This window comes from Tauraco erythrolophus, chromosome 2 (genome assembly GCF_009769465.1).
Source record: "Tauraco erythrolophus isolate bTauEry1 chromosome 2, bTauEry1.pri, whole genome shotgun sequence".
In the NCBI taxonomy this organism is placed as follows: domain Eukaryota; kingdom Metazoa; phylum Chordata; class Aves; order Musophagiformes; family Musophagidae; genus Tauraco; species Tauraco erythrolophus.
The window spans coordinates 79,064,826-79,209,004 of NC_141466.1; the positions used below are offsets into that span (position 1 = coordinate 79,064,826).

Consider the following 144,179-nt stretch of genomic DNA (forward strand, 5'->3'; position numbering starts at 1 on the left):
AAATTTCCATTTAAATCATATTGCTGAAAGGAAGGAAGAGAGAGAGAGAGAAAGTTTTTCCCATGTCAGTTTTGCCAAGGCTCCCGTCTGATACAAAATTGTCAGCCATCCCTTTGGAAAATGATTGTGAAGAGGATGGAGGTTGGTGAAGATGTCTTTAAGCCCCCACCAAGCTGAGATGAGGGCTGAGAGGGTGAAAGCCAGGACCTGCAAAGCATGAGGTGTGTGACAGACAGCCTTCCTTGGGTGCACAAACTGCTCCGACAAGGGCATCACGTTGCACCCCTGCTCTGCCAGTCAGTACTGGATGGGCAGCGGGGCTGAGATGGTCTCCACTCCCTTGCTCCATGGGAAGGCAGTGAGGCCCACAGTCCTGCTGAAGATGAGGAAAGGATGAGGTCTGTGCTTGTGCCTGCTTGCTATGCAAGAGCATAAACGTCTCCTTGACTCCGCTGGCCCAGGCATGGTTTGTTATCGTACACAGAGCTGGAGGGGGTAGTTATTTGAGGGGTCAGGATGGTGCCAGCAGCTGTGCTGATGCATATATGGAAATGATATGGTAACATTGCTGTTTTCATTTATTAAACAAACCCAAAGTAAATCTTTTTTGCTTTTCCTCAACTATCGTTTTGCTAAAAATACCATATGAGCTAATCCTCTAAATAACTTTTTCATAAAGCTCATCTTTGGATTAGTCTCCTAAATCTAAGTTTCAAAGAGCTTGCAGTTAGTCCACTAAATGTTTGTTCACTGAAACTGGTGTATTCCCCATCTTCTCATCTCAACGCAGAGGAGCAGATAGATGGGACTGGAGGTACTGGCTACTCTGGAGGACTGATGGTGGGCCTGTCGCCAGGGAAGGCCACCCACCATGGCAGCAGATGGGACTGCCCCAGACTTTCCAAGGTGACCCCAATTCCCTGTTCTACTGCAGCTGGCCAGCATGGAGCTAGGGGGAAACTGTGGTCCCATCCCTTGTCTGTGATTGATGATGTCCTTTTATCTTTTAGTAGCCCCAGCTCTTGGCTACTGCACAGCTACAAGGGCTGAGTCAAGGGTTGCACACCTTCTGCTGAAACCAGATGCCAAAGGGAGCAACCTCATGGTAGGAAGAACAGTTTTTTGCAGGCAATGACTTTCCTGTTTCTGGTGCCCAGGGCTTTCTATCTGCTGCCATACTTTTCATTGTGGTGACATTGCCAGGGCTTACCTGTCTGAGTTTCCTGATTCACTGCACTCCTCTTACATACAGTCTTCTGTAAAGGTATGAGTTTGGTCTGTAGACTCTGATGACTGAAAGCTCAGACTAGAAATACTGCAGTCATTTCAGGGATTCCTTCTGACATCTGCATTGTTTCGCCTGGTCCAGATTCCCAAGGTGCAGATGTTAGACTTTCCATTCAGTCACTGCAGGATTGTTTCATGGAGAAATGGATACGAACAATGCAACCTTGATGAAAGACTCAGCTTGAACTGACTTATGTTTCAGCTTATCTGGCTGCTCAGGATTTCGGGATCTCAGACCAATGTAAACAATGCCTTGATTTTTGAATGTTTGTTGAATCATTCTTGCTTTGCACCTCCACAGCAAGTATTTACATCTTTGTATTTTTTTTTAAATATACTCAGAGACATTTATGAGGAAAAGGAAAATATAACAAATCCTGTGTAATAAACATACTGAGATTTAAAAGCAAATAAGCATCAAAATGACTGGAAGTACTGAGCAATCGAAGTACCCTGTGGTAGGTCAACATATCCAAAAATGTCCATTTTAAGTAGTCTTCTAGGTGCTGGATTGTGAACAGTGAGGGCTTCCAAAAACAACTATAGGGAGATTAGAGAAAGGCGTTGAGGAATTACAAGTTCCCAACCATCCTTCCAGGATGACTCAAACTTTTGCTCGTGCTTTTGGAGTCTGCTGAGTCTCTGCTTTGGCTCTGAATTTACCCCTCTCCTGTAGCCTTTTTTATTTTCTGCAGACCTGTGTCTCAGTTCTTTTTCAGTGGTAGTAACTTTTGTTATTATCTTGGAAAGCCAGAAACAGGAATTTGCTGAGATTAAATAATTTTTCACATAAATATAAAATGTATATTAATTGTCCATATGGAGTTTGATCAGCTCGATTTTCAGACTCATGGGGTATTTTGAACCTGAATTGTCTTATGTACCAAGTCATACTGCTTCTACCCAAAACTGTCCATAAGATGGATACTGGTGGTCTAGGATGATTTGTCTATTACCTTCTTCTCATATGCATGAATGCTAGCATTTTTGTTCCACTAACTAGCTTAGTGATCTTCTAAGTTACTGAGAGTTCTCAGCAATAAAAATTATGCAATAGAAAGGCTACAAAAAAGGCTTGTTGGGAATATTTGATATAACAGCAAACTGAGAAATGGTATGAAAGCAGGTCTAATGTTACAAACTCTTCAAGGGCTTTTGTGTTCGTGTTTCTTTTTCTTTTTTTTTATAAATGAAAGTACCACTTCAGAAACAGCTAGGGAAGCAGACAGCTAGTAAGCAGCACCTCCAGAAGTCTTCATTGCACTGACAGCATCCTTGCTATGGTTTAAAAATTTTACCTTTATTCTTGCAGAACGAGCCTGGAAACTTTTACACAAAGCCCTTTTCTTAGTATTTGGATATGTATCCTTCCAAAGTTGATAGAAACTGAGTCACAGGGGAGGGATTTGCAATCATGAGAAATCACAAACAAAACCCATGTGATTTCCCCCATCTATTCCAGGCAGGACTTGAGGCAGGTGCAGCTGAGAGAGAAAGCAAGCTTGTGATTCACAGCTGTCTGATAACACAGTGGGGGGACGTTTTGTTTAATCAGGTCTTTACACCCATCTCTTGAAATATCCCTCGTTCATTCCCTTTTGTGAAATAGCCTTTGGTGAACTCGGCTTGTCTTATCTCATGGCTGAAATGTTCAGTTATTCTAAGTCGTTAGCAAGGGTCCTGACAAACGTGCTGTGGGATTATGGTGTATTTATCTGAACAGGAAGGCAGAGCCCAGTGCAGCATCTCCGCTGGCCTTCAGAGTGACCGAGTGAAGAGGAAAAGGATGAGGAAGGCCACATATAGACTATAAAAATATGCATGTAAGAACCCCTGTTCCTCTGGCTGCCCTTCCTTCAGTTGGCCTTGGAGAAGCTGATGAGCCCTTTCGGTTCCTCGGCCTGTCTCAAACACTGAGCTGAAATCCTGATGAGCAGGTGTTCCGAGACGCACTTGGAGAGCCACAGGTTTCTGCTGCTTTCCCTAAGTAGGATTAAAATTAGTAGTGAAGAGGCACAGGGCACCCAAATGCGTGGTACCTGATCATCTCCAACAAGCAAAGAGGAACAGTGTGCAAGCGCCATGGTGGTGAAGCAGCACTAGGTTTGGGTAAGAAAACACAGACCCACCAGGATCCCATTTGCCCTGTGGCAGAGGATGCTTTGCACCTAGAAAGAGCCTGTGCAAGGAGAGGTGTGAGGCAGGAGAGCAGCAGGAAGGAGCCCTTGCTGCTGGCTGTCACGGGGGTGAGCCTGCAGGAGCCCCACGGGCTACAAGCCCCTAAACCCCATGTGCCTCCCACCTTCTGCATTGAGGCAGCAGGACGAAAAGCTGAAGGTGTGAGAATGAGCAGGATAGCTTCCTTCCCTACTGTAATTTCTTTGCCTACACGTGCTCAAAATGAGAGAGATATGGGCTGTCTCAGGTGTAGTCACTACTGGTCTGGTTTGGGTTTCTTTTCCCTCTCCAATGGGAGAGAAACAGAAGCCTCTTTGCTCCTGTTTTGCTTTTCCTTTCACTGTCTGCTTCTTTTCTTCCTTGTTTGGATTTTTTCTTCTCTCCCTGTGTCCCCATTTTCCTCTTGCTGTTTCAGCTGCTGTCCTAGCAATGAGTACAGATCCCCCTGGTTGTTGTACTCTACAGTTCTTAGAACTGCATTTATTTATATTTGTTCTTGGAACCAAGATGGTAAAAATAGCCTAAAGGCCATGGAAATAGTGAGGGAGGGGAGTATAATGCATTGTGCATTGCTTTCATGGATGGCCAAAAGGTGAAAACCCTGTTGATTGGAATTGACTTTTCCCATGTCTTAAAGTTAGCCTGCAGCTCGCTATGTTGATCTGGAGGCCTGGGAAAGGTCATACTCCATTGAGTAGAGTTGCCACCTTTTGGAAAGAAAAAAAGGAAATCTGGAAGAAAAGAAGGAGGAGATAAAAGAAGATGAAAGTGGGCTGTAGGGGGAAGAAGAAAGATTAATAAAGTGAAGGGAAAAAACCAACAGCAATGGGAACCAAAACACAAGAACTGTCAGACAAAAAGCTGCATGTAATTTAGAGTCCTGGAATGGGATTGTGCCATGTGTGTGAGAAGGGAGCATAAACATCTCTACTTGCCTCATGAAGAGGTCTCACTCTGATCTCAAAAAATCAACTATTTATTTACTCTCTAAAACTGAGCTCCTATATCCTTTCCAACCTGGCATCTTAATGAGATATGTTGTAACACCGTGAGCCTGATGAACATGCAGTATTTCTGGGGCTGGCGTCAAGCTTCTGCACTCCAGCATGGAGAGCAATGATTTTTGCACAGGAGAGCCAAACCCACAGGACACAGCTGGAAGGTGTGTGAAAGATGAAGTGAGTGGTGGAGAACGATGAAGTGTTCTACCATCTTCTGCTGTGAACCCAGCTTTGCCATTAGGATCTGCGCAACGTACTTTGAGCTAACACCGTCCAGTTCTTCGTGGCAGTCTCTGCTGTGGGGTCACTGGTTAGCGGAGGTACAGATAATCTCCAAATGTGGGGCTGTGGAGATCCCTGCCCCTTCTCCTGGCACGGAGAGCTGAAGAAAAGACTGATGTAGGCAGTCTCCTGGCCCTAGGATGATGTGATGCTGACTGGTCTGCACCCCTTCTGCTTAGGGCTATCTAGCCTACAGCAGATTTGTCTAGGGGACAAATATTTGGTGCAATATGAAGCTGCATCAAGCAGTGAGATAACAGGTGGATAAAGGTGGATGATCACTGCTCAAGCTTGCTCCCAGGCTCTCTTCTATTTAACAAGAGGCATGTATCTGTGGGATATCAAAACTTAAGTCAAGCTTTTCTGCATAACTTCACGACACTGCTTATAGTCCCAAAGAAGGACTTTGAGGTTTTTAAGTGTTTGTCTGAAGCACTGGCAAAGGTTATCCAGGGTGTTACAGAGAAGTTATGACTTTGCAGGATTCAGTCAGAGTGGCTATTGTTACAAATGTCTCATGCTGTCACTCAGACACGTATAAATGATAGTATAGTGCCATGAGTGTACAGGGAGCGTATGTGCCCTCCCCTCTAGACTGCATAGTTTTCATTCTGTTTCCAAAATAGCTGTGACATTTGGGCTTCTAAACAGAGCTCCAACTGAAGATGCTCATGATTGTAATTTAGTTGTACTTCTGTCTCTTTCTCCTCTGCTCCCCTTTCATCACCACTTCTGTCTCTGCTCTTTCCCTGGCTTGCTGCCTTCTCTTCTCTTCTCTTCTCTTCTCTTCTCTTCTCTTCTCTTCTCTTCTCTTCTCTTCTCTTCTCTTCTCTTCTCTTCTCTTCTCTTCTCTTCTCTTCTCTTCTCTTCTCTTCTCTTCTCTTCTCTTCTCTTCTCTTCTCTTCTCTTCTCTTCTCTTCTCTTCTCTTCTCTTCTCTTCTCTTCTCTTCTCTTCTCTTCTCTTCTCTTCTTTCTCTTCTCTTCTCTTCTCTTCTCTTCTCTTCTCTTCTCTTCTCTTCTCTTCTCTTCTCTTCTCTTCTCTTCTCTTCTCTTCTCTTCTCTTCTCTCTTCTCTTCTTCTCTTCTTTCTCCTCGTCTCTTCTCTGTTTTTACTGCTTCTGTTTTCTTAATCAGTCAACATCTTCCCTGTCTCTTTCTTCCCTTGCTTCTTTCTCAGTATCAAAGTGCATAATTTTTTACTGTATGTGTAGGATAAAATGTTTAAAATGCTGATTTGACCCTGAGATCTGTCTCCAAACATTTAAAAGCATTCTTTCAAGAGGTTACAGTTGCAGATTTTGTATACAAACCCATCATCTTCCTGTCCTTAGATGTGTTCAGCTCTCACAGCATGTGGACCTGAAGTTCCAGGAAAACCTTAGGGAAGCTGGGAATTGCTTGCTGTAGAATAAATGTACTAATGCACACTCTCATGCATCTGTCACTGGGATATTTTAGATTTCTTTGACAAACTGGAGCCTTGCAGCACACTGATATGGTGGCAAATATTGATAAGCCTTTTTTGGACAGAGAAATGAAAACATGGGTGAACACTGAGGAAACAAGGTCACTTTGACATCACCTATGTCAGAGAGTTGAACTGATTTTACTGAATGAATCTTCACCTGTATGACAAGCAATGTAACTACAGGGAATGTTAGGAAGACTCGCAGACGTCCGCTGCTGTGACATTAGCACTGATGTCCCTCAGCTGCTAGGTTTTCTGGTTTTGGATCTGGCAGACTGCAATGCACATGCCATGCATGACAGGAGCATGATGGCTGAGATGCATGAAATTTTGACAACCAGCTACTAGACCATTCTTTCTTTTGGGAAAGATAGTAGCTCTAGAAGCAACGTTTGCAACAGTGGACTGAATTCTCACTCAACCCAGTCTGGTCTAGATCCACTGATGAGCTAAAAGGTGGCCACAGCAATTGCACCAATGGGTTTCTGAAACAGGTAAAATGCTGAGCACAACTACATTGGTACATGGCTCACGGAGTACTAGCTCTTATGATTCAGAACTTAGCTAATACCCAACAAGGGTAAAACCAACATTTTTTATTAGGGTAAGGCTTGAGGAGCAGTGGAGGTTTAATACACCTTCAAACAGAACTGTGCGAGCAACGCACAGGCTGATTATCAGGCTCTGTCCCCATTTATTTGCCTTTGTGGTGGTCCCTACAGAGACAATCTCCTCTCAAATCACTAGAAGCTGTCAGGATAAACCATCTCACCTTTAACATTTCAGTACGATTGACTGCCCAGTTAGCCTTGTTGCAATAAAAGAGCTTCTCTTGTTTGAAAACAGCCATCAGACAGTGCCTCATTTTCTCAGACACAGACCTGGACCTGAAGATGATGTGTTCATGGCCTCTAAGCTTGATTACTGTAAAACGGCGTAACCAGGAGTCAAACAAAATTCCCTCAAAGGCATCTTCTGATGCAAGCACAGCAGTGCATCTATCCAGCAACCCACATCTTTGCTGAGCTCACACCACAGTCTTCATGTCAGGTAGTCTGTGTAGTGATTAAAACCTTCCTTGGTCTGGATCTAACTGTTTTAGAAATTGCACTTCCCTTTAAAACCACAGACATCCATGGTCAAATCTGTGGGCAACCAGAGACAAAGTATTGCAGATACATCTTTGATAGGTGCTGTCCCTGTGCTCCTTCTCAGAAGAGAAGAGAGTAGCCATGGACCTCATGATCCTGAACAAAGTCCAAAACACCTGTCAGTGCAAGTCTGATCTAATTCAGGGACTTCTGCACAAGATGTGCTCATGTGCACACAAAATTCATCCCAGTCCTGTCTCCCCCTTCCCTTCTTCCTCTACACAAACAAAGAGCTGAACAGAAAAGTAAAATAACTTGTTTTCCATTCATTTTTGAGGAAGAAAAGCTAGCCATTTATCTTTTAAATATTTGGAAGACTTTGGGAAATTAAAATTAACAAGGTTATATAAAAGCCTCCTTGAACAAGTAGGTCCAGCTTTGAAAAAAGTATCCTGGATTTTGGACTGGTGCAGTTTGTGAGCCTCTTTGTTTACACTACAGCAAGGAAAGACTGTTGCAAATTAAATCTGTACAGATGGTGAAGTAGCACTTTGGAGAAGTAACTAAACACTGCCGCAGTATTCATTTCTGTTTGCTAAAGGAAAGACTTTATAGCTCTCTTCGAAACAACTTTCTTCCTGCCCCTGCCATCCCGCAGAGAAGCTGCATCACTCACTTTTGCTTTTTGCAGCAGCTTCCGCACTCTTTCCTGTTTAACTCTCTGCTTTTTCCTTGCACCTATTAATTTATCGCGGCCATGGTGGGAGCTGGCATTTGTGTCTCGCCTGCCCCGAAGGAGTTAACTGAGTTTATTACATAATCTGTTTAACATTCGGGATGAATAGGAAATGCACGCCCCTCCTCTCCTACAATATGTTTGTGCACTTTAAATCGCACTCCTCCCCGCCACTTGACATGCCCTGAGTCTCCGCGTGTGTGCTTGGGCGCGCTTGCATGCCTGCCTGCGGATTTGCCGTGTTCTGTCTCTGCTCATGCTACCGGTGTTGCACACCCGCGTGTCCGTGCCCGTGTGCGCGCACATGAGAAGAGAGGAGCGAGGGGAGGCAAGACGGTCACGTTGAGAGGGAGTGCCAGCTGTCATTGCGAAGTGTGAAAGCGAACTCTCCCATCTCTTGGACTGCTCCGAGTGGACAGACCGCCTCACATAATGCCATCTTTCGATGAGGTTTTGAAGGAAGCCGGGGAATTCGGAAGATTTCAAAAGAGGGTCTTTTTCCTCCTTTGCCAGACGGGCGTAACTTTTTCTTTCCTGTTCGCTAGCATAGTTTTTCTCGGGCAGGCACCAGGCAGCTACTGGTGCAGGATCCCTGGGGCAGCTGAATTAAGCGAACGATGTGGCTGGACGCTGGAAGAGGAACAAAACTTCACGGTACTGCCCTTGCGCCTGGGGAACAGGTCCTCCGGCGGAGAGTGCGAGAGGCTGGACGTCGCCTGGGACACCTCCGTCAGCTGCGCCAGCCCGCTCGCCCGCTACGGCAACCGCAGTGCGGGCAACCTGCCACTCGCCACATGCCACGATAACTGGGTGTACAAACAGCCGCACTCATCCATCGTCAGCGAGGTAAGGAAAGTCTCCGTCCTCTAATCAGCAGCTTCTGTCCCGGTGCAGGATTGTGGCAGTAAAATGGGATTGCCATCGCAAGGGTGGTTGCTTTGGTGGCTGGTTTTCCTCCCTGGATTTGTTTCGTTCTGAGTCACAAGCAAATTGGGATAATGCTCAGCTATGACTAAGTGTCAGCGTCAAAATTTTAGAGAAAGGTGAGCTGATCTGAAGGATGGCTCTCCAAAGCCATGCAAAGCCAAACACCCCACACAAAGATTGCTCTGTTGCAGAAGGAATGTCAGATTAAAATAAAGAGTTAAGTCCTTGCAGCTGAGGCTTCTGGTGCTCCATTTTGGGCCAGCAACTTTGGTGGTGTAAACCCCAAGTGTAGCTGATACCACCTGATGATCTGGATCACTGTTTATTCTCTGTTCTCAGTATTTCCAGTACTGAACATTTAAGTCTGCAGGTGATAAAAAAAACTGATGGCAGACTGCCCTTCTGAGATCTAACAGGAGTCAGCAGAAATTATCATAATTATAGTCAGCAGAAAAAAAAACCCCACAAACACACATTTTCGCCTGAAGCTATCATTTGGCTTTTCCTGACATGTCAGAGAACTGCAGACTGTTACCACTAGTAGTGAGCGCTGGCAAATATAGTGGCTTTTTCATGAGACTGTGAAAGGCCATTTAAGAAGCTTTCCTAGGAGATCCTCTGTGTAATCTGTAGTCGTGCCGTGGATGTGCTGTGGTCTGGCTCCAGCACACAGGCTGCACACTAGGAGTATGTATTTTAAAGTCATCCTGACAGTAACCGTCACCAATGCAGTGATGAAAAACATGAAGTGTGCTTAGAGGGGTTGGCTAGGAAATTGTCAAGGTGCACCGCAAAATGTGTCAGCACAGCTGTGGGCTCTGGGTCCTGACTGTCTCATGAGCCTCCTGCTGTGTTTTTTAAGTAGATGCTTGCACTGGAGCTGTGCCCTCTGAAACACAGAGCAGGGCACAGCAGGCGAAGCCCTGAGCAAACACTGAACTCAAAAGCGGTGCCTATCCTGACCTTTCAATTCACCATCCTTCCCTCATCCAGCTGGGACCACTGGATCTGCCATCAGGCTTCAGGCTCTTCAGAGCAGCAGCTTTGTGCCCTGAGCACCACATCTAACCTAAGCAGCTTTAGCCAGGATCTATGTTCAGGAGAAGATAAATCAGAGCACCTGTCTGGTCCTAGAGCAAAGCTTCAGAACTGCCTTTTGTGTGTGACTGCTGACATCAAGGCTGTTCAGAGGGCCACAAGTGAATGACATAATGACATATCTCTGCCCGTGCTGGCAGCGACAGCCAGGGCTGGGTGGGCAGGAGGACAAATGCTGCCTGAGAGCTGCAGCCTGGCTCTGAGGTACCTCTGTGGGGGGACTGGGAGGGTTTAGGTCATGGTGTCTTTTACCTGGGCAGTCTGTGCTAGCTGTTCCCCTTAGAGCTTAAAAATAAAAATACAGAGAATCCTTTTCTTGTTTCATTTTTTTCCCCTTCAGTCTTGCTGTAGGTGAAAGCATATGAGTTGTGTCCATCAGATTGTGCTCAGAGTCCATTTATGGCAGCAGTTTTTGTATCTAGCAAAGCCACTGTGACTTTCCAGCAGTGCTGAGCCACTGGCTATGGCTAAGAGTAGATAAAAGCAGTGTTTGTGTTGCAGCAATAAATGGGAGTGAAAGTTCAATGTTCTCTGGCAAACACCTTGTGCATCTGCACCTTTGCCCCTCCTTCTCCTGGGGACACCCTTCAGGGCCAGAGGAGGGAGAAGGGATGAAGGGATGCTTGTGGTAATGTTCCCCACCTGTGTTCCCAAAGGCGCACATTGGGAAAGCCAGGGAGTAATAGCCTGCAAGTAGCAGCAGGCTGGGACTGTCTGTCCCCTGTGCCAGGGGGTGCCAGCAGGTTCCATCATCAGTGTCACTGCTGCTCCAGAGGGACTCTTGCTGGCCAGGGGCACCTCAGCCGGAGGGCTCTGGGCTGTGATCTGTGGTACTTGAGTCTTGCTCCCAGTTTTGTAACATTTGCTGGATAAATCACATCTCACGAGGATCAGTTTCTTCATCTAAAAAGGAAGCTCACGGCATGCATATCCTGACTCAATTGCTTTGAGATCAGCTATTAAATGGAGCTTGATATCTAGTGATGTGTTACACATCCAGCAAAGACAATTTAAACCCCAGACTTAATTTAGTCTCCTTTTGCTCAGCTGAGACTCTACCAAATCACGACTCAATTTAAGCAGATCTGTGCTCTGTTTAACCAGATCTCCAAACATGTCTTTTCTCATGTGTCTACTTGTAAACGCTTCCTTTTTTCCATATGTACAGAAATATTTCTGTTTCTTTCAACTATGTTAAGATTTCTGGCATTTTATGTCTGGCTGAATCAACAGTGGAAGTGACCAGGGAGACAAAGTTAAAAGGACGAGTTACATGACAATCTGAAGCACATCTGTTCAGGGAGAGAGAAAAAAAAACCAACCAAGTCAGGATATCGAAGGAGTTCTTCCAGGCTTATGACAAGTGCAGACCTGATGTGGATTTGCAACGCAGCAGGAGAGGCCAAGGGCAAACGCAGGCATGTAAAGCCTTTGTGGGGAAAAGATGTTGTATCACAGAGCAGGTCTGGTAGCCAAATCGCAGGCTATTGCAACCAGTTCTGAGAACTCTGAAGAAGGTAAATCATATGTCTGGAGGGACTGATTCATGAGGAGTTGTGAAATGAATGGTATCGCAGCACCTAACTTCACTCTGATTTGTGCATGACTGGAGAATGCTGCTCGCTAGCTGCTCTCTCGTCTTGGGTGTCTATCTTCTGCAAAGGTATTCACAGTAGCATCAGCAGAAGGAAGCAGAGGAAAAACAGGGAATGGAGACCCATAAAAAGCACCCACTGCTTTGCAAGCAGTTCCTGAGGTGCCTGCTGCATCACTTGGTGCTGCAGAAATCCTAAGTCTCAGTGCTGGGGTACAGTGGGGTGCTGGGAGAACATACCAGGACTTTCCTCCTTCAAGATTTGAGAAGAGCAAAATCTATTAAGAAAACATCACAGGAGCAACACATGGCAAAGCCAGTTAGCTTGGTTCAGTGACAGATGACAGAGCACTGCTAAAGGTTCCCTTTTAAAATCTTCTTTTAATGTCTAACGGGCTCTGAGAGGAGGTCTCTACTTCTGCATGCTTAAGGGTCTCTGTACTCCATTGCTTTAGGTCAGGCTTTTCCATGAGGGCAATCTGGATCAGAGGAGTTGGCCACTGGTGCTGCACACTCAGCCCAGCACAATGGTGCCTGAATTAGAGTAGAGCAAACCAGAGCTGGGATGATGTAAAGGTTTCAAGATACCAGCGAAGTCCTTCGCTACGTGTAACACTTGGCAGTGACCCCTCCGACGCAATGGTGTCACAGGTGGTGGATCTGCGCAGAGGACCTTGCCCTGGTGCGATCTGCTCCCGTTTAATTGAGTAGGTCTTGCACAGCTCCCTGTGAAACTGGAAGACGCAGCTGCGTGCGTCAGCGTCGGGACAGGAACCCAGCAGCTTCTAATATTTTGCTTGGAGAAGGAAGCTGAGGGGGTAATTATCAAGCTAAATCCCTGCCTGGCTCACGTCAGCTGATGCCATCTGAAATGATGCTGGCCGTAGCAGGTGGCTGACACTGCTCGAGAGCGAAGGCTGCTGTCAGCAGCACCTCTCCCGGGGGGAGGAGGTCAGGAAAGGACAGCCTTTCTGTGCAGTGGATGGAGCTGGCAGAAGAGCAGGGGTGCTGGGGGGCTATGGTGGACTGGGGGAGGCACAGCCTCATGCTCTGGCTCAGAGGTCTTCAAGGGAGCCCAGGTCACCCCCTGTGCCCTGTAACGAAGTAGGAAGTGTGTTGACTCCCTTTCCTGCCAGGTGAGCCTTGTGACAGGACATACAGAAGTCAATAAACTGAATTTTTGAAGTCAATAAACTTAATTTCCGCCGGAAACTGTGCTGAAGATTGAGTCATTGACCTTCCATACTCCTGAGCTTTGGCACTGCATACTTTCTTCCCAGTGGCGAAAATCTAGTGCTCCGCGGAAGGGCAGCTGGTGATAGTTCCCAAAGCAGCAACCATTTTATTCAGACGTTTCTGGCAGTGATGACTCCTAGAGGCATGTGCATGAATTACAGCCGCGTCTGCAGGTTGAGTGGCCTGCAGTCGTGGATGAAAGGAAGAGGGAAGTCTACACCGTCATCAGCAGCTACAGCACAGCTGGCATATTTTAGGCTTATTAGCAGCCTTTGTTGGCAGGAGTTCAGCAGAAGGGACGGATTCCAATATACCCTGTCTGCAGCAAGTCTTCACCCTGTAGATGATGTCATTTCGAGACCTGGCAAAAATTTATTACCAAAGTGTGAGGTCTGAGGTGGACAACTGATCATCTGAACATATCCTATTGCACCTGCTAGGAATAAATCTTCTTACTCCTCTGCTTACCAGCTGTCTCAGAAAACAAGTCAGCCAGCATTTGCAGAGAAACCTGTAAGCAAAGCAATAACGTTTGTCTCATAGTTCTTACAATTCCTCAAAGCAGAAGATAACATGGCAGGCAAGTTCAGGGTGGAAAAAGCACAGCTGGTCCTTTTTCTGTCCTTCTCCAAGGCATTAAACAACACAATTCACCCTCAAATTATTGATCTAGTGTGATTCTTCTCATTGGCATGGCAGTATCCTGTCTTATTTCCATTGTCAAGGTGGGATTAATATTAAGTAGTGGAGCGAAAGGGAAAAAGGGCAGACAGAGGAGCAGAGGGAGCAGAAATTGGTGAATTTCTTACGACAATCTAACTAAGCTTTCCCAGTATGAGAGGGGCTGGAGCAGTTCCTTTCATGGGTTACTCTGGTGAGGCTACGTTTCTGTCACTGCCAATGAGCCAGCTAGTACTAGCTGAGGGTTCAGGCCTTGGTTTTTCTTCTTGTTTTTAGGACGGCTGCTGTTTTCCCTCCTTTAGGAGATGGTAAGTTTCTCTCCCTTCCTCTTGCTTTGGCCATGAACGGACATAATCAAAAAGAAGGACAGAATAGGTCTTCTGTCCCAGGAGACTCAAGGAGTCCAGGTGATCTGAATGGCAGGGATGTGAAGATACCAGCTGGGCCTTGGGCCATGCACAGGAGAGAAACCTCCAAAGCTTTCAAAGCTAAGCTGTTCCTCAGGCCTTGAGCCATGGTGCCATGGGAGCGGGGTAAAAGCTGTCTCTATTTGTCCTGGTAAGTGCTCAGCTTGAAACAATACATGGAGTGTCCTTCCTTAGTTCTTTAGCACTCTGGTAGAAAGAGAGAAAAAAAGGTAATTCACTCCTTTCCACTGCATGTGCTTGCAGGGTGTTTTGTTGGGGTAAAGATGTATGATAGCAGTTCGACAGCCCAGAGGACAAGGGAGATGGAGAAGTGCTGCCCAGCAACAAGTAAGGAACATGCAGCCACAATCTACATCTCCCCAGGTTTCCTTAAACAATGAATATTGGCCCAAATTGTTTGTCACTGGGAATGGAAAGGTAAACCAGCCTCTCTTTGGCCACTTCTATGAATGCCATTGAAAATGTGTGTGGGCTCTCAATATGCTGTTGCAATTGGGCTGAGGAATCACTGTAGATCTCTTTGTTGACCAAAGAGTTTCATCCATCATTTTGAAATTTGATTGTAACAGGCAGTAAAGTGCTTCCAAACTCCTGCTCAAAGTTGCTACGTTTTAATGAGCTTTTAATGGCATGTTGTTGTTTAAAGCAATGCATTTCTGCAGGGACAGGTGCGCTGAAGTGTTTGGAATTTTGCTTGGTGCATAAAGGCCTCTCAGGGAATTACAAATTTGCAATCTATCTGCCTGTCAAACTAAAATGGAAAACATTTGCCTTCTGCCTAAGCTATGAAGAAACCAGAAGTTGCCACAGCCCCTGTGTTTCCCAGTCGTTAGTAATGTATGAGCATTTCTTCTGTTCTCATCTTAGCCAGTTCCCACACCTTTCTTAGAGATTACTCCACTAACGAGCTACAGGGGTCCAGTGCAAAACCTTTCCTTCTCCCAGGGAGACCTCCCTCAGGTGGGTCACTCCTGCTTTAGAGATCAGCAAAGTGAACCAGCGCGGTTCCTTCCAGTCACACAGCTGTTACTGTACTGGGATTTCATGTTGATGTTCAAGCCTCTACTGGATGGGAAAACGTTCATCTCAGGGATGTATTTCCAAGCAGCAGTGTCTGGCTGCCCATGCTGCGAGGCCATCAGAGTGGAAGGGACTGATTTTTCCTAGTCTGTTAAGGACACTATAGAGAGAGATGGATGTCCTGAAGGACCTGGTTCCTGCCGCCTGTCTCTGTTGGCAGCACCTCACTTCTGCTCAGGACAGCAGCTCACTGCCCAGGCTAAGAGAGAAGGAGTGCAAATGTGGATTATTTATCAATTTGGGCAGCACAATCTTTTTTAGTCAGCTCCCTAGATGGAAGGAGGCCATATTCAGGCACATGACGCTTTTTGTCATATAATGGCCAGAAATCATGCAGGTGAGCCCAGCACTGAATGCAGAGACAAGTTGCAGGGCTGTGCTGGGTGCGTGCGCTTCTGCAGTGAGGGGCTTAGCAGAGAGCATGGTGATGCTGAGGAAGAGGATGCATCCTTAGCTGGAGCTGGCCAGCTGAGCTAGCTCACCTGCTTGATGATTGCAATGTGGAACCAGCCAGCCAGGTTTTAACAGGGTCCAGGTATAGCCAGTGCTAGGCAGGTCAACAAATAGGCCTCAGGTCAGGCCTCAAGACCCTAAGGCTTTCCTTTCCTTTTCCATATCCTTCCTCCACCACTGCAGTAAATGTTTTAACAATTAAATTTCAAGTCTATGGAGAAAAGGGGACTGAAGATAGGGCATGGTGACGTTTGCTTTCTGCTGTGTTGTCATGGGTGAGCTTATTCAAGTGAAATCAGAAATGTTTGCTTCATGGCATAGACATGCACGGTGAGGACACTGCGGACGGAGACATCTACAAATGGAAGCACAGAGAGGACAGGACAGTAAGCTCTCCTCACTCCAACGTCTCCCAAAATTTTCTGCAGAATATGTCCCAAACGTTGCAGCAGCAGGGGTGTGCTCTTGCAGCTGTAGAGGTGATGTTTCTCAAGGGAAACCTCATCTGAGTCCCAGCTTGTCAAGGACTGTGTGATGCTCAGCAATGAGCCACTGGTCTCGCATCACTTCTACAGCTTATTTTCAATGAGTGTGAGCTACAGCTTTTCTTCCCTGGAGGTGCCAAACTGGAACATTCAGGAGGAAAACAAAGAAAACCAAAATTAGACAGCTGTGGTGTAGACAGAGAGCCCTCACATTTTTGATTGTCAATGTTACCAATTTTGGAAACCAAATAGGATCATGGGAAGGTAGTCTGTGACATTTAAAGACCATATGCTGGGATTTTTTTGGTATGTTATGAGAAGAACATGTACTTTCAGGGAACGGGATCTCCTATTACTCACAGTGGGAAATAGTTACTGCCAGGGGTAACTCTTCTGCTCCTTAATGCCACTGTATATTTGCATGGAAGTGCTCCTGGTTGGTGAGCTCCTCACAACATAGAATCATAGAATCCTGGAATCATAGAATGGTTAGGGTTGGAAGGGACCTTAAAGGTCATCTAGTTCCAACCCCCCTGCCATGGGCAGAGAAATCCTCCACTACATCAGATTGCCCAAAGCCTCATCCAACCTGGCCTTGAACACTTCCAGGGATGAGGCATCTACAACTTCTCTGGGCAACCTGTTCCAGTGCCTCACCACCCTCTGAGTGAAAAATTTCTTCCTTATATCTAATCAAAGTCCCCCCTCTTTCAGTTTGAATCCATTGCCCCTTGTCCTATCACTACATGCCCTTGTAAAAAGTCCCTCTCCAGCTTTCCTGTACGCCCCCTTTAGGTACTGGAAATCTGCTATAAGATCACCCCAGAGCCTTCTCTTCTCAGGCTGAACAGCCCCAACTCTCACCTGCCTGGGCATAGGAGCAGCCCATGCAGTAGGAGTGTAAACTTCAGCCCATGCGTGGACAGGCATATGACCATTCAGAAACAGAAAGGAGGCACCACTCCACTCCCTTTTGTGGAGGCTGCTAGCAAGGGACATGGGAGATGTTTCAGGGTAGTGTCATATCGGAGGACTACTGGCTAACTGGAGACAGGTTGAAATCCTGGGTCAACAGATACAGATGCTTTTCCTCCAAGTGATGCAAATGGGGATAACTAACAGCCACAAGGAGACCAGATCACAGCTGAAGGGATGATGTGGGTCTGTCAGGCAGGCTTGAATCAAAAAAAGATCTCTGCAGGGTGTGCAATTCTCTTTTAAAGGTTACATTCCCCTCTAAAGGTTATGTTTGCAAACGAAAAGCAAGACATTAGCAGGGTGATGACTTAAATGCTAGGTGCTACATCAAGCAAACAGAAAAGTTCTGAGAATGCTTATCTGTACCAGAAGTTATTTAAATACTTGGAAAATAACAAAGTGCAGAACTAACTTAGGAGAGTACAGTTAGTATATTGTTGCTAATCTCTTCAGAAAGAGCTCATAGTTTCTTAGTTTTCTGTATTTTCATCTTTTCCAGAATATTCAAAATATTTGACTGTATCATTAGCCAAGAGCTTCTTTTAGCTGCCACCTAAATCATCTGAAACCGCTGTTCAGACAAAAGAGTCCTCGCTGGTAAAGATGTTTTACCCTCTCTCTTTCTGGCATGCATTCATTCTCCTGCTCTCTTTCATGCCTGCTTATTCATTGCCTGTTTACAGCAAAGAGAGCTCAAATTATTTAAAAAATAAATACACCCTTTGAAAAAGGATCAGAAGTATAAACCCTGAAGGCCAGTGCCTGCAGCGAGCACTGGGGCAGGCTGACTGCTTGCCTGGGGATGGTCCAGTGCTGCCCAGAGCAGACACCCACCATCACCCTGGGAGCTTTGTAGCTTTCCCTCTGTTCCTCAAAGGGCAGGAGCCCTTCCCAGGAGAGTGGCTCCGCAGTGTGCTGAGGGTGCTGGGCTGATGCCGTCCTGCAACACTGCAGGAAGCACATCTTTCCTCCTGTGGGACAGCTGCCTGCCTGGCACTGCCAAAGATCCCTTTGCCGTCACTTGGGCTGCTGGGATACTTTCCTGGGTCTTGGGAAACCTGATGTGTCAGCTCAGGGAGAGCTATAATCCCAGTGCATCTTACAGGTATTAGAAATTTGGGGCTTGCTCTCTGAAATAGATGACTAAAATTAGGGGCAAGCGGATTTGAAGTGATCTACAATGCTTTTATGTATGGACACTATGTCCATGTAAAAATCATCTCATTTTGACATTGGTTTAATGGTTTTGTTATTATATGCACCTTATAATTTTGTTCTCGAACTAATTCATCACTGTTTCTGGTGAGGCAATAACACTCTTACTCCCTTCTCTATTCTCTCCTTAGCTATTCTGGTTTATGGGAGAGAGTCCTCTCTCATAACCATCTTGTTCAGGAGCAGTCACAAGCGTCAGGGGATGTTTTGCTCTCTGACTCTGGCAGGTCTGTGAAGGGCTCTTTAACTTGTTCCTGTACAAAGCCCTCCTTGCTGATCTACCAGCCTGATATTTCTCTCCAAGGTCTTCATCTTTCAAGGAGTTAAACTGCTTGTGAGATGCTGAGCGATCTTAACCTTCACTGGGAGACGACTCACTGCAGACCACGGGCTCAGCTTTCTCTGTTATACCTGGAGACCGGTAGCAGAGAGGAGGGAGGGCTCCTCTTTGCCGCTCTGGGGAATGATACTCCCAGAGTCACTCCGCAAGTGTCTGCTGGAAGCAGAATATAATGGTGTGAGGGTTCATGTTAAACAGTGTTCAGGGCTGGGGCACAGATGCAAGTTGAATTTGGCCTCTGTCACACTCCATTGCTGTAAACAATTTTTGAAAAAGAGGTGACACCCAGAGTAAAATGAGCAGGGAAATGCTCTCCGCCTGGTAAGAGCAGAGGACAGTTAAAAGCCCCACCAGAGATGAGACTCTGGAAGATCAATGATGCCCAGGGATGCTGTGCAGCCTCCACCCTGAGAGATGCTGAAAACCTGACTGGACAAAGTCTAGAGCAACCAGCTTTGTTGTAAATTTGGATGTAAGCTCAAAGCAGGTCCTGCTGTGAGTGAGGGTTTGGATCAGAGGGCTTCAGAGGTCCCTTCCTACCTAAAGCATCTAATTACTCTAGGAGGTGTAGGCTGCAGCAAGAGTGACCCTAAGCAACAGCTCAGTCTGTATTTGCAAGCACTGAGCAAAGTCACTGGAGCAATTCCCTGATGCTGTTTTTCCACCCAGGCTGTACTCAACCCCCAGCGTCTCCCACAGAAAAACACAAGAGGGTTTTTATAGTGCAGAACAGCCTGTAGGAGAGCCCGGGAGGGCGGCTGGGAAGAGCCAGCATGACACAGACAGCTCCGAAGCCACCAGTAGGAAATGGCATGAAACAAAAGAGCGTTTTGTAAAATAGTCTGTGGTGTTGGGCACTGAGCTCTCACTAGAGCTGCCATATGCACAGCAGAGCACAGGGGTCTCTCCTGCTGGCACCAATCTGACCAAAAACTCACAGGGAAGCGTGCAGCTTTGTGGTGAGACAGGCAAGGAGAGTGAAAGAAAGTTCAGTGCTTCGAGGTCCCAGGAGAGATGTTGCTGCGTGGTGCGAAAGCTCAGCTGAGCGGTGACATTCAGGACCTGACTGCATCACCTGCACCTGAGATGCAGGCCAAGCTGACCAGGGGAGCTGTGCCAGTGACCCGCCAACCAGGCAGTGTGTATACCTTTCTGTGCTTATACAAGTCCAGCAGCTGTCCAGATGGTGCCCTTGGTACACACATGGCAGGACCAGTGTGTCCAGCATGGGCCCTTGCTGAGACACCCTCACCAGACACGTGGCCTGAGATGTGCCTAGCTCAGTACAGCTCTGACTAAGTCAGAGGAATTTCCGTGAGCTCATGTGAAGCCACTCTTCCTGCTTGCCCTCTCTGCTGATCTCTTTATGTGAAAGAGGGTAGATTTAGATTAGATATAAGGAAGAAATTTTTTACTCAGAGGGTGGTGAGGCAGTGGAACAGGTTGCCCAGAGAAGTTGTAGATGCCCCATCCCTGGAAGTGTTCAAGGCCAGGTTGGATGAGGCTTTGGGCAACCTGGTGTAGTGGAGGATTTTCCCTGCCCATGGCAGGGGGGTTGGAACTAGATGATCTTTGAGGTCCCTTCCAACTCTAACCATTCTATGATTCTATGATTATTTCCTTTTCTGGTACACCTCAGCAGCACAATTTTGAAGCGGATGTTTTCTTGTAGGTGGTTTTTAGCCCTCTGGTAAGCTGTATTGACCTATATAGGTGGTTTCAGATGTTCCTCTGAGAGCCCCAGCCTCTGCCATCAGCACAGTCAATTGCATTGCCTTATAAAATCTCCTTTTAATGGTCATTCTCATGAAAAAACTCTGCTTTCTAAAGCTGCATCTTTTGATACTGTTTGCCAGAGTTGTCATAGTTTCAAGAAGCAAGAGGTTAAGCAGTGTTTGAAGTCTGAAAGTGCTGCTCCATGTTCAGGCTATTTTAGGAAAGCATTGCAATAGCCCTGGAGTATGACAACTGAGAGTAGGTTTTATTCCTCTCAGAGGAAGCTGAGGTTTCTGCAGATCCTGCTGAAGATTTACAGAAGTGAAAGCCAGATGCTGATGGCCCGGCTTGGCTGAAAGGTGGCCAGTCAGGCTCCCTGGAGTAATGAGGTTGACATCAAAACCATGACTTTGTTTAAAGTCAGTGAGGATGCGACATCTTTCAGGTTGGGGACCTATGAGGTTGCTAGCCAAGTTTTTCTGAACATCTGTGAGAGCTGTAAAGTGTGGTTCTCAGTCACAAAATTCCCAGACCTGCGACTTCAAGAAAAACAAAAAGCCACAAAAGAACCCAAATCCTGGACTTCCAGTAAAATCATCATAACTAACAACGATTCTACTGTAGTTACTGTCAGTGACAGTGCTAATAGGGCATCTGGAACCAAAACTGAGGAGTTTAATTTTAAAAAGTGAAGAGTAGCCCATAGAAATGAGTGTACACTTGTGTGGAGTTCAGAATACTAAAAGAAATGGTTTCTTATTTAGGTACACAATCAAAGATTTAAGAGTATTACTTCAGGTTTTTGGATACAGATTCAGACTCAGTGAAATCCAAGTCTGGGTACCCTCTGTATCTCCTGCTTAGGCACCTCTGAAATCCCAGGCCCAGGCAAGACTCGCAGGGCATTACAGCAGGCAAACGGGCTAAGGTGGAGCTCAGGCTCGTGGCACCAAATTTCAGAGTCTAGAGAATTGTGAGTGGCAGAAAAGGCTGTTAATCTTCTTCCTAACCCACCCTGCGGCCAGCCCGTCCAAGCACAGTGTTTGAGCCCTAGTATTGTGGTATGTGTTCTGGTGAGCACAAACATGACATGGTATGCTTCAGCAACCAGAACCTTGTTAGTGATAAAAAGATTTCTTACAACTCATGCCTAAAAACAAAAGGGTCTTTCTAGGGTAAATGATGGTAACTGCTATTGTGTGTGGTTTCCCTTGGTCCTGAAGCCGCATCATTCCTAAGGTCACCCCTGGCGTAGACTGAAACCTCCCGACTCCCATAAGGTCTGCAAAACTTGGGAGGCAGTTGTTGGTATTTCTTTGCTCTCGAAGAACCTCTAAAGTAATTTCCAATGACATGCTGTCTGGATAACTACTTTATTTTTATTTTCATTTGAGTTTTAATTCCTAGTCTCTTTGTCTTCCTTCCTCTCACCCACTTTGCTCTTCCCTTCACCTCCGCCCGTTCCCATCCCCATCGCTGTTAATGAATTCTTCAGACACGCACCCAATGTAACATCATATTAGTGAGTTATGGCTACTGCAGTAATAAGGAATAGAAAAGTCTGGGAAAGTTACACCAATAAAATACATATTCAGAGTGTCTGAAATTGATTTGAGATCTGTTTTCATATTCCTCAGAGACCACACGTTTTTGCTTTTATCTAGAAGGCACTAAGAAAAAAAATCAAACCATTTATATAAACTGATGTTTTCATTGGCTAAAGCTGTGTACCCTTATTCTGCACTAAACAAAGTCATGGCTTTGCCTTGCTGACGTATTTAGCAGTGTTGTGTTTAGTTTGCAAAAGAGCAATTTGCTTTCCATGTCTGGATAACTGATATATCAGTTTTGGCAAGGAGAAGCACTCCCTCTGTCTTCACGGCAGCTTGAAGAGCGCTTGCTATGGCGGCACTTCCCTGGCTCACTGATGCTTGCTGTTGGACAAGCACATTTGAACTTCCCCTTCCCCTTCCTGCCTGACTATGCAGTTTCTATAACTTTTCACCCTGAGGATGATAAATGACTCACCTAGGGTGCTTATACCTCTCCCTTGTTCCTGCAGTATAACCTTGTGTGCGGCAATGCCTGGATGTTGGATCTCTCACAGGCTATCCTCAATCTGGGGTTTCTGGCCGGTGCGTTCACCCTGGGCTACGCTGCAGACAGGTACTGTATAAAAGTGCTGCTGTCCTTTGATTTTTCCAGAGGTGAAATCACTTGCAGTGTCACCTGCAATAAGCATGAGTCAACACTTTGGAGATTTAATTTGCTTTGGGTAAACATCCCCAGCCTGGGTTAACACAACTCAGTCAATGCAATCTTTGCTTCCTTTTGGGCCGGAAACTTCATGCAATCATACTTACTGATCCTGTTTGGACGTCAAAATGTCATGAAAAGTGCTTTTCTTGCCGTTTCCGATGTTTTCTGTGCACATCTGGACCCAGGAAGGGCAAAAGGACACATAAATGAAAAGGAAGCATTCAGAGGAGTTTTATGGACAGATGTTTACTGGAGGATGTTTAATAGGCATCATTGATGAAGAAAGCAGCTACTCAAGGAAAGAAGGAAAGGACTCAGTGTGGTAACTCCATTCACAAGCTGGATTCATACACCTACTGCTGAGGACATAGCTCCCTCCAGCCAGTCCTCAACTGTGTTAGAGCAGGATGAATACCAAGGAAAAGATGTGGGTGATATTCAGGCTTGAGCAGACAACCTGCCCTGGAGTGGGGAGCTCCCATAAGCTCTACCTTGCTCTTAGAGTAAAGGAGGGAGCCTGGTTTGTGCTTTGTGCTGATAATTAACAGTAGTCAACCTATGTGTTGGCTGAGGGCACCACTGACGATTTCGGTGGCAGAGTGTATTTCTTCAGTTTGTAAAATACTTCCTGCCAGTTTTATTTTTCTTTAGTATTTGTGACAATAGTAATAATAACTTAAAATACAATTTCTTTGTAGGCAGGAATATCTACAGAATTATGTGGAATGTCATCTTAGATAATAAATTTTGAACTAGCAAACAAAAGCACTTTCAAGGAAAACCTAATCTTTCCAAGAGATATAGTATTAAGGGAAAAAGTAAGGCAGAAAGATGCCATGGCACTAGTTAACTTAAGATGTCTCTGCTGAGTATCTGATTGGGCAATTGTGATACTAGCACCTTGAGACAGTGTAAGAGTAGCAATATTACAGCTAATTATAAAAATAAAATAATATGTCTAGGAGTACTTGTATATTAAGCAGAATGTAACTACTGTACCACTATGAATGTTGTATATTGATAGCACTGGGGGAAAGTGCTCAGCCAGACCAGTGGGCTCTTGTTTCCTTGACAGCACTGAAAAGAACAGACCTGGTTGAAAATACCTTGATTTTTGTCTCATATAAATTGTTCTCATTAAACCTTTTGAACAAAAGTAACAAACAAATATTCTCTCAAATACTTTTTGATAAGATAAATAGCTACATCAGTTTTCACAGTTTCTTCTTAGAACAGCAACAATAACAAGGAAGAAGAGATCAAAATGGAATTTCCAGTTGTGTTCCAAGGACACAGTTGCCATGAAACTAGGGAGTTTTTTTTTTTTTTTTTTTTTTTTGTTTTGGTTTGGTTTTTTTAATTACTGCTCATCTTGGGCACACCTATTAATAATGATGACCTTTTTTTTTCTGGAAAATGACACTCATTAATGCTAGGCAGACTTTGAAAGCAAGAGGTCTAAACTTAAACAAAACAGTGGAAAATCACAAAGTAATTAAACAAGAAACTACTTATTTTCACAGAACTGGCTATAATTACTATCAGAAGACTAATTTGTGGCAACGGATATCCTCAACAAAAGTTACCCTTATTTCAACTGGATCAAAAATCTGAACTGTAACATAAGGGCCATAGTTTAGATACAAAAAGACAAACTTTTCTAAAATAAAAGGGGACTCAACGAGGACATCATCAGTTTTAAAATTAGTGATATAAAGGCAGTGAGGGAAGAGAGTCCCATATCCCAAGGGCCAACTCTATGAAGTTTCAGGTGGCCTCCCTTTCAAACAAAGCTGGTCTCAAAGAGGCACTTTCAGATCTAGCATTAAAATGAGATGCCAAGGAAAAAATAATCTTTGTGTCTTTTTATGGTTTTCATGTTCTTTTCCTTTTTCAACAGATACGGCAGAATCCTCATCTACCTGCTGTCCTGTCTAGGGGTTGGGATATGTGGTATCATAGTGGCATTCGCACCAAACTTTACAGTATTTTTGATCTTCCGTTTTCTCCAAGGTGTGTTTAGCAAGGGAACCTGGATGACATGCTACGTTATTGGTAAGAGCTGTTATCGTCTTTCTTTTCTGGTTAGGAAAAGTGAGGGATTTTTGGAGGACAAGCAGCCTGGCTACATCTCCTCTTGGTAATATTTTTTTTTGGAAACAAAGCAGCAGACAATGAATAACCCAAGTCCATCCTAGTTAGGGCATTTGTCCTCCAAGACAAGGTGCCTGTATGCAAATTGTAACTTGGTGTCATCTGTGGTCTTGGAAGCAGTCACTGGCCTTTGTGCAGACTGTACTAGGGACCTTTCCTAGTCTTTCCTCTAGTCTGGGCCATGGGCCAAAACTGTGCCAGGGAGAGTGTTAACAATTTACCTCTAAGCATGATCGTGATGCAGTCTCAAACCCCTGTTCTGGCCCTATTTAATGCATTAGTAAACACGTAGTCAAAAACCTCTCTAGCTGAAGAAGAGTGGGTGAATTGATGAGGAGGCGTCACCCATGCTTGCCCTGGACAGCCTCGATGACATGCTTACACTCCTGAAGGCAAGATGTTGGGCTAGACAGACTTGAGAGCTGATACAGCACTATCCTTCCTTATGTTCCACCACTAATATTTTGCTTTCGAGTTAAGTTTGTTTCTGGGTTATTTATTTTGGCTTTCTCTCTGCTCAGTGACAGAAATCGTTGGTTCTGACCAGCGGATCGTTGGGATCGCGATTCAGATATTCTTCACCGTGGGAATTATGATTCTCCCTGGAATTGCATACCTGGTTCCCACCTGGCAGGGAATCCAGCTGGCCATTTCACTGCCCAACTTCCTTTTCCTGCTCTACTACTGGTAACGTTGCAGTCATTGCTCTTTTCATTATTTCAATCACTATTTGAGCACCTTGAAACTCCTGCTGCGGGCCCAACTCTCTGGTATGCAAGATGTTATAGGTTAGGAAAAAGATCGTTGCATATTGTTGATTTTGGCACTTTTAATTCTTTTTAGTGAATGCTAGACATATGTTGCTTTCCTTTTTCTGCCCAGGGTTTGCCTCTCTCGTCACTCACATCTGGCCCTTCACAGAACCCTGCTCTGCTCCTGCTTAGCCTGAGGCTGGCTGTTTATCTGGTTAACTTGGCCAAAGTCTGCTTTTCCCACCAGCCATGGGACCCCATCTTTGCTTCTAATTAGGTACTTGGTTCAAGCCTGAACTTACCCTGCAGGTCCCATGAGTTGGGCAGTACAGCTATTGAGAAGGCAGAGCACTATGCTGTGGTGAGCATCTGTCCCAGAGGAGTGCAGTCATCCTGTGGGCTGGATCTAAAGAAACTAACCCACATACTCTCTTGCTGCGCAGTTTCCTTAAACATTACCTGTTGGGAACTTTTACATTGTGAATCATCTTAACTCTAGGCTAGCAGAAACTGAAACACCAATCAGTAGTATTCCTTTGGGTTCAGTTTATAAAATACGTACACATTTTAGCATGTGTGTCTATCTCATAACGATACTCCTAGAAGTTTCCTGGTCTCCCTGTACTTGGTATTATATGTGTTTAGTGTTGACTTTCATTGTTCCTTGCTGTTCTTCAGCACCTTGTTTGCTGGTTGGTTGTCATATTTTTGACATCCATTGTGCAGACACAATAGTTAGATTTCTTATTTTTCAGCTTTGCAGAGTATCGCTATAGTCTATTCTTTCTTTTCCACAAGGATCAGATATTTCACAGAAGACTGGCTGGAAAAGCATTACTCAAAAGAGTTTCTGTATCCCAAAGACTGAAAAATCAGTATGTTGTGTATTAACGTAGGCAAAAGGCAAAGGACTTTGGGAAGTAAACCAATGTTAAAGGGCAAACCCCTTATTTGTGACTTCTATGTTCTTACAGGGTGGTTCCTGAGTCTCCACGTTGGCTCCTGACACGCAAAAAGGGAGAGAAGGCATTAAAAATCATGCACAACATTGCAAAACACAATGGGAAATATCTCTCACCACATTACTCAGAGGTACTGTCACCTGTTCAAGCTAGAGTTTTTTTCCTAAGCTTGCTTAATCTTTTGAGCGTTCAGTCATGTTAAAAACACGTTCTCTTTATGTGATGGGCAACACCCTTGAAGTGTCACACCAGAACAGATTGTCAGTCCTGCCCATACCTACTTTGTTAATTGCAAGACAATAAAAGTGAACTGGTTGGAAAAACATGGGCCACAAATAGAGTTTTGTGAAACAATGAATCAGGTTTTTCATTTGCAACACACTTACTTTAAAATATTGTGGGAAATGTTAGACAGTAGCCTGAGGACCAATGGTATTTCACAGCAGATGACGTTTTAGCTGACAGAGTGAGCGGAGACAGCAGGATCCCATTCTCTGGCTCCTTTGCTAGAAATTCCTTTTACAATTCAAAGAGAAGATGATGTAGACAATTGGAATTTTCTATAGTATAAATTTGCTTCCATCCCAATAGAGGAAAAATATGCCCCAAAATTCAAAATAAGGGAAACACTGGCTGAGATCACGGTTTATAAAATAGGACAATATATGTTAGAGTTACAGTCCTTTGACAAGTGGTCTTGACAGACTGAAAGGACTGATGCATTTCAAATGACAATGTTATGTCATTGCAGCATTTGCCTTGTTCTGTGCTGGGTAGTGGTGCCTGGCTCTCAGACCATGTTTATTGTGACATTTGGCTTTATGGTTCAGTGACGACAACAGATGTGGACAAGGTTGCTCTTCTGTAACAAACCAGGTCTGGAGGCTAAATGCTAGCTATAGTAACCTTAGTCTATCAGTACACAGTAGTATCCTTTATGCCTACATACATGCATATATGCACATACATTCATTTTTATACATGTGCAAAATTGTCATGTGTGACTTTAAACTAAATTTTCACTGAGACTAAAGGTGAAGACTTTGAGATGGCAGTGTTTGGAGGAGACTGATGTGTCCCATCCTGTCAGGGAGGGACATCATGATGTGCATGCTTTGTAACAGGTAGTTGGCAACCTGGGTTCCCACAGCTTGGTATCTTAACTAGGTCTTTCTCATTGCTCTTCTTAAGCAAGAGAAAACCTGAGAATTTAGCCCAGTTTATCAAAAAATGTGGGATTGCTTCACCCAAATCCTAGAGTATAATTCTGGATTAAACCCAAGCAGTAATTATTGGCACTCTTCCAAAACACCAGATAGCTGGTCCCAAATCCATATGATTTTATTTACCTGGGATAAATAAGCTTCATAAATCATCCAGCCAGCCTAAGCAGTTCTGCTTGTTCAGGACCCTTCCTGCTATAAATATAGATCTTGCATGAAGTGCACACAGGAAGAGGTATGCGGCAACAGGAGTATAGAAATGGACAATCGATTTATACCAATATTCCATTATCTTTCCACTTCATTAAGTATATGCTAGTGACAGTTCCGGAAACATAAAGTTCACACAACAGGTTCTACAGAGAATCCGGGCCCACAGCCTACTATGCCTCTTAGGATATACGATTCTGGACTAATGATTTTGTAAGTTTGAAACTAGACCTATCAGCAGAGATGAGTGTGTCGAAACACACATTTCCACAGCCAGATGCTTTATTGTTAAGCAACTTGTTCAAGGGCCATAATGTTGCTATAATAGCTTTTCTGTGAATGTTATGTTGCTCAGGGGAGCACACAAAGGTCAATGATGGGGAGGAGGGTTTGTCAAGAGGAAAAGTTATATATAACTTTCTTGGCCAAGAAATGCGATATACCAGATGAGACTATTGTACATTAGTGAAGCGACATGACGGAGTTTTGATGAGCAGTAACAAGTTAGGCCATCATTAGTGGTGATCAGTGATTAGTGAACTATTTTTCTAATGGAAGCCAAGGCATCTCTGTGATACCAGCCAAGGTTAGGAAATCGCTCTCAGCTGTCCCACAATGCAGAATGAGCTTTTCTAATCATGTTGGAGTAGCATCTTATGCAACTAGAGGACTGCACTCTGAAACCGGTGAGAAAGAAACAAACTGAGAAGTCTGACTAAGGAGAGAGAAAAGGATAAATCTGTTTATTGTCCTTGACTGAGGCATATACACCAGTGAGATTCTCCTGTCCTGGTCAGCATTACCCAGTGCCAAGAGTGGCCCGAGATGCGTAGCAGGAAGCTTGTGCTGCTGCAGCTCCCCCTCCATGTTCAGCCCTGCATTCCTACACCTGCTTCCCCTCTCTAAACATCAGCATTCTCAAAGTGTCACGTCAGTATGGAGATGTGTGTCTTTCCCTTCTTTTTGTTTTAAGTTATATTTATTTTTTTTCAGAAATGTCCCTGCTCATGACCCTAAGCCACTTACAGCTGCAACAGATTAACCTCCACACATCCAAACTCGTGCTGGATCTGTACCTGGGACGTTTAATATACAATGTCTGTCATCCTTGGTCTTGTGCCCAGAGGAGAGAGAGCATCTCCAGGAAGCACATTAGTTGCAGATCAAGTGTATTTCTCACGTTTACTCACGTTAGAATTTGCTTTCACAAAGTGACTTCAGAATCTCAGGCAAAGTGCTGCAGGTGTGGAAGGACAGGGAGAAGAGAGAGGCGTTATCCGTCAATGCATTTTGATTAAGATTTTCTGATATGTCTGTAAGAATTTCGTTGGCCAAGCCTCTTACGTGGCTCTGGATGTAGCAGCCTTGCATTTTTTTTGGCATGCAGAAACCACAGATGACCTTTGTAGGAAAACAGATAAAACATTCACATCTTTTGCTCTGTGAATTATGGCATTGGTACAGTTCAGCTCTGTCCAGAATGCATTAAATTAATTATGAATTATAAACTTTCTTTTTTTTTTTCCCCAGTTGCTGGTAATTATCCTAGCATGTTTTTTTTTTTCAAGTTAATTTATTCATTCTTGGTCTCTGTCCAAAAGCAGAACAGGCTGCAACCAGCTGAGTAAGCGTTGCTTCCTGAGAGGGCTATGGATCAAAACCCCGTCTTGCTTTGTATATATTTCTACTATATAGACATATGTTGACATATATATTTCTAATATATATTGATGTCCATACATATGTATTATAGATATGCATGGATGTACTGTCCTGTGCAGAATTAAACATGTGCAGCATTATATGTCTATTATTGAAAAACTATTGCAGAAAAAATGATATGTAATTTACTGAGACATAAAAATGCCAGGGAAGTTGGTTATAAAACTTCCTCCACAGTTTTTAGATAGTGTATCTTTGGAAGCATGGGCCCAGTCATTGAATTCCTGACTGCGCCGATGTGAATAGCAAAGCTCTCCTTGACTTCAAAGAAAAAAAAGAGGATTTTTTTCTCTACAAATAGTTAACTTTCCACAGTAATTTTTTTTCATCCATAAAAAAATGCTTAGTCATATTTGGGGTTATTATGACTTTATTAAGATCTAAAAAAAAAAAAAAGTAGCAGTCATGCTGAATTTTTCTTTAGTCCTTTGGAAAACTAAAACCATATTTGCACAAAGTCACAACTGATGGCTGGCAGCCTGCTCTTATAAACACAGCCATGACAGCTTTATAACTGTAGTATGAGAGAGTCCAAGAGCAGTGCAGAAACCCAGCAAACTCTGCCTGCCCCATAAAGTGCTCTGGCACGCAGCAGTAGTGGCAGCACTTTGAAGAAAACTTCTGGCTCTGGTTACAGAAGAAAAGCAAGAAGGGGTAGAAAGGAAGATCAAACGAGTGTGAGATTTCTCTGTCCACTTACAAAATTTTGTGTCACTCACTTATGAAAAAGTCACACGTAAATACATCCAGCCAAATCTCACTGAAAAACATCCATGCTACCCTATGATATGAAAAACAGGGTGAAAACTTTGGGCACAGCCCTGGCTGAGCTGATGAGACTCTTGGACAATGCCTTTGACTTTACCCGTATTCTTACCATGGATCTGCGTGTTCCCACATGCTTCTCCATCCTTTCACCCATGTCTCCCCAGTGGCCAGGATGGTTTCCTGGGCTCCTGCACCCACATGGACAGCAGGTGCTGTGGTTGGAGAGAGGGATTCACTCCCCTCCTAGCTCTCTTAAGCCTCCTCTCAGGAGGGGGACAATAACTGAGAGTCAAAGCAACGAGGCTGCCTGAAATTCTCCTAAAAAGGGCACAGCAGCTTTAATCCCGTATGTCCCACAGCTGCTTTGAGAGCTGATGGCAATCCCAGCCATGGCTGCCAGTTCTTGGACGGTCTCACAGTTTGTTCCTGCCTAAAACCACCTCTGCCTCCTCTTCCTCACCTGCCAAATGAGCATATGAACAAAAGGGCTGCCACCTGGCTTGGACATCACGGTTAAAAACTACTGACCACAGTTCAAAACAGCCTCCACCAATGTGCCTAATCCCTTTTTGGTCATGCTAATATTCTGGCTCCACAATACCGTATGGCAATGAACTCCAACATGTAAACACAAGCTGTGTGAGATCTACCTTTTTCTGTTAATGTTAAATCTTCTACTTCATGATTTCATTGAGTGTCTCATTGTGACTGCATTGGAGGAAGCTGTGAACAGATTTACTATACTTTGTAGGCAGTATGAGGAACACTAATTCATATTTTGCAGGATTTTTCTCTTTGAGGGTAAAAGCCATGTTCAGCACAGTCCTTGGGTATTTTAAGACTCTCTGAATTTCACCAGTGGAATGTTTTGTAGCACCCAAGTGCCTTTCCAGATCTGCTCTTCCTCTCGCTCCTTGTTTCTTCCTGCTGCCCAGCTGTGTCACCGGCCATGTTCCCAAGCCCATTGCTTGCCACTCACTGCTTTTCCCTGCTTCCCTCAGCCCATCTCTCTGTCCTCCCTGCAGTGGCCTCCTCCTCTCTGTCATCTCTGGCAGAAGGTAGCTCTGCTCCCAGTAACCCTGATGTGACAATGACCACTTAGTGCCTTCCAAGAAATTCCAGGTCAACTTCTCTCAGTTTACAACAAGAAAATAATTTTTCCACTCTCAAGTCAAGACTAGGGATTTTTTTCCTGATTTTTTCACGATCATCATTAAGGAAAGCCCACAGCTGTATCCAGTTATAAGCTATTTCCCGTATCTGTGTACTGCTCCAGAGTGCTAAAAGCAGCAAGCTGGCTCGTCAGCACCTTTGCTCACTGGACTGGAATATTGCTGAGCACCATGTTTACAGAGAAACTCTGCCCCAGCACTGGTCTGACCTCTGGCAGCTGACTCTACTGTTTACTTTTCTCCTCAGATCACCATCGGCAATGCAGAGGTCAGCAACCCCTCCTTCCTCGACCTGGTGAGAACTCCCCAGATGAGGAGGAACACGCTCATCCTGATGTACGCCTGGTGAGTGCCCACGTCAGTCCAGCATGTAACCAGTGGGGGGCTTTTGAAGAAAAAAACCCTCGTGACTTTTAGGGCCTTTCCAGCTGCTTGAAGTAATTTTTTGCCTCTAAACTTTTTTTCCCTTTGCTGTTTAGGTTCACAAGTGCCCTGATCTACCAAGGGCTTGTCATGCGCCTAGGAATTGTTGGAGGAAACCTCTACCTAGACTTCTTCATCTCAGGAGCTGTGGAGCTGCCTGCTGCTCTCCTGATTTTAGTGACAATTGATCGCATTGGCCGGCGCCTTCCCTTTGGAATAAGCAACATTGTGGCGGGAATTGCATGCCTCATTACTGCCTTCTTGCCGGAAGGTAATTCCCTTCCCAACATCAGGCTCTTTAAGTCAACGACTTCTCTCTGATGCCCCTTAAGCAAGGACAGCAGGCCACACAAAACTATAGATAGAAGTGCAAAGTGTCTGGTGATGCAGGCAGCACCGCAGTCATGGGACAACATACCTTCTTTACTTATAGATTGCCCTGGGATGTGTAATGGTGGTATTTTTGATGGATGGTGAGCAACAGCTGGGTGTAGTCTTAGAAAAAAAAAAAGTGTATAAAGACACTGTACTGTTTTCAAAGGCAAATGCAAGGGAAGAATATGCAAACATAAAGGGAAAAATACCTTCCCTGACTTGGAAGACACTTAATGATGTAAGAAATCAGTGGTTTAGCTGAGGCAGCTTGGTGGTCGTCTCATTTGCAAATAAAACGATGCAAACCACAACACGATGAAGGGGCTGTGGCAGACAACACAGAGATTTTTGCCCTGCCCTCGCCCTCCCAGGGGTTTGGACAATGTTAAGGGATTGGAGGAAATGTATGGCTTTTGATTAAGTCATTCTTATCTGGTTTCAAGGACAACTTAAAGGTCTGATACTGCACACAGGCTTCCCAGCACTCCTATCTTTTCTTTAAACTGTTTTCCCTCCTGTGTAATTTTTTTTTTATCATTGAGGAAGCATTTGGAGGTGCTTTGAAGTGAAAGTTACCACATCAGCATGCTTTGCCTTCCTGTAGCTGGGGACCAGCAGGTGAACGGGCATTAGAGAGGCTTATTCCTTCCCAAGGATGTTCCTGTCAAAGCAAGGGACAGTTCTGGCCAGACTTGGAGCTTTAAGTTCCCAAAGCTATATTGTGAGGCAATTGTCTTTCTAGAGAAGAGCCATGAGAAGCCACTTCAAGAGTATTACGTGCCCATGAAAACAGGCAGATTTGTGGTGAGTGCAAAATGAAATCCGTCAAAGAGATGTATTGGTTCACCTCCATCTCAGTTAAGCCCCCTTTAAAGGGATTCCTCCAAAAGTACTCAAAATTAATACTGTCTGCTTGAGGAGCTTCACTGCTTTGATAGAAGCAGAAACAACCGGAGAGAGAAACAGAGAGGGAAGATCAATGGTCTGTTCTGGATGCTGGCACTGGTGGCTGTATGACCATGCCCTGGGATGTCACGTTGTCATCACTTGTTTGCATTCATCAGTTTGACCACTGGAGCCCGTGAGGACTAACTCTGCCATCCTGGCAGATTTTCCCCACGCTCCCACTGCTGTGTACCTCTCAGAAGAGCCACCACAGGCTGAGCAGATGCTGGCCACACTGTGCTCCTGTGTCAGCTCCCTTGGTGCAGGGCACAGCATAGAGGGCCTGTTCACCATGTCATCTGCTGACTTTGCCTGCATCATTTTCTACCTATTAAAAAAGTACAAAGGAACAACTGGGACATCAGGGACTGGGGACTGTTGATCGCCTGGAGCTAAGACCGTTGCAGGAGGAGGAAACAAAGAGCGGCACTGAGGAATTACTTTTGCAGGACACCTGACTCTATCACCTTCATGTATTTAGAGCCAAACCACATGCTGAACATGGTGCAGCAGGTCTTGAGGTTAGAGAAGGAGCATCATGTGGGGCTGGTATTGCTGGTATGGATGCTGCAACCAGCCTGCGCTCAGTAGTGGTGAAGTGCTGAGGGAACCTTGCCTGGGTTAGGAGAGGAAAGCCTGGGGATTAGGTACTCACAGATGGGACACCTGAGGTACAAGTCCTGGTTACAAGAAAGGTCTGTTTATACAGATGGGAGAAGTTTGAGTGCTTCGTCATGCTGGGGTGCTCGCATAGTTTGAGTACCCTGGCAGAAGGAGAAGGCACATGGATGTCACCTTCACATTGGAGGTCTGATGGACTGAAGGGGTGTCAGGGAGATAACATGGATTTGTTTTGTTCTTTCCAGCCTTTACTTTTCTTATAAGTGTTTGAAAACAGAACTTTTGAGGGCAAAGGCAGTGTCTTGCAACACAGGATGAAATTTGATGGGGATTTGTTTGATTGTTTTGGAAGGGAAATAACCCCAAACGTGATTTTTTGATTCAAAGCAAACTGAAATGTTTTCTTGTTCTTCCTGTTGAAGTTTTGAGAAAAAACAATCACTGCCAGAGCCCTCTCCAGTGGCAGCACTCCCCTTCATGCCAGGTTCAGGCTTGTTGTTTCACTTGCCTCCCCGTCTGCCTGGTCGTGGTTAGACCGTACAGGCGACTGTCCTCTCCCAAGAGCATTGCAGAAATGCTTACTCCGTTTCTTGTGACGCTCCTCCAGATGCCACTGGCTCTCCAGAGAGGGCAGTCAGAGCGCTGAGAGGTCGCACACAGAGAGACGGGAGGGCTCTGCCCTGCGATGCGGATGTGACCATTGCACCCACTGCTGACTTGTACAGGTCTGTGTCTGGGTGCCAGGGCTCGAGCGGAGCTGGGCAAGCTGGGCAAAGCCACCAGGGCAGTGTGAGGCCCCTGGGCCGTTTGTGCCAGATACAAAGACAAGCATCAGGCAAGGGAAAGGGGAGGGTGGCAAAGAGTAGTATTATTAGAAGCATGTCTAATGTGTAATGGCCAGACAAATTATGAAGTGTAGTTGGCCTGCTCTAGGGAGAACTATCTTACTGTTGCTGAAGACGCAAATTTAGAGGTAGCTGCTGTGTGGTCAGAAGACTTTGGGAGGTGACTCAATGGTGTATCTTATAGCATAACGTCCCTATATAAATAAATGCTCCTTTCCAGAGCACAATTTGGACATGGCCATGGAAGCTTTAAATATTCATTCCTTCACCTATGCTGTTATGCCCCTCCAGAATCTTGACTGAATTGATTAGAAGTGATTTCTGATTCTCCAAAGCAGCCTCGCATGATGCTGGGAAGCAATAAATGCCAGTACAGATTGATATCTACAGCAGTGGCCTTTCAGTCTGATTTGCAGTGATCCAGTGTTTCTGTGAAGTAGCTTCTGCAGACAGGGCTCAGGGCTCTCAGAAATGCTCTGCTGGCGCAGCAAAGCATGCTTAACCTGGGTTTCTTTTTGAATGAACAGATATCCCATGGCTCAAAACGACAGTCGCCACGCTGGGAAGACTGGGCATCACGATGGCTTTTGAAATTGTCTATCTTGTGAACACCGAACTATACCCTACAACGCTGAGGTATGTCAAAAGCTCCCAGGAGTCTTTCAGCTTTTCCCCGTTCCCTATTTATTCACTTCTTAGTAAACCTCAGTTTTCTCAAGAGTTTCCTAACTGAATATGCACTGCTCATCGCGGATGGCATATTCTGGAGAGATAATGTTGGAGCTAAGTCTCCATTCTGCTCCTTAAACTGCTGTTTCGTCTGTTTGATAGCACCTCTCAAATATCTGACACTATTTTTCTTTTGCAGAAATTTTGGTGTTTCCCTGTGCTCGAGTTTGTGTGACCTAGGTGGAATCATAGCCCCATTCCTGCTTTTCCGATTAGCAGCTGTTTGGCTGGAGCTACCTCTGATTATTTTCAGTAAGATTTGATTTTAAATGTACTTTTGGTTTACATATCCTTCTCCTAACAGAGCTTTCTTTTCTTTTGGGGCAAAAGTGTAGTGTGTGACTTCATCTCTTCCTCAAACCAGCCCTTCTCAACCTTCATGCCTACAAGAGGCTGAATGGCAAACGGGTGAAATGTGGGTGATTTCACGGCACGCTATGAAAGAGCTCAGGTCTGCTTGAGTGACTTGGCTGAAGGAGCACAAAAGAAACTATGTGAGGTGCTTTAAGACTGAGAAACCTTGCAGCTAAATTCTGTAATTGCAGAGAAACAGGCTTAATCTCCCAACTGTAGAGGTTAATGTCCTTTCAAAAATATTTGGTTTGGGTTTTTTGTTATATACAGTTATGACTATGGATATTGTATTAACCATAACTACTTATTCATGTCAAACTCTTTTCCTCAGTTACATTTTGGGAAAAAAGAGCCCTGTAGATTAATTCTGTGGGAAAAAAATAGCTATTTCTAACAAGGAAGTGGGAGTCTGTGGCTAAACCAGACTTCCAGGAGATATGTGTGACTGGGAAAAAAGCAAAAGGGATAGGATAGGATAGAATCAGAAGGTAAACCAGTGGTAATTAAAATTTTAGCTTGAAAACAAAAATGGAAAGATGAGATATATTTTTTAAAATTGCCATTATTCCAAGAATAAGTGTAAATAGAAGCAATGTTCACATTACATGATTCTGAAATTCTGTTGCTGCTGAATTGAGTAAACAGCTACAGAATCAGAGAGGAACAGAGAGGACTGTGCAACAGTCAGGGATTTTACTTTTTTCTCCAGCCCTTCTAGTTTTTATTTATTACATTCTTTAAATTGTATCTATGCAGGAAATCATTCCAAAATAAACATTCTTGATGAACTATTTCAGATTTGCTCTCTATCAGAACGCACTTTCCCAAGAATTAATTTTATTCTGAATCACATAATCTACTTTATCCATGGATACACGAAAAGAGTATTTCAGGAAAATCTCAATGGTTTCAAGAAACACAGGTGCACCTATGTGATACAGCCCCTTGAGCAAAGGCAGATTTGTCTTATGTGAGAAATACTATCCTGGCTCCAGTGCAGTTTGTATGCACTTGCCCATGCGCACTTACCCCAGGTTTTTGACTTCTAAGGTCTCTCTTTTGGGGCAATTCAGGCTGCAAATGTACCCCTAGCCCTCAAGGTTTTTTGCTGTAGGTTAAATTAATATAGTATAAAGATGTTTGATAAGAGTAGGTTAATCAGAAATACCTGTTGCACTTTAAAAATCTCACTTTAACCTTAATCTGAATGTACTTTCCTCAGCGGATAAACCTGAAAATAAATAAAAAAAATAACAGTTTTTTATTGCTTTCTTATTTCTTCAATGTCCGTTGTAGGTATTCTCGCAGTTGTCTGCGGGTTCCTAGTATTGCTTTTACCAGAGTCAAAGGGAATCTCCTTACCAGAGACAGTGGATGATGTGGAGAAGCTTTCAAGGTATGATATGTATTTTCTTACATTTACTTGGATGAGGTTTCCTGAGAGTGTTCTCCTCCAACCTTGTCAGCTGTCATAAATTATTGATGTTTTCAAGTGTCAAAGTTCAAGTGTCAAAGTAAATTCCCAAGTCAGGTTGATGTTATGAGCAGGTGGTATTTTCCTCAATAGAAATGTGACCTTTTCAATACCACTAAGGTGGCTTGTTAAAAAAAGTTTGGGGATAGAATCTGTGTTGTTCTCATTGAGACACAAAGTTATCTAGTGCACCTCTAGAAGCAGAAAGTAATAGTGTGCAAGAGACTGCAAAGTAGAGCTGGCAACTCTCTGCTCAACACCAGCCGTTACCTCAATCAAAGCATCCTGTGAGGAAGGGCCCTTGATCGTAAGAGCATTTCCACGGTTGATAAAGTCATTGAAAAGTCACGTACAAGATGAATTTGTAGCTGAAGAGTTATAGGCACAGCTTTTCCACTCCTGGCCCATAGCATGCCAGATTCTTCACTGCATTGCAGGTGTGCAGGGAACTTTTACACTTTGGCTTGCTTGGCAGTAAATTTCTTGAGGAGCTAGTGCTATATATTAGTGTTTCCAACAGTGGTTTCGGATATTGCATCAACAACTTTTATCCGCTTCAATGTACAAACTAAACAAAGAGGAAATTTTCTATCCAGAAAGTAACTGTTTCAGTACTGCGGCTTGGACTACAACTTGGAGTACATCTTTCCCTTTTTCTTTCACCCTTATACCTGTCTCTTTCTGTTTCTTCAGTCATTTTGGTAAACGTGGCAAGAAACGGAAACATCAGGACAGCAACTCTTATATTTGAGCTTTGAAGGACGGCATCAAGCAATGAACCATATTCCCATGCCAGGAATTTGTTCTTCACCTGCCACTACTTCAAAATTTGCTGCAGAGTATGGATTAAACTCCATATTCTTCTTCTAAGCATAAGGACTTTTAAAACAAGCAATGTATTTTTCTATAAATATGGAATAAAATAATTTTTTCTGAATATGATTTTCGCAGAAAGGAAACACTCTGTGTTCTTGGTAGAGAACAGAACAGCTTAAAAAAGATGCACTATCCAGCTCAGTGAGCTCTTATTTATTTCTTTGTATAGTTGAGCCATTTGTTTATTTCTGTTGTTAGCATATACCTTGGGGTGTGGAGGGTTGGAAATGGTACTGCTTGTTTAAGATTCAGATGTCTTTGGAGAAGAGAGTATGAGCATTTCAACCCATTCTCCTTTGTCCCTGGAGAATCTGGACAAACAGAAGATCTGATGGCTCGGGAGTGAGGATGCTGATCAGGGTGGTCTTTTCTCTGATTAGGAGGGGTGGGAATGAGCAACATGCATCAGAAGACCTTTGCCCTCGTCTGCTCCTCTCCCCCAGTGAGCCTCTGCCACAAAAGCCCTGCTTCCCTCTTGTTCAAGGGCTTTCTGAAATGTGACAGTGGTTCTCCTCCTCTCCTTCCCAGGCCTTATGTAGGTGTCACATCCTGCACAGGGCATTAGCTCTGCAGGTCAGATTGTCCTACAGTCCATCAGTGCCTCCCCTAAGACCCAGGTGGGGTTCATGTGCCACCCCATTGTCCTGTCCACTGGCCAGAGACTCACACATCTCCTGAGGGAAGGGCTTCTGTCTGCTCTCCCTTGTTGGGTGTTTTTCCAACCCTCTCTTTTGAGAGCTGATCTTTTCCCTTCTAAAACATGCTCTCTGCCCATCCCTGCAAACAAAATTCCCTCTCCCTGACCACTGCCAAGGTGAACCCCAATTTCTGTCTTCTATCCATTATTATTATTTGTCATCTTTCAGCCTTGGGGATAAATTATTTGGGTTGTTTACAGGAATGTTAAGCTGTCTAGGGAAGATGAACAGGGATGAGACAAGAGCTTTGGTTGTGGAGGGAATTGCTAACTGGTCTTGGTTGTTTCAAGATGACATGTAGCAGAATAGCTTGAATCTGTGGCTCTGCAAGCAGATAGCAGGGACAACTTTCCTTCCCTTTCAGCTATATGACCTTCTTCATCAAGCGTTGGGTTCCGGCCACTGGCATATAAACAATACATTCCTTACAATGAAAGACTTGAAAAGATGTAGTGTTCAAAAGGTATCCTGTTGCCAACACAGAATTAAATAAACAAAAGAAAGGCAAATAGTGCTTGTAAGGGCCTTGTAAGCTCAGAAAATAACATATTTGGCATGAGCAAATATGGTACTGAGTGTTGAAGTTTCATACTACCAATGAGTACTGCTAACGTTACAGTCACTGCAGCCAAATGGTTACTGCTCCAGCCTCACCATCTTAACAGCACATATAGGCAGGTGCCTGCACAGGGGGATTTCCTGTGGTGAGGAGTATACTGTGCATTTCAACAGTTCCCAACTCTCCTTGCCTTTTCTCAGCAGCTGCCCGTATCACCAACCCTGCTGCAGGAAAACATGACCTTTACTAGTAATCTCAATCTAAAGTTTGCATACTTTGAGCAGCTAGCGATAAAGGGCTGTCTTTCAAGGCTGTTTCTGACTTCCTCTGAGGCATAGTTAAAGGTCAATGGGATGCTTAGCAAAAGCCAGTAGTGATTGAAAGATATGAAATTAAATGAGCATCTCATAATAAATCTGTCTAATTGGTGATATCTAAAAGACAACTCAAAACTGGAGCTACTGCTGCAGGAAAAATACTCCTCCTACACCAAAGCGGTCTTCTGCAAATAGCTGTAAACTCCCTGGGGCTGGCTGGCAGAGACCAGCCCTGAACTGGAAGCTGTGGGCTTGCACTGGCCAGGTGCCACATCTCAGCGCAGGGTGGGAGCGCAGGCACCCGGCTGCAGAGTTCAGCCCTGCCTTCCTCGCACCCAGCCAGCCTGCTCCGCAGGCACGACCCTCCGAGGGCCAGGGTGAGGCGATTGGATGCCATACTGCGTGAACTGAGCCTCCCTCTTCCTTTTAATGTTTCTTCTTTGTGAATTTTAAATTTTTTAAATTGGTTTCTTGAAACTACAGCAGTCTGAGAAGGACTGTGGAGACTGTTTAAAGCTACAGCTTGCCAAAGAAATGTCAATATTATTTGTCAGCTAAAACATTATTTGACAACTAAAACATGCTGAGAAGTGAGAGACATAAAGACTTTTTTCTGGCCTTTCAGACTGTTCTTTATTTTGCATAGCATGACATGTTGCTCAGAAAAGAATGTAAGTCAAATACTTCAGTATGTAAAATGGTTAGGAGCAGAGTCAGAAGTTTGGATGTATTTATTTTCTGAAAATTCATTATGTAAAGGACAGCAGGAAAAAGCCTGTGTATGTCTTCTGATCTGATTTCTAATATGTTGGTACTTAACTCCAGGTAGAGTTTGTGTTTGGTAGTGGCTCCAGTGCTAACTCTTACCCCCAACAGGGGGATTTTTTAAGACAGAAAATCCTCCCATCTCTGTGAGACTTTTGGTTGCCTCATGAAGGTTGTGAAGTGGGCGGCAATCTGGTGTGTGACCAGCGGTTTGGTGACTGTGGGGTTACACTGTTGTGGGGGAGAGAGGACAGATGAGAAGGTGGAAGCAGAGGGACAGCTTTAGCAAGGGAGAACCCCGGGGGAAGCCAGCCGAGGTTGGTCAGACTCCTGGACAGGCTGCTTGTCTAAAAAGAGTGATTATAAATTCATATGTGCCTCAAAGCACTTAACACATTGACCGTTACAGGAAAGTCCTACAAACTTCTGAGGTGGTAAAGGACTGTTCTGCTAAACTGCAACGGTTGACTCTAAAAGGGCTGTCGTGACCCACCTCAGTGAGAGGCACCTCTTGAGGAGGGGCCAGCTTTAGTTTTCTTACATGTGTTGTACTTCAGAGGGTCAGTGAAAGATGTGATGAGTGTAGCAGACAAAGGATCACCTTATCGCTGCCAAAGACGTTCAACATGACCACAGAAACCCTGGAGCTGTGTTCTTTCTGCTTGCAAAGAGATTCTCCAGACGAACAAATGGCTGAACGTGCTATTTGGTTCAAATGTTCCGCTGCCACTAAGTTTGCCTTGTTACTTCATCTAGTCTGTGTGAGTGGTTACTGATAATTGATGATTTTTATTGCCATTGACACTCTCACAGAAGGAAAAGATCAGAATTTATGTGCTTTAAGAGGTTATGAGGTAGGACTTCTGTAGCCACTGAGGTGTGTCTAGGCATTTCTGATGGGTTTGGCAAGGACAGCAGGGGTGGGTTTGTCTGCCTACAAGCCAGGTGTTAACCATGCCTGCAAGAGTTCATATTTGAAAAGCGTTGTAAATCAAAGGCCAAGCCGCAACACGGAATTTCTGTTGTTTGGGAATTGGTGTGCAGGTTTCTTGGCTGACTTAATGATTTGAACTAATAGATACAGAAAATATGCAGCAGAATGTTTGTGCCCAGTGAATACTCACAACCAGAGAGATGGATGGGAAATATTTTGTTAGAGCTGTTCCTGTTCAGGAAGGCAATGCCCTGGGATCATTGTGTCTCCCAGAGTCAGAATCCAGGTGTAGAAGCCTTAAAAATCACCCTGCCACCTAACTGTTTTATAGCTTTTATCTCCCTTAAGTCTGTGGCACACAAAAAGAAACCTCCTAGGATGCAACCCATCTCTTTTGTATGCATATGCACACAAAAATTAAAAAGGTAATTAAAATTAAATGACGCTCAGCTTGGCATGCCTGGGAGTGGACCTCTGCACTGCAGAAAGTGGGCTAGGCAAATCCCAGCCCAGGAAATAGCTGTGTTACTTGAGGTACACTCAGCACATCCTAGGGAGGCAGGAAGGATGCTATGCAGAGCTGGGGATCTCCATGTGCCTATGGGGCACTCCCTGGCTGATATGTAAGGGGTGCAGGATGGGAGTGGGGGTTCATAGTTAGCAAGTGTTTAACACTGGCAAATGTGAACCAAGCTTTTCCTGGAAAGCATTTCTAAGCTTTCAGTTCCTATAACCACAGGCATGTGGACATCATTTTCTTTTAGAGAAGAAAAATGTACATGTAATGGTTATATACTGACATAAAGTTATACAGTGAAACAAATGGGTACCATGGACAACAAAATTTTATAATACGTTGAATGCATTGTCATTGCTTGCTGTGATGATTGACAGTTATTTCTCTGTCTTCACTATGGACTAACTTTAGGATGAGGCTATTTTTTATTCACTGTTTTATATCTTTGATGCAACATTTGTACTTTTGCTGACACACAGATTTCCATGTCGATAAAAAATACAAAAATACAAACCAAATGTGTTTGCTTCTTTTTTTTTTCCATCCCATATATTTAATGCTATCGGATATATCTAATAAAACTTAACATGCATATAAGACATGTACAGCAAGATTGTCCTTTTGTTTGTATCGTTAAATTGGGAAGAGGCTCAGACAATTCATAGAAAATGAGAAATATTCTCCTTTCTCCATTTGTTGGAAGCACAACGTCTTGGGAAAGTCAATCTCAGAAGAAAAAGTCATTGTAGAGCCTAATATGAGATTGCAATGCAAATGTCCAGTTACAGTTGAGGTTGCAATTTTTGACACGTATTTCAGAAGTGGGTAAGTCTATTGTCAAACATAGCAAACCATAAAATATATAGAAAGAGGGTAACACACAGTCAGTTGTGTTTCTTGGCAATAACTGTTAATTTATAGCAATTTAAAATGGATGATCATTTTTATTTTACTTTCTTATGAATGATTGTAGCTTTAATATTGCTCTTGGAATCTTGTATTTCTAATATGCATATTGCTTTCCAGGAAAGGGTAGTCCATACTCAGGATCAGTTGTTTTCCATTATACCCTTAATCCAAGGAATATAATTTGAAACTCGAACATAAACTCCGGGCTTCATGGGTTGGGCACAGCCAAGGCCCCAAGAAGTGACTCCATGTTGGATGAATTTATCTTGGTCCAGACAGACTAGAGGTCCTCCACTGTCCCCCTAAACAGAGAAAGAACAGGATGATTCCTTCACAGACAACCTCATGTGCAAGAGTGGCCTTCTCACAGGAGGCACAGGAACAGAAGCACCTCTCACATGTGAGGGCTGCACAAATTATAAGAAAACACTGGAGCTTTAGCCAGAGAAGAATTCTTTACGCCTGTTGTTGAACACTTTTGTAAAGTCATCATTTCCCGTCATCTAGGTATTACATTTATTTTTGAGGTAAGGGGATTTGGTGAGAAGGAATCTCGTTGCCCTTAGTGAATTAAACTGTGCTTTCTCCCTCAGTCTCTTCTCTGAGTTCTTCACAGCTTCCTGTTGTTTGTAGGTGACCCAAGACCAAGTGAATGCATGCATTCAAGCCATGTGTCTTAACACGAGTGCACACCCTTGAATGGCCGGCTTGCCTGCCACAGTGCTTGTGCATGAGGTAGCTGTGCTCTGTTGGCAATGGCGTTGACCCACCAGCTGGGGCAGGCAGCCGGCTCTTCTTCCACTTCTTTGCAGAGTCATCTTGTCTTTTCAGGGAGGAAAGTTTCCATCTTGATTCAGTATGTTAAGCTTTTCTAAGCCCTTTCATGTATTTAAAGAAACAGAAGAACTTTATTTCAAAACCTAGACTTCTGGAGAAAGCCTTCACACCACACTTGTGAGATGAGCTATTGTCAATCATATTCTTCCTTTTCAGCAAAAGGGAAGTCCAGCATGCACTTTACCTCACCTGGTGTGATTTTCACAGGCACCGGCACTGACACTTGGAAATTAGTAGTTCCCTTGGCCCTCGGTATTCCTGCATGGCAGACTCCACTGCACTGTTCCTTGACTGCTAACTGAGGTGTCTCAGGCTGTTGACTGAGCTAGCTTGGATATTGAAGCTAGTACTATAGCCGAGGCAAGCAAAGTGGTCTGGGAAAAATAATCAGACCATTAGTCGTTCTAAGCTGGCTTCCATAGACTTGGCTCAGACACCCATGTATTACCATGAGCTCTGTAGTTCAGGTTTATCTGAAAAATTACCTGCCCCACAACAGTTAAGGCAGCAAAGGAAGAGCAGAATCCATGTGCATTTTTTGGTTTGTATGACACATGGTGTGGCAACATGCCAAGGCTAATTCTGAGCCTCTAGATCTCAGAAAGCAAAGTGCTATTTGATTTGAATGTGCTTACAACCAACTCTGATGCTCACAGACTTACTTACCTGGCAGCTGTCTGTGCCACCATGAATATTCCCAGCACAAAGCTCATGGTTTTTGACTCTACCATTCAAAAATTCAGGGCGGTTGCATATTTTGTTCTCGATTACAGGGAAACCAGTTTCTTTTAAGAGGCCTTCACCACCAGTTCCTTTGAAAATAAAAACAAAACCAAAACACTATAAGCGACAAACATAAAAGAATGTCTTCACAAAACAAACATTGAGGTATGGATAAGCAGTAAAATAAGGTTTAAAAAAAATAGGTTTTAAAAGGAAATCATGTTTATATTTGAGTGAGATCTGAACCAGGCTGGTTGGGTGTAAAATCGTTCCAAAGAATGAGAAAACTCACACTCATGTAATTCAGAAATAGCCTAAATCTAGAAAAACTTTCCTACTGACTGTGTAAAAGCCTCGTTTGGAGAAAAGCAGAGTGGACAGAGATATAAGAGTTAGCAGCTCCTTAGGTCTGATTCTCCTCTTTTAGTATTGGTTTAGGGGGTTTCATTTTACATGGCCCTGAGTGAATCGTGAGACTCTAAATCAGAGGGATACAGTGGAAAGAATGGCGGTACCTGACGAATTTTGATGAAATAGGGATGCATGCAAGCTCGCATGGGGTGTTTTATGCACAGAGAAAATACACTTTGAGTACAAGTATATACAGATCTCCAAACACAGAGCTTTCTGATGCGTTAATGTTGTCTCACCTTTTGTTTCCCCCCAGCCTGTCACATAGCATTCCTCTCTTCCTCCTAACACAGAATTCTCTTTTGGCAAACAAACTGGGATTACATGATCATTGATGATTGCTGGGCTGAAAGAAACAAAAAAAAAAAAAGGCTCATAAAGGAACCATCATTAGCACATTTATCCTTAATATCACCTTCAGGTTTCTAGAAAGATTTTATATACAGTCAGAGCCCAAGTCAGTCTGACTTCCCTTTGGGTACAGATAAGACTAGGCTCAATTAACAAGCCAGATTAATTGCTCTGACCCTGCGTCAGTTTTGGACTTGCATTGCAGCCACAGAAATCAAAGCACAAGCACTAGGTGTTCGCATCTGCTTGCAGCTGTATGGACATATTCCTTTTGATTGCACAGTGCGTCGGCAAGAGTTTCAGATGAACGGAAACAGATGCAAGAAGGGTCATACTGGGTATTTCATCAAACATGCATACTATTTACCTGCACACTGGACAGACCTGCTGGAAGAAGAAATATCCCCCACCACAGCATGGAAAAAAGATGGGGTGACATCATGCTAATATTGCAGCTTTTGATCCTCATTACCTTATCAAGGTAGAAGCACATAGGCAGAAACACAGAGTGAAAGCTCCTCTAGGCATTACCTCCTTCTACTCTGCTGCCACTGCCTCACCTCCCAGCAGCTGTCACCCAGTGCATCGCCAGCCTGGGTCACTGTCCCTAGCCCTCCTCCCCTTCCTAAGTAGCCCTTTCCCTTTCTGAAGCCCTGCAGCTCAATCACATTGGTTTCCACTGGAGCTTCTACAGAAAAGGAAGAGAGAGATTCTTAAATTGCCGATTGAACTGAGCGTGTGTAGAAACACGTTTCCGCAACAGCAGCAACCACTGTTTGGTTAAAATACAGAAAAACCAAACTTGTCACGTCAGAATGAAGGAGTGCTTCAGGTGAAAGGGTACCTGCTTAGTTTTAGCAGAGCAATGTCTGCTCTGCGTGGCTCCTTGAACAATTTCTCGACATCTCGTTTTTGCACTGATGCCTCTAATGCTCTTTCTGTGTGTAATCCAAGGTATACTTTATACGCAGATGGCCGTGAGGACCTATTGGAAATGATTGCACATGGTGAGCTGACGAACACACACCCAGGACGTAGACTACTTATAATCTCATTGGGCAACTTGTTCTGTCAAAGCCAGAAAAATAAAGCCAGCTTTGATGTAAACTTAATTTCTTAATACCTTATTATGGCATATGAAATCAAGCTGGCAAAAGTTAGCACTGTCGCTCTTTGTTTCTTCAGTCGCAACTCTGCTTTAATAAGTGATGAATAGACTTGGCTCAATTCTCAACTGTTTGAAAGCTGAGTTGAGAGCCAGCTCAGGTTGACTATTTGGTCCATTTTGTTTCTCCTCTGATTTTCTAGCTAGAGTGAAAAAATGCTGGTGGAGGCTATAACAGATACTTACTTCTCTAAGCAGTGAGCAGCAGTAAGAACCCACTGTGGGTCTATCAGAGTTCCACCACAGAAATGCAAGCCATAACTGTAACAGAGCAGAAAGGCATGAAAAGGGCATTGGTTTAAGGTAGGGAAGTTAATTCTACTGCAGTTCATCACGTAATCTTTCTAATATGTACACCTTTACAAACTAAAGACCTTATTATTTGCATTAAGAGTCAAACATTTTACTTTCCTTGAACAATATCTCATACAATGACAGTAGTATGGTGTGGATATTTTTATAAGGCTTTGTATGAAAACACCTAGATCTTTGTTCCTAACCAGTATTTCTGTTAGTGGAAAACTTTACGTACAGTGAAGTATATCTCGTTGGAGGTTTTGGCTTTTATCTAGCTCTGACCATAGTCAGGAAGCTCTGCAACTGGCCTTGATTCCTAGTTTTGCTAATAACTTTCCCAGCAGGATCAAATACTTACATGGAAGGACTGATCAAGAGCTGTACTAGCCATACTTCAAACTGTTGCTTCTACTCATAAGATACCGATTCTACCATAGGATATAGTGACAGATTTAAATTCATTCTGCCTTGTAGTAAAAGTGGCTTTGAAATTGGGAGTTGTATTGATTCTATAGGTATTCATCACAAAACAGAGCATTTTCAGTTGACTAAATGACCTGCTTTAGGAATAGCACGCTGAATGTACAGCCTTGAGCTGTTTTTAAACTAAAATCAAGTTTAGAGTGCTGCAACCACATACTGTAGCATCCTGTGAGAGGCAAAGATTCCTTGAATGTAAAGTCTAATGTAATGGGGAATGGCCTTACTTTGTCCGGAGACTGATTTGCCAGGGCCAGGAGTGTGGATGTGAAATACAGCCAGCAACAATCCTTTGAGCACACAACTTTGGTCTGAACTTGGATTTTCCACACTCATACTGAGCAGGAGCTACAGAATAAGAAAAAAATGTCTATAAGGAACTTTAGCATATTTATTATACATTCACCACGCACTCAGAAAGCCAGAAGGTGAACCTGTTACATTTATTTCTTCAGCTTTTGATTCTCTGCAGGCAATTATATACTGTGCACTACCTATATTTTGTTAGGTTACCTTCATCTGGAACACTTAAAAATGCCTGGCAAATTTTTTTCACGTAGACTTGTCAGTGTTCACCAAATTACACACTAATAGATTTACAGTCAGATGGAAAAAAAACAGAAGAAAAAGGAAACAGAGAGAAAGAAAAAATAAATTCTCCCAACATCTTTAAATGTACTCTTACAGATGCTAGCAATGCGAAAGCTGCACTGGTAGCTGTTTTCATACTAATCTTGGTGGTACAGCACGTCAAATTCTATAGCTTTCTCTGTGGAACAAAATTTTGCCCGCTTTTATCTCAGGATCTTTTGATACTTCAGATGTCTCTGAGTTAGTAAAAACGGGGAGTTCTTATTTAGCCATGTGAAACTGACTCTTATCAACAGAGAATTTAGAAATTGTTGTCAGCAAAAGGAACTAACTAATGAAATTAAAGGCAAAAGCCATGTTTTCTCTGTTCTTTAGCGGAACAACTGAACGAAAAAAATATTGATTTTAAAAATAAATTGTTATCTTCAAAGTTTATACAATAACTATGTGAAAATGCCATTTTTCCTCGTAAGAGTCCCAGCCCAACACTTTCAATGCAGTAGTGTTTTTACAGTTACAGTATTTGCATGTTATAGTACGTCTTTCTTTTTCCTGTTTGCTCCATTTTGAGGTTTTGATCAGAGCACATTTTCTGCTGCTTGCAGCTGAGAGGATAAACCAGCAAGAAAGCCTCCTCTCTTTTGATTGGGAGCTACTTCTCTTCCTGGTATAGCTTTTGTTGTTGATGGACATGAAAGGACTTGAAATCAAAACGTTGTAAAACTTTATCATTGTAACCTTCATTGCGCCACCTCATTCAAAGTACTGAATAGCTTGATTATGAGTAACAAAGACAAGGGAATTTGGTTAAATATTTGGGGCCAGATGCACTTTCCAGACATTTGATACGATACAATATCAGAGGAGGGAAAATGTGTTTTACGTCCAGGACAGAACCAGAACCACATGAGCAGGAGGCGCAAAAATTGTGCTGGGATAAGAGCATCCCATGTTCAGCCTGGCCACACACACGATTGTGCTGGGTGACCAGGCAGGATCTGGCGAAATTTCTGCAGGAACAGCCTTATTTTGAAACACATGGCAAAACCCCCATGAGCTTCAGAGGTCTCCAAGTACATCTCGTGCTGGGTTTGGGGCTTCCAAGGAATAAACATCATTCTTAAGATTTCAGATACAGATTTTGAGCATCACTTCCCCACAACCTCAATTTCCAATCTAAAGCTATTGCACTGTCTTAGATCAGTCTTTCAGATTAATGACTGAATGTCCTCCAGTTGTCATAAAGGGTACAGGAAAAGGAGACACTAGTCTTTAAAGGAATAATTACGGCACTTGGGAATGTCACAGTACTCCCAGGCTTTTCTTGGGTCTGTTGTGTAGCACCAAGGTCCATTCACATCTCCATCAGGATTCCTGCAATACTGTAACAAAGAATAAATACATTATCTGTTAACCAGGGGACAAAAAGCCTGCCAATACATGTTTCAAAAGGAAATAATATTAAATTGGGGATTTTTTTTTTACTTTCTTACTGAGAAGTGATTTCCCATTCCTTTTGTCAAAATGTGTTTCATTTCAATATTTCCTCTGTGAGTTTAGAAAAAGATGATAAAAATGAAACCTTTTCAACTGTCTTCAGCCAGTAAGCGTCACTAGTGCAAGCTTGGACCTCTGAGGTCTCAAAAAGCAGGAGATTTTGACCTAGGATGGGGTTTTCCAAAGCACTAAACTGTCTACTCCTGCTTCCACTGCAGTTATGAGAAGCAGCAGGGTCAGCCCTGAGGTCTTTTCACACCCACTCTGGTTGCATGACTTCAGGACAAGTGGGTAATGTGTAAGCTGCTCTTGCACAACTTGGTGATGACTGTGAGTCCCAGGGGCAGGAGTGCAGTGTCCACCCAGACATGGGGTGCCTGGTTAGCTGAATCACTCTCTAGGTCTTACTGGCCATGTTGACTGATCTCTGCTCTGCACAAACACCACACGCAATTGCATGCTACCGGATATTTTTCTAGTTCTTTTCCCTACTCTGAAATACATCCAAAGTCTCAGGAAAAAGGAGACAATATTTACTTCCCTTCTCTAAGAGTCCCTGCCAAATGCAAGAATCAGAACTTTATGGCAGGCAGCTTTTTGGAGAGAGTTTCCCCAATCTGAGCTGGAATTCAATACAGAGTATGTAATGGCATCAGAGAATTGGTTAAAATAAGCTCTACAATCATGTACCTGGAGAAAAAATAGTTCAAGCTGGCAATATCAAACAAGCTCTTTATATCACATACAGAGCTTGTCACAATCCAGGCCAGTATTGTATATGGGATGTTACAAGTCTAGAAAACTAGTGATGAGAACATGTGTTAGGACCAGGGAGATAAAGGTTAGAGACGGAGAACAACTTACAGGATGGGTCAGATGCATATATATCCTTGTATGATGGACTGCGGTAGAAGTTGGAGGGCTGGAGGGGGAATTAGTAGAGGATGGGGGCTGAAATCCATCAGCTGCATATCTCAAGGAACCTGCACTGAACGTTGGATCCCTCGCCATATCACCCGTCACTGTTACTACTGCAACCTATGAGCCCAGGTGCTCTTTCTGGCAGAGGTGGCAGAGGTGCTGCCCAGAGACCAACTCCAGTTAGTTCTCAGCAGTGAGGAGTAGCTGAAGCCCATCTGAAGCCCCTTGTCTGTGCTGCAGAAGCATTCAACAGAGCTTCTGGGCATCTGTGTGTCCCACAGAAGTACAGACTGCTTATGTCAACAAGAATCAGAACAATCAGGTTCTTGAATTGAACGGAGGAAAATAAATTAATTTACAAAGACCCGGCACACAATACTTGCTGAGGGACCATGAAGAAGACAGGTGAAGCTTAATGACAGCAAGTATTAAATCAACAGCTGCTTACATTTTTATTCAAGCCTGCTCTTGGATGAGTCGTAGGAGTGAAATAGTCATGGCTATGAGGTTTCTGAGAACTCCACTCTTGACAAGTCCTGCCCCTTGCAGTTTTTGCTACTGTGCCACGATAATCTTTACCATTACCATTAATGCAATCTATGAAGAAAGAGGAAAAGGAAATAATTGTTAGCTGTGAGCTACTGGGCCACGTCCATACTTGGTAGCAGTGAAGCAGAAATAAATTTGAGGAAATACTACTAGGACTTACACGTCCTACATAATACGTATACAAGGAAAGAACAGTGTAGTGTCAATGATGGCTAACAATCACATTTTAATTTCTTTGCATTTTAAATGTTTTCTTCAAGATCACAAAAGTCATAAATCAAAGAAGCTTAGATTCATTTGACCCCTCGTGACTCCAGAAGCCAAGACCACAAAGAGCATGCACTCATAGGTTCTTTTCCTTATGGACACTGATATTTGTCCACTGCCACATTTTACAGTAGGTAAAAAGCAGTAATACATGTTTAGCTACAATTATTATCCTTCTAACCTGAACATGTCATAGCAAAAAAAAAAAAAAAAAAGAAAGCTGCAGCACTCTAACCATCTACTGCATAACAAAGTTGCATCTGAACTGAATTAAAAATCCAGCTGTCCTCTGGTGGGAAACGGAGCCCTGGAAATGTGAATGCATGCTACAGGAAAAGACTATTTTTGAACACTTGCCAGCAAAATGCCATCAGCACTACATTTGCTGTCATTGCTAGCAGCCCTCCACAGTAGTGTGGAGACTACTAGCCATCTGTTGCCTCGTGTTTCCAATATTGTCAGATGTAGTAGGTAAGAGATGTGATATTAATCTAAGATCAAATACAGAAACTCTGCTACAAAAATCTGCAAGAAAATTCAGAAAATGAAGAGAGTGGGTACAGTATTATAATAAATTCTGTAATTATCTAGAGATTCTTGTATTTATAATAAATTCTGTAATTATCTAGAGATTCCTGTATTTCACCCTCATTAAATTCTTGATGTGTCCATAAAATTCAGCTTGCTGGTTATGAGCATTTCTGGGGAAGCAGAAAGCATTCTCACCAGGATTTGGTTCCGTTGTTGTCTGAGGAGGTTTTGGTAAAGTCACTGGCAGATTGTCATCACACCTCTTCAGGTTGCAGTACTCCCATCTCACACTGGGGTCAGTGGTGTAGCACCATGGGCGGCTATCAGCGTCTGGGTTTCTGCAATAATTCTGCCTCAGGTCCCTACAAATGTAAGCATATTATATTCCCATCCATGCCACTGCTCTGATGAGAAGTTAAAAGGAGAGTTTAGAAAGCAAGTCTGCTACAGAGTTAGCATGTGTCATTTATCATGTACAGTGTGTGACAGAAATCCTTCTTCCAGCATAAAGAAATAAAGAAACATATGTAGGATACTTAAATATGCCAAATACTTATTCACTGATTAATGCTTATAGTAGGATACTGTTTACAAATCCAGATAGGTAAATGCACATATGTATATTAAAGGTATAATTCATCTTACTTTTCAAATACAGCAATAGTTTTTAAGAAGAAATAGGTTTTTGCATTTTGGAATAAATAAATATTTAAAAATAATATATAATAGTTAACATTATAATATTATAATATTTATATTATAATATGTAATATTTAATAAATAAATAAATATTAGGAATAAGAAAAGAAACCATCCCTTCTTCAAAGCTCTAAGGAACTGCAGACTAAGAAGCAAAGACTTAAACTTATGAATAAGCTCATGTATAGAAACAATTCATTTCAACATAAGGGAAAATTTATGATAACTCTCAATTCCTTTAGAAGCAAGGTAGAAACACACAGTTAATTAGTCTGAAGCATAATAGTGACAACTGCGGTTTGTTTCAAGATGAGGATAACAGAAAATGTTTTGACATTAAAAAAAGAAACACAGGAAGGGATTATTTTTATCAAGCACACTCCTTTCCCAGATTTAAAATCATTGTCGTATAAAGATGATGCAAATCAAAACGAATTCGTCAGTGGTCATTGTCTAATGAAACAAGGAAATGAGAAATACACATACGCATTTGGGAACTGGTCTGCCGTTTTATTGTGTCGGTGCGGTGACATCGAGCTCCAGGCCTGACATTTCTTTCCCGTGACAGTGAAAGAAGCAGTGCCACGGTAAGTCACACCATTGCCTTGATAGCACTCCTCAGTAATTTGAGCCTGCTCAGGCACATCAACAGCTGTAGTGAATAACAGAAACCAGTCCCTTGCATCTTAATACTTTGATATTTATACATGAACATAGAAAGCCAACAGAAAACAGCAAGCCAGAGTATTTCACCGACCACCACAGCACACTCTCTGTAGCAGAATCCTTCTCAGACTGTAGATCAAAAGGAAGATTTCAAAATGTGTTTGTAAAACTTTCATGATACGCTAGATTAAAAGCACTTGTACATCAATTTTACCGTCATGCACGGGGATTTATTTCAGCTAACAATCCAAATAGTTCACATACGGATCAAAACATCTCCAGGGCAGGGAAATGTCTGAGGCTTTGCCACAGATGCCTGTGTAGAACAAGCCTGCCTTGTGTAAGGATAATTTTCTTTTGATTGCTTTTTATGGAATCTTGGTTCAGTGCTCTTAAATTATCTTAAGTTTTGCTTTGGATTGAATTTTTCAGGAGCTGGCATGTAACGCTAATTAACTTTTCCATGGAGCATTTAAAAATTTAGAGGTGAAGGGAACCACCACTTGGCAAAAGGAAAAGACCTCTGCTACTGCAATTTTTCCTAAGCAGAGTCAGTAGGTGACTTGAAACCTTCTGCACTTACCTACCAGACTAAACATAACAGCCTGGGCTCCACACCAGGCTCAGGAGTTCAACTGGTACATAGCAACACTGAGAGTGACAGCAATAGTACAACTGAGCAGAGTCACACAAGATTTTTCAAAATAAACTACGACGACCCTTCACTTCCAGTTGTCTCCTGTTCTTCTTACCAGGGGCCTCTGGCTCTGTCCCATCACAGGAGGGGATGGTGCAATATTCCCACCGGGCTGTTCTGTTGGTGGTGTAACACCATGGCATCTTCTCACCATCAGGATTTCTACAGTAGTTTTCCTCTAGGCCCCTGAAACAGAAAACTTGGCTAAGCAAAGCCTCTCATGGAAAGCTAGTAAAGATTATGAGCAACAGGGGAATGTACCTTGCTGCTTAGTTTACTTTGTATTTACTGGTAGGTAACTGCTGTTATTTACAGATGCCATTTACTAGATGAGTAACTGCAGTGCACTGGTGTTTTGGATGTGCTAAACCAGACACCCGATAGATTGATGAATGAACTAAGAGATTGTATTTCGTGCAGTACTTTGGGGCCAAGAACAGCACAGCAGAAACATAGAGTGAAAGAATCTAATCCCAAGCAAATATTGTAATTGTAACTTTCTTACTACACATTGCTTCACTGGAGCAACCATTCAGTAAAAGGATGAACTGAAGAGGGAAAAAGTCAATCCAGCTGAGCTTGAAAGTCAGAAGAGGAGACTCCAGTGTCCAAGAACAAAGAAGTGAATAAAAATAAATGTGCAAAAAAAGAGAGAAGATGGAATCCAGGAGGTGATGAATGCTGGTATAACCTAAGCACTTTGCAACATAGTGGAAGAAAAATCAAGTAATTCTGTGCCTTGGTACTTCTCATGGACACTGAATAATGGAGAAGTTTCACTTACTTGCAGGGATAGTTTTCAGGAGTGCGAGCATGTCTGTGAGGAGTTTGAGAACTCCAGTGCTGACAGGTATTTCCTGATTCAGTAACAGATATTGTGCCTCGATAGTCTTCTCCTTTTCCTGATAGACACTGACGCCCTGGTGCAGGAGCTGGTGGGGGTGTTGCTATTACAGAAAAAGGAACTGAAATTTAGCAGTGCCTTCTAGACATATTAAAAAACAAAACCAAAACCCTTTGAGCTTTATAATCAATCAGGCTTTTTAGCTTTCTTTGCAGGTAAGGTTTAAAGATCAAAATGTTTGGAAAGTCCAAAAGGTAGAGAAAAGATCTAAAAATATCTTAACTTTTCTTCCATTTTAGCATCTCCACAAGCAGTCTGACTGCCAGAAGTCAGTCTATAGATTTTGTTCATTTGCATCTTTCCCTTTACAGCAGCCAGGATACAACACAACCAAGTGCTTTCAGCCCCATCACAACAAAGCTGGAAAGTGAGCAAGTGGTAATACTTGGGATGAAAGCGGGATGAAAGCAGCAGGCCCATCAGTGACAGAAAAAGATGCAAGTACAAAAGAGATGTACTCTAACTGGTGCGAGTTAGAGACAGCAAAGATGAGGTCTACTGAGAAGCCCCAAGGAAAATTATTGTGGCAAGGACAGGCCTTTAGGAGAAAAGGAAGTTGAAAAGGTGGATAATTGAATTGGAAGAGCAAAACAAAAGCCAAAAGATTTTCAGGAAAAGTGAAACTGTTTGGTGTCAAAAGAGGGACATCAGAAGAAGCATCAGAACTACTGAAATGCCTGGTGATGGAAAAGCACGTAAAGGAAGGGAGATGTGTCCAGGCAAAACCATTAGAAATGCCTTTGACAGAAATGTCTAGCCTCAAAAGAGCTATCAGAGGTTCATTATAAGGTTGTTGCTTTTTTTTTTTTTATTTGAGTTAAAAGTCAGCAGTCTTTTATTCTTTCTTTTATCTTTGGGACCTCTTCTATTTGTTCTAGCTCCTTGCACCACTCTGAATGGAAGCTGTCTAGATGTCTTTCTGTCTAGGTGTCTTTGTGTCTAGAAGTCTAGAAGTCAGACTCACTGCAACGAGGAATGTCGCAATATTCCCAGCGTTTAGTTGGGCTGGTAGTGAAACACCAGGGCCGAGGTTCGCCATCAGGATTACGGCAATAATTCATCTTCAGATCCTTCTCTGGAAAACTGAACAGGAAAAATGATTTTTGAAGAAATGTCGCTAATGGCCGTAGCAATTATCCTGCTTGGGGTAGGGTGGTCTTCAGGCCATCCTTGAAAATAGACAACTCATCACAGAGTCTGACTCACTTTTCCGGGAGGTATCCGTGAGAGTGAGGTTTCTGGTAGTCCCATCGCTGGCACTCAAGCCCAGACATCGTTGTTGCAACTACTCCTTGGTAGTTTTCTCCACTGCAGTGCATGCACTCCACTGTAGGAACAAGGCAGAATGAGAACAAGAGAGACAGAAAGTCTCTGAGGAACTAGTCCGTAAACACTCATGCTCATCTCACATGAAGCTCAAGAGCCTGATCAGAGTATAAGGCTGAAGGATAGTGTTTTATTGGAAAAGTAAAAGCTTATTTTTCTTAATAAGAAGACTTCAACTAGTTGATTACATTTCTAGTATTCCATTTAAAAAAACTCCAACATTATAGGCTATAGTTTTTAAAAGAGCTAAATCTAAACTACTAAGCTATAATTGAAAACTTGTGCCTTGCTGCTGTCATATTTTATTGACTTTTGCATTAGCAACTGTCATTTGGTTCAATTCTAGGTTTATGATATGTGAATATAGTCATATACCATTTTTTATCTAAGGAAAAAAAGACTTCATTTATCTGTTTTGGGAATCTTTTGATATCTTCCTTGTTGGTGTTACAAATGTCTTTGGAAAGTTTCAGGTTGAACTAAACTGAAGTTTGGAACAAAAACTGAATTAAAAATAGAAGTATCTGAATAACATTCTTCAGCACATCTTCCAAAAAGAAAAAGAAATCGATATATGTATCCTGACCTTCACACTCTGGGATGTTACAGTAGTCAAATCTGGTAGCAGGATCTGTTGTGTAACACCAGGGTCCCTTCACATCATTATCAGGATTTCTGCAATAGTTTTCCTCCAGTCCTGCATCGGGATATTTTTCAGGCGTGTAACTGGAATAGAATTAAAATGAGATTAGAGAATAAGGAAAGTGTCCAATTTTTCAGCTAAGGGCACTAAAAATGAAATCTTTATCTGAGGACCATTTTGTAGACGATGTTCATTAGATGTCTCCCAATTGCTACTGAGTGCCATTGCTGAAGAGTTACAAGTATCATAGCTAGAGACTTCAGGAAATACCGTGCTTCTAAGACCAGTCATGTCTTTAACACTGTCATTTACTCTAGCTGTTCAATTTCCAGTAATTTTTACTCAGCCTAGGTACTTTTGAGTGTGTAGAGAAAAGTCTCCTCTGGGGCATGTTCCCTGGGAGGCGCAATGAGAAGATTTGTTGAGACACCAGAGTTCTCTGTAACCTGAATGCTATGCCATCTCAATAGGACGTTACTAAATAAACACAGTTTGGTGTTTTTCATTGAATACAAGAAATACTGCCCTGTTAATTGTCTATGGATTCACTGATAAAACGATGTACCTCTATCTCATCTGCCACGTGTTATACCTTTAGTCAAGAGAAGTTCCTGCCCTGGTGAAATTAACGGAAAATTCTTATTTCAGCAGAACCAGGTGCTTCCCTGTCAAGTGTTTTCTCACGCAAGGACAACAAAACTTAAATGCAACTGCCAAGACTGACGATGTCCCTGTGGATCATGTAGCCCTAATTGCAGGTCTCTGAGTTAAAACTCAGATTAGAGAATTATATCATTCTAGATAAGTGTAGAGAGATATTTTATAAGAAGGCTTTGAACACCAAACAAATTGTTTATAACAGTACCTAGCACATACAATTGGCTTAGCAAAATTTCAGAAAAACGTATGAACATATACAAAAAGGCCTTACTTTGGTTTATGGGGGACATTATCAGCCCACTTCTGGCACGGTACACCTTTCTGAGTTTTGGCTTCTGTTCCTCTGTAGTTCACCCCTTTTCCCTCCTTGCATTCTAGAAGATAAACTGAAATAATATGTGCTTAATTAATCAATATCATGACATGTCCATTCGATTTTAGGGTATTCAAAATCCATTTTCATACTAACACATTTAAATACATTTGGTTATAGTTTTACTTTCTTATGCCATCAAAAAATAGATAGCTCTCATTGTAAAAAATCTACTAGTTCTCTGATATCTAAGTTGGATTAATTAGCATTGAAAAATTTATGTGAAAGCCAAAAATTTCCAAACCTGAATTCCAGAGAAATAAGCGTAACACAACCGGGTTCTTTTGAAAATATATTGTAGTAGATTTAAATAATAAAATATGCTTTTAACATTTAAATATGCCCTATGACAAAATAGAAACACATTCTCTTTTAACTGCCTCCTGTGATGTTATTATAATTATGTGCAGTAATTAAAATCAAACCTTAAAAGAGAACCACCTGAATTCAGCTGAAGAAGATAACAGGACAGAGTCACAGATGCATACACATAGCATTTTACTGGTTTAAATAAACATTTTTTTTAAGTTCATATAAATACAGATGACATTGTTTCATTAAAGGTCACCATGTCATGAATTAGATTTAATTAGTTCATAATATGCTAAAACAGTGACTCTTTGTTGTACAAGATAAAATGGATAGTTGGTTGAAGGTGCATATTACATACGCTTTTGTACTCTTAGATTTTAGAACTTTATAACACCTTCATGAAAAAAAAAAGGAATGAAAGAATTAGCAATGCAATCCTGTCTTTATATAAGTCAAGGGGAATTTTAATGCTGAATAAGCCTGGGGTTTGTATCAGTAACCTTGAAAACATTTAATTGTTTTAAATTATTAATCATTAAATTAAAGGAGAACTGAAAGCTCAATGTTGTTATTTTTTTCTCAAGAGGAGGGAGCAACCATAACCTCATTGCAGCCTTTAAGATTTTCCTAGGAGGACTGAACAATCAGCCTTCCCAGCAAAGATCTGGTGACTACCAGAGGAGAGGAGGCTTCCAAGGGGTGGCTCTGCCCAGGCATGACTGAAGGAACTCGGATCTTGGCAGGTTCCCTCAGAGCTTCTCTATCTACTGTGTAGTGAGTGACAGTCGCTGTCAGGCAGCATGTCCTCTGGCTTGGAAAACTAAGCAGGAAACTCATGTAACATTTCTCTGTGCACAGGGCATATTTCATCAGACAGTTGCTCCTTTCTAGCTGCAATGAAGCAATCTGTCTTTTAGGTTGTGACCTGGCTTATCTCAATGTCCAAATCAGACACTTGTGAAGAAGCAGTTTAGCATCAGCTTTTCTCAGCATCAAAGTTATACCAAAGCTGACATATGAGCAGAAGATTAATGTAGATCTGGAGACATCATGCAATTTTATACAGATCTGTCTTGTCAAAAGTGAAAAGAACTAATATTTGAATCTGAAATAAAGTGTAGCTCTTCTGTGGGCTGATAGGTAGTTTAGATCTGGGTTTATAGAAGTACCTTTAGGCACATCTTTATTTCAATGTGTATATACAGGCAAGTTTATTCTAGAAACTTAGCTGGAAGCCATTTGGCTCTTTCAAACAATTTTGCAAAAAATTAACATTAAAACCCTCAATAACTGAACACTGAATTAGTCAAGTGGTGACTCTTTGTTTGCATAAACTTTTGACCTTTTATATAACCTTTAGGTTTTTTTCTGTCTGATGACAAATAACTAACTTTGATCCCCAAACTCAACCCACGTCCCTTGGGTTAACTATTTACAAACAGATATGTGGATAACAATTCCCAAAAGCTGGCTTTAATTTTATTACTTTTTCTATAAACCAGAGAAGGTTAACTTTCGCTTTTATAATGGCATAGAAAAAAAAATTAAAACTGTGAATTTTATAACAATTGTAATCCTTTTCTTTGAATGCAATGATAAAGAGCAATTGGGTCTCATTAAGTAATTATTTCAACTGAAAAAAAATAATGTTGGCTTCAGCAATAGTATTGCAAAAGCATCTGGGCATGTGAAAGGAATTTCCTAGAAGTATTAAGATAGCGGTGGGTGATGGAGACAGTGATGTGATCTGCTGAGGTAAAAGCTACATTTCCACTTCTGTTCTGTAACAACAGAGTAAATTGATGTTATCATTAGAAGGACACATAATTATTTGAGAACCTCTGCAAATAAAGAGATGAGTAACAGAGAAACCATCTGACACATACTAAATAGGTTGCATATTCATGACATCTAGGTCCATCTTTTGTTCTCTGTAGGTAGATGTACAATTTTTGGACATTTCAGTTGTGTAAAAATACAGTTTTTCACACTTTTACTGATGAAGTTCCGTTTTTCAATAAAAAAAAATCGTGCCTGTGACCTCAGAAGGCTTCAAAGGTTGCCGTAACAAATCCTCACTGAATAGTGCAGGACTTTCATTCAGGTTCTAACCACAGTGAATTCAAGGGACATCTCAAAAATAAAGCAGAATCACAGTCTAGCTCCTGATCACAGTACTGAAGCAAAATTAGCATGGATTATTTACATGTAAGTTGTTTGTTCAGTCTTTAAAATGTTTTACTTGCCAATTGATCCATTCAGTTTTCCTTGTACAATAGGAACTGCAGATTTGTTAGCATTACTTAATCACTATTCAGGGAAATTCCACTAGCTTCTGGATATAATAAAAATATCTTATGCTGGAAACATTAAATTACCTATCAGTTATATACAATACACAAAAAAGGCAGCAGCTTGTAGGTTTCAGAAAATATTAGGCTGAAAAGGATCCTCAGTGGTCTTTGGTCCAACCTCCCATAAAAATCATGGCCAGCTTCTGAGCTGAATGAGGCCACTCAGAGCTTTGTCCAGTCGATATCTGCAAGAGCGAAGGCTCCACAGCCTTTCTGGTCAATGTGGTCCAGTGTGTACCCATTCTCCCTGTGAAAAATTATTTTCCTTGTATCCACAATGTCTGAACAAACTCTCATTCGGATGCTCAGCTGCAATTCATCTAAATCTATTGGACTACTATGTAAAATCTTCCTGCAGGTGCTATACACATAGCATTATCTTATCCTCCAAGTCTTTGCAGGCCAACAGAGGAGTGAGGATGCAGCTTTCTGGATGTCATTGGTATTTACAGTCTAGTTATTGTGATTCTTGACTTTTGGTTAGAAATCAGTCTACTGACACCACAGTATGATTTGCAGCAGCTGAAAACCTGATTCATTTTTCCTCTTCACGCATCTTATTTTGTTGAAAGAGACCAACTTCTTGGTAGATACTATAGTTTCCAATTTCTGAATATTCTCAAAGGCATTAATGTTTTTTAAAACATTACAAATCAGCAAATGGTGAGAGGCAATGTTCACGAGGTCATTTAACACAAAACAGTAGTAATTCTATTCAAAGTTTACCACATTATCTTACATGTCTGAATGATCAGAATGGAGATCTTTTCTCTTTCATGTTTTGCTAAAGTCAGAGAACAGCATAATAAAACTTATGTTACATTAAAAATCAAGCACATTTCTTCTTCCCTATGTAGCAAGAGCACCGTGTTTGATTACGTAATTCAAAAATAGTCTTAAACCCCAATCGTTTGTCTGCATCTGTCATAAGGTGATAGATTTTTACAAGAGATGATAAAAATGTGTAGTTGCCATTTCTCAGAGACAGACTTTCTATTTTCAGAAAGAATAGGAGATCAAATACTCTTAAGTCACATAATCCCCATCTATGACAAAACTGATCAGAAATAAAATGTACAGAGAACACAAAAGTTCACCACAACAATAAATTGTATCATAAATTTATAGATTAGGATAAAAGTTTCTCCAAATGCATTAACTGAAGAGTATAAACATCATATAATGATATAGAAATTCTATAAAAATAGGTAATTTTTATCTGAAGCATAGTTAAAACTCTAATATTTCTGCCAACACGTGCAACTAAAAGAAAGTTGATTTGAGTCTCAACCAATAAACTGTGAATTTTCTTTAGTGATACAAATGAAATTATGTGGTAGTTTTCACCAGTTTCCCAGTGGGTAAAAATCTATCATAGACACCATCGTCCGCAAAAGTAGCTCTTTCTAGTACCCTCAGCAGAGACAGAGAAGATGGTTTTTGGCTGGTTTAAAAGGAGAGGAGAGAAGGGACCTTAAGCACCTCCATTACTCCCAGCACCTTCTGCATTCCCCAAGAGACAGGGTTCTTTTTGCCTTGTGCATCCTAGGATTTAGGGAGCAGGAAAGATGCTGGAGCACTGATCTAGGAAAAAAAATTGGTAGCACTGTTATACAAGCAACATGGCAAAACCCCAGTGTTAGGTGAGGACTGACCTACCCAATTCATCTGATCTGTTGAAGACTTAGTCCCCATATACAATAGCGTTATGTGAGTCCTGCTGGAACACATATCTCAGTGAAATAATATAAAATAGACATAGACATAAACATACTTCTTTTTTCATAAAGAACTGCATCTGTTCTTCTGAATATCATTGCTGTTTTGGTGTTCTCAGCCAGTGTTAAACACTGCTGGTCTTTACTGGTGAATAAGAAGGCCCTGTTGAAAGTAAGAAGAGAGAGCAACATAAGAAACTATAGTTGAATGTATGCATTATTTTCCTAAACACCTTTTCTAGTATTCAGTTATAATTTTAGCAAGCACTGCATTTCAGTGATATTTAAGATTGAGTTTCATAAATCACTGAGTATCGCAGCTCTCATTTTCAGTGGTGACTGACTCTTAAGTCTTCATACCAAACTTAGGTTGACAGGGAACTACATGAACAAATTGTGACAAGGGGTAAAAAAGAAGGTTTATAACATGCCAGAGACTTCAGAGAGCACGCTGAAGAGGATATACGCCCAAGGGACCATGACCTTATTTCAAAAAAATTAGTAGTCAGTCATTCTAAGAAGCCAGACATTCTACAGTATTCAGCAGTTACCGAAGAACAGGTAAAACACAACAAGCCAAGACCTTAAATTACCTTGTGATAACTGTTCTGAGTCATCGTACATGAAGCAATGTAAGCACTTTGGAAAACACAGACATTTGTCTTCTCAGCAAGTACCTAGTCCATAATTCTGCAAAACTGGAGCAGCTGGTGTAACTTTTACAATAGTGTCTAAGGAAAACTCCTGACAGGCTAAGTAATTTCTACAGCTAGCTTTTCTGAAACAAAAAAAGAGCAAGAGCAACATGGCAGTCAGTGGGTAGGTCTATACCAGGAATGTAAATACTGACAAAGCCCATTCTGTAGCCCTAATACCAACTGGCATCATCCTGGCATGTCTGTACTTGTAAATTCGCACAGTCTCTCGCCAAAGGAGAGGGATCACACCTGGACTCCCTGCTGGGAAAGGTGTCTGTGCATTGTCTGGGGAGTGCTGGTTGCCCTGGGTCAAAACTACACTGAGGACTATCCCCACTCCCAATCCGAGTCCAGCTCTCAGTAACGTTAAATTTACAAGGAGGGATATAGTGAATGAACGTGGTCCAACTCACTGCTACGGTGGGATAACAATGGCGATGCTGGCTTGGTCCTAAAGCTCTGCCTAAGTTACCTTTCTTCCCTCAGATCCTTTCTTTCCAGATAGCATCTGTTCTTTACTGATTGTAATAGATCTCACACATTTGATTAGGGAAGCAAGGACAAAAAAACCCTGATGTTATTCTGGTGTCAGGTGATGGTAGGCTCAGACCTGAGGCAGAGGCTAAGGAATGACATTTTATCAGAATATGCCTCAAAAGAGAACAGTAATCATCTGCAAACTGCAAATATATAATATGAATATATAGGCTTGTCCTCTCTGCCTTCCTCTCTACCCTCTTGAAACAAGTACTGCTGAAGCTCTTCCCTCCCTGTGTGGTTTTCAGAGATGGGAATAAGATCAAAGGAAATGGATGGTACCTCACATGCCCAGTCAGCAAACCCCTGTCAACCTTCAGGGTTACACCTCTTCAAAATAAATCTCATGTTCCCTTTTTATTTAAAACACGAAGTTATAAAACACATCTAAAAAGTCAGCACCAGGGTATCCCTGCCTTGAATAAAAGCCTGATGGAGACCCAAGTGCTGGAAATAGCCCTGCAGATGGTCAGTCTGCTGAGTCCAAAAAGGTGTGCTGCAGAAGTGGTAGGTCAAGAACTCATGAAGATTAGAAGAGAAAACCTCCCTGCCTCATATACGAGGACAACCTCCCCTCATGATAATGAGTATCTCTCCTCATTACTCCAGTTTCCTGCTGTACTGCTCAAGCTCCATGGGCTGAGGCTTTGGCATAGGAGGCTCAGAAGCCTCAGGTTCAAAGCAATAGGCTCCCCTGAGGCAGGAGCCTGAGCAAAGGCCAGTGGTATAGACTGGTCAACATCTTTCATGCTTTCTAGTCCCTTGGGCCTGGTTGAAGGCAAGTGCAGAGAGAGGGCTTGGCTGAAAGTAGGGTTTAAGATCATTAAGATGGTCTTCTCTTTCTCAAAGCAAATAGGAGTTACATAAGTTCAAATTCTAGTAAAATTCAGAATAATACTGTATCAGCAAGATAATAGGTAACACAATAAACATAAGCAATGACATTATTGCTGATCTAAATTTCGAAGCAATTAATTATGACTCTTTTTTACAAACAGAGTGCAAGAGTCATGATAAAACCATGTCAAGTTGGTTTTCAGCATGCTAAGCTATGTATCAAGATATCATAGTATTTTCCAATAAAAATTCGACATAATTTTCTTAATTTCTCTATTATTGCTCTTCATCCATATATCCCAGGCATACTGTTTCTACACATCTTTTGTTTTTCCAGCAAACCTCAGACAAACACTCCTAAGAAATCCCTCAAAAGTTCAGACTTCTGATAAATAGGGCAGATTGCTCCATCATCTGCAATGAAATATGTATGAGAACCAGTGAAAATTACCTGCAAGTAAATTTATTTTCAGCTTCACATTGCTCCGCACATTCTTCTTTACTATTTGTCCTATAAATTTGCTTCTTTGGGTTGAGTAGCCAAGCTCCCTCTGTTCTCACATAGTTGTCTAATATGTTTCCTTGCACTAAAAAGAGAAAGAGAGAAAGAGGTAAAAATGTGAATACTGATGTAATTTTATTTCGAACTTTCATGTTAAATTCCTTGTCACCTAGTTAAGTAGCATCATCATTTACTTTGTGAATAATTGGGTTAATGGTGACAAAATATGGGTAAATCTTGCCTTCCTAGCATGGCAAAGGGTAGTGTCACTGAAAACCCTATGTAAGGCAGGACAGAGAAGTGGCTTGAGCAGTGCTTTGAAAGTCATAACAAGTAATACAAGCCTAAGGTATAAAGTGACAGGAACAGAGAAGATGACTCCAGCAGTGAAAAAAAGTGAGATGTTTCAGAAAGAAAATAGTGGTCACCCATACTTTGGAGAAAGTGGAGAAATGGAACTCAAGAAGAATGTGAAACAATGATTGTCTGTTGCTGATACCTACCCACTTCAGTTTTATCAGCCGCCCTGTAGCTGCGTCTTTTCAAATGCTCTTATTCAAGCAAGAAACAAGCTATCCTCAGTCACTGGGATTGTTACCGTGCTCATGTTCAGTTCATTTTTCTAATAACTCTGTATTGAACTTAATAATCAAGGTAGCAGATGTTGCCCTCCATTGCAGTGAATTAATACAAGACATTAAACTGCTAAATAAATTCACCTAACAGCCTCTGAGCTACAGTAGCATGTGAAATATATAGGATGTTAAAAGTAAAGCTATGTTTAGTGGTAAACTCCAAAAATGTTCAAGTACAATCATTCTTGTAAGGGACTTTGCCATTTAGTATTTTGTTTTTCTGTCACAGCTATGCAACCTCTGATTGCTTAGCCATAGCTCACAAAACTGTGACTTTTGTCACTTCCAGCTGCAGGGTCATGGCATTGCATGAGTCCTGTGATTTTTACAGTTTGTTTATCAGATGAGCATATGACTCCACTGACAAATGTTTAGCTCTGGGAGTTACCCGTTCTGCATGGTTTCAACCCCAAACAGGCAGCCGGCCCATGGTCTTTGCAACACATCTCAGTCCTGCCCTGTGCCCCTTTTCTTTTTTTTCTGTGCCTTGCTTTATGCAAGTGCTGAATTACGTATGGTATGAATGTGCTGGCATGAATCAGACCCTGGCTTCCACCCTTCCCCCTCCTGAGCGACAGCCATGCTGATGAGAGGGACTTCTTCTTTCTTCATCTTTTTCTGAGCCTTCTCTTTCTCGGCAGTAGCCCAGTGCCAGGTAGAGAGACAAAGAGCAGCCTCGTCCCACTTGGACCAACAGCCTGTGACTGGGGGAATCCACAGGAATGTTCAGTGAAACGACTTTCAAGCTGAGGAAGGCAAATACTCCTCTTTCCTGAGTAACACTCTTTTGTAGCTTGAAGCAGGCTCACATGCCTCCTGGTACAGTTAAATTCCTTCATCTGAGTGCTATCTCAGCCTGCAGTTGAGTGTTTTCTTCAAGATCATTTTGCACCTGCAAGACGGAACTGATAAAATAGGCACAAAAGCCAAATTATAGTTCCTCTTGTATCACTGCAAACCCAGAGAAGTTACTGGAGGTTTTTTCCTGCATGTAGACTAGGGAAGAATTTGGCCCTAAGGGTTGACAGTTTAACATATGCATGAAAGAAAAGCACAGTTGCTAAAAAAAAAAAAAAAAAAAAAAAAAGATAAAATGAAAAAGGATACAATAGAATTTCATGTGACAAGCACAGGAATCACTGATTCCACTACTTATTTCAAAACAAAAATGACATTGTCATTATAATTACAGCATTTGATTTTTAAAATATTGACAGGATCATAATTGTTTTGAGTCACAAAAATATTTTTCCCCCTTTTCTCTTATAAATACGTAGCAGGGCATAATACTTTAAAAAAAAAAGAAAATATGTGAAAGCTGAATAAAAATGCAGTGAGCTTTCTTGCTACCATTTTCCCCGTGTCTATGGAATTTTTCAGTGTTAGAAATACACATTATTTCCTTATTCAGAAATGCAAATATTTACCACCATTTGATAAAGGATTTGCAAATGATAGCCAAGTACTGCAGACAAAAGTGAAAATCCTATCTTTTCCTCCTCCATATAAAATTCTTACACATTTGAGAAGTGTATTTGATTCGAATGAGGCTGTCCTTCTGCAAAAACAAAGCTTAGAAACTAGAATTTAAATTAACACAATAATTCTTAACATTAAATAAATATCTAGAATTTTTATGCTGGGTCATGTCTTTAATGTTTCTAGCTAAAATCTACCCATACATTTTTCTGTTATCTTTTTCATATTTTAAAACTACATATGTAAAATACTTGTGTATTTTATTGTGTTTTTTTATTTGACACACTCATAACTATATTTTTAACTACAAACACAACAGGCCGTGTAGTTACACAGAAGGCCTGAAAGAAGATCTGCCACCTGAATCCCATAGTTCATTGAAGTTTAAGGACAGAGAATATTTATTCAAAATTTCTGTAAGAGTTACAGTCTACTAAACCCAAAAAGGTATATGTCAAGAGCCTTACTCAGTTCTTGTGTATTACAAATTATTTTCAGAATCATAGAATTGTCTGGTTGGAAGAGATCTTCGAGATAATCGAGTCCAACCATTCACCCTGCACTGTCAGGGTCCCTAAACCATATTGCTCAACACCAAATCTACATGGTTTTTAAACACCTCCAGGGATGGGGACTCCATTTTGTACTATCTTCCACCAAAACAGTCTTGCAGCAATAAAAATACCACAGAAACTAATGCTGACCAGATTTTGGCCTCCCTATCACATGGAGTGAAAAATTTCCTGTCAAGATTGTGGCTATGAAAAAGACTAAAACTCTAGTATGTAAAACAATTTTTCTTTCTTTTATGATTTTGTTTTTCACGAAGCATTTAGAACTTTTAAAACAATCAAAATAAGGATCACAGAACTTGACAATAACAGAGAAAAGAAACAACCCTAGGATAAAAGGCTGCTGAAACAGAGACAGTCATGTCTTTGAGGCTTCTTTCCAAGGGTGCCTCCATTTCTGGCCATGAGGCATGATTGCAGGGAGCCATTAGCTCCCCACACAGACACCAAGACTGTTGCTTGTCTGGTGTCTCTAATGAACATGACACTGGATCAACCACAGCTCTCGCTTTCATGGCCAGCAACTCTTGCTGGCCAGCAAGCCCCAAATCCAGGTAAGCGGCGACACTTGGGGATCTATCTTCACCAAGTAGAACTTGCAAGCATTTGGCCCCCATCTCACCCAGGCAAGCAGAAAGCAAAGGACTCTTACCTGAGCTGAGCAAGAAAAGAAAGAGAAAGGCAGCTTTGCTAATCCTCATTTTGGCCCAGCTGGTGGGTGCTGGAAGTTCTGTGTGTCAGCGCACAAAGTTTTATTGACTCGCACTGGAGTGAGGCGGCATCAAACAAACAAGGCAGGTAGGTTCAGTTAATCATTCTCCCATGCTGTGACCCCCTTTGCCATGGTGTGTCCATTCAAACAACCTTGAATTGGATGGATTACCAAATCAGACTCAATCATTTGTCCTGGATGCTGGGAAATGTGAAGGCACTCTCTTGTTTTGTGGGGTATGCTTATTATTCTCAAATTGTTAGATCTTTCTTTGCTAGAGAATAGACAGGAATAATGTTGCTGGAAAGCATGGGAAATCATGTGTCCAGGCAGAATTTGAATTTCTCCTGAGGCTAGTGTCCCAACGGTAATTTCAGTCATACATTTGTGTATTGATTTATAGAACCAACTTCCATTCCATTTCAGCACGTTTATCAGATCCATATAATATTAACTCTGTAAAATAGTTTAATTTTACTTAAAAAAATAAATTCCTTTTCTCCTCAGTTTCCTTGACTTAGGCTTGTCTTTTTTTCTTCTATTTGGGAGTAAGATTTAGAGTCATTCCAGTTCAATAGCATAACTTTAAGTTTGAGACCCATAGACAGCTATTTAGTGTTCTTCCTTACCAGACATTTAACCTCACACTGCATGAATAAGCTAATTCGGTGAGGGTGTCAGACTTTGGTCATCCATGTGTTATCCCGATTTCAACATCAGCTCACTCTGCATTTCCCAAGCGGCTTTTGCCTTGGAGAAGTTGCACTGCAGCACCATTTCATGGCTTCCCTTGTATGTTAGGTCAGTGGTGTTGTTTCAAAACAACTTGTTGAATTGAATGTGCTAGTGACTCACAGAGGCAGGAGAAGGCTGAATATTGGATGAGGATAACAATCTTGAATGGGCGCTGCTGCGTAATGCAGTTCAGCCTTCTGCAACTGAAGGCAAAAAAACATAGAATTATGAGTTCCTTCTAAAAATTAGTGAGCCTATCCACTTCCACTTACTTTAAGTAGAAATTGTATTGTACTGAAGGCTTGGGATTAAGCTAGGATTGCAGGATTAAGAGAGGCATTCTAGTACAGGGACCAGATTAGCCACTATTTGACACATTATGTGAAAAATCTAGAGCTGATCCTGCTTGTAGTCCTGTGCTATTTTTCTCCTGTAGGATGCTGTAGTACCATGTTATCTGGCTGTCTTTGGTGCTTGAAGCTGTTTTATGCAATTTGTGAAGAACAGCAAAGCGTGGGACATCTGTAGACGCTTGGGAGACTGCTAATGCTAGGCTAGGGAAACAAAGCAAATGGGCCCAAAGGAGGAGCTGAGGGGAGCTGGACTCAGCTCAGCAAAACACTTGACGGGTGAAAGAGAGAAGGGGCTGGATACTATGCAATTATTTGTGGGATCTGGCTTATCAGGTTTTAGGAAAAATTACTCATTGGGAAAGAAGGATAAAATGAAGGAGCAGAATACAAAGTAGGCTTCACCAGCAAGCAGACTTTTGAGAGCTAATCAAGACTGTTGTAGCCCTACATGTTTTTAACAATAACCCTATTTTCAATTCCCACTCCAGATCCTGGACTCCCTCTCTCCTCTGCACTCTGACTCCCTGACCACTGTCTTGTCCCCAGCCACAGCCAGCATCTGCTCGCCAATCCCCATGCCTCCTTCCCGTTCAGATATTATCAGGTAGTAGTTTTTTCCTTACTCCAATGCAAAATTTGTTTTCTGCAGGGCCCTGCCTTCCCCCACACCTCTGACACCTTCCCCATCCTCCGTATCCCCCATTCCCAGGTATTCTCTGGGTTACTGTGTTCTAGTACACATCTGGTGGCTAAAGAGTAAGAAAAAAGCTGTGTATGTGGGTTACATGCAGCTGTTTCTCCTGCACGGGAGAGGTTTGAAAAGCCTTGAGTTTAAATTGAGTTTGTAAAACTCTTTGATAAACGTGGTGTTTTAGAGACTTTAATCAGATCAGCTTTTTCTACAGGTTTTTAAAACCAAAGGAGATAATTGTGGTAGCCAAAGATGTGTTAATATGTGTCCAGAATAGTTTGGGAACATCTGCATGCATCACGTAAGCAAGCACTCTTTTGTAAGCTTTCTTCATGTTAAAGGTCCACACGTATTCCTTCAGGTCTATAGCAGTTGCCACTTTTAGGCTTGGATCTGGTTCTTCTCTCAATCTCATTGCCTTGAACCTGGTTTAAATACATCTACTTCAGTATGGATGCTCCTGATTTATTTCTGAGGAAAGGAAAGAAAACTTGTATTGCTATGTCTTTCAAAGATGATAATGCAGATTTGGAGAAATATTGTTCATCTCTGTCTTAATGGATCTGATCACAGAAAACTGGACTTGGGGATACTTTTAGCAACTGATTGTGGAAAAAAATGCTTATTCTGTAAGTTTTCTGTACAAAAATGTCAAAACAGGAGAAATGTTTTTCGCTTGCCAGGCTGACACTCCTCACTGCTGTCTTGAGACAAGGATGTGGCCTCTCAAGGCATCATGTTTGAAAGCATCTCTTATAAAGCCTTCATTTACATGTCTCCTTTTGTGCCTTTCCTCCTTTACTCTTTTCCTTCATAGATCCACACAGAGTCTAAATCTTTCCCCAGTTGTGGTCTTTCTTGTGGTGTTTGTTCTCATTTATTTGACCACTGTGAGGCCTACCGTAGGTGGAAGTTTATCAGATCTTATTTCAGAGTCAGGGTACATTAGTTAGCACAGTGGTTAAAATATAAACAACAGTAGGAGGCTTTTTAAATAAGAAGTTGACCCTTGAAATTGGGTTTACTGTAAGCTCAAAAAAATCCCCTGCAAAAAAAATTGCAAACAATGTCAGAATACAGGTCACACCTTATTGAATAAATTCACACAAACATAATTTCCCTAAATTTCAGAATCAGGAAAAGTAAGAAAACAGCCACTTAAATATCAGTTATTTGCTAAGAGGAGAACAGACAAAAAGCAAGATTCAGTTGCTTGGAGGGGAAAATCTCAAAAGGCATCTCTAAAGATGGGCACAGCTGCAAGACTTGGGTGAGCGCGAATGAAAGGAACTCACGTAAGAGCTCCAAAGGGTAATGCTATAGCACAGATCCATGGATAGCTGGGAAATAAGGAAAGTATTTTTACTTTCTTTTCAAAGACAACCAGAACAAGTGACAAAGTGAGACTTACATAGCCCTGATTCACAGAGCCAGAGGGAACTGTGGACAGCAACCCCAGAGGGTTAACACGGACGGCTTCAAACAGCAGGAGCCGCTGCTGGTAAGGTGGGAAGAGGTTCAGTAAGGAAAAAGGTAGGCAAGTTAAAAATAAATTCTATCCTTGCTCTACACATGAAGGAACATAGAGGGCAGAAGACCTGGTGGATAAGCTCACCTCTGCAATTTCTGGCCATAGATGCTAGTGTATCCAAGGAAAGGGAAGTGATGGCAGCAGTAAGGAAACACAGAGAGGATGTTTTTCCAGCAATAAAAGTTTTAGTCTTTGAGGTGTTAATTTGTTCTGTCTGCTGCCAAATACAAGAAACCAGCAGAATGAAGTCAAATAGGCATATGAGAAACAGAGACGTTAGGAAGTGAGCAAACTGAGTGTCATCTTTATAGCAGAAAGATCTAAAGAATTAACTACTAAGGTTTCTGTGTTACTGAAAAAATATCTGGAAAAACAGGGACTCTGCAATTGCCTTTAACAGACCTGTGAAGAGCATTAATGCCATAGAGAATCTGGCAGCAGTCTTTACTGGAGACAATTAAGAGAAAATGCAATCCTTTCCCTGCCTTAAGTGTAAGCAGCTGAAGAGTGAATTGAGCTGTAAATACTTAGTGCCCGGTTTAGCAGCCACAGCATTTAGCATGCAGTGTGCTAGAACTCTTTGTATATGAGGGACAGCTTCATCATGTTCAAAGAGAACAAAAGCATTCTCCATTTCCTAAACAGAGAGCTTTGGAGAAACTATAGTTAAGCTAAAGGATGGAGCACAGCAGAGCGAGCTGGAGGGCAGCTCAGTCCTGCCTGGGCGTCCCAGGACATAACTCCCAGCACTACTGCTGCTTTGGGAAAGGGCTCAGCAAAGCCACGGCAGTGACCTCCTGTAGCCTACTCCACGTTTCTGTTAGTGGGAGCACATGTCCTGCACACAACCTTGTTCTTTCTTGATTTTGTTTTTCTCCTAGTGTACTGCAATCGCCACTCTGTCTCAAGGGCTAGTCACTCTTCACGTGTGGGGCTGCACAATAGAAATGGAGAAGCAGCATATAATAGGGCCTGAAATTCAACCCGTATGTTTATTTTTTCTTTTTAATTCTATTTTCTTGTTGGAAGAGTCTGTAAGAAAGTGAGTATCTATTTGCAATCAGGCTCCTCAAAGACTGGTGCCCGGCAGGCCATGGGTTCACTTTTTTGGGTTTAGCAGGCAAGTAGTTCCTGTCTCCGCTGCCCCAAATCACAGGACTCAGCTGTGACTCCTGTTCTGGACCCCATGCAGGAGGAGGGTTGTTGAACTCTTATCAGTCTCTCCTCTCACACATAGTGGTGCAGCTTAACCCTTTGACCTCCCTCTTCAAAATGCTTGGAGCTATTGGAGAGTTCTTGAATGAGGGTGAGGGCTATTTGGCAGCAGAATGTGGAAGAGAAAATGAAGACAGTACTCCACTTCTGGTTAAAAAAGCAGAAGAGAGAATGCGTGGAGAAAATTTGCATTTTACCCAACAATTACCCAAGTGCCTCCAAAGACCCTGGCAAATGCCTGCTATTTGTAAGTTGCTGTTCTGGTATTTTTCTGCACGCTTACACAGTTCTATACAACGATCCCTGTAGAATTGTATTATTTTCTGATGGTTCCAGCTAGTGATGAAATCGGCTGTCCAGAAATGTCATCTAGAAATAGGATGGATGTTTATAGCTCCTTGTTTCTATGATAGTTTCAGAAAAGAGAGACAAGCAACCTCCCTTTTCCATGCAAAGTATATACTGAACTTGCTAGTATAGTTTCTACTTGTCACTTGCATGTAGGTTTATTTCCACGCTTGTTTGTGACTCATTAACTTGCAAAAAGGAAGGATGTTCTAACCAGTTTAATCTTATTGAAATGAAATGCTAAAAAGGCAAGGCAGAAAATGATGTTTTATTTAATTCAAGGCTGTGTGGAATAGGATTAGTTCAAGCCACATCAGTTAATGAGATTTTCAACAGTATGCCAGTGAGGTGAGAATATCCCCTTCAGATTTAGTTTAATATTTTGACAGATTGTGTGTGTGCGTGTGTGTGAGTATAACATACAATAAGATCTTCTTTGCTTACAAAGTGTTTATGATGGTTCCAGTTTAATAGATGTTGTATAAAAATCCTTTATTCTTTAATCATTTTTATGTCTCTGTGCAAAAAGATCTTGCCATCGGATTACACAGCTTGTATTTGCTGGAGGCAACATTGGAAAAATAGTTGTTGGTTTGGGGTTTTTTTTGTGACTCTCATGTAAACTCCTGAGCTAAGATCAGGAAATTTGGCATTAGAAATCATTGAAAATTTGCTGTTCAGCTTTGCTGTTTGCTCCTATTATATTTTAACTCAAAGTAAGTTTCTGAAAAATATGCAATTTACAAATGCCATGTGTCCAAAAGACTGTAGCATATCATGTTCTATTTTTGACAAAGAAAGTGCAGAACTATAAGATTCATTGCAAACAAGGAGGTGGAAGGCACATGGAAGTGGGGTGAAAACTTGAATAGATGATGCTATAAGCACCTGGAGTTACCTTCATAACTTTTTTCCCAAACTTGTTTACAAAGTCTGCAACACCTTCCCTAGTTACAAACCACCCAACAGTCTCGTAACATCTTGTATAAGACACCTTCTTGAAGAAAACGCACTTCAAGCCCTCAGAAAGGTTTGAAGAGCTGCAGTTGTGTACAGGCTTAAGGTATGGGAAAACAAAAAATTCCAGTGATGCATTTGCAAGTGTGACAGAGTAAGAACATAGAGTACACCCAAGCAGACCCAAGAAGCACAGTTAAAATGAAGTGAATGGTACTTGTGTGCCAAGGATGCAGGGTGCCATCCTGTGACTAAGTGCTGGCGTTATTATCAGAATCAGGTCCAAGTTCCTGACTTCTATGACAATGTATTGACACAGTAGTAATGAGTTGCACTGCAAATATAAAAATAGATTTGTTGTTTAGACACATGAAAAGACTGGAAAATGCAAGCAGCCTTGCCAGAAGTAGTGTTTAACTATGTGCTAAAACCAGGACAGATGACTGATAGTAAATCAAGAATTCCCATGCTGCAAGAGAACAGCTAAAACTGCAGTCATTTTCTCAGCTGGAGAAAATGCAGTATTTCCGGACTGTATTCCCATAAAAGCTAAAAAAAAACAAACCCCAAAGTGACACCCGAAAGACTCAAATAACTGAGGAACTAAGCCAAAAAAGATCCAGAAAATATTGTAAAGTGAAGGCCAAAGAGGGTCTTCAGCCCCTGAAAACAGCCTGTAGCAAGAGGACGGACTGCTAATGAATCACAGGGGTTTCTGGGAAAGAAACACAATTTCCAAATGTGATGTACAGTGACATGAAAATTGTTATATTTATTAGTGTTCAAGGAGAGATACACTGACAATCATCCCAAATCTAACCAAATAGTATTGATAAGAGTGTCTGGGAGAATGGCCTTTTTTAAACCTTGAAATCAAGAACAATAGCCTTTGGTTTACATGGAACAGTAGCAGCATTTCAGTGACAAATGTGCAGGGTTGTTGGATTCCATGAGGAGTATGCAGCTGCACACGTCTATGCTACTGCGATCCATGAAATACAGGCAGACTGTCCAAAACCTCTGCGGGCAACGGCATCGTCTAGGCTGGCAGACCCCCAGCAGGCCCAGTTCAGCACCTACTAGCAAAAACCGGTATCAAATATCTCAAATGTTTGTTAGGCAATGCCTACAGGCACTGAAGGATGGCTTACAGGCACCAAGAGAAACACGAATAATTTATGAGTCGGGCCAGTTATTACAGAGAATTTGTACTATTTTTTTTTTGAAGAAACAGCACTCCCGGCAGAACTTTAAAAACAAGAGTCCATGGGGAACAGAACGCAAGTGCCAGATGGCAGCAAGCCTTTCATGTGCTCCAGTAAACATTGTGCTCAACAGGTTCTGAAAGTAACCAGGTTTACTGAGCATACAACTCAAGAAAAGCTTTTGGGGCAGCATTACCACAGGAGAACTAGGGAGAGATGTGCTGATTACTATACTTGAGAAGAAAACTTGTGCAATTAGAGAGTGAGTTATACTGGCGACAGAGCAAAAGGAGCTGTTTCTGGGTTCAGACTTCAGGTTTTTCTCCAACCGTGTCCCACAGGCTGATTAAGTGAGGCGAATGGCAACAACAGGCTGCAGAAGTGGTTGTAGCCTGAAGCCTGCTGCCCTGTAGCAGCCTGTTACGTGTTCAGCTGATCGCACAAGAAAAAGGAGAATAGACTCACCACCATCTCCAGCTCCTTGGGGTCGGAGCACAGAGATCTGTGACAGTGTGAGAAATTTCACGCTAAGGGCCACGGCCCTTCAAAAGGTGGCCTGTTCCTGTGGCTGCTGTGGAGGTACACAACCAGGGGCGGATTGGATAGAAGGAGAGCAGAAGCTTGGAGAGGGGGACAACATTCAAGATCTTGAAGAAATCCAAGAAAAAGATGCTGTCAAGAAAGACTGGGTTAAAAAACAGCTATTCAAACAGTATCATGATGAGCAAAGGAAACTGATGAGTGGGTCATAATGGAAACAATAAAGAATGGATAGAGAAGATTGAGGAGTCAGTAGAGACTGCAAATGTTTTAACTCCAGCTTTTTTAAAAATCCTGAAATGAGTTTATAGAGCCTGATCTCTGTAGAGTTCTTTACAGCAATAATAAAGCACCTAAATACTAGATACAGATTTATAATACACTTTAAATCAGGCATACAACTGGAAGACTTGAAAAATACAGAAACAAGTTTTCAGATTACAGGTCCACACGAGGTGTACATTTCTTCTCCTATTAGGTCAATACATGTACTGTTTGGAAGTGATATGTTTTTAAGTGATACACAGAAAATCGGAACAACAGCTGAAAATACTGGAACTAGCTTTGGTAACTGATTTGGAGTCAATGGGGCAGGTAAGTTTCTGTTGATTTCTGATGCTGCTGGAATATGTCCCACTCAGTAATTTCTTTTTGTCGCTGCGGTACCACTTGAAGAGCGTTTCTCTAACTCAGCCTTTCCTGACAGCTTCGATAGCAGTCTTTTTCCATTGCTCTGAGTGGCAATCAGGCCAGATTCTGTGGCTCGGAGAGGCTTGACTAACCTAGGGATGCCCTTTCTTTCTCCACCTGCCTGCCACAGAGCACACAGGAGCACAAGCTGCCAAGCCTGATAAGGCAAGCACCAGCACCCAGCTTCACCTGTCCAGTCCTCCGAGACATCCTTGCCTCTTCTGGGTATAAAGTGAAAGAGCAGCTTATTTTAATTCCTAAAGTCTGTGTCAGGGCTGAACTGTTGATGTCGCAAGTGAGAGCACAACTTCTGTGGAAGCACCTCACAAGCATGTTAACTGTACCATATGCCATCCAACCCACCGCTTTGCCTGCTGGAGTGGATAGTTGGTTTTCCATGCAAACAGCAAACCGAAGAAAGTTAGATGGTTGCATAGCGCAGCACAAAGCTCTGCTTGGGTGGTAAGAGTGGAGGGAAATTAGCCTCAAGAAGAAGCAACACCACCAGGCTTCCATTCAGCTCCTGGCAGGACAGGCACAGTCTAGCTTGGCCTTTTCTTACCCAAGGTGGTGGCTGGGTTTGGTTGCTGCTTTCTTATTCCTGGAGCAGCAACAGAAAGGGCAGCAGATGCCAGTGATGAGTAGAGGGACAGACCTGATTTGGGATAAAGTTTCTTGCCCAGGGAAGACCTTGTATACAGAGACATGCCAGCTGCTTGCACATACAGAGGAGAAAAGCAAATGTTTGAACAAAGAGGAAGCCACTTCCATGAGTTGGAGCATGTTTCAAAAGACGAGGGTGAAGTAGGAGCCTTACAGCTGCTGCCACATGCAACACGGTTGACTTACCCAGGCACAACACAGACATGCTGACAGACAGTAATAACTGGTCAATTTGACTATTGCTTTGCAATAACTACTTATGCTCAGCCAGTAATGATATTTATTTAAGATTCTTATGAATTACTATGATTTTAAAACGGTATTTGGAATGCTGTTTCTGACACAGGAACTGTTTTTCAGAAAAGCCAGTCTGCATCCAGATTCAGTGGGCAACCATTGCATTCTTGATCCAAGAAACAAAACTAGGAATTCGGACAAAAACAGGCTTTGATGGCTGAGTACAGTCCAGTCCCCAAGAGGTGACTCCATATTGGACAAATCTGTCCTTATCCTGGCAGACCAGAGGTCCTCCAACTTCAGCCTAGGGAGTGAAAGAGAGAATAAGGTGACTCCTTTAGTGAGGGAGACACTGAACATGCAAACAGCAAAATAAGCAGGAATAATATCGTGGTAACTCTGAAGGCCTCAAAACATGACAGAGGCAAGGGCTGTAGAGAGAGGTAGAGCGTTTTGTTAGACCTGCTAGAGTCAAAAAATGGGGGAAAACCAAAGTTGTTTCCAAGCACCCAGGCCATTCCTCTGCTCTGAAGAAGAGAGACCCAACAACCAACCATGGACGCGGGAACAACACCAGATCACTGTGAAGCCAATTACACAAAAAAATGAAGTTTCTCAATTTTCTACATCCTCTGACCTACTCGATCCTGGATAAAATGAATATAATTATTATAATGCTGTTTCTTAAAATTCAGGCATGGCAGGAGATGTCCAGTGATTTGTGTGCCTATCAAGGAATGGACTGTCCACACTCTCAAAGACATCATTTGCACTGCCAGTCTTGAACACCTGTTCAGACAGACCACCATTTGCTTTCTGACTCTGTCACCAAGAAGCTACAAGCTTTTTATTGAAAAGCTCCCAACACAACACCTTCCGTTAAGAAAACCACATTTTAAATGTCTTTTCATATACTCGTGAAAATTAGAAAACTGGAAGCACTTCAAGCTTTATTTAATCAAGGGATTAAATAAAGATGTGATACAACTCCAGGCTGCGCCAGAAACAGTCACAAATTTCCCCTCTGTCTCTAGGAACAAAGGGAAGTCCAGGTAATATATCACAGGCTTTATTTCAGGTGGGATGGGGTATTTACAACACTAGGCTACCATAAGTGGGATATGTCAGTATGCAGCTCCAAAAGGAAGGCAAAACTACCCTATGCAATTTCCCTGCTATTCTTGCTGAGTATGTGAGTGAAGAAAAAATGCTATATATACCTCAGGTTTTATGCTTCATGCAGAAGCCTTGAATTGCTGAAGCTATTTCTGAGCCTTGAAAGTACAAATAGTCCTTTTAACCTGCTTACACTCAAAGCTAGATTATTCTTACCTCACAGTTACTTATGCTTCGAAAAGCAAATCCACCACAAAATTCATGATCTTTGACACGTCCATTCAGAAATTCAGGGCGATTACATATTCTGTTTTCAAGCATGGGTAATTCAACCTCTTTTAATCTGTTGTCTGTATTGATACCTTTATGAACAACCAAGAAAATACAACAGTTATAAATGATAGCCTGGGCATTGTGCTCAAGTGAATCCTCAATAATGAAAAGATTGGGATCCATTCCCAGCTCTACTATAGTCTCTGAGCTCCTTGAAGGACCTTATTAAATCTTCTCACTTTTTTTTTGTATTTGGATCATACCTACCTGCAACAAGCAGAGGTTATTCTTCTTTGCAAAGCATTACAAGGTAAATAAAAACAGATGCTTAGTCTTCTGAGCCATTGTGTCGGTTTACAGGCTTTCATTATGGTGCAGTAGCAATGGCTTGTTTCAGGGGGAAAAATATCAGCCTGGATTTACTTTATATTAATTTGAAGTCTTTCAAGCCTAAAGATAGTTTTCCAGACAAGGAGGATTTTCCTGAAGCCAAGATTGAACTTTCCTGAAACACAGATTATTTAGATGTGGGGCTCTGGCTCTGCTCTCCCTCCCCTGCTGATTTCATAAACTAGTTGTGTGACATGGCAGGTCCTTCTTTCCCACTGCCTAAATGCAACAATGATCTGTTGATTTTTCCATCCTAACGCCCTTCCAGAAGAAATCTCGCCTGTATCATTTTTTTGTGGCTGTGATCACTAAAACATAGGAAGCAGCTGCCACCGTGTGGGAAGCTGAACAACAACAACAAAAAAACAAACCCGCAAGAAAGGGAAAAAGGTGAAAGGAAAGCCAGTAAATACTGTCTATGCTGGAGAAAAGTGTTTCTTGATAATGATGAAATACACTAATAGCAGATCGATTATTCTAAATCTTTACTTTCAAAGCATCAATTTTGTAGGTAAATGACACAAGAAGGAGGAAAAGTCATTGCAGTCTATGTGGAAGGTTTTTACGGTGAAACCGAAAGACAGGGACACATTCTGTTCTTTTTTTTTTTTTTTTTTTTTGATTCTGTGGATTCACACACAAAGAGGAATCCACTGGCTTCATTTTACAGGTGGAGTATTAATAACGTGCTGTCTGACAAAGGGCATCCCTTGTGTGTAGCTCAGCAAGGCTAAACGTGTATGTGGGACCTGGGACTAAATGAAGGCAGAAGCCAGTGTCACTGCTGGAAGCCACAGGGATGAGGAATAGCCTCCTGCTGCAGCAGAAGTGGGTCAAAGAGAGCTGAGTATCCTCAACCCTCAGCACAGCTGGAGTGAGAGGTGGGCCGCAGGAGAGACCATAAGTTTGGTTTTTAATGCAAGACTGTGAACAAAATTCAGGTAAGGGGTTTACTGACATTAAAAACCTTCCGCTTGTACTCATTTTACCTGTGCCCCAAAGGTGGCTGCATCTGAGCAAGCTCTGACTCAAAGGTGTCAAACTCAAAGGTTTCTGGGATGCCATCTTATTTTAGATACGAGGTCTGAAGGCTAGTGCTTGCCCATATATCCTATCTGTCTGGAGTGAATGTAGGTCCCTGCAGAAGTCTATGCAGACAGTAGTGTTTAGTCTACAGGGAGGAAAATGCAAACTTCATTCAGATGTTAAAAAAATGCATACCTGAAGGTCAAAAATAAAGGCAAGGGCATTATTTGAGTATTGTCCTTACTTGTGCAAATATAGTGTATACTGAAGCTGAAGAAAGACCAAACAAACAGAGATAAAAGGTGGTAACATCTTAAGTTTAATTATCCTCTCTCTTTCCTCTTGTTTAATGAATTCAGTTTATGTGAGCAATAAGAGGGAAAAATCAAGATCTGACAGGAAAAATAAAAAGAATAATGTTGTCTGATGACATCTGACTTAGTTAAATCTCAAGTAAAATGTGTTTTTCAGGTCCCACAAGTGCACATATTTTGGAATAGGATCTGTAAACCTTCCTTCGTTTTCAACCTCACCAAACATGCTTTACCTCTTGTTTTTCCCCAGGCAGTTAGAAAACACACTGCGTTTCTTCCTACCATCAGACTGGTTTCAGGCAAACAAATTGGTTTTACACGGTCAGTAATTGTTACAGGACTGGAAAACAAACAAAGATTAGAAAAATTATCATCAACTTGTTCAGTCTTCATACTCAGAAAGCTCTGCATGGAAATGGCGTGAGGAAGGGTGGGGATGGTGATGGTGCCTTAAAATTATATAGACAGTTGTAAGATGGTGCCTGGTCACTTAGTGAAAAAAGAGGTTACTTACAGCAACAGAAAGTCTCTGGAATGTGTTTGTGGGCGGAGTCACAGTGCGAGTGTGTTTGGAGCATAATGCTACAGCGCTGGTCTCTGATTACTCCTGTGGTCTGTAAAGGAACATGCACAAGCCCACACCCAGCCCTAGTAACCCTTGCAGGTAGTACGAGCCTGACTTAGATCCTTCCTGCCTCAGAGGTCACAGACATTTTCAGGGACTTCACAGGAAGGGGGAAGGATGACTAAATAAGCAGACACAGCTGAAATTACGAAAAATTCCTTTCTCCTCTGGTTACGTGAGTGATACAACTGTGGGTGACATCGTGCAGTATCTGGTACGTTATCAATAGCACCCCAATAAACACCAAAATAAAACTCTTCCTCATTATAACATTGTGCCTGGAGGCTTCAGCCCTGGAATAAAGCTCGATGTTGAGTGGACAGGGTCCTGGGAAGCAGTTCTGCAGAAGATGAAAACGTTGCATAGGGAAGTATTTGCTTTGGACTATCTGATCTCCTACTGACTTTCCGATGTAGATGTGAAAAGATGAGTTGGCTTCTGAATGGTATATCGTGCTATGAGTCAGACAAGTGCAAACAGTTTTGGTACAGTGAAAGTATGTCTGAATGAGCTGTTCAATGAGATCTACCATTGTCAGGAACTTACCCTGTGAAGGCTAGTTCTGATTGTGGAAGAGAATAAAAGGACCTGAATGAACTCCAGATGTTTAGTCAGGGTAAAATGAACCTTTATAATCTCTTTTCAGGCCTAGAATGATGTTCAAAGTATGTGATATGATAGCTAATGAGATCTTCAATGGCCAATTAAAGGGAACTAACAAATCTCCCTGTTCCTAATCAGACCATGCCAGGACCATGAGCCCCAAGAAAATTCAAGAGACTGAGAGACTAAAGGGAACTGAATCTGACTCATCTTAAAATGAAGATATCTCCTACACAATCTGAGTGAAACATAATTGCAGCTGTCCAGGAGGGTAGGAGATGCTAACCAGGTCCTATGCCGAAGTTACTGTTGTGCCAATGCCATCACCATCATTTTGAACTCTTTCCTCCAGCCCCCTGAAGTCCAAGATGGTGATCTCAAACCTCCACTCTCCCATGATTCCATGAAATTAATGAATTAATCCTGCGTGAGTTCTTTTCCCTATAAGAGTGGAAATCAGTTCTGCAGTTTCCAAAACTAGTTCATTCACTTCTTAATAAAGCTTACTTCTATCGAAAGAATTCATGAAAATTGATAGACAAAGAGAGATTAAAGTGAGAAAGCTCAGATTGGTGGGAGGTTTTCTTGGTTTCCAGGTTTCTCTACATGCCTAGTGCTGTCCCTGTAGGACCTTTATTTTCAAGGTTGTACTTAGCACCTCAGGTCTAATCCTGCTGGTAGCATGGCCCTCAGAGCACCTCTGGCTCCTGTCTGGCCTGCTGGTGTGACAGCAGCCAGGCAAACATTTTTGAGCTATAACAATAGAGCATTGCAGCTTCTGCTTCCCAACATCAAGAAGATCAAGAGGGTAGCTTTCAACTAGATATATGGAAGAAATTTTTTACAATGAGAGTGGTAACTGGAACAGGTTGCTCAGAGGAGTTGCGGATGCCCCATCCCTGGAGGTGTTTAAGGCCAGGTTGGATGAGGCTTTAAGCAATCTGGTCTAGTGGAAGGTGTCCCTGCCTGTGGCAGGGGGATTAGAACTAGGTGATCTTTAAGGTCCCTTCCAACACAACCCATTCTATGATTTTATGATTCTATGCTTTTATTCTGCACCAAGGATATTCTACATCCGTCCTAAGACGAGACAGCATAACCTAACTTGTGACTTCAGAATAAAGGTGTTGGGGGTGGAAAACTTGGAATGAAATGGTACCTGTTCAACTTCAGCAAAGCAATGTCTGCTCCACTTGGTTCCTTTAATACTTTCTGCACACTTTGGATTTGCAGGGATGGCTCTGCTGCATTCAGATTCTGTATCCCAAGAAACACCCTGTAGGAAGAAGGCTCTATTGACCTGGAAGAAACGACAGTGGCAAGGTTATATATCCATACATGTAATCAGAAATGTCACTCTTATAAAATCCAGTGATTTCATTGGAGAACTGCAATTAACAAGATGGTCAGGCTGCTGCTTCTGACCACAGATACCTGCATTTATTCTTGGGGAGAAGGAAAATGTGGCTTTTTTAACAGTTTGGGTTTTATGATGCTGAAAAATCCCATGGGCTGTAAATAATGTGGCACCTTCTTGCAGTGTTCACAACTCCTAAAGCCCTAAGGGTAAGCTACTAGACACAGATTTTCCAAGTGCCATTAGCACCAGCACATCATTAGTACCTTTTTTGGCATGCTTTGGGGTGGGGGAGAGGGTAGACAACAGAAGTAACCTCTGCTGTGCTCTGCTGCTGTTTGACTTACACAGGAAAAGATGATAAAAATCACCTTCCTGGCAAGAAAGACAGGAAATAAGGAGTAAAGAAAGTGCCTTGTTGGGTACATCTTGCTTCTCTATTGATTTGCTTGTACAGATTTAGGAAATGCCTGTCACTTGTTCTAGCAGATACTCACTCTTGCAAGCACTGAGCTGCAGTAAGGACCCATTGTGGATGTATCAGAGTGCCAGCACAATGGTGCGCATTGGTTCTGGAATAGAGAAGACAATCACATTCATTTAAGACTGCATAGTCAATTCTCCACCATCTATGCTGTGCACAATGGGAAATATTTGCAAACTAGCAATACGCCCCTTATTCAAACCTTCTACAGGTCGTAGTTCGTCTTTTGCCAATGGCAAGAGAGATCAAATGCAGATTTTCAAAGGACAATCTTTATTTGCTCCTGAACATGAGACGTGAAAAGAAATTTGATACTCAGTGACATTTTTGCAACAGCGCACTCTTGCTGTCAGGAATTTAATAAAAATAATTACATTTCCTAAAAGTTTTACTTGTGGTATATATGGATTTTTCTGATAAGCAACTAATAAAAGGATACATCTTTCTGGTTTGTAGGGTTGCTTTGGACTAGTTCTTTAAATAAACTTTACTATGGACTTTTAACTTTTCTTGGGATAATATTTATTATGGTGACTGTCAACAACTCTACAGAAATTTTCATTAGCCTTTCTGTAAGCACTTCTTCATCTCCTGTTCAGCCATTCTCATTACGACTGTGGAAATGTTACACATAATATTTTTTTATACTGAGAGACAATGGTCTTCCCATGGTTTCTAACACAAGTAGGGTGGTCACAGCATCAATTTACATTTGATTCAGATTGGATGCCGGGTGAAAAGGGGTGATCAAAATCCATTGCAGATTGGTGGCTATATTCCTGGTCTTAAATCCCTTACTGCAGAATGCAATTGACTGTCATTATCCTCAGCAGGAATTATTCCTTCCCCATTTCAGTAAATAAAGGTGTACTTAATATCTGCAGTTCAAGTTTGCCCTCTAGAGATTCAGGAAAAAGTGGGGAGTTTGGGATTAACGACCAGTAAGTACCTATCTGTGAACACTATGATTTAAAAAAAAAAGTTGTTTATTTTACATGCTAAGGCATTTTTTATAGAAACAAGGCTAGTCTCCAGAAGCATTCGCATTGTTTCCTGTTAGCCTTTTTCTAGCACCTGTTCCCTGTGAAACTCTAGCTCACGGATGGCGATACAGCCTGAATACCAGTACCTCGTCCTGAGACTGACGTGCCAAGGCCAAGACCCTGGAGGTGCATCACACATGACATATTGCTCGCAGGCTTGCTCACTCCTCATTGGAACCTTTCCACATTCATGCTCAGAAGAAGCTACAGAATTAAAAAAGCTACAATGGAGAATTTTAAAGCAGTTCTGTAATGCCATCCACAGTGCAATCAGATGAAAAGAGATAGGCACAAGACGTTTTTTTTTATCTTCCTTAGGCTCTCACTCTTTAAGTTGGTTAATAGAAACAAAGGGTAAAGAAACAACCAGAACATTTATGCTCCATTATATTACCATTACCTTGAGTGTTTAAACCTGAGGCTAATTTATCACATCTAACATGACAAAATACTAATTTACCTGGAAAAAATGGTTAACTATGTCAAGTATTTGGATGTAGGCACATAGTATAAGTAAAATTACAATGACCTCCATCCCAGGAAGAAAACCTGTAGGGAATTTGAAGGGAAAAGAGAGCTACAGAAAGAGGAAGAAGCTGAAGGGAAAAGAGAGCTAGAAGTGGAAGAGTTTATTGCCCATACAATAATAACAATTTCTAAAGTATTTACAACATTAGAGTCTACACCTTGGCTGAGTTCAAACCAATCCCTAGATTATAAATAAAGTTGAGTCACTGTCCTCTTATCATAAAATATTCCAGTTTTGTCCTCAAACTGCTCACTGTACTTTCTTGTTAATCCAAACCTCTCTGAATTTTTTTAAATGGACTGAGCGTGGGTGCTCTGTAAGGACTCAGGTAACTCTTTCTAGAGCTGCATATGGTGCTATGGATGTTAATTTTATAAGTTCCAGTATAAGACTATTGATAAAGTAATGAAAGGCAAGAGACTGTAAGGTTCCCCTATACCTTAATTTACAAATCCAGTATTCAAAGGTTGTTTTGAAAAGAGATCAGATCTCAAAGTGAAGCTGCACCACAGCAGTTTCAGGTCTTTACAGCTGTGGTATGTGTTGTTCGTATATCATTCTTTATTCTTTTTGCCTGTGTAGCTCTTAGGTCTGATTGACAAAATTAATGTGTACAATCGAAATGCATTACTGATTAGAGGTGCACATTAGATGGCCAGTGTGAAGAATAATCACATACTCCTGAGAGAGTGACCACTCTTGACTATTTTGTATTTCTATATTGTCCAACAGAGCAAGGACCTGGCCTCTAAATGTTACTGTAGTTAAAATAATACATGAGATGAAGAAGAAATAGACCTTCCATATCCCTGCCAGATATATTAAAAAAGAAAAAAATATCTATCGAAATGCAGGCAAGGAAGGGAAGAGCAAAGCAAATGAGACGACTGCCATGTGTGCCAAGCAGCGCTCCCAGTACATTACAGATGTTATTGACATTCACTGCCAGAGCATCACAGAAGGTAAAATCTCTTTTGCTGCTGAATTTTTCAGCAACCTCTACACCTGCTCAGTGTACTGATTACTACCCCAAAATAGAAAAAAAAAAAAGAATTAAAGATATCTGTGTAAAATATCCACGACCAAATTCACTCCTTATCCCAAAAGAAAGGCAAAATATCCAGGGACAGAGTGTTTTAACATCCAGATTAGAATAAAAATTAAGTCAGCAGAGGATGAAAAGAGTTTCAATAGATGTCATCTATGGTGTTCCCAACTAACAGGTAAAGTGTATCAGCAAGTTCTCGAGGCATTAGTCCTGCCACAAAGTGCACAGAAAGACTCTCATGAACATTGAGGAAATCCTCTCCTGTGTTTGAGGACCTCTCTTCACAGCTTCACTGGATATTTCAAATTCAGCTAGCAACTCTGAGTGCTTAGCTTCACTGACGATAAAGAATGCACAGATCTTTATCTATGAAACCTTACTGATGATTCTTAGCACCAGGTTATCTAAACTTTGGCTGACTGTTACAGATGCCTGATTGCGTCAAACTTCCATACAGATCTAAATTCAAACCTAAAGCTACTGCCTACTGCAGTTTTTTACAGCTGGATTGAAAACACTTTGTAACTACCATGACAAGTTATAGAAAGGGAGGACAGAAAAGTCTTTAAGAATAATTACGGCAGCGTGGGATTTCACAGTACTCCCATTTTTTTTCTGGGTCTGTTGTGAAGCACCAAACACCATTTACGTCTCCATCAGGATTCCTGCAATACTGTAATAATTACAAAAACAGAGAATGAAGACTCTAAATGTTAGCCAACGAATGAAGAAGTCTATGGGTGCATGTTTTCAAAAAAGCGTTAAACTAAAATTTTGAATCATTTCCCGCAACTACTTCTCCACTGGACCTTAAATGCTTTCTGTTTCCTCTGATCACAAAATACTTTCTTTCCTGTATCTCAAGACCATTAGATGAAATTAGAAAAATACGATAAAATAGCTATCATTTTCTTAATCCACCAAGAGTCACCCTAGCTCTAGTGCTTTTTAAGGCCTCATGAGAAGTAAAGTTTGACATAGGGCGACTAAGTGCTTTGCACTAAAACATTTATTGTTGGCCTAATCCTTCTTCCCTGAAAGTCAGTGAGAGCAAGTTAGGCCAGCTCTGACAATTTGCCAGAAGCCTGCTTGGTTTGTGACAAACAGCAAAAGGCATTGCTTTTGGGTTTGCAGAAGTCTGAGAAGCCCTGTATGACATGCTGCTTGCCTGTCAGCTTCAACCCCACAGTGTACGTCTGTGCTCAAAGTACCAACATCCTAGGTAATGTAAAATGCATCCTTCCCTCTTTAATGCTATTACAGGTCTGCACTGTCACTGTGATGACTTCCAGATAGGCTTAACCTGGTCTGTAAGGACTGAACATGAAGTGTTTACTGAGGGGCATGGAGAACAGAGACAATGTTCAATGACACCAACGGCATTAGCAGCTGTTTACATTTTTATCCAGGCCTGCTCTTGGATGAGTCACAGGAGTGAAATATTTGTGGCTATGAGGTTTCTGAGAACTCCACTCTTGACAAGTTCTGCCCCTTCCAGTTTTTGCTACTGTGCCACGGTAGTCTTTACCGTTACCGTTAATGCAATCTGTGAAATAAGAGGAAAATGAAATTATCGTTAGCTGCTGAATCAGTATGTGGTGGTGGTAAGCAGAAACAAGCCAGGTTAAGTATCTTTAGGACTTGCATGCTCTCTGGTGTATACAGCAGAAAGAACGACAAAAATGTGCCCTGTGATGTGATCTCTTAGTTTGTCAAGATGGATGTCTTCCTGGATGTATAGAGTAACTGAATTGGAAAAAATTTCAAGGAACTTCAGGCTAAACATTTTCTGTAACATATTGCAAGTATCTGAAAAGACTCCAAGATTCTTGCTACGTTGGTATCAGTAATCACCTTCCATGAGAGAAGCATGTTTCAGAGTTAGTAGCCCATTAGACTGAAAGAGCAATTTTTGCTCCCAGGCACATTGCTTCAGGTACTTTCATCTGCTGCACACAAGTAAGAGTACATGGATCCATTTAGGAACATATCTTTTATCCAACCTTGCGACCTTCCTTTGCAAAGTAAATAATCCATGGAAAGTTCTATTATACATTCAGAAAAGTCACACCACTTTGATGAACATGGGCTTTTAATTAACTAATTATTAATTAATTAATTAATAATTAAGGAAGCAACGAAGCAGGATTGAGAAAAAACTTGTTTCTCTTGGTGCATACATTTTGCAAGACAACAAGCTAAGGTCAACCTCCTGACAACACAAAGCACAAGACAAGTAAAATTCCTATAACAACAACATTCACTGTGATCATATTTCAATAGCACACGGCTACAGAAACACTACAAATTTTGTCTGTTTTCCTCTTGTTCCCCTAAATGAAGAAGCTATCCTACAGAATGCACTGTAAAATGATACAGGCTACAGTATACAAACTCACTAAAGAGTACTTGCTGCAGAATTCAACAGTACAGAACTGAAGGCTGGAGAAGGGATGTAACTGTTAAGCTGTAGCACTACTCAAGAATAATCTCAATAGATTATTATTTCCTTTAACCACAGTCTCTACAGGAGGTGATACTTATAGCCAGCTGTTACCAGATGTGGTGGATGTAGTTGGGCCAACGGTTTGTGCCATTGTTGCAGAGGGGTCATTTGGTGTGGACTCTTGTGTGTGATCATCACACCTCTTGAGATTGCAGTACTCCCATGTCGTGCTGGGGTCAGTGGTGAAACACCATGGGCTGTTATCATCATCTGGGTTTCTACAATAGTTGTCTCTCAAATCACTGCAGAAATAAGTACAATAGTCATGCTGCATAAGATTGAAAGTAATCATAGGAATATGTTGCCAAAAAGATGTGGATCTGTGCTATGTAGAAAAAAATACATTTATTCATTTTTTACTTATTGACAGATATCCTATTACCAGGAAACATATTTATAGCTGTGATTCGAGTGGAGAGTAATATTTCACATATATGTCACAGAATCATAGTATCGTTTGGTTGGAAGAGACCCTCAAGATCATTGAGTCCAGCCATTCACCCTGCACTGTCAGGGTCCCTAAACCATGTTGCTCAACACCAAATCCACATGGTTTTTAAACACCCCCAGGTATGGAGACTCCACCACCTCCCTAGGCAGCCTGTTCCTATACTTCACAAACCTCTCTGTAAAGAAATTTTTCCTGATATCTAACGTAAATTTCCCCTAGCGTAACTTGAGGCCATTCCCTCTCGTCCTGTTATTCATAACGTGGGAGAAGAGACCGACCCCCATCTCCCTACAACTTCCTTTCAGGTAATTGTAGAGAGCGATAAGGTCCCCCCTGAGCCTCCTCTTCTCCAGACTAAACAGTCCCAGCTCCCTCAGACCTCCTCACAGGACATGTATGAATATATTGTCATGAATATACTGATGCATAAGGAAACATAATTAAACTACTGGCTTAAATTCTGACTGTAATATGTCAGTGTGCTTACTAGCTAAATAAATGCCCAATATGCCAATAATTTAATTTCTAAGTACATACGTATAAGCATGCACAATTGTGTGAATGTGTGAATTAATAATAAATATGCAGGAAGATCCATACTGTTGGTGGGCAATTTTCAAAATTTTTATTTTTAAATGTCAAAGAGTTCTTTCTCATATTCAGAAGAATGGCAAATAAATACTTAGCAAATGATCCACCCCCAAAAAAAACATTTCTTCTGAATTAAGTGTGAGCATTCCCATGCCTCTGCTTGTTGGGGCAGGGAAAAGTAGAATTTCTCACTTCAATAATTTGCAGGGTTGAAGTATTTCCACATCCTGAATCACAGCGCAGTTACAGAATAAAAAAAAAGAAATGTTTTTTTCTAAATATGCCGGAACACATTAATTCCACATTTTCACAGCTTGATTTCAACTTTTTAAAATGTTTATGAAAAACAGAATCCTCTCTGAGAATGTTCCAGTTTCAATACATCAGTATTTTTGATGTCAAAATATGACTTAAAATTAAAAAAAAAATAAAAATTGAGTGACATCATAAAAAAGCAAAAAAATAGAAAAGTATCAGCCTTCCTGTTTATACTTGTAATCCGCCAAGTAATGATGGATTTCCTAGCAATTGTCATCTTATAGCTTTCATACTCTTACTAAAAACTGGCACATCAGTAAATATCATTGGCTCTCTAAGTCATCACTGATCCATTTTTATTAGTCTGAAGACGACAAATCAAAGGGGAAAATTCAGTATATGCAATTCTGCATGCCAAATTTCAACTACAAAGAACATTTAAATGGTAGTTCTAATAATAATATATCTGACTGTGCGTTTTGCAGCATAAATGCTGTGTTCTCCTCAGATGAAATAAAGAGAAAGGTCACCATGAAGGTCTCAAATTCATAAACAAAACACATACTTCAGCAGATGCCCAGACTCTGGGTACAACTCTCCTGGTGTTGGTTACAGAAGTTCAGATTTAAGAGTAAAGAGACTCAGCTGTATTTTACTCAGAATTTAAATAACAATAAACCACAATTTTTAAAGTGAGACTAACAGAAAGATTTTCCATGTCTTGGAAAAAATCTCTTTTATGGATATATTCCCTGGCAGTGTTTCAAAGCATAGATGTGCAAAGATAATACAATCAGCAGTAGTCATTGTCAGATAAAGCAAGAAAAAGTGAGATAAACATACGCATTTGGGAATCTGTCCGGGGTTTTCTCATGCCTGTGTGGGAACATGGAGTTCCAAGCTTGGCACTTTTTTCCTGACACAGTGATGGAAGTTGTGCCACGATAACTCTGGCCTTTGCCTCGGTAGCACTCCTCTGACAGGGGAACCTGCACAGGCACATCTGCAGCAAACAACAGAAACTGGTCTCTTGCATCACAATTTTAAGTTCTTACTGAGTAGGCACAAGGAAGCATCAAACACACAGGATGGCAAAACTGAACGACTCATTTATACCGACAGTGTCCAGTGAGAGTGTCATGGCCAGCACGAAAAGTGGAAGGACATTTCTAAAAATATTTAGGAAACTTTCACAGATACCCTCATATTTCAGATGTCATTCAGTGGAAGGTTCACCCCTCAATTTCATTTTGGTATATGTGGACATGTTTGAATTACAGATCAGAAAGTTCACATGAAAAATCCTCAAAGACGAAATGCTAGAGATTTTGCCCCTGATATATTTCTAAAATGGACATTATGTTAAACTTTGGTCTCTCTATTATCCTTTTGATTGCACTAAGACTTTCTTATATTTTGTGCTTAAACGAATGGATGTTTCAGATGCGATTTTTATTACTTTGGAAGCTCATATCCTGTCTTTTGTGGCTATCTTTCAAAGATAAGACTTCCTTTTATTTAGCACTTTTTCATCTCTTTAAACCTGCTTTTCATTTTTCAATTAACTTGCTAAAAATGCTCTACCTTTGAGAAAAAGAGGAATATTAAAAAATAAACCTCTTTCATCCTATCATTCTTCTGTTGGGTCAGTTGGTTATTTACACCCTTCATTGCACTTCCTTAACTATTGAAAGTCCAATACTTGGCAGGTTTTGTAACATACCAAACAGAAAAACTGCATGAACAACAGTGACAAAATCATTGAAAAAATATTTAACACATTTACAATGACAAACAATAAGTCTCTTACTGTCTTAAAGTCCTTATCTCAAGTACGCTTCACTACTCATACCAGCAATGGCTTGTTCTGTCCCATCACAGTGGGGAATCGCACAATATTCCCACCAAATGCTGCTGTTGGTGGTGTAGCACCAAGGCTTCTTCTCTCCATCAGGGTTTCTACAGTAGTTTTCTTCTAAGCCCCTGAAACAGAAACACCAGCTTTAAACTACTCGTAGAAATCAAGAAGAGTTTTGTGCAAGATCATCAAAAACTACTGCATGCAGAACTCAACTCATTGGTTACATTTGTTCTTTCTGGAGATTCTTTTGGGATTGAACAACAGTCTGAATTTACAGTCTAAATGCTAATGACATAGGAAGAGCTTTTCCAATGTTTACAATTCCTGATGTTTTTGCAGCCAAGATACAGCAGTAAAAGCTGACTTCAAAACAGAGGCCATTGTATCTGACCATTACAGTAAGAACCAGGCAAGGCTGGATGTCACTCACTGTCCTGGAAGCATATGCTTATAAGCATCGGTGCACGCTGCTCTCTGCCCTGTGATAATGGACAGGGTTTCACATGCCCAAGAAAAACTGTAGGATCCATTTCACAACCCACAGGATCAAAATACAGAGCTAAAAGACTGGTCAGTCCCAGTTACCCTTTTTCATTGATAATGCTCAGCAAACCCAGCTCCTTTGAGCAGGAGGACGTATCGGGGCATCCTGGACCTTGGAGCACGGCTCTTCAGAAGAGTAACACATTGAAAGTGTGCCAAAACACAGCCAGGGAATTTTTAACATAAAAGTAGTAAAAATTCTGCAGTGGGATGTGGAGGAGACAGGTGAGACAAGTAGCTGAGAATAAAGTAGCTACTAAAAAAAAGAAATGCTGAAAAAAAATTAAGAGCAAGACCTGAACAGAAGTAATGAGGGCTGACAAAAGGTGAGAAAATAGCTTATCAACATAGCAGCAGAAAACCTGTGCTACTCTTGCCTCTTCATCTGGATCTATAAGGAGTAAAGATGCTCTTTGGCATTTGTTAAAATGACAAGGCTCAGCATACTTGCAGGGGTATCTGTCAGGAATCCAGCCATGTCTATGAGGAAACTGTGTGTTCCAGTGCTGGCAAGTGTTCCCTGATTCGGTGATGGCTATCCTGCCTCGATAGTCTTCTCCTTTTCCTGAAAGACACTGGGAGCCCAGGCCGGAGACTGGTGAGTGTGTAGCTGTAACAGGTTTAAAAAAAAAAAAAAAGAAAAGAAAAAGGAAAAGAAAAAGAAAATTAAGGAAAAAACACAGCTAGACAGTGCTTCAAATGTATTAAAACCTCCTGTGTTTTCTGTAATGCCAAACATGCGTTTTTTTCTTTCAGCAGAGGTGACATTGGTTGAAAGCCGTGGCAAAACCAAAGTGTACATTTTCACAAGCAGTCGGGCTGCCAGACAGATGTCCTGTGTCTGCCCTTTTACAGCATTCAGTGAATAACTTTGCTGGGTTAAGCCAGACTTTGTGCCTGCAGTCCTCTGAGAGCAGAGCTGGAAAGGCAGTAAGCAGTCCTGTACAGTCTTGTAAAAATAAGTGGGGTGAAGGGAGGACATTAATACAATGGGTAGGGTGGAAGGGCAGAAAGGGTAAGGATAAGGGCCAAGAAGAAATTGTGAGAGAAAGCAAAACAGCCTGCAGAGTGGAGCCTCTGGAGTCAGTGAATTGGGAAAGTGAGGCAGAATGAGGAGTGAAAGAAAGTGAAAGAACGTGAAAAGGTTGGTTTGTTTCTTAAACTTTCTGTAAGTTTTAAGCACAAAATGGAGATTATATGGTAACCTTCACAAATTACTTCATCATACAGAAGTCTATAAATAGTCATTCTTCCCTCTGTAATTGAGCAGGCTGAGGTGAACTACATCTAGCAAGCACATGCTTGGAGCACTGGTGAGTGCCGATACAAGAGAAAGCAAGCTCTAGAGATAAAAACACAATTTTTTTTCTCAAAATGCAGTCCAATTCTACAAACAGCAAAGCTAATCTTGTTACTCAGTGTTTTCAAAATGTCCAGATTTAGTGTACTCAGCTTAATGTGTTAAGCTAGCTCACTGGTAAGTCAGGTTTTTCTCCTGAGGCCGAAACTTGTTTCTCAGGATTCATCCCTTGCTAAGGAAAAGGCAGGGCTGTCTGTGCCGGCCAGACCCAAGTAAAATATCACAGTATGGCCACATGGTGGTTTAGGTGTTTTCCATGAGTTAGTAGGTCAGCTGAAAACTACCACCTGATTTAACCTGAAAGCCTTGCCTCTCAGATAATTGAAAAAAGTAAGATGGCTGAAGACAAAACAGGGTTTCCATAACACCTCTGGCATTATTGCACTTCGTGACGCCTATATCCTTCCTGACCTGACATGTTTTTATGTAGCAGAAATTTGGTCTGTGATTCTGTTTATTAATGTACACTTTCCCGGTTTCACAAAGATTTCCTTAGGTTACTCAGAACTGTGATTTCTCGTCTTTCCCCTCCCTGCATCATTTTAATGAGAAGATCTACCCTCTGGAGTGATCTCAGGAAACCAGACTCACTGCAACGAGGAATGTTGCAATACTCCCAGCGTTTAGTAGGGCTGGTAGTGAAACACCAGGGCCGAAGTTCGCCATCAGGATTACGGCAATAATTCATCTTCAGATCCTTCCCTGGAAAGCTGCATGTTGAAAATGAAAGAGAAGCTTGTGAGTCAGCTATGGCTGGCTATAGCAATTAGGCTATCTGCAGGAAGGGTCTTCCTGGAATTAATTCAGCGCTGAGTGTGACTCACTGCTTCAGGGTAAATCCATGCATATGAGGCTCTTGGGCATCCCAGCGCTGGCACTCAAGCCCAGACTCTGTTCTGGAAACTTCTCCATGGTAGTCTTCACCATTACACTGCATGCACTCCGCCGTAGGGACTAGGCAGAATGAAAACAAAGCAAGGTTTGCACTAGCCCGTGAATTCTGATCCTGATCTATTCATGGAAAACTACACTGAAAGGAAAAGAGGATTCTTCTCCAGCTAATGACGAAAGAATCCAGAAGGCCATGCATTACAGCCCAGCCAAATGAATAAATCTTTAGAGACACATATCATTTGGAGGGAGGACTTTGTCACGTATCTGTATGTACTGATAGCAATGGGAGCTCTGCGTGTAACACAGCACTTGGGTCAATCTTTACTCTTGTTAAAATTAAATGAATTGCTAGAGATAAGAGCAGGACAGTATCAGCAAATTATCAAAAAATTTCAGTTCCTCTATCTTAACAAAACTACTTCGATAACTGGAGCCAATTAGGAAATCAACCTTTGTGTTGAAAACTGAAGTTCCAGCTTGATCTAAATTCACATTTGAAACCAATCTGCAATAATAAAGCAAGAATAAATAGCAGGAATAATATTACCTACTTGAACATGCCAGCTCTGAAACATAAATATACCTTCTCCAGTGTGCATGACTTGCCCGTCACACTCTGGGATGTTACAGTAATCAAATCTGGTAGCAGGATCTGTTGTGTAGCACCAGGGTCCACTTTCATCCCCATCAGGATTTCTGCAGTAGTTTTCATCCAGCCCTGCATTGGGGTATTTTTCAGGTGTATAACTGTAATAGTATTAAAATTTTATTTTAATTCCAGTAATTTAGTGAAGCAGAAGGGAAACATCCAACTTGCTGAGCTAGCTGTGGGATCTGTTCATCCACCGTATAAATGAGACAGATTCCCTGCTCTAGCCTGTAAATTAAATCTGAATAACATTCTGTAACTACCATTATTTGTAGCTTCTCCCTAGGTCCCAGCTGCCAATAATGAATGAGCTTACAGCTTGTAAGGATTATGACAGTCTCAAAGGACAATTTTTATCTTTAATACTTGCATCCAGCTGATCTAGTCAGCTCACTATGGCTCTGTCATGTATTTTCCTCAATGCAGCTACTTTAAAAATAGAGTATTTCTAGAGACTATTCACAAAACAATATTGAATCCTAATTTGCAGAGCTTTTGAAGCAAGTGACACTAAGCTTCTTCCTATAGCAATGCTTCCAGAGAAGACTAAATGGCTTTTAAACAAAAAATCTAAACAAGTACATCCAAGTTTCATTAGAATAACAACAAAAAATAACTTTTTAAACAGATCAAACTCCAACACAGATCAGAGAGAATAGGCCATCTGCTTCTACACTTGCTTCAGTAAGCCCAGTGGCAGCCAGTCCTGAGAAAACTCTGCCTGGGCAGGTTCCTTGGGTGCTTAGATGCTTTGCTGGATATTTCTTCTTGATTGTGTCTGGATGGCAGGCAGGAGGTCATAGAGTTGAACAGATACCACTTTTTTTTTTTTTCACACCTCATACAGAAGAGAGAAATTATGGCCTGTCACCAATTGCAGAATTTTCATCAAGGGTTGATAGAGGGAGCATTTCATCTTCTTAGGAGGCCCAGCAATTAGACACAACTTTTTTTCTAGCTGACAATGCATCCTTTCCTTGTCCAGACCATTGCAGTTCTCTGCCAGTCGAGTCACAAGTAACAAGACAGATGAAGGTAAAGTTGTCTTTAAAAGTCACTTGACAACTAGCTTTGTTAACATGCACTATAAAGTTGTTTATACACATGAAGTTGGGGAAACTTGGAAAAGATTTAGAACAACAGGAAGACAAATATAAATAAGGTCGTACTTTGGGTTGTGAGGTGTTTTTTCTGCCCACTTCTGGCATGGAATACCCCTCTGAGTTTTGGCTTCCATTCCTCTGTAGTCCTTCCCAATCCCTTTTTTACATTGTAGAAGGTAAACTGAAATGGAATTGGCTTTGTTAATTCAATGGTGTTACAACACTGCATCTCTTGAATCTGAGAATCTGCAGATATAACTCTGAAGTTCATCAGTTTATGATGAACCATGCTTCACCCATGTTTTGAACCTCTTGTGCAGGCAAACAGAGAGACGTAATTCCATAAGGTGTTTTAAAACAAATTAGATGGCATTTTTATAAAGCTAATAAAGTCAAGTTAAGAAAACAGGTATAAGTTACGATTGGTTTTGACATGTATAAAATGCATGCTTATATTGATACACTATTTGAATTAAAAGGAAGGCCTTTCAACAACAGCTGAAGAGTCTTTGGAATGTATTGTTCATAAGCACGTTTGCAATATCAGTATCACACAACTGTCCCTTCAAGCCAGAGAATTTTTAGCTATCAGACACGTTTGTCACGTAAGTGGCCCCCAAACCTTTGATTATTCTTAGCCTCAGACTCCCAGGTACTTTCTAGTGGGTTTCCAAGGCGGAGAGAATGCAAAGCATGTTGATGATGCTTTTATTGGCAAAAGACACTGAAAAATTTCCAGTTATTGAGGGCAGTGATCCTCATTTCCCCTTCCAGCAATTTCTTTGCACAAGAAGAATCCCCCTAAGCCCTCAAATATAAAATGGAGATGTTAGAACAAGAACAGGAGACGAATCCAACAGGAAAGCTGAGCCTTGTTTGGATACTTTGCAATAGTTACTGTCATCACAGAGTGTGGCTGGGACAACAGATGTCTGTGCTGCATGTCATACTACCAGGGGCTCTTGGAGCTGTTGCTTGTCTGCTGGGGCACAGCGTGTGCTCAAAAGCCTTGTCACTACTGCTTCAACACTGGCACTCCATTAGTAGGTCCCAGCATGACCATCTCCGGCCAATAGCCTTGCCCATGGACTTTCTGATGTTGCCAGGTACCTCCTAAATGATTTTAGCATGTCTGAATGCTCAGCCACACTCACCTGACACCTGGGAGAGGGGGTGGAGGCTCTGTATAGCTGAATCAGGAATGAAGACAAACAAGTAACTTCCCTGTTCAAATGGCACATGGAGACCACCACAGATTTAGATCTTGGTATTTGATCCCTCTTAATCAGAATTTTTAGTAACATAGCTCCTTTCTGCTTGACCCCTAAAGTCTCTCTCTTACTTTTCTGTCCTGTACTGGACTTTGCTGTGCTGGTCTATAACCCCTAATAGTTTGTGTTCCTCAAAAGAGCCAAGCTATATGTCAAGACAAAATTAAGGTTTGACTGAGGAGACTGCTCTATAAAGAGGGAGAAGACTCTAACCAAGTTCTTATGGATTTTTTCAGTGATAAAGTGCAAAAACTTTGATTATTACCCATACAAGAAGGTAAGCATCCCAGATAGCCACTGAGCTAAAAGTAAAAAGGCTATGGTTCTTAACTCTGAAAGGACAATTATGATCAAAAGAAAAAGCATTCTTGGAGGTGTGGGTGGGAAGAAATCTGACTCAACATGATGTAGTAAGTGTAACCTACAGAAGCTATGTGTTTGTGGCTTGTGGATTATTCCTGCTATTAACAAGGCCGTTATAATCGGAAGAGAATTCCTTATACAGGGTTTTGCCATTAACATAGAGAAAGTAAAACTGTAACTGCCAGATATATATGTTCATGGAGCCTCTGTAACTACGGACAATCCAGAATATGGTTTGCATACAGATCCCAAAGTGTCTGTGATGGAGTAAAATGTGAGTGCATAACATTGTGTGGCCCAGCACAGCCAGCCAAACACTTACACTCACAGAGGATGAACCCTTTGTCTTTAAAGTAACTGTTTTGTACAGATCTTTTGCATCCAATCCCAAGAAAATAAGGGCTGACAAAGACTGATGCCAGAGTAGCTGTTATGAACTCCAAGGTCTGAGTCAGGTGCAGGTGAGATTGTACAGTCATCATGGGTCTAAGGGAGTGGCAGAGTCACAAAATGTCCTGGAGATTACTGGAAACTGTAGGTTTCAGTTAAGGACAAAAAGTAAACATGACAAATCGATTCTGAAGCATGAGAGAGTGCCAAGCAAGGCCTTTTTTCTGCTGGAAAAGGTAGCTGCAATGGGGGCATGAGAAGCAGATCTGAAGGCTCTGGCTGCATTTCTAGACTACATGTGTTCAGGAGGTTCACTGGGATGAACATTGATGCTGGAGGCACCAAGTGTGTCTTCCAAGGAATGGCTTTGGAGGAGGGGGACAAGAAAAAAGAGAAGCCAAGCAGTGTTCTCTATTTTTCCTGCGAGGCCAAGGCTCCTGGGTATAAAATCAAATCTTTTGCTGCTGACATTAGGATCAGATGTGTCTCTTCAGATGTTTCAGAAGTCTGGAAAATCTTGGACAATGGCAAGAAATGTAAAGGGGCAGTGATGAAGTTAGGGATATTGTCTTGATTTGTACCAATTTAAACCTGAGTTATTGTCTGGTCCTCTGTGACAGCATATAATTAGAGTCAATGAGGATTATTTATTCACTTAGAAGCGCTAATTTCAGTTTAATAATTAATTACTTGTGTATGTGTCTATTAGCTTTCAACATATGCAGAGGAATTTACAGAGCACGTACTCCTCCTTCATTCTGTTCTAACCTCAAAGGAAAACTTCAATCAATTCTGACTTCTGTAAAAAAAAAAATAAATCACATTTAAAATGTTGAGGCATTGGCTACAACCATTAGTTCTACAGATATTTCACTTTTGCCAGAAATTGTTCAGCTGAACCTGCTCCAATGTTCTCGTGTACTGGTGACTCACACATCAGTGGTCTACGAGGAACAGGTGAAAAATAAAAGTGGAGAAGAGCTCTCCACTCATAGGCTTTAGTCTTGTGAGGTTTGTTACTGGGGCAAGGGGAGGACATGACTGTAGAGCCAAAGTCTTTTGATCAAAACAACTGTAACAGTGGTTTTGCCTTTTAAAACAGAAAGCAATCTGACCATAACACTCAAGAACCAAGCAGTATGCTTCAAATTCTAGCTTTTAAAGCTTCAGTAATCTGTCCCAGCTAAATATAAGCTGCAAGTTCAGGAAAATTGGTTAGAAAATCCACTTGTCATTAGCATAGAAAGAAGACACTAAGCAACACATATTGCACCATAAGAACAAAATGTCACTGGCTGATAATCACCTAGAGGTTAAGCTAGTACTTACTGAAGATAGCTGTTACAAACTGAGTGGCACTCAGTCCCATGAACCTGGCAACCCATTCTCCAGTCTAGTAACAGAAGAATTAGGATTCAGCTGTTTAAATGTTAATATTCTAGCTTTTTTTTTTTTTTTTTTTTTTAAGTTTGAGCCAGATCTCCAGCAGAAGTTAACGAATTCATCAGAATTGTATGAGTTTATACTAGCTGGGAATTTGGACGGGAACTGCTTTCTCTTTAAAACTTTGATATGGCAAAGGGGCCCTGCACCATAACTGCTCATGTGATTTCAGTTTTCTGTATATCTTTCAAATGCTTCAGAATTGTAAAGACACTGAAAATAATTGTCAAATTGAAATGTTCTTACAAGAAATGTTCACTGTTCATCTTAGATACCAGTTAGTAGTAGCTTTCTTTTTCCCAGAAGACTCATTGAAATTAGTGTTTGTGACTGCATCATCTATGTTCCCACAAAACTTATGAAGACAGTCTAGTTAAAAAAATATTTGTTTTTCCAGCTCTACAGCATCTATTCAAAACTTAGAAAGGCATTAATTAAATAATTCCCAAAATAATCTTAAACCCAAGCCACTTATCTGAGCCTGGCATACGATAATTAAGCATAAACAAAATAGCTTACAAAACATGAACATTTGATTATTATTTTTAAAAAATATATAGGTCAATACAATATTTCAGCCAATTTTTGACTGAATTCTTACACAGAAAATTAGAGAAGTGGGTACATAGAAGTAGATAATCCTGTAGTCTTGAAAATTTGTATGACCAAGGACTCCTCTAGCTCCATGAAGCAGCGGACTGCAAATACTTAAAGGGCAGAGAAATGCATAATTTTCGCTTTAGAGAATTTTTATTCTGCCTGTTCCCAATAATACATGACTAAAGGAGTCAGATATAAGTTCAAATATAAGGAGCTTTGATGCTATATGTGAAATTCTCTGGCAATTTCAGCCCAGTTCATAATGGGTGTAAGCCCACCCCACTGAAACTGACACCACCTGCAATGGTTTGCTCCAGCACTGCAGCAGAAAATGCAAGAATGCAGTTAAAACAAGCTTAACATATAAATGTGTACCATCTTACTACATACATACTTTTCTTCTCATAAAGAACTGCATCCGTGCTGCTGAACGTCACTGTCATTTTGGCATTTTCAGCCAGGGTTAGGCACTGTAGCTTTTTCCTGGTGAATAGGAAGGCCCTGTTGAAATCGAGAAAGAAGCAATATTGACATAGGAAGCAATATTTTTGATTCAATTCAAGATCGTCAACTTGTAATTATTTTTCTATAAATTAGTAATTTACTAGCACTGTCTTGTATCCATTTGTATCTTTGAGATACTACACTTAGTATCTGAGACACTGGGAGACAGACATTTCCTACTGTTCTGAAGTGGCTGACTTTTTCACCATGTACCACTACATGAATAAGTTACTGTGTGGGAAGCTAGACACTGCATTGGCGAAACGTCATCAACAGCATTCTAGCTGCTCAGATTAGCACCTTTCCCTGCAATGAATCAGAAACATCTCAGCCTTCCGTTGCGAAACAAGGCACCATCCAGCTAAAGAGATGTAAGCAGCTCTCCACGTAACATTGGATAAGGGCAGGAACTTGAGCATTTACTATAGAATGAGCAATACATAGCAAACCCACCCTTTACTTGACCTTGTGGTAATTCATAGGCTGAGATACACCATGAGCTAAAGGCACAGGTGACACTGCTGTAGGCAGAGCTGCAGCAGCATGGGGATGTTGGTTCTGAGCAACAGAAGGAAAATATCATTGATACACAGCAGACATTCACAATAACATAGTTTTTACGTTCAACAGAAATTACCTGCAATTAAAATTTCTTTCTGCTTCACATTTCTCTGCACATTCTCTTTCATTATTTGTCTTGTAAAACTGTTTATTTCGAGTAAGTAGCCAAACACCATCTGTTCTTAAATAGTCATCCAGTATATCTCCTTTCACTACAAGGCAAGGCAAGAAATCAGACATTAAAAATGAGACTGCTGCAGTTAAGAAGATCTGTGACTTTGAGTCCTATTTGTCATGTAGCATTGATAGGTAAAGGCACCATCTATTTTGTGTAATTCTGGGTAAAACATGATAAACTCTGAGGAAATTTCTGCCGCCTGACACAATCACAGCTGTATGACTGGAATACATCATAGGAAAAAACAGCAGAAGAGAGATGCAGAGAAGCAGCTCTGAATGGAGTTATGCATGGTTTTGAAGTTGAGAACAAGAAATGTGAAACGAGTGAGAGGGATCGGAGAGAGGGACTAAATGGTGTCAAACAAACACCAATCAGAGAAAGATGAAGGGAAGTGATATCAATATTAAACATTTGGAGAAGCCTGAATTGGGAGGATGTGAGATTATGACCTCTCATGTGGATAGTGCCATCACTACAGTTTTAGTGCTCACTAAAAAGTTTTTTGTCCTAAGATGTCTTGCCCTGGAGCAAGAAACCTCAGTCATAAGATGATTATACAGACTTTTACAATGGCCACCATTATTTTGTTGTAACGGCCTGAGCAGACTTACTAATGAATCTGTCAGGCTGCATCTCTGTTGCAACAAGTTAATTCAAGATTTTAAATTAGTAAACCAATTAATATTATTATATCTAAATGCTACATGTGCATAAGAGGTATATTATGTACCTGCTAATACATTTAACCCTTAGCTCCAAAATGTTGTTGCTCACAATGGAGTTTGCCATCTAATTGATTTTTTCCTTTTGTATCTATAAAGATTCTGTTTATGTTCCTAATTTCTACAAAAGTTTATTTCTGTATTCAGCATCAGGTAATAAAGTTACAGGAGTGATATGGTTTAATTATTTCACTTTTCAAACTAGATTATTTTTGACAGATAGAGGAAATTTATAATCTTGTACAGCATTCTCACTGGTAACATTGTGAATCTTTCTTTAATGCAAACACTCGTATTAGGCTCAATTCACTGCAACATCACTCCAGTGTAGTTAACTCTCATGACACACAGGTCATCCATCAGCTACTTCCACATGACACATATTCATGTAAAATAAAAGGTATTTAGGCCACTAATGAAAGTAGGATGATTAATTGCCTGAGGGCAATCTTCTGTGACTATTTGCAGAGTTGGCTCAATACTATAAAATCTGCATGTCTTAAGAAATCCCTGACACTGAGGCCTCCCATATCTAATCTTACTGTTACAGCAGGACTATGTGGAACATCAACAGCCTACCAATGTCTCCTGATGGACTCAGCAAACAAGTGATTCCTGTGCTGACCTTTTCCTAAGCTGAGGGCACTGTTCCAGAATTGCAGGGCATCAGAACAGGAAAATACTACTTTCCAAACTTCATTGGCTCATCTTAAAACTCTATTTTGCATATCATTCCTTTTCAGTGACAATAAAAAATATTTATTTCTTTTATTTGAAGTTGAGAACAAGATTTGTGAATTCATTTGAGAATGAATTTGTGTTCATTTCTTAGTTTAAGAATGAACACACAAGATTTTAGATGACACGCATAAGAAAAAAGGCAGCACAGATTGGCAGAAGCTTAGATAACAGAAAAGAAAATCTGATGTTAGTTGCCTGAAAAACATTGCAAAGTGCAAATCTAAAAAAAAATACAATAGATTTAAAAATGCAGCAGTGAATGTATTCTTCTGGCTAAAGTCCAAGTCTTTATAAACCCAGACATGACACATGATAATTGAACAGAATATTCAAATATATATGTGAGCAAATCCCTTTCTTCTTTTACATATGTATCTTTCCAGGCTTGACCAGTACTAATCTAAAAGACATAAAAAGTTGGTTTAAGGCAGTTTTGTGCACTTTGGAGAAAGTGAGTTAGAGCTGAAAACAATGAGAAAATAAAAATAACTTTATCATCTGTCTTTCAGAACTCAGCACAATCATACAATGACACATCTCTGTACTCTGTCGTATTAAATGTCTGAGCTATAGAAAACCATACAAACTGTATAGATACGTTTTTGACAGAACTTTTTAAAAGTAATTTAAGAGCTGTACAATGATATGCAGTGTTAAAGTACTAGAGAATATGATACCTGATTGAAATCTGATTGAAATGTATTCTACATGTGGAATATTTATTTATACAACTTGTGGAAGAGCTTGAAAATCATATATTACCTTTAGTGCAAGACCTATTTTCTTTTGGAGTTGTAAAAAAGAATTCTAGACATATTCCTCGAAAAGTTGATCTAGGTTACTGAAAATTAAATTTCTACCTGCTATCTCCAGGAAAACAAAGAATATTTTCTTGTAAGTGTTTAACAACAAAAAATGTGAAATTGTTGGAATATAAAGCAGCTTTTTCATTTTTAGTTTTGTTTTAAATATTTAATTTAAAAACTTTAAAACTCCTATCATAAAGGATGAAAATCACGATCACTGTGATTAGCAATGCTTCGCTGTAAAAACAGCTTTACCATTTGATCCAAAGCCTGCTGAAACCAGAGATAGCTGGCTCATTGACTGCTATGGGTTTTACAGCAAGGCTTTGGGGCTTCTTTCCAAGGGTGCCCCCATTTCTGGCCATGAGGCATGATTGCAGGGAGCCGTTAGCTCCCCACGCAGACACCAAGGCCGCTGCTTTTCTGGTGTCTCTAACAAACATGACACTGGAGCAACCACAGCTCTCACTTTCATGGACAGCAACTCTCGCTGGCCAGCAAGCCCCAAATCCACCATCATCCAGGTGAGTGGTGACACAGGTGGCACATCAAGTAGAGCTTGCGAGTGTTTGGCCCCATCTCACCTAGGCAAGCAGAAAGCAAAGGACTCTTACCTGAGCTGAGCAAGAAAAGAAAGAGAAAGGCAGCTTTGCTAATCCTCATTTTGGCCCAGCTGGTGGGTGCTGGAAGTTCTGTGTGTCAGCGCACAAAGTTTTATTGACTCGCACTGGAGTGAGGCGGCATCAAACAAACAAGGCAGGTAGGTTCAGTTAATCATTCTCCCATGCTGTGACCCCCTTTGCCATGGTGTGTCCATTCAAACAACCTTGAATTGGATGGATTACCAAATCAGACTCAATCATTTGTCCTGGATGCTGGGAAATGTGAAGGCACTCCTCTTCTTTTGTGGGGTATGCTTTTTATTCTCAGATTGCTTGGCCTCACTTTGCTAAGGTAAAGATGGGGATCACAGTGGTGGGAAGTAAGGGAACCCAGGCACAACCTAGTTCTACACGGTACTGTATACTGTGTACAACTTTAGGTCCCAACAGTATTTTCAGTCACAGACTTGCACTGCTTAGGTTGGAACTGCTTCTGATTTATGCTTTTGTGTAAGCCAGTCCCCAAAACCAGACCCTGATAATGCTAATTCTGTATCAGAATTTCAACAATTTTTAGTGTCCTTCCTGAGGGAAAGAAGCTTCCTTCCCCCAGCCGTTTCCCATTTCTGAGTTGTTTTTTGTTGTTCATAACTTAAGAGGCAGTGTTCGCTTTGGTTCAGTCTATGATGTGCCTTTGCCTTCCTGATATCTCAGGTCTTCTCAGACCTCAAAGTGCATGCAAGATGTCCTATGCATTTCAGTAACACCACCTTTATCACCTCCACAGGGCTCAGCTAAGGCAAGCTAGGCATTCCTAGCCAGAGTGCCCTCAGGACTTTCAACTTGTTTGCCTGGCAAGTCGGTATAGCCTTCAGCTGGGGTTGGTGGGTCAGAGGAGAATGATGGTTAGGGGCAAGGTGGGCCTCCCACATATTCCCCTCTGTGCTGGGAGAACGATGGTTCTGGAAAGGCCACGTGCAGCAGCCACAACCCTGTGAGCATTGATGACTAGAGAAGTCACCTGGGGCAAAAGCAGTGGTCAGAAGGTACATGCCTTCAGGGCACAAGTGGGAAATGCACCCTGGGCCAATGAGGAGACAGTAAGGAACTGGTCTTTCTACCTCAGCTCTGAGACACTGCAGAGGGTTCTCAGCAGAGAGACAGTGCGTAGCTTGCAGTCGGGATGGGCAAAAGAAGTGATGCCAGCAGAAAAACCAATGATTGGTCTTGGTAACTGTTTTGTGGTCAGTTGTGTCCGTGTACCATCATATCCACAGCTCATCTGCATGCCTACCTCCACAGTCACTTCAGCCTCCACCACACTTGGCAGAGGGATGGAACTCTGATGTTCCCACAAGGTTTCGGAAAGTCAATGATCAAACTGAGAAAAGAAAACAAAATTTATTTTCCATAAGGACACTCATGGTGAAAGCAAACACCATTCATATCTGCTTGGCCAGTCAGCAGGTCTGTACCCTCCAACCAGCATGTCAGCATATGCATAGGTGAATCCTGGGAACATCTGCCTCATATGCATGGATGTGGAAGAGACAGGCTGTCCTAATGGAAGCCAGAAGTATCTCAAAGAGACATTATGGGGACATGAATGGGAAGAAGCAGGATTGGGGGACCATCTGGGAGTGAGGAGGGCATGGAGGACCTGAAGATTTTCCAGTGTGATATAGGAGAGAGGTGGGGTCACCAAGAGATGCAGGAAGACATGATAAGCAGGGACATGAACTATGCAGAGCCAAGCCTCTCTTGTTCTGCCACTGACAGCATCACTTGCTCTGCCCTCAGATAGCAAATGCCATAGACTATAGATTGTAGAAGTTTGAAGCCACTCTAGATCTGCTAGTAAACAGCATGGAGAAGTCTTTTCTCTCGGATCTCATTTAAATCTTAGACCAATCAAAAGCAGAGAGATTTTTATGCCCATTTTCTATTAGAAACAATGAAAGCCACATCTTTGCTCGTGAAAACTATGCTGTAACCCTACTTGATTTTGTTTGGGATTTTCTGGAGAACGTGCTGTCCTAGTAATGTCCAGAAGGGTGCAGCATATGACACTTTTTTGACAAAGTAGGTGACATTAAACCCCCAGCATAAGCAAAGGTGTCAGTAAGCACTCATGATACATTGGCAGGAGACGAATGTCCATAACCTTGAAAAAATCCCAAAGCGTTTATTATTTCATTGTTCATATCACAGCACTAGCTTATAAGGAATTTTTTTCGTATGCAAATATGCTTTTCTTTTCTTTCTCAGATCCTTCTTTTCCTTCCCACCACAGTATAAGAGCTTTAAAGTTGATTGGTTTGAATTTATGTAATATCAATAGGTTCAACAGCTTTATTTTCTCAAAGCGATATCCCATGTAGGAAAGACAGCATGCAAGCGCGAAATACAGACTAAAAATAGAGTGAGAAAGAGGGAAGGAAAAAAGCCAAGTGTAACATTATCACTGTAAGGTACTGAGAAACATAATAAAGGTTATGACGCAGTGAAAAATAGAGGCACCTATTTGGAACCAAAAAAACCTCCAAAATTTTGTGAGAGCATAGTGCAGATTTCATTTAAATTAGAAAAATGAGAAGGAGAAGAAAAAACTCTCTTGAAAAGGAAAATAAATACAGATGAATAAATGAGTTGTGAGCTCAAAATAATGTTCTTAAATTAATTTGGAAAAACAGATATAGAGCTGCACTGTAATGAAAAAAAAAAGAATTTGAATGTCAAGTGTCAAATTATAAAATACTTTCATTAGGCTTTCATGTTGGAGAAAGAGATATTTGTACATGTTTGCTTATTCTACACCTTCACTAAGGAACATCATGTAGCTCTGCTGCACTGGCTTGGAGTGCATGTTTTCTCTAAGTGATAAATAGGAGACTTGTCAGTTAATCAAGGAGATGCTTCCAGCCACTGATTCAGTAAATTCTGTCAGTGGAATATAAATATTTCTGCTGACTTTAGAGGGCTTTTAGACCGGCCTTGTATAGTTTTTAATTCTTAAAATCAAGTTAAAGAATCTTGGGAGGAAAACAAATCTAGAAATAGTAAAGAAAATGAATGCATCTCTAAACAAGTGAACGAGAAATCAAATAACCCTCATCAAAGGCTTTTGTATTGGTTGGCCAATTTGTTTATTTTTCAGTTTCATAATTTTCCATGTTACTCACAGAATTCCCAACCCCAAGCTGGTTTCCAAGGGGAACGAGCGCAGTGTCCTCTAACTAATGGTTTTCTGCTTCATGGGAGGTTTTGTCCGTTGACACAGACCTGAATTGGGTAGACTACTGGGGCACTGTTCAGATACACTGAGCACAGAGCAGGACCTAGCTTCATTCATCAGCAACATATAAAAGCCATTTTTATAAATTTCAATACCTCATTTTTGGCAGGCTCCATTACTGATCATTTGCTTGTTCTCACGGACGCTTACATTTTTAAAGAGGATGCCACCAATGATGATGATTGCTACTAATATAAGAGCCTCCACCTGAAATCAAAACCCAAGCACCAGGTGCTCAATATAAACATGAGACTTTCTCAAGTCTGAAGAGATTACTCTGGTAGCAAGCAAGGGTGAAGAAATAAAAAGGCAGTGGCATGGTCAGAAGTCCACATTGGCCCTGCTCACTTCAGAAACTGGTACACATGTGCCCTTGGCTTCACATGCAACAGCCTGTTCCCTGCATTTCGAACTAGCAGAGGGAGTGTCTCTGAGAAAGGAGATGAGAAGGCAAGAAACTAGTGCCTTCCCCACGAGGAGGAACGGGTCTGCTTAATGTGTACCAGGAACTCAGGACTGGTTTTGAGCCTGTGCCATCGACAGTGTCACCTGGACAAAACACTGTAGCAAATTTCCTATTTATGAAACAAGGGCAGCAAATACTTCACTGCCTGTCTGCTACAAGGTTAGTAAATTCGGGCTTATTTTGGAGTTGAAAGGAAAAGATGGCATAGGTGCTAAGCATAATTCTTTTACCAGGCTGTGAGGCAGGTATAGTTCAAAATCTATAGGTAAATATTGAAATCTTATAAATAATACTGACTTATAAATAATACTTGACTCATCCATACACCTGAAAAATCAAATGAGGCTGTCTGATAGAGAAACATCTTACTCCTCCCAAGCGAAAGAACTGCAAATCAGACAGAACTTGCTGGGAAGCTGTGTGGAGTGAAACAGAGAAAAGGAGACAGAAGGAAAAAGAATGGGTTGTTTTGGCTAGTGATTGTATTACTAGAGGAATACACAAGAAGAATCTTCAAATATAGACATATAAATATATGTCTATTATAACATATGTATGTGTGTGTATGTGTGCATATATGTACAATGATTACTGCAAAGAAGAGTAGATAGTCTATTCACCATAAATGTAGACGATAAGGCAAGCAGTATGGATTTAAATATACAAAAGAGATTTAACATCAAGATTAGAAAAAAAAATCTCACACGAAGGAGAGTGAAGCACTGGAATTTTGCCTGGGGAGATTGTGAGATCTTCACGACTGGAAGTTTCAGGAACAGGTTCGATAAATGCCTGACAGACATTTTGGGTCTGCATGTGTTCCTACACCATGATGGTTGAACTAGATAATCCTTTTGCTTGCCTTTTTCTTCTAATTCTGTGAATTAGATTTGTGACACCTAAACGATTCCTCAAGACAACTGTGCTGCAACTCTCCACAAACTATTGGCAGTAATCTCCTCCTCTTTCCTCTGCAGGATGGCTTTTGCACTTTCTGCCTTCCTTCTCTACTGATCTCCTCTCACAGCTCGTAGACATGAAAAGAGGAAATGTTGTATTTCTAGGACTCCACCGCTTTACGTACACAACTTTCCGCAACCCCTGTCCCCATTAACCACCTTGGCTGTATCTGCATGCTCTGCTCAGTTGGCAGGCTGCAGTTCAGTGCTGTAGGTCATCTCTTAAAGCATTTTGGTTTCCTTTGGGAGGAGTATAGCACACTGAGTCCTTACCCCAGGAAGACTGATTGAGCAGAATAACTCTCTTTAGAGAAAGAAGAAAAATTTCTACTTCTCCAAACCACCCTGGAAACACTCAGAAATCTCCTTTCTCAAAACGTCCCCAGTACGAGCCTACAAGAAACACAATTTCTTTCAAGTGACAGCTCCCCCTGCCCAGGGGCACACTGAGCATAGTTGCTTTGCCCCTGCTTTTCATAACATAATTGCAACTTCTGGAGTTGCCTCACTTTGACAGTTCAGTTGTTTTTAGCTGGAGTGCCTCCAGCTATGACAAGAAATACATGCAAGTCAGACTTGCTCAGGCCTGATCTCCTGGCCTCTGCCAGTTCTCCTGCAGCTGGTGAGGGAGAATTTGTGTCCTCCTGGCACCCACCAAACTGGGGCTCTGGCTCCCACTCGATGGCTGCTCTCCTGCCTCAGGCTCTCATATACCCAGCATCTCTCAGCATCAGCACCACGAATGCTACCAGCACGCTTGCAGCACCGCTGAAAGCTCTTTATTTGGAATAGCCAGATAATGAATTATCAGATAATAGAATGTTTCAGAAAAACATCTTGACCTAAATGACCTCGCTAAATAAGAGATTGATATTCATTTTAGTCTATATGACCTGCACATATTGGTATGTGATTGAGACCCATCTGAAGGACAGAGCACTCTGATGGAGTGTACTCAGAGGAATGATGTCCTTGCTAATAGTCAGAAACAACTGGTTGTCTAGACCTAACTCCTTCCAAAATTGAAGGTGTCTGCAGCTTGCTGCCTTTGAGGAAGGTTTGAGGCCTAGAGCTCATTTCCTCCTTTCATTGTTTGGTCTCACATTTTCTTCTACTGTATGTGGATACAAAAAAATGAATCTTTAATTTGAAATGTACTGCATATACCCGAAGCGTAAATTTGTTTCCTTTACTATAGCAATTGAAGGGCTGGAAATGTGTCCCCAGAAGCCACCTAGTCCATCTCCCTTCCCTCAGACAGAATCAACTCTACCACATCCTTTCCAACTGCTGCTTGAACAACCACAGACTAAAAACTTCCCGGGATGGCAACTCCACACCCTTCTCAGGAAAGCAGCTGACAATTATCCTTACAGTTAAGGCTTTCCTAATGTCTAACCTCAAGCTTTTTATTGTAGTATAGCTCTTTTGCATCTTGCAGTATGTGAAAAATTAGCAAGGCAACAAGTAGAACAGCAAAGATGTAAAAAATAACCCAGGATAGTACAAGCCTAATAGTTCCTAGCAGTTCCTCTATGTGAGTGGATTATGTTTACATAACAAATATAATGGTAGATGTTTTTGAAATGTATTCAGACAACTGGATGCAATATTAAGTTTGAACTACATGTAGAACACCTCAAGTCAAACACATATTACTAATACATATTACATTATTCATATAACTAATACATATTCATTATCTATTAATGATAAATTTCAGCATTGCTAAAGTAAGTAGGTGTATTGACAGTAGTGGCTCAAAGAGCTATTTGAGAACGAACATCTGAGCTGACATTATTGAGACAACTGCTGTGTCTCATAGCCCTGTACTAAGCCACAGTCTTATGGTCACCTCTGTGCCGTGTGGCCCCACACTTTACTCGTCCAGTTGTGCCCCAGTTGTACCAGCCAGGCTGCTCCTTATCCCAGCAAAGCTTGCACACAGGCCACGCAAGTACGGCTACATCCCTGCTGTCTCCCACGTTGTTCATGTTTATCCTTTTCCTACAAGTGGTCCTAGATCACCTTCATTGTAGCTGCAAAGCTAGAGCTGCTGGTAATCCAACATGTCAGGTGACAAATACCCTCTTGGCAGATGGTAAACCTTGGGCTAAGGGCTCTCTCCCAGAATGTAGCTTAGGAAAAGCATCTCAGGATCTCAGGCGTCTTAGGATGAGGTTACATGAGGGGGTCTATCCTACCTGTGCTGTGAAACATGCTCAGACAGGGCTGGAGATAGCCTAAGTACTCCTGGGTGGCATGTAGAACGTGACAGCTCCTGAAGCCTGTACAATGTCTCTGCTCTGCCGGCTGGGAGGACGCTTGGCCAGAGAGCCGAGCTGGTCACCCCGCCTGCCCCACCCCAACGAGACAGATGCTCCTTCTGCACCGGCTCCTCTACAGACCCTGACTCGTTGCCCTCCTCACCGGAGAAATCACTACTGGGGACAACCAAGGTGTGAGCAGGGGATCAAACGGGAAGGCACAAACCTTTTTCTGATGGTAAGAACCATGGAGAAAACCGTCCAGCTCCCTAAGGAGCTCCCCCTGGGTCTGTCAGGGTGGGACCTGGCAGCCAGGGCCCATCCCACCCATCCAGGACCAGCAGCCGGGAGCCACCAGGGCAGTCCCTCTCCTCTGCACACACAGTTTCTTTTGTTACAAACACCAGCTGTCCAGAAGCAGCTCATTTAGTTTCATGTCTTTTAAATCCCTTCCTACTTTCCCTAGACCATGCTGGCATCCAGCGCCATGGGGGAGAGTCCAAGGTCAGGGGCATTTCTGTAGAGAAAAATCTGCAAAAGCAGTCTCTTTCAGTGGAGAAACTGAAAGGTCAGGACACTCGACTGTCTCGTATCTTTGCGCCCACAGATGCACAAATGTAGCACTAATAAAGACATTTGTCCTGACTTTTTTCCATGCTTACGTTCACTGTGACTTTTCCTGCATGGTGCAGGGCTGGGAGCTGGACTGGCACAGGGAGTGCTGGCGCAATGCCTCTTACAGCCCTCAGGAAGAACTTAATTCATTTCATGGAGGCATTTCACTGAGCAAAGAGATAATAATCTGCTATGACATCTATTAGTACATGTTTTATCGGGTTTAAAGTACAGGTCAAAACTGTGCATAAGAAGAGAGCAAGCTGTAACGCTGGACAATATCTTACATGCACAACACATGGACTGTTTAACCCTACATTCACCTTGTTTCCTCTCTATTTCTCAGGTGTTAGTTGAAATTTATTTTTCTGTTCTAGACTGGGCCTCTCTTTGAGGGGAATCTCGTTCCTTCTCATCTGAGGGGAACATTTTCCACCCAAATCTCTCCTTTCCTCCTCATAGACACGGCAGTGATCAGCTGCATATCCTGTCACAGGTCACTTGGTGACTGAAATTCACTAGCATAAAATAAATGCTGAACAATTGTGATGACTGCACACATTTAGTTAAAATGAACTGTTAGCAGTCAGCTGAGAACACAGGTAGGAGCTAACTTTGTCCAGTAAAATGAAAACCACCTATCATTTGTCCAGTTGTAACATTAAGCCTAAAATGATCTCAGAGATCCTCAGCTCCTGCTCTCCATCAAATCTGAAACTTAGCGCGTGTTAACAGCAACAGGGCTTTCTAGCAAAACAAACAAACAAAAAGCTTATTACTCTCTTTCCTATAAATAATGTATTTTTAAGAAATCACAAGAGCTGAAACTGTTCCACCTCTAAAATCACTTTAGAATACGTGCTTTTTGATAAAGTCCTTTTTAATAACAGTTTTATTTTCCTTGGAAACAACTTGACATTAAATTCCTACAGGCAGAAGCTACTGGCCTTTATATTAGGGTATGCTGGCCAACCCATGCTGTAATGAACTATTTTTATTCTCCTCCCTTTTCTGATGTGAGATCATGCCACGTTCTTTCCTGGTGAATTGGCAAACAGCTTTTCAGCACCATGATCGTCCGTCCTCTGTGGAACTGTCACTCAGGTTCTCCTCTGGCGTCTCCCCTGCTTCTGGGAGCAGTTCAGTTTCAGACTCTCAGGTTATGCAGCTTTCCTTCTTGAGACATTATACTTTTTTCCTGGAGGGGACAGAAACAATACAATCTTTAGCTCTGCATCTTGGCCAGAGACACTAGGAGCAGGTAGTTGTATAAAAAAGGATCTAAACTGGCTGCCCGGGGTGAGAGGGAGGAGAGACCTGTCTACCTAAAGGCAGGACAGTTGCAGAAAATGTCCCTTTAGACTGTTAGAGAAAATGTCCCTTTCCTCCCCACCCCCCCGCTGCGCTCCCACACCCCCGACCCCAGGCCCCAGGAATCATGCTTCCATGTGTGGGAACAAACCCAGATACAGAGCACTCAGACAACAATAAAGAAAGCAGGAGCTCTACATCGTGGCCCCTTAATGATCTGCAAAACTTGCAGAGTTAGGGGTTGCAAATGCTTTTTTAAGGTTTAGCCCTACATTTGCAAATTAAATGCATACTTAGGTACCCTGGGAAAGAGGTCTTGATATTCAGAGACATTGTACAAAAGCAATTCCTATCCTGCACCTGAACTTCACATTAACAAAGCAAAACAAGCCTACTTGATCTAGTGACCTAGAAACGGATTTAGCTGTTCATCTTGGGAATCCTTCCAGAAAGCATATTACCTTTAATCACCCTTTACACAGGGAGAAAAACTATGATTAATGTTTGAAAAACGTCTTTTCTTTCAAAACCCTTGCCTACTGCTAAAAAGAAGGAAGAAAAAAGAGTTACTACTAAAGCAGCATCCAGGCTTTTGTCCACAGTCAAGGATATTTGGTATTGCTATGATAATATGCTTGGCAAATAGAGCATGCAGCTGGATTGGAAAACTATTTAAAATTCAACAGCTCAGCTGTGTGACTTGTTCAACAAATTGTTCCTCCTACTGAGCAAAGACTGGACTTTTTCATCCACTTTTAGAGGACTCACTTTTAGTGGGCAGAATAGCAATTCATCTATGTGCATCTTAAGCAAAAAGTCACAGGTAATCTATGGCTAGATCTCCTTTAGAAAGCTTAGCTAGCAAAGCCACATCAGTAAAAACCCTCATAAAGATACAGATATAGGAGTAAAAAATGTACACAGAAGCGTAGCTTATGCTGGGCAGGGCACAGTCAGAATCTGCATTAGTATGAATTCTTCCATAACTACATCTACTTTTGGGTATTTTTGTCAGTTTAACTACATCAGAACAATTAAGGTGGATAAGTTCATTAGTTATCTTCTAAAGAGACGCAAATCATTTTGTAAACTGAGAATCCTTTGGAACAGAGTTCCACTCCATGCAAATAAAGGTGGAAAAGGCTTTTTGTTTGTGTGTTCTTGCTGTGATGGTGGTTTAAGGACATGGGCAAGACAAGATTTATAGGTGGAGTTAATATTTTCTGTGAGATCAACTAATATAATTAGAAAAAATAGACAAGCTTTTGTGCACACAAGCCCTTCTTTGTGCCTAAAAGCTCATCTAATTTTTTCCAGCCATGCCAGCTGGGCTGATAAAGATGGTAGCAGGAGAAGCAAGACGTACATAGGGGTGAGATAGAGCAGGTTGGTTCACATACACTGTGAGAGCATATTATTTACTTTGAAGCAAGTCTTTTTTATAGGCTTACTCAAAATACTGAAATTTGATCTAGCTAACCAATTGCATGTTATAACAAATATACAGAGACCAGCACTGTTGATATGATCATAGAATCATAGAATCATAGAATGGTTAGGGCTGGAAGGGACCTTCAAAGGTCATCTAGTCCAACCCCCCTGCAAGGAACAGGGATATCTCCAACTAGATCAGGTTGCTCAGGGCCTCGTCCAACCGGGCCTTGAACGTCTCCAGGGATGGATCATCCACCACCTCTCTGGGCAACCTGTTCCAGTGTTCTACAACTCTCATGGTAAAAAATTTTTTCCTAATATCCAACCTGAATCTACCTCCCTCTATTTTAAAACCATTACCCCTTGTCCTATCACAACAGGCCCTCCTGAACAGCCTCTCCCCATCTTTCCTGTAGGCCCCCTTGAGGTACTGGAAGACCGCTATAAGGTCACCCCGGAGCCTCCTCTTCTCCAGGCTGAACAGCCCCAACTCTTTCAGCCTGTCCTCATAGGAAAGGTGCTCCAGCCCTCTTATCATCTTCGTGGCCCTCCTCTGGACCCTCTCCAACTGGTCCATGTCCTTCTTATGTTGGGGGCTCCAGAACTGGACGCAGTACTCCAGGTGAGGTCTCACGAGGGCAGAGTAGAGGGGAAGAATCACCTCTCTCGACCTGCTGGCCACGCTCCTCTTGATGCAGCCCAGGATGCGGTTGGCCTTCTGGGCCGCAAGAGCACATTGCCGACTCATATTGAGCTTCTCGTCCACCAGTACTCCCAAGTCCTTCTCCTCAGGGCTGCTCTTGATCCATTCACCACCCAGTCTGTATTTGTGCCTGGGATTGCCACGACCCGGATGTAGGACCTTGCATTTGGCCTGGTTGAACTTCATGAGGTTGACACGGGCCCACCTCTCCAGCCTGTCGAGGTCCCTCTGGATGGCATCCCTCCCTTCCAGCGTGTCAACAGCACCACACAGCTTGGTGTCATCAGTGAACTTGCTGAGGGTGCACTCCATGCCACTGTCCACATCACCGACAAAGATGTTGAAGAGGGCCGGGCCCAACACGGACCCCTGAGGGACGCCACTCGTGACCGGTCTCCACTTGGACATCGAGCCGTTGACCACTACTCTCTGAGTGCGGCCATTGAGCCAATTCCTTATCCACCGAGTGGTCCATCCATCAAACCCATGCCTCTCTAGTTTAGAGAGAAGAATGTCGTGCGGGACAGTGTCAAAAGCTTTGCACAAGTCCAGGTAGATGATATCCGTTGGTCGACCCTTGTCCACTGATGCTGTCACCCCATCATAAAAGGCCACCAAGTTGGTCAGGCACGATCTGCCTTTGGTGAAGCCATGTTGGCTGTCACCCACCACCTCCTTGCTCTCCATGTGCCTTAGCATGGTTCCCAGGAGAATCTGCTCCATGACCTTGCCAGGCACAGATCCTGGTATTACATATCATCTAGAGGTATTTCAATGTTGGTTTAAATTCTTTTTTTTAATTCATTTTCTAAGGAAAACAGAATTTGTAACAGATTATTACTTTCTCCCTAATGAAAGTGATCTCATACACAGAACACCAAACTGCTGACTGGATTTAATCCAAACTTTTCTAAACAAGAACATCTGGTTGATAGAGACTAATGCTAGACAACTTCTGTTTAAGAGCAAAACACTATTTTGAACATTTTGTGACTTAGGTACAATAGCTGCTATGAAGAATTCAGTACAGTAATGTGCGGGTTTTTTTAAGTTTAACTATATTAAAAGCCACTAGCAACTTTTTAAAATCTTTATCAAAATATTTGTATATTTCACATTTAGAACCATGATAAACCAGAAAACTTAGTTCACAGGCAAGAGTGAAATTGCCAATACAGCAACTCTATGAAATAATTAATGAAGCCAGTTACTGATGCTACAGTATCCTTACCCCTACCATGGAGAAAGGGGCTATGAAGCAGGTATAAAATCCTTCATATAACACCTGATGTGTCAAATAATTCTGTCTCCTACAGAGGAGGAAAAACTATAGAGTTATGCAGCCTATGCCTCCTAAACAAATATGTAACAGAGAAGTATGTAGGTTATTATAACAGAGTGCACTGTCCCTAATGGCAAAATAGAATGAAAATATTTACATAAAACCAAATCAGATTAGTAATCTTAAATCAGTCTAATTCTCTGCTGAATTATGTAAGATGACACTAAAAACTGCCTGGGTAAGTAAATCATCCTTTGTCAAATACTTATGGTTTTCAAAGTAATTTTTGTTTATTTGAGTTGGGTTTTTTCCCTTTCTCTCTCTCTTTCCATTTTATAGGATTTTCAGATGAGAAGAAAAAAGGAACAATATCTACACATTGCTAGTCTTTGTTATTTAGATTAAGTCTTCTAGCAAAATTGGCAGACAGAATCAACATAGAAACAAATCAGGTTTTTGAAAGACCTAGTTGAAAGTTTTATCATAGAATGGTTTGGATTGGAAAGGAAGAGTGGCTGGAGAGCTGCCTGGCGGAGAAGGACCTGGGGGTGTTGGTTGACTACCGGCTTGATATGAGCCAGCAGTGTGCCCAGGTGGCCAAGAAGGCCAATGGGATACTGGCGTGTATCAAGAATAGTGTGACCAGCAGGAGCAGGGAAGTGATCCTGCCCCTGTACTCGGCACTGGTGAGGCAGCACCTGGAATATTGTGTCCAGTTTTGGGCCCCTCGCTTTAAGAGAGATATTGAGCTCCTGGAGCGAGTCTAAAGAAGGGCGACTAAACTGGTCAAGGGGTTGGAAAATAAAACTTATGAGGAGCGGCTGAGGGAGTTGGGGCTGTTTAGCCTGGAGAAGAGGAGGCTGAGGGGAGACCTGATTACAGCCTACAAATACTTGAGAAAAGATGGTGGGCAGGTGGGAGAAGGGCTCTTTACATTAGTGTTGGGTGATAGAACAAGAGGAAATGGGTATAAGCTTAGTCAGGGGAGATTCAGGTTGGATGTTAGGAAGCATTTCTTCTCTGAAAGGGTTGTCAGCCACTGGAATAGGCTGCCCAGGGAGGTGGTTGAGTCCCCATCCCTGGATGTGTTTAAGAATAGGGTGGATGATCTACTTAGCTATATGGTTTAATGGGGATTAGGGATGGTTGGACTCGATGATCTCTAAGGTCTTTTCCAACCTAGAAATCTATGAATCTATGAATCTATGACCTTAGAGATCATCTAGTTCCAACCCCCCTACCATGGGCAGGGACACCTTCCACTAGACCAAGCTGCTCAAAGCCTCATCCAACCTGGCCTTGAACACTTCCAGAGATGGGACATCCACCACTTCTCTGGGCAACCTGTTCCACTGCCTCACTATCCTCAGCGTGAAGAATTCCTTTATGTCTGACATAAATCTGCCCTCTTTCAGTTTAAAGCCATTGCCCCTTGTCCCATCACTACACATCCTTGCAAAAAGTCCCTCTCCAGTTTTCTTGTAGGCCCTCTTTAGGTACAGGAAGGCTGCTAGAAGGTCTTCCCAGAGCCTTCTCCAGGCTGAACAACCCCAGCTCTCTCTGCCTGTCTTCAGAGGAGAGTTGCCCCAGCCCTCTGATCATCTTCGTGGCCCTCCTCTGAACTCGCTCCAACAGCTCCACGTCCTTCTTGTGTTGGGGACTCCAGAGCTGTATGCAGAATTCCAGGTGAGGTGTCACGAGAGCAGAGTAGAGGGGCAGAATCACATCTCTCGACCTGCTGGCCACGCTTCTTTTGATGCAGCCCAGGGTATTGGCTTTCTGGGCTGCAAGTGCACATCACCAGCTCATGTTGAGCTTCTCATCAACCAACACCCCCAAGTACTTCCCCTCAGGGCTGCTCTCAATCCATTCTTGGCTCAGCCTGTATTTGTGCTTGGGATTATTCCTACCTATGTGCAAGACCTTGCACTTGGCCTTGTTGAATTTCATGAGATTTGCATGGGCCCACCTCTCAAGCCTGTCAAGGTCCCTCTGGATGGCATCCCTTCCCTCCAGAGTGTCAATCATACCACACAGGTTGGTGTCATCAGCAAACTTGCTGAGGGTGCACTTGATCCCACTGTCCCTGTTTTATCAGTTTCTCTCACATACATGTAAGATTTTTAAGCACAGTACAAGTCAAACCAGACAACAAGTGCATAGTGGTTAAGATGAAAGGAGGGTGATATTTTTAGGGGAGTGATATGGACGATTGATTTTGTAATGTCTTAATGCATTGGGTTTGAAAGCTTTGTAAGTCAAGTAATAGAGATGGTTTAGCCTTGTGTTTTTATGAGACAATGAAGACAAGACATATGCAAAATTCATGTTGGAATACTGTTACTGTTCTAATAATATGAGTGATGAAAGTACAGTATTAACCAATCAAACAAAATAACCAGAGTCTACTGGGTATATCTACTAATGCATATTGCATACATATATATATATATGAAGTGAATATTTTAACGATAAAAACTGCAAGTTTTGTTGTTCAGTTAAAAAATGAACAGTTACAATAATGTTCTCTCTGATACATATGATCTGCTTAGCTCTTGCCAAGATAATGAGCATGGTAACAAATGTTAGGGTTTTATTTTGTTAGAAAACTCAATATTAATACTTGTCCTAAGCCAATATACTCTTTCTACTGTACGAGTGTGCATTTATTGTAAAGAATCTAGTAACGTCTACACATATTTTTAGAGAATAGCTATTCAATTGCTCTTTTTCATCTGTACAGAATATTCAATGTGGAAAATAACTGGGATATTGCTTAAAAGCTTTCTCAGCTCTACTGAACCAGTGAAAGCAGTAAGTGAGGACATGGAATAAAAGACAGCAACATGTTAACTGATAATATTATACAGCCAAAGTGGCTTTAGGACTGGGATGAAAGAGTGGTCTTCCTGCCATACATGTTGTTGTAAGCAATAAAGATTTTGTCAAAACAGATGCCGAAGAAGAAAAATAAGAGTCAACTGGGTCTTTGATATCTGTGTTGACTCTGCAGGGAAACGAACAAAGCATGCATTTTTAAAAAAAGTAAATTAGTGTGACCAAACCCCAGGCAGTAAAATTCACAGTTCAGTTTGAAGCACTTAAAAATGATTTCTATCTTTTCTCTACTCTCCAAGGAGAAGAGCAGGATGATGAAAGTCTTGTGCAATGGATATTTGAATCTAGTCCAGGGTGCTTGTTATTTAAACACAGGGTAAAAATTATTCCCGGGGCTATGAATGTAGATGATTTTTTGGGTATATTGGGATTTCTAGACAGCTTGTCAGTCTTTTTCTTAAAGACAGCACTTCATTATATCACTAGAAAGAAAAGCTATGCCATTTATGATATATTCTGGGAGAAATGGTACTGTTTGGATGAAGGACAACCGTGATGGAATGGGCTACTGAAAAATGAATGTGCCAGTGCAAAACAAAACATTAAAATAGCTATACTGAGATCTTATGGTTCTTTAGTTTAATATTATAAGGCATGGCAAAGACTCAAACGCATTACAGCTTCTTTGTTTTCTTTTCCTCCATTGCATATCTTAGATTTTCATGGAGCAGTAAAATGTATTTATGTATAGCTAATGGGAAAAATCTTCACTAGCCTCACTGTGATATAATTTTTTTTTCCAAATAGGGCAGAAGTATTACAGCTAGGCTGCGACTTGTTTAAGCAAAGTATCTAATACCATTTTAGTCTCCCTAGGGAATCCTCCAGGCTCTACTGCTGCCACTTCAGAAAGGACTGGATCTCCTTCGTATCCTGTAACATTTCTGCCAGTCCCATTCACATGTCTCAAGAACCTGAAGATTTCTAAATGACCCTAGCCATCTATTTTTGAGCGGTTAAATCCTACCTCTGATGTTTACACACTGAAACAAGGCAGGTGCTAAGGATCTGATGTCATTTTTACTTTGTGCTGTAATCGGTTGTCAACAACAGTGCTGAAGAGCTCTAAAGACTTGTATCAACCTGTCCAATGGAGAAGTTTTTGAGCTGGCTGTTTGATATGTTACTGCACCATGTGTATTCCAGTGCTAAGACTCAGTAACAGTTCTGAATTTGCCATACACAAAAATGAAGAAAAAGTGTCTTTAATTTCCACTAAGCCTGACCCTGTGAAAATCCTGCCTAATGCCGATTGTCAAGTACGAGAAAACTCTAAAGCAGAAGAGTTCTTTGCTGACTATTTTCTTCTGCCTGCATAGCACCTGGAGGAGAAAACAATCCTCCTGCTTGGCAATCTTTGTGATGGCTCTTATGTAAGTACCAGAGCATGGAGACTACCACAGCCACATACTGCTATCTGAAAGGCATTTGCAGTCCAAAGCCTGCCTATGGAGAATCTGTTTCCTGCAATTCAGCTTGATGTCTTCATGACCTATGGGAGGCCCTGGGAGAAAACTGGAAGTATTACCCTTAATGATATAGAAGGTCAGTGAAAATGTTGAGAGCGCCAAAGACCTAGAACAATACAACCACTACGGGAGCTAGAAATAGGTGTGAGATTCAGCTACACGGAGAATGGGATGTTTTGAATGGGTGCTTCACCTGTTTTTATTGTAGTATGCACTGAAATACAAAGCGTATTGAGAGGGGAGAACAAGCCATCAGTGTGGCTACTTATCGGAGTGTTAGTTTACAGTAATTTGTAATGGATTATATTTAATTTTTGTTCTTAAAATTTAATATGATTTTAATGTAGCACTTGGAGTCTCGCATTTCGAACATGCATACTGTTTTCCAGAAGAGGGCAGTCCATTCCCAGGATCAGTTGGCTCCCACTGCGTTCATAGTCCAAGAACTGTGACAAAGACAGAAAGTTTCTTAGGCAGGACACAACCAAGACCCCAAGAGGTGAGTGCATATTGGACAGAACTGTCTTGGACAAGACAAACTAAAGGTCTTCCACTGTCTCCCTGAAGAAGAAAGAATGTAAATATGCTAGCGACAGTACATCAGTAATCAGGAATGCGCAAAAAGAAGGCACAGAAGTGGAGTGAATATATCACCATAACTGTACAAGGCCAAATAAATAGCATAATCTGAACTTTGCCTAGGGAAGTCTTCTCCCTACCTATTACACAAATATAATAAATCTGTATGCTGTAAAAGCATAAAAGATCTAGAGGCAGCCAGGAGCTAAGACTGGCTTTTATTTCATGTACTTTCATTCTTTAATTCATTTCATTTCATTTCATTTCATATTTTTATTTTGTATTTTTACAGAAAAATGTGAGGGGTTAAGTCAGATTACTTTTCTTAATTTATGGTCCTCCCTGTCCTCCCTCTACCTGTCTCTGCCAGATATGCGATTCATCCAAGAGAGCTTTGAACTCTGCTCTGGAGTAAAGAGCAGGGTAGCCACATCAACGAGATATAGCAGCTAAAGTAACTAGACTTAACAGCATCTGGCACAGATATTCCTGAGCTTGTCTGAGATATTATGTTCATGTATTATATTTCATGGTTACTGAAATCCAGAGAAGGTAGAGGCTCCTCTCCCGAGGTGATGCAGCAGCACTAGTGTGATGCACAACAGGAGTTAGTGAGTCCTCTGCGGCGGCAGCAGCTCAGGTGCTGACACAAGCTTATCTGCAGCTATTGTTGCACTGCATTGTAATCTGCACAGAAGATCAGTGTAACAAAACTCATGGAAGCAGAAGATGATTTCTTTTACAAAATGTTTATAGAAGTTGATTATACCCATTCAAACTCATTCTCTCTAAATGTGATTTGCTCACACTCCTACATTCACACACATAACAAGCACCTCTTGGCGTTGGACCTCTGTACATTCAAGTAGTCTGCCCAGGATCACTGGTGGGTCACAAGGGATGCTGGCTCCTGAGACCTCATTGTGTCTCTGGGGTTATTTTTGATTAGCAATGGCTAATTAGTTTTTGAACAGGTCTTTTACATGGTTTAAGAGCCAAAAGCTGTAATAGAGTGGTCCTTTACTACATCCTGTCTTCCCTATCAGGTAATAGAAAGAAGAATGGAATAATGTGGTGTGCAGTCATGTAGTTTGAGCGCTAGAAAAGGAAGGACAAGGCACGGTGCATACCTTTCAACTCTTCTATTTTAGATGGAGGACAAAGCATATATGACCTGAGTAATAATCTAAGAACTGAACTACAAAGACTAACAGAGAATTTTGTTTTGCTTAGAGCATCAAGCAGAAACTTGAAATACAGCCATAAACAACAATATAGGAAATCACTGAACATATCAACAGAACGAAAGAACTAGAAAAGTAAACTCCTAAGAGCAAGGTACTTTCTACAGGCTTGCAATAAAGACAGAGAAAGATAAGCACAGTCAGTGGGTTAGGATAGAGAACTTCATACTACAGAGCTGAAGGACAGAGAAGTTCATTGCAAGGGAAGCATACTGGCTGTTTATAGTGGGAAGGTAGTATTAGGTTAGGAATATGTACAAAACTTTGAATTTAATCCCAGTTCACTATATTAGCTGGAAATTGGACCTAGATCTTTCCTAAATTACTGTAGTGCATTTCTTGTCTCACCATCTACCCACATTACAGTCAAATCCACTTCCTACAATTTCCTTCAGAGTCTGAGACAAGTGCCAAAGATGAGTGTGTTTGATAGGCAGGGGGATGCATCCTCCAAAGGGCAAAAAGGACCATAGGAGAGTCTGTGTTCCCTCCTACTTTTCAGTAGTGCAATGTATTGTCCAGACGGACAATTATAAATAATTATGCACATAAACACATGTGCATAACAAAGACTAAGTTTGAGAACTTTTTCTCTATTGCAATACTCAAAGGGAATGTTTTGTTAGCTGTATTGTCCTTTTTCAGAGAATTTTACCTTCTTCTTCCCCTTTCCCTTCATTGAGAGTTTTGTTCCTCCTGTGAACTTGAGGAAAGGCAAGGGTTTCTCTTTGTCTCTGAATTTGCTTCCATTTCCTTAAGCTGTGGTTGTGCCTTGTGGCATCTCCCTTACGCTGGCACACTCCCCCATCCTAAGTCATCTGCCACTCTTGCCAGGCCTTTAGTGGGACCTGCCATGGTGCCAGGATCATACTTTTTCTTGCTGACTCAGAAGTACACACAAAAGACTGTCTTCTCCTCAGCAACTACATCTACAACCCATCTCAGAGGGTGATCTGGATCCATGCCCAGAGCTAGATGGACTACTAACTCCCTGGATAAATACATACAGAATTTTCCTTGTCCCCTACTCATCCCAATGCTGGAATGTTCTTGCAGTAATCCTAGTCCTTCCAGCCTGACTGGTAATGATTTCAGAATCAAGATGACGTTTGTCTGTTGAAAAGGGGACAAAGACTACATCTATGCTAGGAAACTAAACATGGCCAGAGCCTGGGCTTGCACATTGTCTCATGGCGGTGCAAGCTGTTTAATTGTTAGCACATTCCCTGGCATGGCTCTGGCCCATGCTGGCTACCACTGTCTCACGCAGTGCCAAGACATAGTTTTGGGGCTGACAGAGTCTAGAGACTTTCCCAGCAAACAGTGTAACTGTCCATTTCATTCTTATTAAAACCTAACAATGTTCATAGAATCTTAACTGTAGGATGTACGAATGTTCTGACTGGCTGAGTAATGCCCGATGACGTAGTATTCTTCTTTACTGACGTTTGTTAGAACGTATATGCAACTGTAGAAAATATACAATTTGTTTTAATTCACATTTGAATTGAACCATGTCTTTCATAAGTAGGAGCTTAACATAAAATTCAATTTTTTTTTTTCATTTTCAGAAATTAAGAAAACAACAGATGAGTTCCTTGTAATTTTTAGGTCTGAGGACCCATGAATGCATATGTATGTGAATTTGAGTAGGAATTCCTATGCAGCAACAGTTCCACTGAATTTAGTGAGCATTTACCCACAGAAGTGTTTGCACAGTGAAGGCTGGATGGGACAGTGAGGGGAATTGTCTTCCTCTTCCCAAGAATTTTAAAGACCTCAATTAATTTCTCCATCTTGAATCCGAACAGTCACAAAATCTCCAACAGTTTCACAAACAGAAACCTTTCACACACAAAATAAAATTTGTTAATCAAAACAGTGTGATTGGAGATAGAACAGAAAGTAAGAGATGAGCTGTTGGCAGGTTTGAACAGAGATTTATGTGGGAAGAAGTAATGATACACTGGAAGGATTTGGGAAAAAATGACAGATAAGAAAGCTGAAAAGGACAGGAGTCAGTTAAATTAATTATATTAGTCTTATGGTTTCCATTCCAGTTTACAACTAAGGGTAGGCTTACTAGCCATTGTGATTGCTTTGCCATAAAAAAGACAGTCCAGGCCACTGATAAATGTCAAGCTGTTCAGTTCTTCCATCTATTACTCTCTAAAGCACTTTAAAAGCTATTGCAGCTCTCTCAAATATTTATAAAGAGACAGTTTTGGAAAGCAGACAGTTATTTTGCCATATGTCTGAATGGCTGTTCTTCAATATGTTCTTGAAGAGTAATGACAACTCTTAAATTTTTTAAGGGCAATTAAAAGAGACCTTCTTCATTTACATTCAGTCCACAATTTGAGTTTTGTGAAAAAATGACTAAAGGGTCGTTTTTAATGTTTGGACACTTGATTTTTTGTATCAGTCACATTCCCTTCCACTTTTAAGTACTGTAAGGCAACTGTGTGGAAAGCAAGAGCTAACATAACAGAAAAAATCCAAAACAAACATACACATTTGGGAAATCCCTTGCTATTCTGTTGTGATGATGTGACATCACCAAGCTCCAGACTTGGCATTTCTTTCCCATGACAGTAAAAGACACTGTTCCATGGTAATCCAAGCCTCTCTCTCTCGACAGCACTCCTCTGGACTTGAAAACTGTATTAGCATATTGGCATCTGTAATAAACAGCACAAATCAATCCCTTAATTTAATTTATGTGTTTCAATTTAAAAAGTAAAAAAAACCAAAAACACAACCTTTGGGAAATAGGTAAAAGAGAGTTAGAAAAATCAGACAGATTAGTAAACAGTTACAGGAATGTTTGAGAATAAAGACCAGAAGGCATTTGTAAGGGTGTCTGGAACGACTTCATGCAACAGATGGTACTTGGTAGGAGCACTCGCATTTCAATTTCACTTCTGCATGCCACATTTGTTTGTATTAGAGAAGCTAAGCCTTCACATACAGCTCTAAAATTTCTTCAAATATAATTTGTCATGATTAGATTTATGAGATTAATATTTGAGATCTGAAAAAATTGATTATTATCCTTTTGTTTATTTTTCCTTTCATCCTCATTCTCACTTTACCCCAACCCTGCCAATAAATGTAGTAAGAGATGTGATGCCCAGTATTTTGATTTTTACCATACATCTTTAGTTGTGTTTGTTTCTGATATGTTCTTATATTCACTTACATATAAAAAGAAAATTAGATCTCTCTAATTTGTCAGTCAGCAGACTCAAAACCTTCAGTGTCAGTGCCCCTGTGATCAAAAGGCCCTACTTTCTACCCATGACTGGAAAAGCTTTGCAGCATGCACACAAGATCAATAAACAGTCAATGGTACTGAGAAGAGTTTTAGTAGGGACTTTTACAACCCAAATGACCACCTCTTATTGTATTTTGTGCTTCTGTAGCACAGCTGTATCCCCCCCATCTTCTCAGGGTTTATTTGTGCTGTCTCTGGACACTGAGGAATGCCATAATACCGCCATTACGTCATGTTGTTGGTGGTATAACACCAGAACCTCTTCTTATCATCTGGGTTCCTACAATAATTTATATCTAGATTCCTGAAATAGAAACATAGAGCGAAAATAACAACATTCTAGACATCTGAAACCAGCTGTTTTATAAAGGTATGAAGTGTTTTCCTGACCTGTTTAATATTAGTTTTATTTACTGGAGAGTCATCATCAACACAGACAAAACATCATTCCATGTTGCTGTTCGTTCATGCCGAAGACACTTTATTTCAATAAACTTACTGTTTTGGAAACGATCAACAAATCCTGTAATAAACATTCTTTTGCTGGCCTTAATATGATTAGTTTTTCATGCTTCAAGTTGCCTTCTTTATGCTTGCAGTGAAACATGCCTACTGCGTGGTATGTGTACTGACTGCTGACCAGTTCACTAAGACTGCCTCATATTCAACATGCTCACCAGTCTCAGGTGGCTTTTGCACTGGACCAGTTATGGGGAGACACACTGGCTTTTGCGGGGAAGATTTTACCTTGATAATACATTTTCAAACACAAATGAATTTCCGAAGTGTGTTCTGCTGTCCTGGTTTCAGCCGGGATAGAATTAGTTTTCTTCTTCGTAGCTGGAATAGTTCTGTGTTGTGGATTTAGTACGGGATGTCATATGAGAAGAATGTTGATGATATACTAATGTCTTTAGTTGTTGCTAAGAAATCAAGGACTTTTCAACTTTCCATGCTTTGCTAGTGTGCAGGTGCACAAGACACTGGGAAGGCACATGGCCAGAGCAACTGATCCAAAATGATCAATAGAATATTCCATACCATGTGACATCCTGCTCAATATATAAATGAGAGTTGGCTGGGAAGTTCTCTCTCTTACGGGATTGCAGTTTCAGGATTTCTCTCATCCAGGATCACTAGTCAGGAATGGGTTGGGCATTGGTCAGTGAGTGGTGAGCAATTGCACTATGCATCACTTGTTTGCATATATTATTATTATTTATATCATCATTATTATTATTATCATTGTCATCATTATAATCATAATAATTATTTTATTTGATTTCAATTATTAAATTGTTCTTATCCCAACCCACAAGTGTCCTTGCCTTTACCCTTTTGATTCTTTCCCCTAATCCCGAGAAGCAGAGGAGGGTGAGCGAGCAACTGCATGGTGTTTGGTTGCTGGTCACGTTAAAACCATAACATCTGCACTTGCTTTTAACACCAATCAGGCAGAAAAATGACCAAGCTGGACATCATCCCGCTCCACCAGGCTCAAGAGTGCAGCACTGGTAGGTTGAATGAGAACAGTATTGGAAAGAAAAATGTGAAAAGTCAACTGGAAGAGCAAAGTTGGAGAGAGCAGGAAGAAGTGAGGGCAAGAGACAAGAATAAGATATGAGGAGAAGCACTGCAGGGTACAGAGAAGTAGAAGAACCCTGCCCTAAGGAGAAGCCAAATGAAAGTCCATGCTATGCACAGTAACTGGACTTTATCGAACTACATTTTAGTGGCTGAGTTATGCCACAAGTCCATATGAACAACTTCAGCCTTATCAATAAAAATGCTCTAAATTCACATGTAAAGCAAATCCCTGCTTCAAAATAAAACAAACACAGAAGAATCTGAATATTCTCTCATACTTAAATATATCTTACAAAAGCAAATAAAAACTATGGTACGGAACATAGTGGAGAGAATGGAAGGAAGAAACGTAGACACTCTGGCTTTTACACTCTGGGATGCCACAGTAACCTGATCTGGTAGCAGGAATGGCTGTGAAACACCATAGCCTATTTTCATTCACGTCAGGATTCCTGCAGCAGTTTTCTTCAAATTCCACATAAGCGAAAATTTCATATGTAAAGTTGTAACAGAAAGAAAAATGCCATTACAGAATAAGTGAATTTTTCTTTTCTTTTTTAAATATTTGTGGCTCAATTCAACAACCTGAAAGCCAAGAAAATGCATAGTCGTCTTGTGGAACTGATGTCCCTGCCTTAATAATTTTCCGTAAGACGAACTGCCATAAAAAAACTCTCCATTGCCACTGGAATGCCCAGAAGAACCAATGGTCTCATGCCCACAGTTTACAGGACACACAAGTATCTCAAAGGGCAACAGTACTCGTCTATATTTTCATGCAGCCGATCTCTTTGAGTATTATTGTCATATCAATTGTTTCTAACCTACAAGGTTTAAACGAGTGATAGTTCACATAAAGAAATATGACATTTTCTTTGGAACATACAGAGAGATGGCATTGACTAAACAACAGAGGGCTCCCAGTAACACGAATGCCATACCTATGTGAATCTACCTGAAGAGCAGATAGACCTTCTCACACACTTCTCATATAGTAACAATAAAATATCAGCAGCGAAAAGACTCATCAGTGTAATTATACTATTTTAGTTTCATTTTCACGTGCTATCTCCTACTTAAACAAAAAAAAATCCTGGCTCCGTTGATATTAAGGACGAAATTTTCATCATGTTATTTTTTCCAAGTGAGAGTTATTTTTTCCAAGTGACTGTTTTGCTTGAACAAGGACCACAAAAACTGGGAGCATATGATACCATTTTAATGAAAATGGGACAAATTACATAGTGCTTTAAAAGCATATCTGTCTTGCTTATTTTTGTGGTAAGAGATAAAATTCAGAGTGAGAGATATGCGGAGGAAACTATTTGTTATAAATTAACCTCAGAAATAAGTAACTGTCTTTGATAATCTGTAGTATAGAATTGCTTAAAGCACATGATTAATGGAAACTTCTGAAAGGATCATTCATAATATCTGAATGGATCTGAAAGGATCATTCTGGCATAGCACCCCCTTCTGAGTTCTGTCTTTTATTCCTCTATAACCCTCTCCCTTTCTTTTTTTTTGCACTCTAGAAGACAAACTGAAACAAAATACACTGCTGATGAATCAGTATCACTTTACATATATCTTATCTAACTGATGTTCACTTCTTGTCACATATTTAGCAAATTTCAACCCTCAGTCCTACACAAACATGCATGTGATTTCATTATCATCAATAAAAAAAAATAGAGATATTAACAGAGTACTTAAGTACTTATATAAGGAACCTCATTAAAGGTATCCTGTTTTCAACAGGAAGGCCCTGTTGAAACTGAGAGGGGACAGCATAAGAAGAACAATGGATCATTTTGTTCAAGCTGTTCTCCAGCTACAGTTTCTGATAGAATGTGATTTTATATCCAACTTCCCATGTAACATTTGCATTAAAAAGTTATTTCGTTTGTATTAATGGTGGTAAACTGAATAAAGCTCATTCTCCTGGGAGTGGTACACAGTTACTGGAATAGGTAGTGAGGAACACAGGAGAAGGCAGGGCAGACAGAGCCTTCAGCAGTACAGTGTACTGCTTCTGAAGACAAATTTATTAGCTTAGTGCATAACAGAGGGGTTTCCCAGTCAATGCCCTGAGACTAGGCACTATTCCATTCTATATCTCACTGGTAGTTTCCTTGCATATTAACTCCCTATCTTTTATATGCCTTGTTTATGGAGGAGTCATGAGGATAAATATACACAAAGTTATGAATTAATCCACACAATAGCAAGGAGGACCTTGGAAGTACGTAGACAGTGAGACAGATATCACTCCCTCACAGAATTACAAAACCATCTGTGACTCTCTCCATCTCTTATCTCAAATTCCTTATGTTCTTCAAAATGGTTCCAGTTCAGCTATTCATTCATTTTTGCTCATAAAGAAATGTGCATTCTAGCTGGTTCAAGCCGAACAGAAGAGAATTTAGGTGGAATGAGACTTAAGTAGGAGTGAGACAACTGAATCTCTAAGCAGTAGCAAGACAAGGAAAATGAGACTCAAAATGCACAAGGACTTCAAAATAAAAATCTAAAAACTGGTTTCAAAATATAAGCAATACACATCATCATGGTTTGAAGACCATTCTATTATGAGCACAGAAACAGCACAGGAAAATTCATCAGGACAAAAATAAACTGATTTGCCTTACAGATTCTTCCCTTAGAAATGAACTCGGATTATATCCGGAAAATATTTAAAGTCAGTTTGATTGAGGCACTATACTGCCTTTCCTGGAAGTAATGCGGATGATCAGATAAAATAACTCTGTGTACACACAGCACATTCCAGCTATATTTTATCATTTTTATATATATTTATGTCATACGGCATTTCAGAATTACTACATAATTGTACAAAATGTATTGATATGCTTGTTACTGTATCTTAAAAATGCAGTTGCAGCAGTAAAAGTCTTATCTAACATCTAAATGAAAACACGCTATCATTTTTTGATGTTACATGAAAGCTGATTGTACTGTGTTCACCGAAATGTTTACTCCAAATGCCCAAAGCTTTTACAGATAAGCTAAAAAGCAACATACATCTTTTATAAAGTTTACCACATTGCTTAGCGTCTTGTAAATCTACTTATATTTCCTTGAAAAACAAATCCTGCAACTTCTAGGCAACTGAAAATTATATTTTAATCTGCTAAAAGTCTATTTTGCTCCTATTTTTATATGCAATAGGAAAGCATCATTAAAATGTAGTCATAGAAAAGAGTGAATGTTCTGTGCCTTTCCTCATGCGACTTTTTAAAAGTTCGGATTTCAGAAAAGGAAGATTAAAATTAGAATTGCTAAATTGTGCAGTATTTCATAGTAACAGAGACAAAAAGCAGATATGGGACTTGATCCACCTGTCAATGGAGTTTAATAGCTGTTTTAGCTGAAACAAAATAGGGCTTTTCTGTAGACTTCTAAAAGTCTAATTCTAACAACATCTGAAAGACATCCTTGCCTAGACTGTATCCTTTCCTCAAAGGTAATTATAAAGGGATAACCAGGGAAGTGACCCTGGATAACAGTATATCTAAATATATCATTTTCAGACAATAGTTGGACACCTTAATAAAGGTTCTTGATCTTTTGCAATCCTCAGCTACCATGGGTCTGATGTTCTTGCAGTGACTGTGACAGTTGGTCAGCAAATCTGAAAATCACAACCTGATTTCACAAACTTGATTTTGAAAATATTTGGATTTAACTTTATTAATTCAAGCGTAAGGCAAAAAAATCTTACCAGACCATAGAAATGCAAGAGAAAGACAGCTTTGCTAATCCTCGTTTTTCCCCAGCTGACAGGCTGGAAGCTGTGTGTGTGAGTGCACAAAGTTTGATTGATTACCACTGGAGCCACACATCAGCAAACAAGAGTGGTACATGAAGTTAATAATTTACTCAGTTCCAATCTCCATTTTTTAATCTCCAAACATGACTGGAGTGTAAGATGTTACCAAACAATATTTAAATGTTTGTACTGGGTGCTGGGAAAGGCAAAGGTGCTCTCGACTTACTAAACATGCTGTTATTCTGAAATTGCTATGCCTCATTTTGTTTAACTAAAGATGTAGATAATATTGCTGAAAATCATGGACAATGTCTCTGAGCAGAATCCTGGACTCTGCACGTTCAATTCCAATTGTCTCTGAAAAGGTTACCTACAAGATAAGGAATACGGGACTGAAAACGTCCTTCAGTCTAGTTCCTTGCAATTGGAGAGTTGTACCATGCCATCACACATAAAAAATTATCAAAGTCTATTGTAAAATTGTGTATATTGAAAGCTTATCTCCTACATACTACTCCAACCAGGAAGGCTGTTCTTAACTCTTACAGTTCTGATGGAAACATGAAAGCAAGGACTGATGTAAATTGGGAAGGAATTGGATGAGCTATCGTCTAGACAACTCTGAAATTTCACAGCATACAAAGAGAATTCTCTCTAACTTAAATTTCTCTAACAGGATTATCTAGCAGAAGTTTCTTTGCACTGAAAACTATTAGAAAGCACCTGGCAAAGCCTAGAAGTGCACAGTCTCTCTAGAGGCAGGGTCTGCCTGGAGTCCCAGTGCCTTATTAAAACTGACTTTCCTTGTGGAAGTTCCCAGCTCCACAGAGAGAAGAGATGCTTTAGTCTAGGGAGATAAGTGCCACCTGAAAGCCAGACTCATTATAGATGGGAAAAAAACAGCTAAGCAGAGGAAGAAAAAGCAGTACGTAAGGTTCAGTTGTCCTTTGACTTGACAATGTAAAGTTGTTATGCAACTGCAATTTTCAAGAAAGAAAAACTGAAAACATTGCAAAATCCACAATAGTCCTGGCATCTGACCTCAGAGGTAAAATTTCTTTACCAACCAGACTCTCTAGCATTTAGAGTCTCTGTGGCTCAGATGCATGATGAAATAATTAACATTGACCCAGAGCTTGACTGTGTTCAGGTACACTCGAGGACAGGAGTAGCATTCTACATTATCTTGACAAACTGGAGGAGCAGTCAGGAGAAAAGGGGAGTCCAAGACCTTAATTTTATCCAGATGAATTATTTATGCAAAATGGAGTGAAAATAGCTACATGTACAGCAAGCCTATGAAAAAGAGACTGAGCATTCCAGTTGTTCACAGGCTGAAGGGCTTAGTACCAAGATCGTCCAGTTTTGGCACAGCATTTCCGAAGACAGTTTGAGAGACGACACTAAGAATGGTCAATTATCTTGAAATATTATCTGTGAAGAAAGCCTGCAAGGCACAGGTGTCTTGTTATCAAGAGAAAACCTGCATTTCTGTGGCAGTGGGTAGGTAGACACCAGAGCAACCTTCAGGTGTATAAGAGGCTCTGTACTTATGATGGATAAGCTTAAATTTAAGTTTGAAAGACTCAGAACAGACATGAAGAACAATCTGTCATGGCAAAATAAGAAAGCCCTGGAATAGATCAGCTGAAAAGATGTCTTAAGGACAGGTTAGACAAACCTATCATAGGACTGATGTAGAAAAAGTTTCACTGATGTAGGAGAAAGGATTAGAACAGATAATCTATTTTTCTCTGAAAATTTCTAGTATCTTGGACTTCAACTCTGTAATCCCATATGCACAGGAAGTTGTGTTGTCTGGCACTTGGAAAAAGGATGAGACCACAAGCTCCAAAACAAATGTTAATGTGTCTTAGGCCACTTCCCCATGTCTCATTTTCCTGTTCCAGTTTGAACCTTTGAAGAAGGTTTGAATCTTATTGAACAGGTTTCAAGAAGCTTAGTTTTATGATTTCAAGCTCTCTGATAATGCAAATATCCTACAAGCTATTTTTGCCATTTTAATGTTTTAACTTTTATGCACTGAGAATATACCAAATGTTCTCAAATATTTTAGATATCCAAGCATTTATGGCATTACTAGGTATCAGGGAAATTAAACTAGTAGAAAAAAAAGGTACGCCTTTTGGACTTGAGCTTTGGAAAGAAACATCAAAATAAGATTTTTTTTTTATTGTGGTCACCAAGCTCAAGTAGTGAAGCCTGGGATTACTACAGGGGATAAACAATGCAAAATGAAGAGGAGGATTCAGGGACTCTCCAAAAGGCAGATTAATAGGGGGATTTTCTGAAACTCAGTACATCTTCCCCACAGTCCCAGCATACAATTAGGTGAAATGGCAGTACCATTCTTGGGGAATAGATAGGAAAATCTTTTGGTGTTCTGCTTCTACTAGAAAAGAAATGCAGAGTGGAATTCAACTTACCTAACTTAAGATAAAGTTAAGATATTAGGTAAATACTGATGTCTAACTAGTCTGTGACTATGAGTCACCCTTTGGATTCCCTTTCCAATCAATTGAGGAATAAGTATTTGGAAACAGTTTGTCTGACTAAACATATATGTCTACTTCGGGATGAGCCGCATCCTGGGAATTCTCATTTCTCTCATTGACTACAAAAGGAATTTAGTGTGATGAACTTGGCAGGAGACATCTACACTGTAGATCTCCGCGTTTGATCAGATAAATCCACCTACAGTGTACCTAGTCCCACTGAAAGAGACCTTGCTTCACTTCCATCTGTTCTCAAGAATATGCTGAGCAAGTTCTCCTTCCACTTCAACATACTATTAATGGCATGGGAAAAACAGAACATTTGGGCCTTTTTATTTACTCTTTTTTTTTTTTTTTGCTGCTGAGAAACTATATAAGAGAACTGATTTGTCATCAAGATCCTTGTGGTCAGAGGACTGTGCCCACACGTAATTTCTTTGGACAAGGTAGTCGGTCTCTTCTGCCATATTGCAAACTTTTATGTATGATCACAGACTCTTCTGTGCACTACCTTTCTATTTTTATTGATGTTTTTTCTTTCTCATACCTAGGTAGCTTAATGGCTCAGCCATTTCATTAATTTATAAGGGGAGAAATACTGACAATCAGGTGGCAGAATTTAGCTGAGAGAACAAAGATGTGAAGTACTTTCCCCTGCCTGGAAAAGGAGGAGACTCTGGGAAAGAAAACATTACAGGAGTGTAGGGAGATTTTATGTTCTAGGCAGGAGTCACCCAGATGGCTAAGAGCCCCAGAAGCTGCTAAGTTCAGCATTTTGACATTTTCTTGAAAGAGGACAGTGTTTGTGATAACCTTTGAGGTACTGTGGTGCAGACTATTACCTACGATGACTGCAATATCTAAGGAGGTTTGCCACTCAAAGTCTTTAGTCAGGATTGCATGTAGTGATAGGACAAGGGCAAATGGCTTTAAATTGACAGAGGGCAGATTTAGATTAGACCTAAGGAAGAAATTTTTCACTCAGAGGGTGGTGAGGCACTGGAACAGGTGGCCCAGAGAAGTTGTAGATGCCCCATCCCTGGAAGTGTTCAAGGCCAGGTTGGATGAGGCTTTGGGCAACTTGGTGTAGTGGAGGGTTTCCCTGCCCATGGCAGGGGGGTTGGAACTAGATGATCTTTGAGGTCCCTTCCAACCCTAACCATTCTATGATTCTATGATTGATAGAACATTCATTTATGCAGTTTTCCATGCTACTGGCCCTCATACACGCTTGGAAAAAATTTCCTCATTTTCCATATTACAAATATGTTCATACCATCAGAACAGGTTTTTTGTCATTTCCATGTCTTAAGTTTATCACTCATCACTTCATTCTTTTTATTATTTGTTTTTTTTTTTATTGTCATATCATTAACTGCACAAACCAAAATAAAAATACTAAACAGGCAAATAAATGAATGACTGTTATATTTGATTCAATATGTGTGTGAAAATGAGATAATCAAAGTGCCGGAGTAATCAAGGGGATTTGTCACAGATGTCAATGGAGTCAAAATATCGTCCTCAACAATATGGTACAGACAGCTGAGCAGACTTTAAAATGTACATGTGTAAAGAAAAGAAACTAAATAATACCTGATCTATTTGCGACGGTATATCAATATTTTCAGTTTATAGTAATGTAACTTTTTTATGCTTCTACTAAAGCATTATTATGAGTCCTTTAACAAAAAGACTCTATTTTCTCAAGAAAATATCTGCTACTCATGGTATGGCATCCCAGTCTAAACTCATACACACTTGGAAAACTTGAGTTAGTCCATTGAAATCTCTTGGACATTATCATCCATAGTTTATTTGTACACTGCTGCTATTGAGAATATACATCCTGATATTAAACCAGCTATTGTGTTATTAATATTCTTTTTAGTGGACAAATTCAGTTTATTTGTGTTTCAAGATGTCTCAAGTCAGACTTCACATATAAGACCAATATTTCAATTGCCCTTTTATCTATTCTTTTACTTTACATATTGGATACTGTACTGAGAAATGACATACGTCTTTCTGAAATCCTCAGAATACCTCTTCCAGTAATCAAGTCTGAGGACAAAAAGAAAAAAAGCAAAGTATATTTTTTTTTCCATCAGAAGCACACACACATATTGTGGTCTTTTCTGTAGCAGGCAGTATATGAAGTCTATAAGGAAGAAGATCCTCATCTTTCAAGGAAGAAGGAGATCTCTCAATTTAAGGCTGCACAGGTATGGCATTAATATAGACATGGCTAACTTCCACTGATACTCTTTCATTTCAACAGTCATGCCCTTTTTTTTTACCTATATTCCTTCTTCGTCATGCTCATCGTATTTATTGTTTGTCACTGAAGACAGTGAGGACTAAAAATCAGAGTCCAAGAATTCATACAGCAATGAAAATCTCTTCATTCTCCACAAACTGTTTTCATTTCCTGAGGGAAAAAGGAAAAACAGGAATAAAATGCATGTACCTTCCAAATACCTTCTAATTGGTCTACCTCCAATTTACAAAATATTATACTGTGGTTGCAATTAACTAAGCATTATATAAGAAACCTGGGAGCCAGATTTTTGTCCTTAGGCAGCAAAAAGTCATATACTGTAAGTATAGACATGTGATCTGAAATCATACTTCAATTTGGGCAGAGGATAGTACTGAAACATCTTTTCCACTGAATTTGCCTTGGTCTCCAGATGAGCCAGAAGGATGGCAGTTAAAGTAGGCTTTGCTTTTAAAAGCATGGAAATTAAATTTTTGCTGATCTAATCCATCCTTTGATCTTACTACATAACTGTACAATTTTGTTTTTAAAAAGTGCTGTTCAGTGGATGTCTGGAAGAGTGCTGCTTACAACACTTTATTTGAAAAAATGGCCTAACAGCACAAGTTCCAAAATTATAAAGGTCCTAGAAACCACATTGTCGCATGCAGTCACATGGTTATGAGTTGAGTTAATTCACAACTCCTTTACTATTTCCTTGTCCATTCCACTGAGCTAAATCTATATGGAAACTTGATTCCAGTCCCTTCTTTTTTCCCTGTGCTTCTTTCTCCCTTGTTGAAATGATTAAAAAGAACGGAAAGGAAAAGGTGAAGTGATTCAAGATTGAAATGTCAGTGCTGATGGAAAGAGAGGAGAGCTGCGCAATGGAGAACACCCAGAGAAAGAGTTTCACCTGTTTTCATTTGCAAAGTCACAGAAGCTTTGCAGAGAACTGTAGCTATTATTTCCAGAGCTGGATCACTCCCATAAAAAAAATGGTGTCTTGATAATTTGAACCAGCCTGCAACAATAAACTGAGTAATAACGACAAGGAAGGTCTGAGTAAAGGTAAGAAAATTCAAGGTCTTACTCATATCTTGCAGCTCGGGAGCCGCATAACTAAATCACTGGCATGCACTTTCTCTCACTGGGAAAGTAATCGATCATTGAAATGAGAACTGCTCAGAACAGCTTTGACCTGAATTCATCCTACTCTTGGGGGTGCAAAAGCTTGACCTTAGGAAGTGTATTGTTAGATTCCTGCTTCATTAAACTCAGGTGAGAAAAGAGGAGCAAACAGGATATAAAAAGTGGAAGAAGACAAAGTAATTCGGAAAACAATGACATAGACATTGACAACAAAAGGACAATGAGAGACAAAGCTATGAAAATGCTATGAAATGCATGAAAAAAAGCAGGCCAAAGATCAAGCTTTCACAGTAATTTGAACTAGAATGCCTCAGAACCCCTTAATTAGAAAAGGTGCCTTAACACTTTATTTAATGTGCAAACACATTTTAGGTCAAAAACAGTGGGGGCAATGAAAGGACATGTATTTGAGGGTCTCAAACTAATTTTATGAATTCTTAAAACTTGTTTGCAAAAGTCTGACTCTATATATATCACAATAACTGCAGCAAATGAAAAGTGTGAAGCATATGATGAGGTATATAATAGGGAGAGATGAAGATTCAGAACTACATATCAGTAGGAAATATTGTTCAGCTTTGTTTTACTGCCTCTGAACACATATATGTATACTTTTTGTTATGGGTTGCCAAATCCATTAGCCTGACAGAGCTGCTGCAGCTCAATGTTGCCAGATCTAGCCTGTAGTAAGGCTGAGCACATACTTCCAACATGCACACAACCACAACCACCATTTAGACCTACACCCATGGCCAGCCACATGACTGTGGCACCCACTTGCCCTCCCGGTAAACAGCTTTAAGACTTTCTGATCTCTTCAGTAACTGAGCCAGGTTTATGGCTGCTTTGATAACGACCTCCCAAGCCTCTACCCTACTTACTGGCTAGTCAGGCTTGATACTTGCTGGCGAACACACACTGACATACACACACACACAATATACACACAGTGCTCTCTCTATTTGCCACTGTGACCCATGGTCTCACTCCAGTTGCTGCACTTAAACCTCTGTATACACACGTGCCTGCAGAATAGAGACACCCTCACCCAGAAAAATAGAAATGGAGTTTAATGGGAAGTCAGGATAGACAGGATTGATCAGGTGCAGAGCCTGGCTGGACCAGCGCACTGACTACCCACCCATTTACATGCTATCATCCTCTTTTATTCATAGATTTCTAGGTTGGAAAACACCTTAGAGATCATCGAGTCCAAAATTTCCCTCTATTACCCCCATTTCCCTCTATTTCCCACACTTGTTCCTCCCTAAATGACATTAAAACCTCACATTCCCTGAGTTTATTTCCTCCCCTAAACATCCCAAGGTAAGTTCTGTACAATCTTAAGATGTTCTTCCCCTGCATCCCTTCATGAGTCTCATACTCACCAGGCGATAACGCCCCCTCAATTTGAAAGTGCTCTGGGGAGAGTCCCCCACCCCTTGGCTCATCTTAACAGGTTTCTCACCCAGCCTGTGATGCCCACAGCTGCCCCGCGACAGCCCCGGGAGGACCTGGGGTAGGCCTTTCTCTTGCTGCCTTATTTGAACAAACACCTGAAGGCAGCAGCAAGGAACTACTTCCAACAGCCTCCGTGCACTTTCTGTCAAGCCTTTTGTTATCTGATGCCTTAGAACCGAGTTGCAGGACCTTGGAGGAAAACAAGTGTAGGGAACATAAAATGAAACAATAGTGGGTTTTAGACAAATAAACGGAAAATTAGACACACAACTTCCACTGTAAATGTATTTTATTAGGCTGGGGAAAATAATTTCAATACCCAGCACTTCATACATTCTTAGGTTGACTTGTTACATGGAGTCAGCAGCAAGTCATGGTCTCCATGAAGTGTGAGTACCTGCACATCATCCTTCCACCATGGACACATACATAAGAAATTTCCTTTGCTCCTCTACATTTTTTTGTCTGATATCTGATGTTTAGCAGTTCTCTACTAAGAAATACATTGTAATGACAGTGAAAAAGGAGTAGGATAACAGTCACGAGGAGTGGTGTAATACACAGTAGGCACAGTGTTGTTCACAGTATCGCAGTGTTCACTTGTTTTCCAAAGTGAATGAGCTTGGTGACCTTTAAATCTGTTCCTGCTGCTTCTACAGTTTGTTTCTTACCCACTGCCACTCCACTCAAGCCACTGGATCCCAGTATATGTTCAGCACAGCACAATACCGAAACAGGCCGTTACATATGCAGTAAGTAGAGAAGTATTCCTTAAATGTTTGTGTTTTGCTTTCTTTGAGTTCCAGTCTTGCCTAGGTTTTTTGATTGCTTTGGTAGCTCTTTTTTTCTTTGGTTATACAAGATGCCACATTCAAAATAATTATTTCTTATTAATCATGAGTATCATCCTGATAAGTATTGCTATGAGTTCTTCTGGCTGAGATTGAGACCCAGGGCTTGGTGTCATATAGTCAAGCAGGCCAGGAGAAAGGGCTTTGGAGGTGAAATGGAGGTGTGAAGAATAAAAAAATCTTGACCAAGGCTGGGGAACAGGAGAGTGACAAGGCCAAAACCCTTGGTCACTTATGCTTGTTGCAAAGCGCGGTCCAGTTTTCTCACGTAACATCTCTCATGACTACACGTCGCCTCCCTTTCCACCTCTGGTGGGAGAGCGTGGAGGGGGCCGAGGTGAGCTGCAGCCCTCTAGGGCGCCCCTGATCCGGGCACTCCCGTGAGGTGGCCACTGCTGGCTGAGGATGGCACCCCAAGTCCTGCACACTTAACCCCAGCACCCGATGATGCACTTCAGGTAAAGCAGTGCTTGTGAGTAGAATGAGGGTGACAACATGTGCCTAGATGCTTCCTTGATTTCTGCGTAGTGAGTTTGTGCTTGTTAATAGCTTTAAAATTTAAAAGCCTTGCCTACCTGCTCAGGATTATGGCCACGGGAGTTACTGGTGAGCCTCAAGGTATGTTCTTACTGAACACGTCGGGCAGCTGGTATTTTAAATACCTAGCCTTCATGATTTTGTCCAGATAACTGCAGGACTGAATTTAACTTAAGAATAAAAGAACCTCTGTGTTTTAAGGAGAAAGTGAGTTCTCCTTTTCTGGTCAAGAAATACGATTTTCTGGTTGTTCTTTCTTTCCTGATCTGTGAAGCCCCAAAGGTGTGGTACATTTCCAGAGGTGATTTAGGCTAGGTCAGGAGCTGTTTCTTAGGGAAGTCAGACAATAATTTTGTTTCTCTCTTCTTTTTTTCTTTGCCTGGTGTTTGGGAAGTGCGTTTGTTACCCTACATAAGAACAAGCAATCAGACTGGGCCATCTGAAAATTTCAGAGTGCCCTCTGCATCCTAGAAAAATTGACTGAAGTGCTTACATACTGTTACTGTACAATATTACTTACATAAAGTTAGCAAACCATCAAATTTATCTCAGTGCAGTTAGAACTTAAATAATTTATGTATTTTGAGAGGATTTTGCTGGCACATAAATCCAATACGATGGTCTTCTGCAGCTTTTCTAAATTAAACATCCAATATGTGCAAATTTGAAATTTTCAGAGACATACAAGGGAAAACATAAAAAAATTATTCTACATTCACAAAATACTCAAAATATACTTTGCTTTTGTGAAACTACTTGGATTAATTATTAAAATATTCCTTTTACAAGTACATAGAAAATTCCGATAATCTGGAATTTAAAATTACATACAGGACGGCTTAACCTTCACAATACAAACAGCTTCGGTGCTTTAAGACACCGTCACCTAAACTTGACCATTTGTTCTCAGCTGTCTGCTCTGAGAGACCACCATCCTAAAAGAGCAAATCATCTGAGCCCTACACTCCAGCCTCTGGGCGAAGTTGCTTGGCTTGTCTTAAAAGCCCGCATCTGCTGTGGCTCAGTCTAAGCCGGCTGCTGTGCATTCAAGCAAGCAACCCGTGAGTGAAGCTCAGTTAGATGGGCAGTAGTCTGCAGCAGAAAAACACTACCCTGCAAGGGGCAGATAGGAAATGTTAACATTTTAAGCCATTACAGCTGTTTCCAAATAAAACCTGGACTTAGATCGCACCCAGATAAAATGTTTCAGCTGTTTCTGAGACCAGATTATCACCCAGACTATTCACACCATTAACCCACCCCTCCACATTCTGCCATTAACAGGTGGGTTTGTTTTCTCGTTTGTATAATTTCACAGAACAGAAGAGCTGTGCAGTAAAAACACTGGCGCAGCAAAGCAGCGGCAAACAGCTGGGATGATGATCTTTCAATCCAGCTCATCATGAGGGTTCACCTGACTTCCCTTTACAAAGCAGACTGAAGTGACTAAGGCAGCAGAAGAGCTTGGGTGATGTGACCCAGCCGGTAGCAGACATGCTCACAGCCACCATCAGTAGCCGCAGCACATAGCCGGCCGCGTGGCTAACAGGCTGGCAGGGAGGAGGCCATCCTCTGATGGCTGGAGGTGTGACCGCTTCCCACACCTCCACTGTGGGTGTGTGCTTGAGCTCCCACGCCTCTTGCTGCATGGCAGCAGCGTGTCTGTCAGCGCTCTGCATCTCCCCAAATACCAAACTGGAGGGCTCGGCTCAGGCCACGCGTATGGTGTGACAGGGGAGATCTGCTGCCAGGGGGGCTCTCCAGCAGACAGCAGGGTGGCGAGGTCTCCCCAACCCCAAAACCAAAAAGCCCGTCTGCTTCACTGGTGGGCAAGAAAAGCCTTTAATTTGACCAGTGCTGCTGGTGCAGGTTCTGCCTCATGGTGTTCCTCCCCAGGGCTAAGCAGGGAAGAACAAAGGGGCAGGGAACTAAGAGGTCTAACACAGACAATAATTTTTTTTTTTCTTCCAAAATACCAAGAACTTCAGAGAAGGCTTCCATGCTTTCAGCCATCTCTCTGGGTCATATGGTCTTAGTGCAGGAGGAAAAAAAAAGCCAGGTCATACAATTTTTATGAGGGCTTCCTTCCTCCTGCCATTCCAGTATCTGTTTAGTTCCACAGGTAGAAGAGTCACTTAGGACACAAGAAGGGTATTACAAGCAAAGGAAATTATTTAACAGAAATAAAATGATCTTGCGCAAATACTGCAATGAAAAAGAAGTTCTGCCTAGCTACATAATGCAAACTTTCTTTTGTTATAACTACCATCTACCCAGAAGAAGTCCTTTAGCTTCATGTCCTTTTAAATCCCTTCCTTTTCTGTGCAGAACAAGCTGGTATTCAACACCATAGGAAAGAATCCAAGCTCAGAGGCGTCTTTGTAGAGAAAAAACTGTGGACATAGTTTCTTTCAAAGGAGAAATTGAGTGTTCAAGGGCACTTGGCTAACTGTCATCCTTGTCCCTACAGATGCACAAACGTAGTACTAGCAAGGACCTTTTACATATTTTTTTCCATGCTTACGTTCACTGTGACTTTTCCTGCTGGATACAGGGTTAGAAGTTGGACGGGCAAACAGACTGTGTGTTATTATAATCACAGTTTTTAAATCCTCTGGAAGAGCATGTGGGTTTTGCATTTCACTCTAAAGCATTTCATTAGGTAACTGAGTAGAGTAATAGCAGTTACCATTAATAAAATGTTTTTGTTTTTTTTATAAAATGTCAGAGCTACAGAATATGCAAATATCAAAAAAGAACAGCCAAGTATTTTGCAATTTTTATATCTATTTTACAATATTCATATAAAGATAGATAGATATATATATATCAGCAACAGGCTGAAAGAACTTAACTGAAAAATTCTTACTAATATTTTTGTAGGTAGTCTTGAAAGAGTGGTTTCCCAGGTAGCTGGTGTGAATGTTGACTGAAGAGCAGGATTTCACTTCTACCAAGCTAGGACTCATAGAAAGCTAGAAAACCTCCCGATTCTTGCAGGGCTCAGGCCTGTTTGCTTTTCAGTGTCTTGCTGAGTTTTAAGGAGTTTCTCTAGTGCTGAGACTGCCAATGCAGAACAGGAGGGACACATTTTTAACATAATCGTCTTAATTTGCCTTTAAAGTACATCTATACGCCAGAAGGCACATAGGATAGAGAAGAAAAATTACTTGTACCACTCAAGATATCAGCTTTCAAACCTGGATGTCTCCCAGATAGAGGCATGAGCAAACTGATTTCCTGTACTTCAGTTGCTTCCTATTATAGCTCTGGACACAGCACTGAGACTACAAATTGACTAAAGTTGTTATTTACTTAACACTTGAAGTATAGCAAGAGAAAAAGTCCAGCCAGGTTATCCACCATTGTCTTAAAAAAAAAAATGGAAAGTGATAATTTCTGTCCCAAAGAATCAACTGCCTAAAAGATAAGACATATGGGAGTGGATAAGATCAACAAATAAATCAGACTGGGGCAGACAAGTGCAGGAAATGCAGGTAATTGGTTAAGGCTTGTCTGCATTCAATCAGACACTTTCCACAGTTTTCCAGTTATGAAGCTTAAGAGATCACAGGTTCTTTCACTTAAAAAAAAAAATAGAATTTTTGCCTGGTGAATCTGCCCTTTTGGAAGTTCAATCAATTTGGAGTGATAGGAAGGGAGGCGTGCCTCAGAATAGCTCCTGTCAGTTTCTGTTACTGCGGAGAGGCAATAGTAGAGAACTTCAGGTTCAAGAGGCAATGTTGCATATTGATCTTTGTGGACATGCCTTGCTAACTGCCAAAGTCTTGGTTTCTTTTTTTAGCACCTTAGCATTGCTTTTACCAAGCATAAATATAGCTGCACAAATAGTGAGAAGCTATTTTTGAACACTTTGGTCACTGCTAGATGCAGAATTGCTAACTCAAGCATTCAGAAGTCATGATTCAGATCCCCAGAATGAGAAGGCTGGCCTAAGTATGTAGATGGTTTTTTATTTGCTGTATGTTTGTTTTTCTTAGTGAAACTTTAGAATATTTCTGCATTATGTGTTCAAGCACTTTGCTTCAAAACTGAAGATAGACATTTAA

The 144,179-nt window shown here is 41.3% G+C and overlaps 3 protein-coding genes across 7 annotated transcripts; 1 reads left to right on the forward strand and 2 right to left on the reverse strand.

Moving 5' to 3' along the window:
- Positions 1 to 8,474: 8,474 nt before the first annotated feature.
- SLC22A3 (solute carrier family 22 member 3) lies at positions 8,475 to 38,050 on the forward strand. The gene is made up of 11 exons (XM_009982092.2): positions 8,475 to 8,888; positions 22,336 to 22,439; positions 24,433 to 24,587; positions 25,208 to 25,373; positions 26,413 to 26,530; positions 31,743 to 31,840; positions 31,975 to 32,189; positions 35,232 to 35,340; positions 35,573 to 35,685; positions 37,084 to 37,183; positions 37,955 to 38,050. Exons 1-11 carry the CDS (start codon positions 8,475 to 8,477, stop codon positions 38,010 to 38,012), a joined length of 1,650 nt encoding a protein of 549 aa, XP_009980394.2. The 3' UTR covers positions 38,013 to 38,050.
- Positions 38,051 to 42,976: 4,926 nt separating this feature from the next.
- PLG (plasminogen) lies at positions 42,977 to 67,769 on the reverse strand. 3 transcript variants are annotated; one of them, XM_086626776.1, is made up of 20 exons: positions 67,721 to 67,769; positions 64,332 to 64,467; positions 61,865 to 61,971; positions 57,323 to 57,437; positions 56,320 to 56,474; positions 55,629 to 55,767; positions 55,387 to 55,505; positions 54,303 to 54,465; positions 53,588 to 53,704; positions 53,149 to 53,156; positions 52,642 to 52,807; positions 51,652 to 51,818; positions 50,558 to 50,706; positions 48,980 to 49,073; positions 47,328 to 47,448; positions 46,510 to 46,584; positions 46,003 to 46,143; positions 45,047 to 45,153; positions 44,340 to 44,485; positions 42,977 to 43,138 (listed from the first exon to the last, which is right to left on the reverse strand). In XM_086626776.1, exons 1-20 carry the CDS (start codon positions 67,767 to 67,769, stop codon positions 42,977 to 42,979), a joined length of 2,436 nt encoding a protein of 811 aa, XP_086482902.1. The 3 variants fall into 3 exon arrangements, with proteins under 3 accessions (XP_086482902.1, XP_086482894.1, XP_009980393.1); XM_086626768.1 differs by lacking the exon at positions 53,149 to 53,156 and adding an exon at positions 50,961 to 50,962 and having other exon boundaries at positions 50,558 to 50,740; positions 53,574 to 53,704; positions 55,629 to 55,764; ... (1 more) ...; positions 64,332 to 64,461; positions 67,715 to 67,769; XM_009982091.2 differs by lacking the exon at positions 53,149 to 53,156 and having other exon boundaries at positions 53,574 to 53,704; positions 55,629 to 55,749; positions 56,335 to 56,474.
- A 9,321-nt stretch (positions 67,770 to 77,090) lies between these two features.
- On the reverse strand, positions 77,091 to 104,214 carry LOC104375687 (plasminogen). Of its 3 annotated transcripts, none has more exons than XM_086626804.1 (19): positions 104,166 to 104,214; positions 101,178 to 101,313; positions 100,431 to 100,537; positions 96,036 to 96,150; positions 94,820 to 94,964; positions 94,148 to 94,263; positions 93,915 to 94,033; positions 92,411 to 92,573; positions 91,406 to 91,542; positions 90,403 to 90,562; positions 88,335 to 88,501; positions 87,151 to 87,299; positions 86,333 to 86,426; positions 84,263 to 84,380; positions 83,147 to 83,221; positions 82,452 to 82,592; positions 80,298 to 80,404; positions 78,278 to 78,423; positions 77,091 to 77,249 (listed from the first exon to the last, which is right to left on the reverse strand). In XM_086626804.1, the coding sequence occupies exons 1-19, from the start codon at positions 104,212 to 104,214 to the stop codon at positions 77,091 to 77,093; spliced, it is 2,403 nt and encodes an 800-aa protein (XP_086482930.1). The 3 variants fall into 3 exon arrangements, with proteins under 3 accessions (XP_086482930.1, XP_009980392.2, XP_086482921.1); XM_009982090.2 differs by having other exon boundaries at positions 88,311 to 88,501; positions 91,412 to 91,542; positions 94,148 to 94,277; positions 94,801 to 94,964; XM_086626795.1 differs by having other exon boundaries at positions 88,311 to 88,501; positions 91,412 to 91,542; positions 94,148 to 94,277; ... (1 more) ...; positions 101,178 to 101,307; positions 104,160 to 104,214.
- Positions 104,215 to 144,179: the final 39,965 nt, after the last annotated feature.

Excerpts from the sequence above, each read along its gene's own strand:
- SLC22A3 (XM_009982092.2), top strand. The coding sequence starts at position 8,475 with ATGCCATCTTTCGATGAGGTTTTGAAGGAAGCCGGGGAATTCGGAAGA. Across the intron at positions 35,686-37,083 it reads GCTACCTCTGATTATTTTCA|GTATTCTCGCAGTTGTCTGC; the intron begins GTAAGATTTGAT and ends TGTCCGTTGTAG. Across the intron at positions 37,184-37,954 it reads GATGTGGAGAAGCTTTCAAG|TCATTTTGGTAAACGTGGCA; the intron begins GTATGATATGTA and ends CTGTTTCTTCAG.
- PLG (XM_086626768.1), bottom strand. The coding sequence starts at position 67,769 with ATGAGGATTAGCAAAGCTGCCTTTCTCTTTCTTTTCTTGCTCAGCTCA. Across the intron at positions 57,438-61,864 it reads AGTTCTTTATGAAAAAAGAA|TTTATCTTCTAGAATGCAAG; the intron begins GTATGTTTATGT and ends ATATTATTTCAG. Across the intron at positions 52,808-53,573 it reads GACAGAGCCAGAGGCCCCTG|CTGTTGATGTGCCTGAGCAG; the intron begins GTAAGAAGAACA and ends TATTCACTACAG.
- LOC104375687 (XM_009982090.2), bottom strand. The coding sequence starts at position 104,214 with ATGAGGATTAGCAAAGCTGCCTTTCTCTTTCTTTTCTTGCTCAGCTCA. Across the intron at positions 94,965-96,035 it reads AAAACACCTCACAACCCAAA|TTATACACCTGAAAAATACC; the intron begins GTACGACCTTAT and ends ATACTATTACAG. Across the intron at positions 86,427-87,150 it reads GAGCAGGCCTGGATAAAAAT|TATTGCAGGAATCCTGATGG; the intron begins GTAAACAGCTGC and ends TAATTATTACAG.